This window comes from Budorcas taxicolor, chromosome 1 (assembly GCF_023091745.1).
Source record: "Budorcas taxicolor isolate Tak-1 chromosome 1, Takin1.1, whole genome shotgun sequence".
NCBI lineage: Eukaryota > Metazoa > Chordata > Mammalia > Artiodactyla > Bovidae > Budorcas > Budorcas taxicolor.
Window position 1 is genome coordinate 209252932 of NC_068910.1, and position 139695 is coordinate 209392626.

The window sequence follows — 139695 nt, forward strand, 5'->3', positions numbered from 1 at the left end:
TCATCACCACACAGCCTCTGGCTTTGCTGTGATCTGGCGAGCAGACCCAAGCTCTGTCCAGTAACAACACTGACAGCCACACATGCACACAACTGCACACAGTCATAGGAACTGCTCACGCCCAGACTCGTGCACCCACTGCACACACGCCTACTGACAGACACACAGGCACGTGGACACCACCCAACCCCTCCATCCACCTAGACAGCAAGTTTTGCACTTCTATTCAATGCTGTTCTCTTTCATTTTTAAAAAATGTAGTCATAATCCTCTAAGTTGCTTTCTCTCATCGCCGCCATGGGCCATAAGCACCCTTTTCATGGGACCAGGAGAAGGACTCCAGGTTCGGAAGCAGGTGATGACGGAGGGGTGAGCAGGTGGACAGGTGTAGCCAGACAGGACAGACACAGCCTGGGGTGCCCAGCAGCACCCATCAGCCTTTGAAGACTGGAGGGGGGAGGGGGGGATGATGCCATGGGACTGGAATCCCAGCAGGCCCTCTGCTAGGGCTGCAGGGCCCAGGGGTGGGGGTGGGGGGTGGGGGGTAGAAGGAGGGAGAGAGAGAGGGGCTGCGGGCCACTGCAGGAGGCTCCAGGAGCAGCTTGCTGGCCAGGACCTGGGGAGGTGGTGGTTGAGAGTGGGTAGATACATACAGGAGGATGTGGAGGGGGCCAGACCAGGGGCTTGTTTTCTAGGCTGATCTAGGCTGAGAGATGGTGAGGTTGGGGCTGCCGATGATGCAGGGAAAGCCTAGCAAGGCGTGGAGAGGCCCAGAGTCTGCACTGCAGACAGGGCTCAGGGCTCCAGGCAGGAGGTGAACCAGGATCAGGAGGTGGCACGGAGAAGGAGCGGGGTGACTCCAGAGGGCTTAGCAGAGATAATAAGCCAAGGGCAATGGCCCTGGAACCCCTGAATTTGATGGCATCAGGGACCCTGTTTTTTGCAAACCCTGAGGGGATCAGATTCAGGGAAATGTGAGTTTACTTTAAGAGGCCGATGTGAGGGGCTCTGGTTGCCTGGAGAGGCCTGTGGGTGGTCTGAGGACAGGACCCCTTTAGCAGCTGCCTGGTGGAGGGAGGGACTGAGGTCAGGCGGTCAGGTGGGGGTTGGGAGCACAGGCCTGAGGAAGAAGAAATGACCAGAGCTCCCAGAGTGGCAAAGGCTCGGGGAGAGGGAGGTGAAGGGGCTGGGAGAGCCTGGAAGGCTAGGGTGGGGTGCAACTGGACTTCCAGCAGGGGGAGGGGCCTCCCAGACCAGGTCTTGGGGGCTGGAACTCCAGGGCAGAGGCCTCTTGGGGTGCAGGGCCCATCCCCTGCGAGGGTTCCAGAAGGGGCGCAACGTGGGGAGTGGGGCCTGGAGATGAAACCGTGCTGGGCACCGAGCCCGTGAAGGCGGCGAGGACGGGTGGGTTGCCACGACGCGGTCACTGTGTCCGAAAGGGTGGGCAGGAGAAGCCCAGCTGCCCTTTCCTCCAACCGCCGCCCCCTGGAGAGTAACGTCTTTGTTCAAATAGCCCTCCTTTCCGCTGCCGCATCGGACTCAGGACCCGAGGACCAATCCCCTGATTACAGTCACCTTCCCAAATAAACGCAGGGCTGTATACCCGAGGTTTGGAGCCAGAGACCCCGGGTGCCGTCGTGGGCAGCGGTAGGGGCAGGTGTGGCTGAGGCGGCGAGAGAAACACTGCGGCTGCAGAGGAAGGGTGCTAGGACCCGGGGACAGGCCGATGAGCCAGGTCAGGGGTCCGAAGCCCTCTCCTCACGTTTACTCCACTCCTGGGGCCCAGGGCCGCGTGCAGAGCCCGGCGCCCGGCCCTGCCCCTTGCTAGGGCCCGTCCCCACTTTCTTGCCTGCTCCACCCCTTGCCCACCCACCGCCCCGCCCCGCCCCTGCCCTGGTCGGTCCTCGCGTCCCAGGCCCGTCGTCCCGCCCCCTGACCAGCCCCGCCCCTGCCCGCCCCCCCGCCCCCCCCTCCCGGCCTGGCCCCCGCGGCGGCCAGAGCTCCGCCGGCCGATCGGGTGCACCGAGGCTGAGCTCGCAGCATCCCGCTGCACAGACGTCCGGCTCGCGGAGCATGGCGCCGAGGTGCGGGCCGCGCAGGGCCACGGACAGGCGGGGACCGGGAGGTCGCACGGGCTGGGAACGGGGGCGTGCGCTGTGCCCTAACCTGTGGCTTGTGCCCGCAGGTGGCCTTGGCTGCAGCCGCGGCGGCGTCGCCTCCTGGACTTGCTCGCCCACCTGGTCCTGCTTCTCGTGGTCAGCACAGCGTCCGCCGAGCCAGGTAAGAAAAGTGCCGACACGAAAGTGCCTGCGCTGGGCACGCCCGCCTCCGGCCGCACTTTGTGCGGATCTTCGGCCGGTCCCAGGCGGCTACGGCCTCAGCCCAGCCGGTATCGGCTTCGGTCCTGGGAGGCGGTCCCGGCTCTGCCCACGCGTGCAGTTGGCCCGCGGGCGGCGACTGGAGGGTGACGGGGTCGGGCCGGGGCCGTATGTCCGGAGTGTCCTCGACTGCGGGCTTCGGGCCACCTGGGCGCGCCCGGGACCGGGGAGCGGGCCGGGCTGGGGATGGTGCGGACAGTGCGCGTCCTGAGATCCTCGTGTCGTGACCAAACTTTGGCGACTCTGCGGGGAAGTTGGTGCGCTCGGCGGACAGCGCTGCGGCAGAGGGCCAGCGAAGGATCCGCCGAGGTCGCGGTGGCGGCGGTTACACGCGCTGTGGCTCGGAGACGCCCGGGCATCCGACGCCCGACCCCAGGCCTGTGTCGCCGTCACCGGCCTAGTCCCACCCAGCGTCTGGGCGGCTGCAGCGGCTCGTACCTCTGGGACCCGGCGTTGCCGCGCCGAGTCCGGCCAGTCTCCCGGGAGGACAGCGCGGGGCGGAGCGCAGCCGTGTGGTTTCCAACCTGTCGAGGCAAAAGTGCTCAGGTTTCCCCAGGGCCAGCCTTTGTGCGTCGCTCGGGCCCGGGCCGCAGGCCTCTGTCCCCGCGCCCTCTGCGGTGTCGGGTTGCGCGCGGTCCCTTTGATGCGGCCGAGCGCCGAGCAGCCGCCGGGAGAACAATGCGCGGAGGTCCGTTGTTTGGCGGCGCCCGCTGGCCGCTTCTCCCGCGTGGACCGCAGACGGTGCTCCGGAAGGCCGCTCTGGTCGCACGGAAACTCCCTTTGCTACCAGTTTGGGGGACCCCGTTTCCACCCAGACGGCCGCCCGGGTCCTCGTCCCAACAAGCCCGGCAAAGTCCCAGGAGGAGCTCGCAGTGGGGGGGAGGTGGGGCTGCCGGACCCGAGGGGAGCCCCCATCCCCAAAGAGTCGGTGTTTTTTCACAGGTAGACCGTTCGCTCTGACACCCGTCCTGGGCAGCCTGCTCCTCGCGGCCAGAGTGACTGTTGACTGTGGTCACCAGAGCAGCCACACACCTGCTGCCACAGCTGGCCGGGGAGGGTGATGAGCTGGGGAGGCTCCTGGGAGACAGCCACGGTAATCTTCATTGTTTCCAGTCGGCTTGGTCACCAGGTTAAATAGCAGCGCAGACCTTTAAAAAATGTAACCACCTCATAAAGACACGCTTTTAAAGAGATGGTGTGGAAAGCACCTGTTTGTAGAGGACCAGGTAATTCCTCATGGATTTGTGTTAACCTGGGGGGCGGAGGGGGTGCTTTTAGGGAGTGTTTGTCCTTGCCGGGGTCAGTCCTCTGATTTCTTGGGGTCCTTATGACTGCCTGGAACTACTGCGGTGGCTTCCTGGGCCACCCCCTCAGGCTTGTGCAGGAATGTGTAACCACAAAGCCTCTTTTATAATCATGCATCCTCTTGGGAAAGGAAGGACATTGAAGCATCCACACCTCAGCTTATGAAGTTTTGTGACCAAGGGGAGGAAATCAAGGGTGGTGACTGAGCATTAGAGAAGGAAAAATAAAATGTAATGTCCACAAGCTTTGGTGAGATGAGAACTCGGAGGGTGTTCAAGTAAACGCAGACTTTGGGGGTGGTGGGGGGAGCGTGACAGCTCAAGAAATGGTGTGTTTTATCTTCTGTCCCACCACGTGGCTGCTATGGGGCTTTGCATAGTCCCAGGTCCTCTGGGAGGAAGGAAGCCCCTTCCGAGGTGCCTGATGGAATGCAGCTCTTTCTGTTCCCTGGGGCTTAAAGCAGGAAGTAGGCTCAGCAGGCTGTGCACTGCCCACCCCTCCCCCTCGTGGGGAAAACTCAGGTCCTGTCCATGCTGGGCCAAGTCCCTTTGGGGTGGGGTAATAGGTGCCCCCTCTAGACACTGTTGGAGAAGAGTTAATGTATGTGAAATCCTGACTTAGCAGGGGCTCAATTTGTCCTGGAAATGCTTCAGAGTTCCTCTTGAGAGTCAAAAACGTAAGCCCTGTTGGCTGATTTGAACACTTTTTCTGACCTCAAATGATGCGTTTTCCCATGTCTCTCCCTGAGCTGCGCTTGACCCCGCCCCCAAGTCTTTTGCTGTTTTGCCTGATTCTCCTGACTGGTGCCGTGAGCTCCCGCATAACCAAAACCCACAGGGACACTCCGAGTGGCCTTACAGCCTGGAGGCTCAGAGCTGCCTGCGGTCCCATTCCTGGAGAAAGTACTGGGGTGGAACCTGTTACAGTGGCTTTCTGCTGTGGGTCAGTCCTCTAGGGCTGAGGAAGAAGGACCTTGCCCAGTGGGCATTTGCAGGATGGCCGGGACTAGGCTAAGAGCCTAGACTTGGGTCATCTTGGCTTTGGCCCCTCCCACAAGTGATATTGGGCTCAGGCTCTCAGCTCCCCCCACCCCACACCCCCAGACCCGTGTGTCCCACCCTTTCTCACCACTAGGACCTCCCAGCGTCCATCAGTGGGTCCAGGTCTTAGCTGATAGCTGTGGTTCCCCTCCCCCACTTCCTGGGTGGTCCTGCAGGGTTTGGGCTTGAACAAGACACAGCCAAGACCCCACATGTCCCTGCATCTGCAGTGTCTTGATTCCGAGTCCACAGGACCTGAGTAAGAGACCTAAGCTGAAGAAGGAGCTCTCATCCAAGGCAGGCTTGTTTCGAGGGGCTGTGTCATTGGGGAGTCTTCAAGGTTCAGGTGCAGGACCTCTAAGATAGTTTTGAATTTCAGCAAAACTTGTTTTTCAAGCACTTCTGCTTTCCTTTAAAAGAAGGAGGGGGAAAATCCTTGCACAGAAACCTAGAAGGAGAGAAACTGACTCCATCCAGAGCTTGAGGGGCTGGGTGAGCCTGCCCTGCCCGGCCCACTTCACCCTGAAAATACAGGTGCACACATGCTCAATAAATGTGCACACACATGTGCACACCCACACACATAAACGCACACATGCATATGCAAATACACACGCATGTGTGCACATACATGCACACACAAATGTACACATGCATACGAAAATATGCATGCATATGTGCATACATGCACAACAGATGCACACACGTGCACACATGCACTCACACGTTCATGCACAAATATACATATGTGCACAGACATGTGTGCACACATGCACACACATAATTGTGTACACACATGCACACACTCACTTTCTCCCCACCAGAGTGCCTGGCTCTCTCTTCATCTGGGTTGTTGGAGATGTCCTGGGACTCCGTGGGGGACAGAATGAAGCAAGACCAGTCTTCTGACATGATGGCTAGCAAACCCTCTTGTGGTCTGAGCACTACTAGGAAGGACTGGTCAGCAGAGGGGGTGGCCCCCAGGGCCAGGGGCTGACTTCCTGCCAGCACTCAGGGGTCAGATGCAGTGGGTGAGGAGCAAGCTGGTCTTGCCACAGCTGTGGCTAATAAGCAGCTCCCTGCTCCATGTCCGTCCTCAGTGGCCACCCATCACCCCATGGCACGTGCCCATTTGCAGCCCTGGTCAAACGAGGTGTGGCCACCCTGGTGCCTGTGAGGGCAGACCACAGATGGCACATTCTAATCAGCTCTGCTCAGAAAGTTGAAGAATCTGGGTTAGCTGTCATCTGAGAGAGAACCCCAAAAAGGCCCCTCTTTTATGGCCAAGCACCAGCTGTCTGAGGTCTGGGTAGAAGGTGACATTGAAGGATATAACACACAAAACTACCCAGAACTGGATGCTATTGGTGGGAATAGGGGAGAAATTACTGGGAAAATGAAAATATATGTTTAGCATGCTCATAAGATGATTGAATTTGATACATTTTGATGGCAATGCCCCCGGGATGATGAGAACTTTGCTGGGGGAGGGGCGTGTTGCTGCAGTGTGCCTGGGAGTTCCCACAGCTCTACCCACCTGCCAGGTCATGTGGCTTCTCTGGACATGCCTGCCTCCCAAATCTGATGGTAAAGGGTCTGAGAGGAGCCCTCCACCAGGTACAGCTCCTTCCTGAGGAGGACTGGGCCTCTGAGCTCCACCCTACCCTCCTGCCGATTTGGGAGCAGGGGGAGGGGTGGTGGGCTTCGCCTCGCTTTCCTGTCCTAAGCTGGGGCAGGTGCCCCGAGCAGCAGGTGGTCACACTGTGAAGCTTCTCTCTGCACCGGTGTGGTGTCTGACATGCCTCGTGTTTACTGCTGCTTGTGGTATCTCCTCAGAGAAGGCAATGGCACCCCACTCCGGTACTCTTACCTGGAAAATCCCATGGATGGAGGAGCCTGGTAGGCTGCAGTCCATGGGGTTGCTTAGAGTCGGACACGACTGAGTGGCTTCACTTTCACTTTTCACTTTTATGCTTTGGAGAAGGAAATGGCAACCCACTCCAGTGTTCTTGGCTGGAGAATCCCAGGGACGGTGGAGCCTGGTGGGCTGCTGTCTGTGGAGTTGCACAGAGTCGGACACGACTGAAGTGACTTAGCAGCAGCAGCAGCAGCAGTGGTATCTCCTAGTGGTCTTCCCCAGTGGCTCAGCGGTCAAGAACCCACCTGTAATGCAGGAGACCTGGGTTTGATCCCTGGGTCAGGAATATCCCCTGGAGGAGGGCATGGCAACCCACTCCAGTATTCTTGCATGGAGAATCCCATGGACAGAGGAGCCTGGTGGGCTACAGTCCACGGGGTTGCAAAGAGTCAGACACGACTGAAGCGACTGAGCACGTGGTGTCTCCACCCTTGTCTGGGACCTTGCAGTGCCCACTGTATCGCTCAGGGATTCTCCAGGAGACACAGTGCCCCGCTGCTCCCTGCTACAGCCTGGTTCCAGCAGGGTGTGGATGGGTGATGCGCGCTGGCCCCTGGGGTCATGTTTTCCATTGGCAGTTCTGGGCTGCCCTGAACGCCTGTCAGAAGGAGCTTTAGATCACAGATGCGCTGAGTCAGACGAAATTTGGAGGCTGTGGGGCAGTGTCTGTTCCGCCAGCCTGCCTGCAGGGGCCCGTCCGCAGCCCCAGCTCCTCCGGCAGAGGAGGCAAGCCTCAGCATGGCCTTCTGGTTGTCTTCAGTGAGCGCCCAGGAAGGAGGGCTTGTTTGCAGGCCGGCACATCTGTCTGGAATTCCACGCTTGTAGCTGGGGACGCTCCTGGGCTGAGCCACCGTGACGAGGGTGGTGGGATAGGGCAGCGGGACCCAGCACTGGACTGGCGTCACAAGTGGGACTCTCAGCCACCCCTGGTTTCTGGATGACAGGAGGCTCTGCTATGGGTCTAGCTGCCCAGGTGCTGGCCATGGTCAGGGTTGACCTTCACGGGGTTTTTTCTTACAGAGGCCATGAGACCAGAACTGAGGGCTTGCAGACGGTTCTGCAGGGCGACAGGATGGGCCTGTGTGAGTGGAGCTAGCTAGCATCTAGGTGATGGGTCACTGCCGGGGGCCTGGCTGGACACTGCAGAAACCTGCTTGTGTGCCTGATGGACGGGTTTCAGTGGTTTTCATGGAGCCCAGACTGAACCTGCAGATATCACACCTTATAACTTTATTTTATTCATCCAGTCATTCGTTTAATTTTGGTGTCAAGTTCTCATTTTACTCTTTGTGCTGTTCCTTGAGCAGATTCAGGTCGGGCAGTCAGGCTTGCTTGTTTTGAGTCTGAGCTCAAATCTCAGAGCTGGTACCAGGCTCAGGCAGCTGGGTCTGTTGTTTGCACAGAGCCTGCCAGCGCGGGCGGTTCTCGGTGAGCCGAGAGGTCCCTTCTGCTTTGAGACTTGAGCTGGCGAGAAAGCAGCGCCTGGAGGGCCCATCCTGGCAAGGGCATACCGTGCTCAGGCTCCCACCTAGCAGAAGGGATGGGAAGGGCCTGGGGGGAGGGGTGCCCACCAGCTGCTGGGGGTTGGGGTTGGGGGCACATCTGCTGGGACCTGGATCCAGGGGCCCCATGGCTTCCAGGATGAAAGGACACCGTTCTTCCTCGTTCCCATTTAGGCAACCAGGGGACTTCATCTTGGTGCGACTACAGTGATTTATGTGGCTGCTTCTGCTGCGACAGTGCCAGGTGGGAAATCCAACCCCCCCACCCGTCCTGTGAGGAGGGCAGGGTCATAGGAGGTGACATTCCAGGACCCCCAGCAGCTGGCCCAGGGCCTGATGCAGGGTGTGCTGACCCTCTGAAGGCTGAGCACCCTGTGTCCCGTGCCAGCTAGCCAGTCTCACGGAGTCAGGGTTTCTCCCAAGCGAGGGCTCATGAGTCTCGAGGGACAGCATCAGGATTCGCACTAGAGAACTTCTGAAGGCCTTTCCTTCGCCCCAGTCAGTCTGGGGCTGGCAGGTGGTGGGTGGTGACCCCAGCCACATGGCCTGGGGCCACTGACTTCCTCTTTCCTGACTCACCTTTGAGCACCTCTGTGTGCGCCCTGCCTTGCCCGATAGGTAGGTAAACAGCAGTGTCCCAGGTGACACAGGGCTGGCTGACCACATCCACTGTGGGGTCTGAGCTCCTCGTCTGGGGTGCCCCTTGTCAGTGCTAGGACCAAGTGCCAGGGGGCGGGCTGTGGTTGGAACCTGCAGGGGGGGCGGTGGGCAACCCCCCCAGATGGACAGGAGGTACCTTCGACTTTTCAGCCCAAGCCACCAGGGCTGTTGTCGCTTTGAAAATCTTGCTTCTGTGATAAGTGGAGAAACGCGGTTTCTCTGTAGTGAGGGTGCAGGTGCTGGTGTTATTCGGCCTCCACACATCTCTTTGCTCTGACATCTGTTCTCTGTCCCTGCATCGTCTTCCTCATCGTCATGTCCCTATGGTGTCACCTTGCAGGGGGCATATTTGGCATAGTTTCTAGTTTGTGGGCAGGATTGGAATTCCTTAAAGCATGGAATTGATGTTGTTGGTGGTTTTTTTTCTGTTTTTTTTTTTTTTTTTTTTTTTTTTATGGCCTTTTCCTGTAGAGGTGGGGCACTGCTCAGGGACCACACCAGGACCTATCCCATGTCTCAGGGGAGGTAGGGGTTGGGAGAATTCCGAGAGGCAAGCTGGGCTGGGCCGGCAGAGCCCCGGGGCCACGTGCCACATGGGGCTCTTATCTTTACTCGGCCTCACGGGGCGTGCCCTGGAGCTGGTCCTTGCAGAAGACAAGTGTGGGGTCACTAAATCCTCATGTAGTATGGCTGGCAGGCAGCCCGCCGGCCACTGTGTTTTTGTGGCTGGGACACCATCTGCTATGTGGGCCGGGTGCCCAGGCTCGAGGTTTTAATTCCAGCTCTGCCTCCTAGTGCTGTGTGGCCTTTCGCAGATGCCTCACCATCTCTGTGCCTCTGGTCTGTAAACTGGGAAGGACAGTGGGATCTGCGGGCCTGAGTAGGGCATTTCTGCAGGGAGCTCCCTGGGATGCATCCTGACAGCCCTTACTGGGCTCCCGAGAAACCATGTCAAGGATGGTCCCAGCCAGCTGCCAGGGTGGGGCTCAGAGGAGGGCCTGGTGAGAGCAGGAAATGGGTCCACGTGACCGGAACATGGTTTCTGTGCTTCTTCCCTGTCCGTGGGCTGCGCCTGCTGAAGCGATCATGAGTGTCAGACAAAGCAGCCCACTCACCCCAAGGCCCGAAGTCTTCCCAGTGCTCGGGCCCCTGGGCCAGTGCTGTCTCGCCCACCCACACATCTCATGGGAGCGATCCAGGGAGCGCAGACTTGCCGCTGCCTGTTGGATCCTGTTACGAGGTTGCTGTATTTTGAAAACTCTTCCACTGAGATTCCATGGGGCCTCTCGTTCTCCACCAGCCAGGCCGGTTCCTGGGTCCCCGGGTTCCCGGGTTGAGGTCCCGTCAGTGCCGGGAACCAGGCTCAGCCTGCTGGGGATGTCATCTGGGCGGCGTCTGCTCAGACAGCAGGCAGCGCAGCATCCTTTCTGCCCTCGGTCACCGTGGCCTTCGAGCCAGGGCGACGAGAAGCCACCCTTGATTCTGTCTGTGCTCACATTCAGGGTCTCCCCACCTGACCCTGCACCTCAAGACCCCTCCAGCCGCTGCCCCACCCAGCCACTGCCCAGTGACCAAGCACGGACCCTCCTTCCCCTCGTGGGGAACTGAGGACTTTAGAAGGCAGGCTCCCAGGAGAGGGCTGCCGGACCTCTGCTCCCAGGGGCCCATCGCTGTGGCTGGGGGAGGCCTTCTCTACCATAAATCATTACTGCAGCGAGACATCCTCTGTCCCTCCACTGAGCACCGCCTGGCTGCTCCTCAGCCTCTTGGCCGCCGGCCAGGGCAGGGGTGCAGATGGTCCTTTCTGAGCCCAGATGCCCCTCCTGGCCTGGCCTTCTTGCCCCGTTTCGGGTTCTGGCTGACACTTTGCTCACTTCTCCTGGTCCTGGGGTTGCAGGGTTACCCTGCCCCCGCCCCAGTGGGCAGTGTTGGCAGCGACCTCTGCTTATTTTGTGTCCTCACATCTCAGCCTTATCCCCATGGCACCAGGGGAACTGTCTCAGTCCAGGCCACAGGGCAGCCAGGGCCTTCCTGTTTCTGGCTAAACTGAGCCTCCATCCCTGGGAAACTCGGGTCCAGCCGGCAGTGACTCAGAATCTGCAATGCTCTGCCGATCCTTCATAACATCATATTGTGAGAATAATTGAGAATGGACACCACCCATTCCTACACAGCCTTTACTGCCATTGTGGGGAAATCTGACCTCTTAACACACTTGGGCTGTTCTCCCTGCCGACTCCGACCTGGCTTGTGTGGACAGATGGCCCTTCTGGGTACAGAAGCTGGAGGCCTGCGGGAGAGCCAGCTGCCAGTCAGTCTGCTCCCCAGATGATATCACACCCCCTCACCCCCACCACCAGACAGGGAGCTCACTGTCCAAACACCCAACTTGTCCACACTTAGGAACCTAGACAAGCACTCCCCTCATTTAAACTTTTACTTCCCGTGGCACATGGTCCGCTGAGCCTCAGCCCCAAGACATCTGTGTCAGCATCCACAGGACTGCGAGCGCTGCCTTATGTGGTGAGAACAACTCTGGATGGCATTAAGGCTCCTGAGCTGCAGAGATTACCCTGGATTATCAGGGTGGTCCTATGTGTAATCCTAGGTCCTGAGAAGGGATGGGGAAGGCCGAGGGCCAGGTCAGAACAGGGCGACATGGTGATGGAGACAGAGGTCGAGAGAGAGATGGGAGGATGCAGGAAGGGGCTGTGAGCCCAAGTGCACAGGCTCTTACAGATGCCGGACCAAGAGGCCCCCGGGAAGGAGCACGGTCGTGCCTACCTGGGTCTTAGACCTCCGGCCTCCAGAACTGTGGTTTTAAGCCCCCGATGTGTGGTCATTTGCTCCAGCAGCCACACGACTATGTCCAGTGCGTGGCTGGGTCACCAAAACGGGTGGAGTTGTGGTAATGGCAATCCTATCATTTGTAAAGTGATGCTTCCTGTCGGCGTGGAAACTTTAATACATTCGAAGACCTTGGGATTCCCCCCACGCCCTGAGGGGGCCCTGGAGTCTCCTTGCTGACTCTGAGTCCCGACGGTCCACTCTCTGGCCTGTGTGTCATGCACCCTGGGCTGCGGCTCTCTGTGGAGAGGTTAGACGGGCCCGTCCCAGGGACCTCTCAGGGTTCGAGCCCCAGAGTGACCTTGCGTGACCCCTGTGGCACCAGGGGCTCCGATATGCTGGGCTGGGCTCTGACTGGTGATGCAAGCCTGAACATGGTGAGAGGTGGTGGACAGGCAGATGACCGTGGCCAGGGAGGACGGCAGAACACTCAAGAATGCCTGGATGGGCCTGTGAGCAAAGGAACTGTGTGTGGGGTGCTGCCTTGGGACTCTTGACTGGCTGGGCCCTCACAGGGCGGGGCTGGGTGTTATCCTCCATGAGGTCAGACGGCGACCCGCTTTGTTCTATTTTTGGAGAATGAGGCAAATGGCACAAAAGCACATTCCCCCAAAGTGCCAGTTCTGCCCAGCACCCTGGCACGTTGAAGATTTTTATAAAGAAAAGCTGACCCGCTGTTGAGCAAATGGACAGTACTCAGAGCTCGTCGAATGGACCAGTCTTGTCTGTTTCCAGCCATCTCGGGTGCTGAGTGGACCTTCAGCTATCCAAGATGGGCCTTCAGTTATCCGGGTGCTGGGTGGACCTTCAGTTATCTGGATGCTGAGAGACTTAAGGACCAGTGGGAGCTGGGGGCCGGACTTGCTTCACTTATGAAAATGGCCACACTGGCCAGTCTGTGAGGTGGGCCCCTGCCGTGTAAATGCTGTCTTTGAGGGTGTTGTACCCTCTCCTCTGGCACAGGGACCTCTCTGAGAGCTCAAGCACTCAGCAGAGCAGAGATGTCAGGCAGGGTGTGTGGCCGAGAGGGCGGCCTGACTCCGGCAAGCCTGGTTTTATGTCTTCTGGGCAGCAAGCGATGGTGGCAGGTAGCCAAGAGGGGCTGGCTGCTGGGCCCGGGGCATGGTTTGGTCCCCTTCTTGTCCCCTGACTTCCAGAAGTGGACCAACCCCCACCAGGCCCTCTGCCAGCCACCTCGGGAGCAGCTAGGGCTGGCCCAGCCCGAAGGTCACTTCCTGGCAGGGACCTCAGGGGGCTCTGCGGGGAGGCTGTGCAGTAGCCCCCGACTCCCCGCCTCCTCCGGGCCATGGGACGAAGGAGGGGCAGGCACACTCCTCTGCCCAGATTCCAGAATCCAGAGCCTTGGGCGGCAGCGTTGTCCACAGCAGCCTGATCACCCTGGTCTGTTCAGTCCCCACTGAAGACCCTGCTCAGTGCAGGCTGAACTGGATTTTGGATCCTAGCTAGTTACTAGACACGGGGTAGTTGTCCCGTCACTCGCTTGTGTCCCACTCTCTATGACCCCGAGACTGCAGCAGGCCAGCTCTCCTGGTTCTTCGCCATCTCCTGGAGTTTGCTCAAACTCACGTCCGTTCAGTTGGTGGCCCCAGAAGGAATGAAGCGGCTGAGCCAGACACTGGGTGGCTCTAAAGCCCTCACCCCACCCTGTTTTCCCGCCGTTTACCCAGTTACACGCCAGCATCCCTTGGGAACATTCCGGATGACAAGTGCTTCCGGGGCGTCGTCTCACTCTGAGCGTAGGTGTTTGGAAGAGTCTGATTTGATCTTTGCCCTTTTCTTCACAAGAACAGCCCTTGTGCTGTCACGTGCTTTTTCTAAAGGTCTGCGTGATGAGGAGTGTCTCCCATTTTCCTGGCTCAGAACATGCGTGTTGGAGCTACGTCCTAAAGGGCAGCACCAGGCCTGAGCTTCTGGGAACCTCAGGCGTGGAGATGCGGGTGGGTTCTGCAGAGACCCCCTTGTGCCATGGTGTCCTGAGTGGACATTGTGGTATCAGCAGTGACGGTTATTCTCTGTGACTGCCCGAGTCTTGGGGCTGCGCACCTTTACCCTGTGCCTGTTAACTGGCCCCTGGATGGCCCACCATGCCTGTCCATGTGCCGGGGCCTGTGGTCCCTGTGACCTATTTCCTGGGTGTCCTTGCTGCCCTGTGGCTCACAGCTCTGGGTCCTGGTCTGACCGCCCCTGTGCCGAGGGGTCTGGGCCATCAGTCCTTCCCTCCTGCCGTCCACCTGCTCCTTCTCAGTGGTCAGCAGGCCAACTCTGCCCTTTTGTGAGCTCTGGCTCCCCGGACATGGGTGTGCGTGTTGGGAAGACCACATGCTGGCTGTGGGGTGAATGGTCCCAAACCTAAGTTGTGATTGCCTCCGCCAAGGTGAAGTCGTGCCATCTCCACCCCGGTCTGCATGCCCCCAAGGACAGGCTGAGGGGTCGCCTTATGGCCTGTGCCATTCCTGGGCCTGGTGGCTGACCCTGAGTTGTGGGGACACCCACAATGGCCGTGGGGCTCTGCCTGGCTGCAGACCACATCGGCTTCATCTGCGGCAAGCACAGGAATTTCTCCTTCCCGATTTATGTCCTCTCTGCCTCCGAGCTCACTCATTGCTAACTGAGGACGTGAGGGGCCCCTCGGATGAAAGCCCCTTTGTGTGTGCCCTGTGGCTGGCTCCGCCCTGGGCTGGTGCTCGCTGCCTGGGCAGGTACGATGGCCCTCTTGCCGCAGGAATGTCCCCACGGGGCACCGCAAGCAGTGTCCTCCTTTATCCAAGCTATCAGCTCGTGACACTGCGATTTGGGTCCCCATTTCTAGAGAAAGAGGAGAAAGGTCACACACCGTCTAGACGCTAATCCAGCACCATGCGTTTCTTCCTCACCTGTATCCTGGCAACAGGATTATTACGGCCAGCTGGGATGGCATTCCTGTGGCCCGGCAAGATGGTTCCCAGTCCTCGTGCTCTCTGGAACCTTCAGGGCCAGTGGTGCGTGTGGGCAGGGAAAGCTGTGGAGCCAGCTGTCTTCAGGCTGCCAGGAGCCAGGGGTGCAGGACTCCAGTGAGAAGCTCCAAGGCTCTGGACCCAGGGGCTCTGTAGGCAGCATGTGCGGCCAGTGTGGTCCCTAACCCCGGGCTGGGTTCCGTGTCCCGCTACACATCCCTGTGTTTCACCCAGAGGGGCAGGGCTGCTGATGGCCCGCCTGTGCTCCTCAGCGTCCCCCCAACCCCATGCCCACACTCGAAAGCCAGCCCCTCTCTGTGGCTCCCAGTGGGTTCTCCAGCGTGTCTACACTGGTGCCGACTCTGTATCCGGGATAGCTGCTGCCTGTGCGGGTCCCGCTCAGCACACTCTAGGCTCCTGCAGACAGCCGGGCAGGCACAGGGCTCTGGGTGAGAGTGGACTTTGTCCCCGGAAGTGTTTGCAGTTTTATATTTTGTTCTTGCTGAAATTGGCAACCCTCTGCTCGGCACTTACTGCCCCTTGTGAAGAGACTGGTGGCCCATGTTCAGAGACCACCTGGGCCTCTGATCCCAGGAGTGACAGTGAGTGGGCTGAGCAGGAGTGGTCCCACCGCAGGGTCAGCAGCAGTCGGAGGGGAGGAGGAGGGAGGCACACCCAGGGAGTGGAGTCCAGTGTGTGTAGAGCAGCGAGGCTGTGCTGAGTAAGGAAGAGTCCAGACTCCCTCTCTGCAGAGCAGAGTTCCACGCTGGCAGCCAGGCTCTCCTCCTGTCTTTTTGGGGCCCCAGGCAGGTGACACCCACTCCTGCTCCATCACGTGGTTCCTGATGCAGCCTAGGGGGGCAGGGGAGACAGTGGAGCGCAGGTTCCTGAGCACACGCCGCCTAGCTTACCCTCCTTCTGACGCACTAGACCCTCCATTCCTGGTGGTGAGATGCTGGATTCTCCACCACCTGGCTTGCTTCGATTTCATTTGATTAGGAACTGTCCTGTCTGTCTGGTGGGTCCTGCAGTTGCTGCCCATGGGGTCAGAAAGGGCTGGGTTCACTGCAGGGGGAGGATTGGCAGGTGGCGTCTTTGCTCCGAGCCGAACGAGGTTTATGTGTTAAATTCAGCCACATGCATGTGGTGCCTTCCTGACATGGAGCCCCCACAACTGGGCAGTGACTGGCAGGCGCTGGGGTTGGGAGAGGGCGCCGCTAAGATCTGGGCACTGCATGCTGGGGACCTGCTTGTACTGGAGGAGCGAGAGCTCCGTGCAAGGGACCTCGGCCCCCGAGGACCCCAGGTCTGGGGTGACCAGCCTTTGGGATTCCTGAGCAGCTATGACTCTCATACCCACAGGGGTGGGCACCGTGGAGCCCGGCGCACATTCGACTTGTCCCACAGCTCCTTTCCTCCCACCCCCGTGCGTGCATGCACACACACTCATGCACACGCACAAGCACAGATATGCTCACACCCACGCCTCACAGAGGCTCACCCTGAGGTTTATCCGAGTAGCACTCACACCCTGGGGTCGGCTCCTCACACACCCTCCTTGCTACCCGCAGGCATCTCTCCATCCTGGCACTCAGCTTCCTCTGAGCTCTGCAGCTGCCATCGTAGCCCTCGTCCTGGGGAGACAGGTGGCCCCTCGTCACCTTCCCCGGGACTTCTTTTGCCTGTCCTGGGAAGAGCCATTTGGGGCTGGAGTCTGGGATCTGGGGAGCCAGGCAGGGGTTCCTGGGCTGGTTTGGCTGGCCCACTCTCCCTAACCCAGCACCCACCTGGAGGAGAGAGGCTATAGGCCCTCTCTGGGCCCCACCCCTGCCTCCACATCAGCCTCCCTGTTGCCTGAGAAGGAGAGGGTGGATAGTGGCTCAAGGGGCGCTGGGATGCCCCCAGGGATCCCCTCCTGTTTGACATCCACGTTGAGCTTCCACCTGCTTCTCCTTCTGCCCTTTCCCTATCTGACGGACTTGCCTACCCCTGGACCCGCCCCCGCACCTCCACTCCGGCCACTGACCTTCGCTCTGCTTGGTGTCCCAGGCATCAGTGCCCCGGGCTGCTGTCCTCCCCCAGGGCACCTGAGGGTAATATGCCTGGCACACAGCTGGGCTCATAGAAGCTTCCCGAATGCTTGGATGGACTTCTGAGGCTTTCATGAGAACCAGAGCTCATGAATTTGGCCAGAGTGCATGGTCGGCCATGCCTCAGGTCTGGGTGGTTCAGTTCATAGGGCTGGGGGTGGGGGTGGCTTTGTTGGACAGTTATTGGAGACACAGAGGGGCTCCTGCACCCCCATGGCGTGAAGGGTTTCGCCCACGCCTGTGAGGTCATCAGCAGAATGAGGCCAAGGGGTGCCAGGAGGACTCAGATGGTGTCATGGGCATGAGGCTCATGGGCTCCCCCTGCCTGGAAGCAGGGGCACCGTCCCCGGGGAAGGTGAGGATGGGGGGCAGACGCCTCCAGGCTGGAGGGCAGTTTCTAGATGGTTTGAGAGGTTTTAGGGGCCGATCATCACTGCTGCCTCTTCCTCATTCTCAGGGTAAACCAAGATGGGAAATGGGGTTCATTGGCCTCGGAGTCTGGGGGAGGGGGCACCTTGACGAGCCGTCGTCTGTCCTGTGTGCTTCTAGGTGGGCAGTCAAGTCTGCAGACCGCCCTGGGCCACCGGCCTCACTGGATGACAGTTGGCCCCTTCTGTGGGTCCTGGTCTCGTCGGGTCAGCCCGGGGCAGCCCTCACTGCTGTGTGGGTGTCTCATCCTGGCCCTGCTGTGGGGCCAAAGCAGAGCCAAGCTCCTCAGTATGAACATGCAGGGCCCCCGAACTGCTCCTCACCTCCGGAAGTATGACTTTGTTATTACCTCAGGTGTATTGTCGCAGCCCTGGGAGGTGCCTTACCCCGTTGCCTGTGGTCTCCAGGTGGGGCCAGAGCCTTGGCCGTCTGGGGACCAGGCTCTGTGACTCTGTCCCCCTGGGCAGTGACTGGACATACCCAGCTCCCTCAGCCCAGATGTTCCTGCCCCACGTCTGGTTTGGGAATCTAAGGTAGATAGTAGGCGAGAGGTGTCCACCTTGGGACGGTGGACAGAGGAGCTTCCTCCAGGGTGTATGTGACCAGGGAGCCAATGGCCGACTGGCCATTCAGCTGCCATCTGGCTGGAATGGTCTAACAGACTGGGCTGGGTCTGGGGGAGCTGGGCCGCCCATGAGGGGCCAGTGCTGGGTGCCGTGGGGTTGGGAGAGCGTCCAGCTAAAGGTCCTGGGCTGGCCGCCTCCCTGCCTGGCGCCTGATACCACGCCCGTGGTCACACGTTAGCACGTGTTGGGTGGGGAGTGCCCAGCACCACAGCAGCTGAGGAGCAGGACCACATTACTGGGCGCCTTCTGTACAGTGGGCCTGGGCCGTGGACTGGCGGGGAGCGCACACAGAGCACACATTGGACTTTGGGAATGGACACACAATCCCTCTCACCAGGAAGCCCCGGAGTGGGTGGGGAGGTGGGCGGGCTGCAGGTAGATACGTCTGGTACCCAGCTCTGTGTGGACAGCTGTGGAGCCGGGAGGTTCAGGAGACTCCACAGGGTGGGGACTGCCCAGGGCTGGCGCTGCGCTGGCCTGGAGTGTCCTGCAGAGAGGGCCACTTGGAGGGAGGGGCCGCAACCTCTGTGTCTCGAGCTGCTCTGGCCGAGAGGACTTGGGAGGAAGAAGTGGGCCCGTCTCTGACGTCAGCTCCCGGGACCCTGTCCAAGGTGTGGACCAAGCCCTCAGTTCAGAGCACAGGTGGATCGTGGCCTCATTCCTGTGCAGTTTTGAAGGACAGGGCATGTCCTTTGCCCATAGCTTCCTCTGTGGGACCAACCGCTCAGGGACTCCCAGTTTCCTACAGGTCTGATGGTGCCCAAGGCTGTCCACCCCTTCCTGCCCGGTGACCTAGTTCAGTATGGCCCTGGGTGGTCCCTGGAGGGTCTCAGATTACTGCCCCACCCTCTAAAACCCCCTAAAAACCCGGGTGTCACAGCAGGGTCTACAGGACGTGGGACACTGCCCAGCTTGCCACGTCCATTCCTGGGCAGGGCCTGCAGCCCCAGGCGGTGGTCTGGGCTGGGCTGGCAGGCGGGCCCTGACAGAGCCCGTAGGGACTAAGACAGTGATGACAAGCCTGAGATGCCCCAGGTGCCGAGGCTGCAGCTGGGTGCTTCAGTCTTACTGCCACTTCCAGGAAGGATTTTGAAACCTGTGACGGTTGGCCTGAGGCCTTCTTCCAGGTCTCCCAGTCGGCACGTGATCCTGGCCCTGCCTGCAGCATCTCACTTTCTAATCCTCATGTCTCTTCTGTCAGGGTCCTTCCTGTGCTCTGATGCCTGACACACGGAGGGGCCCTGAGCGGGGCTGCTTGGCAGAGAGAAGTCCCTGCCTCTGCCGGCCACAGAGATGATGTCTCTTCAGTGGAGATTCTGGCACCCCTGGCCAAAGTGCTGGACTTTCAGCTTCAGCATCAGATTTCCGGTTTGACCTCAGATTCCTGGGTCCTGGCCTCTTCTTCCCTGGCTTGTCCTGTCCCCCTGCAGACATGTGCTCAGGGTTCCTCTCTGCTGGCCTCCGCACAGTGTTCAGTGACGCCAGGACTGCCATTCAGGCGGGGGTGGGAGAACTTCAGAGCCTGGGAGTTGCAGAGACTCAATCACAATCCCTGGTGGTGGAAGGAGCTGCCTGGCGCCATGCGAGAAGCTTGGGCTGAGCAGACGTAGGACGGTGTGACGGTCACTGAACACATGTGTTCTTGGAGCAGGTGGGCATCTCCCATTTTGCTGTCCGACTGTCTCTGAATAGGAGAGCAACCTTCATTTCATGAGACCTGTTTTCAAAGACTGTGAGTACATGTGTGCATGTGTATGTATATGCATGCATGTGCATTTGTGTACACAGGTGTGTGTATACGTGTATGCATACATATATGTAGGTACTTGTGGGTGCATCAGTTCAGTTCAGTTCAGTCACTCAGTCGTGTCTGATTCTGTGGACTGCAGCACGCCAGGCCTCCTTGTCCATCACCAACTCCTGGAGTTTACCCAAACTCATGTCCATTGAGTTGGTGATGCCATCCAACCATCTCATCCTCTGTCATCCTCTTCTCCTCCAGCTTTCAATCTTTGCCAGCATCAGGGTCTTTTCGAATGAGTCAGTTCTTCACATCAGGTGGCCAAAGTATTGGAGTTTCAGCTTCAGCATCAGTCCTTCCAAAGAACACCCAGGACTGATCTCCTTTAGGATGGACTGGTTGGATCTCCTTGCAGTCCAAGGGACTCTCAAGAGTCCTCTCCAACACCACAGTTCAAAAGCATCCATTCTTCGATGCTCAGCTTTCTTTATAGTCCCACTCTCACATACATTCATGACTACTGGAAAAACCATAGCTTGGACTAGATGGAACTTTGTTGGCAAAGTAATGTCTCTCCTTATTAAATATGCTGTCTAGGTTGGTCATAGCTCTCCTTCCAAGGAGCAAGCATCTTTTAATTTCATAGCTGCAGTCACCATCTGCAGTGATTTTGGAACCCGCCAAAATAAAGTCTCTCACTGTTTCCACTGTTTCCCCATCTACTTACCATGAAATGATGGTATCAGATGCCATGATCTTAATTTTCTGAATGTTGAGTTTTAAGCCAACTTTTTCACTCTCCACTTTCACTTTCATCAAGAGGCTCTTTAGTTCTTCTTCACTTTCTGCCATAAGGGTGGTGTCATCTGCATATCTGAGGTTATTGATATTTCTCCCGGCAATCTTGATTCCAGCTTGTGCTTCTTCCAGCCCAGCGTTTCTCATGATGTACTCTGCCTAGAAGTTAAATAAGCATGGTGACAATATACAGCCTTGATGTACTCCTTTTCCCAATTTGGAACCAGTCTGTTTCCATGTCCAGTTCTAACTGTTGTTTCCTGACCTGCATACAGATTTCTCAGGAGGCAGTCAGGTGGTCTGGTATTCCCATCTCTCAGAATTTTCCACAGTTTGCTCTGATCCACACAGTCAATGGCTTTGGCATACTCAATAAAGCAGAAATAGATGTCTTTCTGGAACTCTCTTGCTTTTTCAATGATCCAATGGATGTGGGCAATTTGATCTCTGGTTCCTCTGCCTTTCCTAAATCCAGCTTGAACATCTGGAAGTTCACAGTTCACGTACTGTTGAAGCCTGGCTTGGAGAATTTTGAGCATTACTTTGCTAGCATGTGAGATGAGTACAACTGTGCAGTAATTTGAACATTCTTTGGCATTGCCTTTCTTTGGGATTGGAATGAAAACTGACCTTTTCCAGTCCTGTGGCCACTGCTGAGTTTTCCAAATTTGCTGGCATATTGAGTGCAGCACTTTCACAGCATCATCTTTCAGGATTTGAAATAGCTCAACTGGAATTCCATCACTTCCACTAGCTTTGTTTGTAGTGATGCTTCCTAAGGCCCACTTAACTTCACATTCCAGGATGTCTGGCTCTAGGTGAATGAACACACCATCATGGTTATCTGGGTCATGAAGATATTTTTTGTACAGTTCTTCTGTGTATTCTTGCCACTTCTTTTTAATATCTTCTTCTTCTGTTAGGTCCATACCATTTCTGTCCTTCATTGTGTCCATCTTTGCATGAAGTGTTCCCATGGTATCTCTGATTTTCCTGACGAGACCTCTAGTCTTTCCCATTCTATTGTTTATGCGTATATGTGCTTGTGTGTACATGTGTGCATGTATGTGCATATGCAAGTGTGCGTGAAGATGCAGGTGTGTACATTTGTATGTGGATGTGTCCATGTATCCCTGTGCATGTGTGCACATGCCTGTGTGAACACCTGTGTAGGTGTGTATGCATGTGCAAGGCACGTGTGTGGGCGTATGTATGTGCACAAACATGTATATGTGGGCACGTGTGTACAAGTGTGTACGTGTATGCATGTTCCATGTGGGTGCATGTGTGTGTGCATGAAGGTGCTTGTGTGCATGTGTGTGTGGGTCCATGATATATTGCAGGTGTGTGTGCACAAGTGTGTAGTGTGCATGTAGGTGTATGCACAATCACACGTGTATATACAAGTACGTGCATACATGTGTGTGCATGTGTTCATGTGTGTGCATGTAGGAGCGTGTGGGTGCATGTGCATGTGTATTTGTGTTTGCGTGCTAAACCAGGGTTTTCCAGATGGAGTATTTGTAGGACCAGGTCTGTTGACCTCCTGGATGCCACATGACCATTTGTGGCCCTGAGTGGGGATAGCTGAGCTTGTTGTTTTGATGTTTCTTCTCATCTGTCTCCATCTCACTGAACCTTTCACATCAGAATGCCCCCCTAGCCCGTCCCTCTCCTTCCTGCGTGTGCCCAATGTGCTCAGATATACCAGGCCTGGAGCCCCCCTCCTGCCCATGCCTTCTGGGCATGGACCCCAGAAGGCAGGTGTGAGGCCCCTCACTCATGGCAGCCCCAAGACTCTTTGCTCCCCAGAGTGAACTGCCTTGTCTGCCCAGACCCCAGACTCCCACTGTGCCCATGCCTCTGGGACACTGCTTGGTAAGAGCCCTGCCTTCTCTGGGAAGGCCCCTCCTTGCCCTGTGCCCACCCAGCATGACCTCACCTGCCTGCCTGCATGTCAGAACCGAGCCAGACATGTCTGGGTGGAGCTGCCCACGTATTGCACCAGCCCTTTACTGGACGGTGAGGTCTGAGTGGCCTGAGTCCTACTAGAATCTGTATTCTGACTTCCATCTGCAGACACATGGGCCCTGGCTTGTCTGTGCCCAGCTCGTGGCTCGGGGCTGGGTGCCGTGGGGCTGATGGGGAGGCAGAGTGGGTGCGGCCTCCAAGCGCAGGCTGGCACCTGGATGGTGAGCTCATGGCTGAGCAATGAGGTGCAGTGACTCAAGGCCCCCAGGCCTCCAGGGCCCCAGCCTCTCCATGGAGAAGGCTGCTTCCTGGCATCGTCCTGGGAGGCAGAGGATTCCAGGTTTCCTGGGTCAGAGCCAGGGTGGGTGGATGTGCCCACGCCACCTCCCCCATGCAGCCTTCCTGACTGCCTCCCTCTGGTCTCCCCAGGAGCCTTGAGGGTGCCTCTCACTGTGCTGTGCCCTCAGGGCTTCAGGAGCCTGTGGGTGAGTGAGGCCGGGGCTGTGAATGTGCTGTGTGACGGGGTGGCCACCTAGACAAGGGCTAAGCAGACTGGGGAAGGTGGGCCGCCCCCTGTCCTACCACGTGCAGGCGCTGATCCCTGGCCAGGCCGGGCCCAGGACTTAGATCAGGAGATTCCAGGACGTGGTGTCATATGTTCTGTCCTCTATAGGCTGGAGAACATGGTCCTTAACTTTTTCATCATTTTAACTTCTATTAACTTTCATTCATTCACAGCATAAAACTAATCCTTTCACGGTGAACAACTCAGGACGTTTAGTACATTCACTCCGTTGCACAACCACTGGCCGTGCAGCTGGAGAGCATTCTCCTTGTGGAAACCCCACCCTGACCCAGCGCCTGGCCCCAGTGTATCTGCTCCTTGCGTCAAGACTCCCTGCTCTGGACGTTTTACGTGGGTGGAGCCTAGTGTGTGTCCTTCTGCGTCTGGCTTCTCTCACTGAGAACTATGCTTTCCATGCTCATCTGTGTTGTCATGGGTCGCTGCTTTGTGGGGTTTCTTTTATGGCTAATAACACTTCGGTGCAGGTCCTTTCACATTTACAACATCATCTTGTGTAACTGAGCCATCTCTGGACTCGGGATTCCAGACTCAGGACTGTGCTTTTCCCAAGTTCAGTCTGGGAACCTCCTCCTGTGAGTCCCTTAGGAACGTGTGTGAACACCACACCAGGCCTCCTGAGAATCGGTGAGGGTGGAGGGTCCCTGTTCTCTTCTCACCACCATCGGGCTTACATAAGTGTGGGTGGGTGGCAGGACAGTCGCTGCTCCGGGCAGGGTAGAAGGAAAGGTTAGGAGGGGCTCCCCAGCACACGGGGCAGCCTGGGTGAGAGCCTCTCCTCTCCCTGTGGAGAGATCCTTTCCCACAGGATCCCCCATCCATTCATTCATCCTTTAGCTGTGCGCACCATGGCAAGCCCCAAGTGCTACAGCAGCATCTGGGAGCCTTTGTTCCGGGTCCCCTATGTTCCCCCTGACCCCCGCGGCCCCTGGAGCAGCTGGAGGAATCATCCTGCTTCAAGCTTTGAGCAGATGAGCAGATCCCACATCTGTGGTGAAGCATCTGAGAGCAGGGAGGGGAGGGGTGTGGAGCCCAGTGTGCCTTGGGCCGAGGTCACTCAAGCTGTTCCATTACTGTCTATGGCGGGATCCTTCTTGCAGCCAGATATGCTGTGGGTGTCCATCACCCACATCTCTGCCTCTCCATCACTTATATCCCTGCTTCCCCATCACCCGCATCTTTGCTTCCCCATCACCTGCGTCTTTGCTTCCCTGTCACCCACATCTCCACTTCCCCATCACCCGCATCTCTGCCACCCCGTTACCAGCATCTCGAAGATGCTCCCTCAGCATCCTTCAAGAGCTATGTGACGGCCACTATGTGACCTCGACTGCCCCCCCCCCCCAACCTCCCTGGAGCCCATTAATACGTGCACCCACCTGGCTGCCCCGACCCCAGCCGATTGCAGCCTGGTCCCGAGGAAGGGCTGCTGCTGCCCTGCCTGAGGCTTCTACACTAGTGCGGGGCCAGCAGTGTGGTGACCATGAGGTGGGGGTGTGGGGGCTGCATCCCTACGGGTACCAGGACCCTCTGTGTGGGGGGGGGTCCCAGCTACAGTCCCGAGCAGGAGGAAGGTACCTTCCCTGTTCTGGTTCCTCACCCCCGCCTCAGGGCAGGCAGCTCGAAGTGAATTAATGTGGCAGAAATGGGAGGCCTCAGCCGTCTGCCTGGGTGCCGGGAGGGGGTTCTAGGTGGGGTGCCCGGGTCTCCTGAGACACCTGGCCTGTGCAGACTGCAGAATGGGGTCTGGGCCCGCCCAGGGCTGACTCGGGGGTCGCTCCTGGTGACCCTCGGTCTGGTTACAAAGGCAGATGGAAGCTGAGGAATGCGGAGGCGGCTGGTCCTGGCCTCGGGTCTCGGGTCTCGTGGTTCGCGGTGTATTTGCTTTGATATCTAGGCAGAGGCCACATGGAGAGATTTGTTATGGCCACAGAGTTTTCTGGCAGGGACCTCCGGCCTGGCCCTTACATGCAGGGCCTGGTCAGCCGGAACCGGCTGGTCGGGAAGCCCAAGTCAGCAGGCTCCAAGGCACGTTCACCCCACAGGGTCACCCCGCATGGGGGTCTGCCGGGCATCGTGGGGCCTGAGGCCGGGATCGAAAGGAACCGACAGAAATGAATAGGGAGGCCACGCCCACCGGGTCCGCCGTCTGTAACCCGCGGGGACCTTTGTGTCCAGCAGGCGTCCGGTCATTTGTCTTCCAGGTGGTTTCTTGCCAGGCTGGGACCTGACGCCCCCGGAATGTCACATTCCAGGCACAGCAGCTTATCGGGGCTGTCAGGCAGCCTGGGAGGGGGCCTGAGCCAGAGCAGAGCTCTTAGGGAGCCAAGGGCGTTTCCAGACACCTCCGCGGAGCGCCTGAGAGCAGGAGGGAGCCGCAGTCCCCGCCCCTTGCCCTGCTCCCGCCCCCGCCCCAGGCAGGTGGGCGGGGCCACCCCAGTCGGAGGGGTGGGGGCGGGGGAGGCTCTTTCTGATGCGGTTCCCGCTGCCCCGCGGAGGATGGTGGTGTTTCAAGGCCCCAGCAGTTGTGCTGGGTGCATTTCTGAGCCCAGCAGAGCTCTCCCCAAGGCCTGGGCTCTGCTGTGCCCGCGGTGTTTCCAGTCTCCGCTGTTCCATCCTCCTCGAATGGTCCTGGAGCAGGTCACCAGAACAAGACCCCTCTCCCACACCCCTGGCGGCTCCACGCTGCGAAGACGTGATGTGGGACCCACTCAAGGTGCTCTCTGGGAAGGGCACAGTCTCGTCCACCCCTGCCCATGGCTCGCTCCCCTCTTGGTGAAGCTGCACAAATCAGACTGACCGCTTGGCCGCCTGCCTAACTTCCAGAGTGATGTCCAGTATGTCGCTGTGGGCCCAGAAATGCCCCCTGCAGGGCACCCTGGGCCCCTCCTGTGATGGCCGAATGAGAACACGCCAGAAAGGCTCTGGAGACAAACAGCGGGCTGTGCAGATGTTAATCCTCTTTGAAACTTGCCTTAACGGTTTAGCCAAAGAAAATAACCGTGGTTTCATTTTAAAAGGGGTCACACAGTCTTGTTTAATGTCTGATTCTTTTGACCCTCTGAATATTGTAGAAGAGCAGGGAGACAGAAACGTGCTGAACTTGCTCAGACGTCAGGAGGAAGATTGGCTGACAGGAGGGAACATTTTGTTCAATCTTTTAAAATTAAAAAAATCTATTTTCGTAGGTACATTGTGAACAGGCTTTAAGAGACTAGGTTGTCGCTACCTGCCAGGTGTGCTAATGGGGTGGTCTGTGTTCTGAGGGAGACGGAGGCTCCGTGGACAGCCTTGCCCCGGCACTCCTGGGGCCACAGCTTCTCCTGGAGGTGGGAGGGCCTCAGACAGTCTAGAAGCTCCCCCGGCCATTGCAGGCATCAGGGCTGGTTTCAAGCTAACAAACCTGCAAGGAGATCCCTTCCCTAGGCCTCCATGGCCTCCTGTTCCCTCAGGGGTCATGTTGGGGTAATCTTTAAGGCGCGCAGGTCCCATTCTCTGCTTGTTTCTTTACATAGCGACTGGCCGTGTGCCTGCCCTGTGCCTTGGGCCACGGAGGGGCTGTGAGGCTGAGACATGGGCAGCTGGGGGTCAGGTGCCAGCCTCTGCAACCCCAGCCCCACGGTGAGCGCATGGGAACCCAGAGGGCTTGGCTCCTTGGTGGTTTTCTGGGGAAGCACTCAGTGGAGCCTAGCTCTGGACACCCCACGCGTCTGCCCTCTGTACCTGAAGCCCCCCGCCCCCGCCCCCTGCTTCCCCAGTGGCACAAGGTGCGGGGGAAGCTCATGCTCACACAGTGGGAGCCCGAACAGGTATGGGTGTTGTGAGTGCATGGCTGGGGGCGCAGGTGCAGGTGTGGTCATTGGAGCAGGAGCGCAACTGGAGGGGACACACCTGCTTGTGCCCTGGGCCCTTGTCTGGCCTTCAGAGGGAGCAGTTTGGTCCATGGTCAGGTGGGCAGGTGGCCAGGTGGTCAGAGTGGCCAAGTGGTCAGATGGTCAGGCTGGCCAGGTGGTCAGAGTGGTCAGGGTGGCCATGTGGTCAGGTGGCCAGGTGATCAGGTGGTCAGGCTGGCCAGGTGGCCAGGTGGTCAGGGTGGCCAGGTGGTCGAGCTGGCCAGGTGGTCAGGTGGTTGGGCTGGCCAGGTGGCCAGGTGGTCAGAGTGGTCAGGTGTGGTCAGGCTGGTCAGGTGGCCAGGTCGTCAGGTGGTCAGGTGGTCGGGCTGGCCAGGTGATCAGGTGGTCGGGCTGGCCAGGTGATCAGGTGGTTGGGCTGGCCAGGTGGCCAGGTGGTCAGGGTGGCCAGGTGGTCAGGCTGGTCAGGTGGCCAGGTCGTCAGGTGACCAGGTGGTCGGGCTGGCCAGGTGGCCAGGTGGTCAGGGTGGGTGTGGAGGACCAGGGCCTCGCAGTCAGCTGTGCCCCAGAACCATCCAGAAAAGGTGTCCCTGGACTTGGTGAGCACTGGAGGTGGATGCTACGCATCCTGGCAGAGGGAGCCCAGTGTGGCCTGAGGCTCAGGCAGCTACAGGGTGAGCCCTGAAGCCCTGTCCAGGCTGTGGCCGAGGGACAGACTGGCCGACTTGGGGAGGGGCAATGGCGGGGCTTGTAGGATGCAGGTGGGAATAAGGAGGTGGTCCCACACTGGGGCCAATGGGAGGGGCTGACACCCCTGAGGAGGCTCCCATGGGGCGTGGGGGTCGTGATGACACATGGTCCCCTCTGGTGGGCGTGTGCGTGTGAACCCGCACCCCTTCCATCACCTGTGGGCATCCCTCCTGTTGCCCGTTTCGTGGGAGCAGCGGGCCTGGCGGCCTGGGCGGCTGGGTCCACACCACACGTGTTGGAGCCCCGTCCCTTCTTCTGGGGGTGCTCTGTAAACCTCACAGATGGGTGTTCTCTGAGCAAGAGCATTTCAGAGGGCGTTATCTCCAGTCAGACTGGCAGTGTCGCCCATGCAGTCTGTCATCTCATCGCTGACACTGATTTAACTGTAGGTTGACTTCCTTGGGCTGCATGAGTGGGGCCCTGCCTGGAGAGGTGACTCCTCAGGGTGAAGCGGGGCCTTCACTCTCCAGCAGGACGCAGCCCAGAAGCAGCCACCTCATCCTGGACCCGTCTAGCCACCTGGAGGGGGATGCCCGCATGACGGGGGGCAGGACATAGGCAGGGCTGTGCCCAATGCCCCTGAAGCAGGATGCCCATGTGATGGGGGGGGACAGGGTGTGAGTGGAGCTGTGCCTGGCACCCCTGAAGGGTGGATACCCACATGATGGGGAAAGGGTGTGGGCGGGGCTGTGCCTGGTGCCCAGGGACACAGACCGTCCTCAGAGGAATCCATGTTCACTGTATAACTTCCCACAGACCACATTTCTTATAGTTTAAAGTTAAGTGAAATTTCCATTTTCAACTTCCATCTGGAACAAGAGGGACTGTTAATTGGCAGGGTCGCCTTTGCTGGATGCAGGCTGGACTGGGGCGGTGGATGCAGCTTGCTGCCAGGCTCAGCCAGGACGCGGCTGTCCCCCAGGGACGCCAGACAGAGAAGGAACGTCCCCTCCCAGGTTTGGGCCGGTCCAGCTGCCCACGTTCTGGAGGTGGGGCTTGTGTCACCTACGCACACGTGCCTTGTGTAGGAGCTCCGGGAGCTGGCTCATGGGGTGCCGCTGCTGTGGGGTTGGACGCACCGACTGCCCATCCTGCCCTTTTGGCCGACCCCTCCTTTCTCTGCTCCAACCCTCCACAGCCCTGCCAGCCGCAGCCCAGGGCTCTGCTCTCCTGTGGGGCTGCTTTGGAGGCAGCTCTTCCCCAGGAAGGGGAGGAAGGCTGCAGCCTTCAGCCTGACCGAGGCCCCTGCACTCGGCCCTGCATGGCCCCGCCAGCTCCTCCGTGGTCGTTCTCTGGAAGTGGCGGTTTGCTTGCTGGCCGGCGGGGCAGGTCTGTCCATGCAGCCAGAAGAAGGTGGCTCAGATGCCCCGCTTGTGGTGGCCCAGGGCTCCTGGGCAGCTTGGGGACAGGGCACCAAGCACAGAAAGCGACAGTCCCCGTGTGGAGCACCACTGGGACATTTTCACTGGGTGTTACAAAGTGTTGGCCACGACTGGTTGGGGAAAGCGGGTCCTGGCTGGTGGTTTGAGAAGCAATGATCTGAAGGTCCTGGAGTAAAGAGTGAAACCGCAAACATCAGGCTGTCATTCAGGACACGTCGGTGGTCTCACAGTCAGGGGGCTGAAAAGGCCCCTCAGCCAAGAGCGAGAGATGGAGGGGCAAACCAGAGATGGATGGACAAACCAGAGAGGTGTTTGCAAAGCTGGGTCGGGAGGATGCCAGCGCCCCATAACAAAAGGCGATTGCACCCCCAAACATGAACGTGCTGGGCCGGATGGAGGAAGGGGCCCCTAAACATGAAGATGCAGTGCCAGGGCCACAGGTGTGGGCCCCTCCGGAGATGCAGAGTGGAGGAAGGTCCAGGGGCCCCTGTGACCAGTGACCACAGGGTGTGTGCCATAAAGTAACACAGGTATTTTCTCTGCGTCGTGGAAGTCAGAAGTCTGACATGGTTCTCTCTGGGCTGGTGTGGGCAGGGTTGGTCCTTCCAGGGGCCCCTGGGGAGAATCCTCTTTCCAGCATCTCCTTTGACTCTCTCTCTGGGCCCCAGTTCGGTCCTTCTCGTGACACCATCTCTCTGGTTTGTGGCTCTTCCCCATGTAAGGGCCCTTCGGAGCACAGTGGGCCTGTCCGGATAAGCCAGGATCGTCTCTTTTTTAAGTCAGCTGACCAGCAGCCTGCATCCGAGTTCCCTACCATGTTACAGGTTTGGGGAGCGGCATGTGTGTGTCTGGTAGGGGTGGGGGTGTGCAACTCTGCCTGCCCCTCCTTCTGGCCTCACATGTCCTCCCACGTGAAGATACTTCACCTCCTGCCTACACCCCACGCAGGGCCGGCAGTGGGTCCCGACTTGACCCTCACCGTTACCTAAATTCTGGGGGCTTGTCTCTGAGCCTGTGACCCCATTTTGGGGACGTGCTTCCTGGCAGGCATAAGTTTAGCAGCGTGAGAGCAGCCACAGGGACCCAGTTCTCTGGGTGGGCTGGTGTGCCGGCCGGCCCGGGGACCCCAACATTCAGTCACTGAGCGTCAGTCAAGGGGTGATAAGTTAGAGCTGTGGATGGGAGTGGATGCTTTCTGGACCTGTGTCCATCACAACACATGCAACACATTTATTCTTTATGATGATCCCCCAAGGTGAACTTTCTGGGTCCACCATTACCGTCTCCCATCCTTGGGTCCGTGGCTCCCTCTGGCGGCTGGTGCCCCACATGACAGCCCTGTGCTCACAGACCCGGATGTCTTCTATGCACAAGCCTATTTACAGGGCAGGGTGATCTTCCTCCAGTTACTGCCACTCGGGACAGTTCTGGGCTTGTGGGGGAAGCATGGCTCAGGGCTTGGGGGGCAATTCATCTGCACAGAGCCTGTGCAGGGGCGGTTTGAGGGGCGGTCGGTAGGAACGAGTCTGAGAAGGGATTTATGGCTCCAGCTGTGAATTTAGCCAGAAGGAAAAGTTGGAGCCAGGTGGACGAGGTGTCTGGACACCTGCCTGTGAGAGCTATGGCCCGACCCGGTCCTCCACTTGCCTGTGTCCCCGCGGCCCTGAAAGGGCAGGAAGCAGGACCCAAACCAGCTGTTTCATGACTGTTCTGGCATCAACTTAAGTTCTGGCTTGCTGGACTCTGGGGCACTTGACTGCACTCTCCCAGCAGATGCTGTGGGGTCAGGGGCTGTGACGTCCCCTTCTGACCTCAGCCTGTGGAGCGGAACTCCAAGTTGGCGGCCTGTGCAAGGCACTGGGTGGGGTCCCCGCTCTGGACTAGGGCTGACCTCTCTCTCCGGGTCCTGTCTGCGTGGAGCCCTCCCTGGCAGAACCTGGAGCCTGACGGGCGGCCTGGGCTCACACTCTCTCTGCTTCCCAACCCCATCATCCTGACCCCGGGCTGGCCGACGTCCCCATAGGTGAGGTCGTTCCTGTGACGTGGGTGGGTGATGACTGGAGGCTGCCTCCTGGGAGGGGTGACCATAGCTCCTTAAGCTTGGTCAGGTGCCTGGGCAGCCTGCACGGACGGCTGTGACCAGACTTGTCCTTGTCCCCTCCCGGCCGAGGGTTAACTAGGTGAAGGTGGGGGCAGGTGGTGCCGACCCCCAGCCTTCCCTCTGCCCTGTGGGTTTCGGCTTTGTGTGGATGGTCGAGACCCAGTGGGCCTGGCCAGGGGCTGCCTCTACCACAGACGCGAGCCCAGCCCTGGGGGCGGGCGGGCAGGTCACAGGCTGCAGCCCTGGCAGCAGGGAAAGCCCTGATTCTGGGTGGGCTTGCTGCCGGCCCCTGCCCTCCCTCACTGCTCCCACCTGTCCTTGGTGATCCTGGGGGGTCTCATGGGGCAGCCTTTGAAAATGACCACATACTGTGGGGCCTAAAACAACCGAAATCTCTTCTCTCTGAGCCGGAAGTCTGAGGGCAGGGGTGGCGCTCCCTCTGGGGTTCCGGGAGGGCCCTCCTGGCTTGTCCAGCTCCCAGGACTCCGGGCGTCCTGGCTGGTGGTCATCTCTCTCACTCCCGTCCATCTCCACGGGCTGCTCCCTGTGCCGTGTCTCTTGTTGAGGACACTCCTGGTTAATCTGGGACCCAGTTTGTCTTGAGATCCTTAATTTCACATGCATGACCTCTTCCTAATAAGGTCATGCTCACGGCACACCCTCCAGTGGCAGACAGCTGCTCCGCCACCCCCCACCTCCCCCACTCTGCTTCTCTTCCTCCCCGAGGGCTTGGCTCTGAGAAAGGGGAGAGGGGCTTGCCATCCAGGAGGTGCCTGTGGACATGAAGTTACAAGGGCGGCTGTAGGCACTCGGGTAGGGGGCTCCGGCCTTGACCGGCCGGGCTGCACGTCCCAGAGCGCGGCCTGACCCTGACCGGAGCGGTCACAGATAGGGGCTGACCGAGCTGGCGGCTGCTCCCTGGCGCATCCCCCCGCCGTGGGAACCTGGCCACGAGAGCCTGCCCTCCAGTCGGCCGTGAAAAATCCAGTTAATGAGCAACCGTCAGGCCCTTAAAAACTAATCAAGCAGCTTGCCGCTTTAAGGTCCCTGCTGGTCCTCTGTGTTCTCTCTGCCCCTCACCCCCGCTGTGGCCCCCACCCATGGGAGCCCAGCTCTCAGTTCCAAGGCCTCCTGTCCCCCAGCATGTTCTCATGGGTTCTAGAAGGTCATGGCAAGGAGCTGAGGCTGCCCTGTGCCTGTTGGGGTGGGATGGCAACAAGTCCTTGCTCAGAGCTCCCTGCTGTCCCTGTCACCGAAGGATGGTGCAGCAATGTGACCTTCGGTGGAAATACTAGTCAAATATTAACTTCCTGGGTCAAGGGCCTTTATTTGAAACACTAGACCCCTGGTGCCCTGTCGTGGGTGTCATGGACGTGACCCTGGAACCACAGACACTGAAGGCATCCACAGCTGCTAAAGGACCCAGGTCTCGTGGTGACACTGGCTTGGTTGACCTTAAGACTCCAGGAAAGGGGACCATCCTCCCCACTGGCACAGGACCTGCTTGTCCCACCCGGGTGGCTGAGCAGCTATCTGATCCTTCCACAGGGGAGGCCAGGTCACTGCACAGGACTTGGTGTCCGAGTGTGGGGGACGCTGCTGGGTTCTCCATCTCCGCCAGGCGCCCTCCCTCTGCCCCACATCCTGTCTGGGCACTCACCCCGTGCACCCCTTGCTGTCCAGTTGGTTCGTGTCCTCTCGGTGGTTGACTCTTCCTGCCCGAGGCTGACACGTCTCCAGCGCCCAGAGCAGGTTGGGCCCATAGGAGGAGCTCAAGGCGTGTTTGTTGAATGAAGGAAGGACGATGTCCCCTGAGGTGGAGCACGGGGGCACAGGGACGTGGGTACACGTTGGGCCCGGAGCTGGAGAGTCCTTGTCCCCTGTCCCCTCTGGGGTCGGCCCACTTCCTTCCCGGGGCTCCTGACGAGATGCAGGATGGCTGTGATGTTGGTCAACGTGCCTTGTGCAGAGCGAAGCACAGGTGTGAATTTCAGCCTTGAGCCAGCGGAGCTAAGAACTGGCAGCTCTGTGGACCTGCCAGGCACCCAGGCCCAGAGAGGCCCCCCGGGCACAGATGGAACTCATTAAAAGTAGGAACCTGGGTTTTGTGAAAGAGGCTTGTGATAAGCTTGAAAAACATCATTAGTAGCAAAGACAATCATTGACTGTATCCCTGGGTTTTTGCGTTTTTTTTTTTTTTTAAGATTAAATACTCTCTTAAAAATGAGTAAAAGTGCACAGGAATTTATAAAGGAAAGAAATATTTTCATTGACTGTATTCAAAACATCAGTCTCAGGAACCATCAAATAAATGCAAATTAAGTAGTGTCAGGGTTGTGTGGTTTGACAACTGTGACAGGCTCCCTTCACTCTTTTTTTAAACAGCTCTGCTGAGCCATAATTCGCATGCCATAAATTCACTAACTTAAAGGGTATGATTCAGAAGGTTTTAGTTCAAAGATGTTCGTAATTTCAGAACATTTCTATCTTTTCAAAAACAAGCCTTAATTTTGCCACTTACAACATCATGGATAGACTTGGAGGGCATTATGCCGAGTGAAATACGTCAGACAGAAAAAGACTTATACCACTAAAATACCATTGGATCGTGTGATTACCACGTATAGTGAAAGTGTTGGTCGTGTCCCACTGTTTGTGACCCCCTGGACTGCAGCCCGCCAGGCTCCTCTGTCCATAAGGTTCTCCAGGCAAGAATACTGGAGTGGCTTGCCATGCCCTTCTCCAGGAGATCTTCCCAGCCCAGGGACTGAACCCTGGTGTCCTGTGTAACAGGCATATTCTTTACCGTCTGAGCCACGAGGGAAGCATAGCACACATATGTGGAATCTAAAAGATGCAGCCAATGAAAATGACAGAAAAGCAGCAGGATCACAGATTCAGAGAACAAGCCAGTGGGGAGAGGGAAGATTCAGAGAACAAGCCAGTGGGGAGAGGGAAGATTCAGAGAACAAGCCAGTGGCCACAGTGGGGAGAGGGAAGATTCAGAGAACAAGCCAGTGGTCACCATTGGGGAGAGGGAAAGGGCAAGATAGGGGCTGGGGTTAAGTTACGCACTATTAGGTATAAAATAAGCAACATGGGGTTTATAATAGCCACGAATGAAGCCTAAACTTTCAGAGTTGTGAATCACTATATTGTACGCCTGGAACTTACAGAATATCGCACATCAACTATATTTCAGTAAAAAAAAAAGAAACCTTTTAGCTGTCACCCCAGCCCTAACCAACCACTAATCCACTGGTTTACTTTCTATGTGGTTGTTTAGTCTCTAAATCGTGTCCGACTCTTTGCGACCCCATGGACTGCAGCACACCAGGCTTGCCTGTCCTTCACCATCTCCCGGAGTTTGCTCAAACTCATGTCCATCGAGTCAGGGATGCCATCCAACCATCTCGTCCTCTGTCATCCCCTTCTTCTGCCCTCAATCTTTTTCAGCATCAGGGTCTATAGATTTCCCTATTCTATTTCATGTAAGTGGAGTCTTTATGTGACCTTTGTGTGTGGCTGTTTCACTGGATGTCGTGTGTTCAAGCATCATCTGTGTTGCGGTGCGTGTCAGGCCCTCCTTCTTTTCATGACTAAACCACACTCCGCTGTGTGGATGGACCGCCAGTGTGACCATCAGCAGTTGGGGACACTTCATTGTTCCTCCTTTTGACTGAAGTGAATGTACTAAGTCCTGTCCGACTCTGTGTGACCCCATGGACTGAAGCCACCAGGCTCCTCTGTCCATGGGATTGTAAGGGTAAGAATACTGGAGTGGGCTGCCGTTTCCTCCTCCAGGGCATCTTCCAACCCAGGGATTGAACCCATGTCTCTTGGATTGCAGGTAGATTCTTTTACCACTAAGGTTACCTGGAAACTGAACATAAATGATGTCAATTAAGGGAAATTGGTGGTGGTGTCGCCTGCTGGGTGCTCAGGGAAGCTGAGAACTGCTTCCAGCTGGTAGGCAATCTGCTAGAGGGGTTTGAAGGCTTGGCAGGGTAACTCCCACGTGTGGCCGCAGGGGTGGGATGTGCCTGGAAAGCAGGTCTGACCCCCCTCTGCTGAGCCAGCTGCATTTCCAGAGACAGGCAGTGGAGAGAGTGCTCCAGGTGGACACAGGAGGTGAGCTCTGCTCTCCCTGTGAACTTCTCTTGTGGGAACGTTGCAAACCTGCAGAAAAATCAGAAGGACTGTGCGGAGTCTGCTCACGTGCGCCCTTCACCATGGTTCCCTTCTTCCCCAGGCCTGTCCATGTGTGTCGCAGGGCCACACACACCACACACATGCGTCCACGTGTGTGTCCACACTCACATCCCCATGCAGGTGCACACGCTCCTTTCGTTGCTGTGAGCGCCACATCCCAACCTGTTGCCTGGCCTTCCCGAGTGTGTCTCCTGCAGCAGGGGCATCACACCTGTCCGCCTGTTCTCTGACGAGCAGGCCGTACTCACAGGGCCCTCCAGGTCCCAGTGACATCCTTTATGAAGCTGGCTCCTGTCTCTGCTCGGGGGCCTGGGCACATCGAGGCGCCACGTGGCCCTTGGTGGCCGTGGCTCCTCACTCTCTCACCCTGGATGGTCCCTCCCACCTCACTTTCCTGACACGGATGTTTCTGGACAGTCTGGCCACTGTCCTGTGACACCCTGTCTGAGTTGTCCAGCTGCTTCCTCATGTTTAGATTCCAGCTTCGGTGTGTGCCCTGTACAGGCACGCGCGTGTCCTCCACGTGGCCTTCCACCAGGAGCCGGGAGCTGGGAGCTGGGAGGGCGTCGGTGTTTGGTGGTTGTTGGGTGGTCCCTTTGGGAAGGTGCCTGTTCCCTGAGATGTGTCCATGTTTTGAGACTCTCTGCTCTGTGACCACCTTTCACCTCCCTTGATAGCCCCTCCAGCAGGGGGTTTCCACCTGCCATGCTCACCTCTCCAAGAACTGGCTCTGTGGGGGCCGGAGGGGCCCCAGTGTTTCTTGTCACCCTCAGGCCAGTGGTGGGTTTGTGGGAGAGGCCCATTCCTCTGAGTGCGGGGCGATGCTTGTGGATCTAGGGGCCGGAGGGTTCCCAAGGCTCAATGTCACCCACAGAGGAGTCTGGAATTGAGGCTGGGGCTCTCCTTCCCACCAGATGGCCCCTTGCCCACCCCTGCTTGGCCCAGCCTTGGGTCACAGCCCTTGGGGGAAGAAGTAGGTTAAATGACGCCTGAGGACAGAGGGGGCAGGGCCGGACCGCCTGGCAGTTAAAAATTACAGTGTTGCAACGTGCCTGCCACCCTTGGTCCTTGGGTCTGTGTGCTCAGCTCTCACTGGCCGTGTGGCCAGGTGGGTCCTCAGGTGACCAACACCTACAGGGAGGGGAGGTACCCACGGGCCTTGACCGGTAGCCCCGGCTGCCTGGCCTCCCAATCCTGGCCACTCAATATTCCCGGCAACCTGAGGGTGGACAGTGGCCATGAGGAAAGGCTGGGGCAGGGGCCCTGCCAGTGGTCTGCATAGAGCCTGCCACCATCCCGCCCAGCAACAGGGCCTTTATCCTTGTGGGTCGAAAGGGTCGCCGTGAAACACAGGGCTGGGGCAGGACGTCTGGACACTCCGGACACTACAAACTAGTTGGACAGAGAGAGGAGGGGTCGTGCTCCATTTTGGAAGAGCTGGAGACAGCATGTCAACCACGCACGGGTCTTCACTGGATGCGCTGCTGGCCTGGGGCCTGGGGCCTGTGCCCCAGCAGTGGGCGCTGGAACAGTTGTTTTTCAAGCCCTCTCCTCGGAGGCCTGGAGACACCTGCGAGGGCTGGCCAGCTCCCGCAGGCCCACGCATATTGAACAATCTCTAGTGTCTGGTCCTTAGGGGCAAGAGAGAGAACCCCAGATGACCTGAGGAGGGGGGTCCCTGCAGGATGTGCTGGCTTGGGGGCCTTTGGGCAGGTGTGGGAGGCCCCAGGCAGACCACTTGGAGGGCCTCAGGGGAGACCCCGCCCAGGGCCCAGGATGTCTGAGGCCCCAGCGGCAGTGCCCCCAAGAGCCAGGCAGACAAGGCCCTCCTCTGAGCTTGTGGCCCTGAACCTCAGTCCTGGACACGCTCATCTCTTTGTTCCTCAGATTAGTTCTGCTCACATGTGGGTGTTTGTGCTTTTTTAAAAATGAAAATGAAAGATCACATTATTCAGGAATCCAAACCAGTCTGGCCAACAAGACAGAACAAACCCTGGTGAACCGTAGGGCGAGGGGGAGCAGGGCAGGAGGCTGGGCGGGATGAGAGGCGTGGCAGTGGGCGTGGTGATGTAGGAGGCGGGGCGGGGCGATGGGCGAGGCAGGGGCGTGAGGCAGAACCTTTCGGAAGTTCTGGGTGCTGGGTCCTCTTCTAGCGGGTGGCCGGCCCCTCAGCCCCCCTGGTGCTTGGAGGGGGAGTGATCCTGAACCAGAGAGACCTGTCCCATAAGAACGGTGCCCAGGTGCCCTCAGGGAGGCCCCAGGCGGGCCAGTGAGGGAGCGACTCCGATGGTTTTGGATTTGGGCGTCATTTGGGTGTCATTCCCAAGAGAAGGTGCAAGCAGAAGGCTGAGCTCAGCCCCTGTCACATGGAAATCCAAATGCCCGTCCCTGGGTTGCACAGACCCCAGGGGTGGCTAGCAAACCCCGACCTGGTGGGACTTCCCTGCTGGCCAGGGGGCCTCCCTGGCATTGGAAACCCGAGACAGTCGTGTGCACAGGAGAGTGGACGCAGTGCACCCGGACCCGAGACACGTGCACACGTGTGGGTCCACAGACATGCACTTGCATATACAGAGATGTACTAAGACACCCGTCAGAGACACGCAGACACACACCTATAGACACACGGCCCCCATGCACTTGGTGAGCCCTTTGGGGCATCAACAGGGTAGAAGTGTTCACTTGGTTTGTGCATGGGCAGAGGAGCAAGGAAGGCCTTTCAGCTGGGAGTGTGGGGTGTCCTGGTGGGGGTGGGGTGTTCCTGGCATGAGGAGAGAAGGGAATCCACTTGAAGCTTTGCTAGGGGTCACCTGACACCTGCAAGATTCCCAAGATTTCCCAGAATCTGTGAGAGAGAAAGCCACCTTGTTATTCCCAACACCACCTTCCTATCTCCACTGGGTCGAGAATTCTCTTCTATAAATTAAAATACCCTGTTGTATTTGATAGTGTCCAAGAAACCTCAGACAGAAACTCTATGTCCTCCAAGGGTCAGAGGTCACCAGAGACAGTTTTGCAGGCGGGGCGGGTGGTGAGGGGGGAACCAACCCATGCAGGAGAACTTGACTTAAGTAGTGGCAGCGTGGAATCTGAATAGAGGAGGACACCAGGTTAATAAAGAACAGAAGCTACCACACCATCGAGGAGGGGCGTCATCACTGAGGCAGGGCAGCCCTGTCTGGAGCTGCAGGGCAGTAAGCATGGGGCGCGAGGCCTTGAGGGGTGTGTGAGAGCTTGCAGAAGGAGACCCAGCAGGAACCGTGCTGTTGTTGGCTTCTGGTCCTGGACCCAGTGAATTCCTAGCTCACCAGGAATTCCCGGATCCCAGTCACTCCTAACCTGGGGGCTCAGAAACATGGGCCCTGACCCAGAGGTATTTGTGTTTCAGCCATTTCCAGTGGTTTCCCTCAAAACCCGTTTCCCCTCCTCCGTCCCCATGGGCAGCTCAGGGAAGATTATCTGGCCTCCACATTGAGCACGGACTCCGGAGGAACCAGCGCCTACAGGACCCTCCGCAGGGCCCTGAGGCTCAGACCCTGTGTGTCCCGATGGGCTATCCCAGGCAGGCCTGTGGCAGCCACAGCCAGCAGGGAGCCCGGTCTATACCGCATGCTTTCTGAATGCTGCTGTGCCCATGTGCGTGTGTGCATGTGCGTGTGAGTCTGTGCACGTGAACGTGTGTACAGGTGTGTGACGGGGGGAGGGGTGTCTCAGACCAGCACCTCGGCAGGTTGCTTCCCGATGGGAGCCGAGGCCCGGGGCAGAGCCGTGCTGGTGTTCTCAGAGGAGGTGGACGTGTGATGTTCTCAGAGTGCTGGGAGGTGAGCTTGGCCTCCAGAAGGTGGGCAGGAAGAGTGGGGTCTGGGGGGATGGTGTGGGCGCTCAGTGCAGGGGGCCACAGCAGCACGGTTCTCCTGGCTCTGGCTCTCCCAAGCAGGGTGAGGTGAACGAGTGCGTGCGGGCCCAGGGCTGCTGAGGGGCCCCAGGGAGTAGCTGAGGCCCGGGACCAGGAGGAGCAGGGCAGCCCCACGCTGACGGCGCAGGGGCTCTCCCTCAACTGGGCCCAGGGTCTCCCTCCAGGATGTGCCCGGAGAAGGGGAAGGACCTTTGAAATTTCTGTCCCGAGATTTTCCAGAGACTTTCAGGCATAAAATCCCATTAGTGGCAGCGAACAGCAAGAACGTTCTGTGGGCGTTTCTGAGAATTCTGGGATGGATGGGGGGACCCAGATGTTGCCTTCCATGGAATGGTGCTCCCCCACCCTTTTCCAGAGGAGACCCATGTTCTGCTGTCCTGAACCATGATTTTGACCCCAGGCTGCCCAACCCACTGGACAGCGTTTATCAACAGCATCCTTGATCTGATCTGGGCCCAGCCACAGCCTGGAGTGGACAGGGATCTCGGGGAACTTGGGCAGAGGCAGCTGCCGTGCCAGGCATGCAGGGCACACATGGGGTCTAGCGTGGAGCGTGGTGTGTGTGTGGACCTGTATGTGGGGGGAGGTGTGAGATTGCGTGTGATGACGCGAGCCTGCAGGAGGGAGCACCTGTGTTTGCCGAAGTGAGTGTTGGGCATGTGCAGGCGTGTATAGACCGCCCGGATTCCACTTGGGCTCCCATCTCCCAGGCCCTGGTCAGCTGGCCGAGGATTCCTTACCATGAGCACTGCTGGCCACGCTGTGTGCAGGTCCAGGATGAAGGCGGGAGCTGGGCCCCAGCCTGGTGATTGTGGACACTGCTTTACAGACCGCCCATCAGGTGGTCAGGATGGGACAGAGCTTGGAGCTGGTCCTGCCCTGGGGCCCTCTTGTTGGGGGAACCCCCCCAACCTGTCCTCCTGCTGCCGCCTGGAGCCCCTCCTGGCGGGGACTGAAGGGGCAGCACCAATGGCAGGTGCTGGGCGGGGAGGGGGCAGCGTCCTCCAAGTCAGACACCCACACCAGCCATGAGTCCCAGGCAAGGCTGCTCTGGCACCGGGGCCTTCTCCCCACACCCCAAAGTGAGCTCTGGGAGGACACATTCCTCAGTGTCCTGGAGGAGGAATTGTGTCATCTGAGGGCTTTCTTGGTGGCTCAGTGGTAAAGAATCTGCCTGGGTTGGGAAGATCCCCTGGAGAAGGAAATGGCAACTCACTCCAGTATTCTTACCTGGAGAATCCCGTGGACAGAGGAGCCTGGCAGGTCACAAAGAGTTGGACACAAGTGAGCAGGCAGGTTTGAGGTTTCACGAAGGAAGGAGTCGGGACTGGGTGGGTGGAGTCGAGCTGCAGGCCGGCCTGGCTTCCCTGGCCTCCTAGCAGTCCCCAGTGTGGGACACCCCCAGAAGGGGCGCTGAGCGATGTCTAGAGGAGGCTGGTGCCCAGAGCCTGCAGACAGGGCATACTCACCCAGCCCTCCTCCCTGCTCTCAGGCTCAGCTCCGAGGAGTGGGAGCAGTGGGGAGGATCTCCGTTTGTCTGGAGACTTTGGTCTCATCAAGTCCATAATCTTCCTTTGCTTTCATGTAGATTCTCAACTGCTGTGCTGTCCCTTTGGGGCAGTTCTCAAGAACTGATCAAAAACTCCCAGGTCTGAGTGAAATACTCAGTGAGAACTCAAACACCGGCAGGGTCGCCGGAGAGTTTGGTTCTAGTCCATGGAGACAGAGGGCTGATGTGACTGAGCAGGTTTTAAGAGTGAAAGTGAAAAAGAGGCTGTGATCTCTGGCAGGATGGAGTGAGGGAAGCCAGGTGTCCCTGGGGGACAGAGCCAGGTGGGTTAGGGAGCAGGCGACTCTGAGCAGGCCCCAGGGGCCGGACGCTGACCATTTCAGCAGCTGCAGCAGGAGGAAGGACTCAGAGAGAGCCCAGTGGTTTCTAAGCTCCAGCTTTGCTCCAGAGCTGTGGCCCACGGCCAGGCTTCCAGGCTTTTCCCAGTCAAAGTGGCTCCAAGTGCAGAGGGCGGTGGGCACGGGGGACTGGGGGCTGCACTCCAGTCTCCTGAGATTCCTAGCCCTACCTAGGGCAGATGCCCTTGAGGGCCTGTGCCCTGTGCTTTCTCAGTTCTGGGCTCTGCAGGCTGCAGGGCGAGGAGGAGGGTCCTTCCTGAGCCTCAGAGCATGCAGGAGCCCCCTCTGCCCTCAAGGGGACTAAGGTGCTGGCCTGGAGCCCACCCAATTCCCACACACCCGAGCAGGGACTCGAATGGCAGTCTGGGGGGGCCCAGGGCCCCGGGTCCCAGCGGAGGGAGCTGGGAACTCCTCTGGCCGCCCTGCCAGTGCCCTTTAGCCTCTGGCGGGGGAGGTCTTTACTGCTTCTAGGAAGTGTGAGGCGTTCTTGGGGGGGACCTGTCGCCTTGCGTGGAGATTTGCCTGTTTTCCCTCTTGAAATAGAAAGGTGGAAGGAGGAGCCGCCCAGATGCATGAATGGGGCGCTGGCGCTGGCTGCTGGCCGGGGATAGGGGGGAGCCGGAGGCGGAGCGGGCTGGCCCCACCTCCTGACAGCAGAGGCGGCCCGCTGCTCCGCGGAGCACACAGCCCCATGGCTCCCGACCCTAGCAGCCGCCGCGGCCACCACAGCCTTCTGCTGCTTGCCTGCTGCCTCTCGGCCGCCCAGGCTCAACTGCTGTCCTGGCTATGGTCCGGGAACAGTGCCTGGCCCACAGCCGCACCAGCCTCCAAGACCCCCGACAGCTCACCTGTGTGGCCCACGGAGGAAACCACCACACACGTGGACCCCCGGGATGCTTCCACTGATTGGTGGAAAGTCCCTGCTAGCCCCACAGACCCTCTGGGGAGGCCAGAGGCGGGGCAGGGCCAGACCCCCGCTGGCCCCACAGCCTCCAGCTCGAGCCCGGACCTGAAGGAGGAAAACATCGCCGGTGTCGGAGCCAAGATCCTGAACGTGGCGCAGGGCATCCGGAGCTTCGTCCAGCTGTGGGATGACGCTCAGGACACCACCCCTGCCGAGAGCTCTGCCAGGGCAGGGAAGCTGGCCCCCGCGACCCCCACAGACCCCCTTTCTACTGCCCCAGCCGAGGGCTCCACCAGGGCAGAGACGCCGCCCCCAACGGACACCACGGACACCCTCTCCACCCCTGGACCCTCCAGCACCCCCCAGGACAGCGGGACCACCCTCCAGCCGAGCACCAAGGCCCTGAGCTCTCCAGACACCCAGATGACCGAGGCCGGCGCCCTACCAGTGCCCACCCAGCCGCCACCCTCCCCTGGCAGACCCTGGTTCAGGGAGTCCTTGGTACCGCCGACCCCAGGTAGATTTTCTCTTTCCTCTGTGCCTGCCCGGGCGCCTCCCTGGGGAAGCCAGCTGCCCCTCAGGCAGCCCCTGCAGCTGGACGGTGAAGGACTCTTGCTTGCAGCAGCCCGTCCCGGCCAGCAGCACGCTGACGACCGCAGGCCCACACCGCCTCTACCTCCCCTGGTGACGGGTTCCCTGGGCAGGCACACTGCCCTCTGGGCTCTCTCCTATGATCCCCCTGCCAAGCTGTCTCATGTCGCAGTCTCAGCTCTAACTGTGGACAGTGGTGCTTGGGCTCCCCACGTGGCTGATTCTGTGGGGCCCGGTCTTGCTAACAAGTCTACACTGCTCAGGGCTGCTGAGCTGGCTGCCACTGGGCAGCCTGTCCCCACCACCGCTGGCCGCTGCCTGCCCCTGCCGCCCTCCCTGGCTCTCTGCGGCAACCTGGGCATCAGGCGCTCCTGGTGGCCCAACCATCTCCGCCACGCAAGTCGGGAGGAGGTGCAGGCTGAGGTCCCGGCCTGGGGGGCGCTGCTCCGGACCCACTGCCACCGCTTCCTGGCCTGGTTCTTCTGCCTGCTGCTGGCACCCCCCTGCGGGCCCGGCCTGCCGCCCGGCCCGCCACCCTGTCGCCAGTTCTGCGAGGCCCTGGAGGACGCATGCTGGAGCCGCCTGGACGGGCGCGGGCTGCCACTCCCCTGCGCCTCCCTCCCAGCCCGCGAGGACGGGCACTGCGTGTTCATAGGGCCACCGGCAGGTAATTGCCCGCCCGCCACCTGCTTTCCCATCGGTCCAGCCAGGAGAGCTCGGTCAGGGCTGCGTGAGCCTGGCTCGGGGGCCCCGCTGGCCCTGATGTCATGCCCTCGGGAGGCCGGATGGGGCCTCCTTTCCAGGAGGAGGCGGAGGTCTGGGGAGGCCGAGAGGCAGGCTGAGGCCAGAGGTCTGTATGTGACAGCGTCTCCCCTGGCTCCGGGATCACGTGTCACGTGTGTGCCAGAGAGGGGAAACGGAGGCATAGACAGAGACAGACCGCTGAATTCTGGTCGCTGCTCCCGGTCACTGGGCCGCAGTGTCTTAGGTCCTTTCTGTGTCCCAGCCTGCATGATTGAGGGGCCCACAGGGGTGGGGGGCTTGCTGCTCTGAAAGTCCAGAAGTCTTGACAACCCAGTGGTCAGTGAGTCTGAGGAGCTCATAGGGGCCCCGCCAGCCGGCCTGTGAGCTCCACAGCCTCTCCATTCCTGGGCAGCGGGAGGGTCACTCCCTCCTGGGGGCCATGTCCCCCCGAGACTGCACCCCCAGCACCATGTGGCCAGTAGCAGGTGGACGGGCCACCACAGCTGCTAGGCCCCCCAGCTCCCTCTGTGTCCATGGTGCACTGGGCCCTCGAGCAGAGCCGATTTGCACTGCTGGCCTGTCCTGTCCTTGCCCCGCTGTGTGTGTCCTGCCCCCCCAACCCTGTGGTGTTGTAGGGAACAGCCTCGACCTGCTCATTGGTCTGCAGAGTCATTGGGCTTTGGAGCTGGCCCAGTGCGAGGAGGGGTGGCTGCCCTGGACCCTGAGAGGGAGTGTCACCTGCTGGGCTCCTGGGGAACGTGTGTGGGTGATTCGCTGGCCAGGTCTGGGATGCAGCGAGGAGGTGCCCACGCCAGGGCAGGGCAGGAACAAGTGCTCACGACAGGCAGAGTCCACCCCAAGAAAGGAGAAAACCAAGGGAGAGGGGGGAGTGGCCGTGGCTTCTGCAGACAGACGGACGGGACACTGCTTGAGGGGTGATGGCTGAACTATGTGTGAGTAGGGTGGCCAGAAGGGCATCCTAAGAGCAGCCTGGGCAGGCTCTGCCCCAGGAGGGCATCTGAGGTGTGTGCAGAGCCCAGGGCCTGCGGCAGCCCCTGTGAGCAGGGCTGAGAGCAGAGCAGGGCTGTGCCTAGGTATGTCAGCACGGAGGGCGTTGACCTTGCCCTGCAGGGGGGATCATCTGCAGTGAGCCGCATGTCCCCTCCCCCAACAGTCACTGCTCGGAACATCCGCAGGGCCCTCTCTGCCCTGTCCCTACCAAGCCCACAGGGCCCGGGCAGCCCTGCAGGGAGCTGTGCTTCCAGGAGAACCCCAGTCCCACCCAAAAGCCCACCTCCTCTTCCTGCTGCATAATGTGGGGGTTGAGGGTGGGGCCCGGCGTGCCCTCCAGGGCCCTGAACACACACACACATCCTTCTGCTGGGCCTTGGGCAGGGCCCAAGTCCCCTTCGGGTCAGGGATCAGCTGTAGCGGGCCTGGGGCTGGGGCCAGATGGGGAATGGGCCTCGTATGGGCAAGGCCCCGGCCAGGCTGCGTGGGGTGTGGAATTTCCTTGACCACAGCTGGCCTGAGGAGTGGCCAGAAGGGACTTCCCACTGGACATCTGCTCACACTGCAGGGCCTCTGCCTGGGAAGGAGGCCGTGTTCCGAGCGGAAGCCTGGGAGATGCTCTGCTGCACTCAGATGTCCGTCACCCCGGGGACCCATGGGCCCAGGGCTGGAGCATTCTCCTCCCCTGGCCTTTCGGTGGCAACTACCCGCCCACTCCAGTCCCTGCACCGGGCTGGACGGTCCCTCTGCCCCGTGTGCTGGGGAAGGGGCCCTGGGATGAGACTGTCTCTGACTGAGTGAATCCCTCAGGCTGCTGGCGTGTTGGGCTGCAGGGTGGACTGGGGCGTGCACAGGGTATCTCTGGGGGATGGCCAAGCCACAGGTGCCAGGTGCTGCCTCCCCAGGCCCCAGCAGACTCCCTGCAGGGCTCCACCCCCGCCTCCATGGCACCGGCACCCCCGTCTGTCTTTCCCCCCACCTCCCAGCAGAGACGGCCCCCTGTGCCGGGCCTCAGGGCCATATGACCGGTAAGGGAGGGGAGTGGCTACAGCCGTCAAGGCCCCACCAGCTCCATCTGTATGCATGGTCAGGCTGGGCCCTGAGCTGCGCCCGCTCCCCCCCAGGTAGCCTGGCCCATCGGAGTCAGGCGGGGAGTGTCCCGGTCCCCTCCCCTCTCTGTGAAGGCAGCACACCATTATTATTTATTATAATAATAATATTATTATATATTATAAATATATTTATATAAATAAACATTTATATATAAATATATAAATAATATATAGAAATATAATAAATATAAATATTATTTATTCTGAGGAGACCCTCAGAATAAAGCGAGTGAGGCCCCTCATAGGGAGAGCGGGACATGTCCATCCCAGCTCCTTCTGGGTCCCTGCCAGGTGGGCCAGTGAGGGGGCTGTCCCCCTGTGAGTGAGTGAGGACAGGGCTGGGGTCAGAGGGATGGGGCTGGGGCACCACCTGGAAGGGGCAGGTTTTGCAGATGAGCAGGCTCAGCCTGGAGGAAGGAAAGTGCAGAGTGGCCAGAGCTCAGAGCGGCCGTTCCTCCTGCAAGCGCACACACTGGCCCCAGGCCGCCCACACCTGTCTCAGCCTCTGGGGCCGCCATGCTTGTCTCATCCTGGGCTGCTTCTCCTCTGCATTAGATGTTCATCGCAGGCTGGTCGTGAGCACGCTCATCAAGATCCAGGCCTCACAGGAGACGGCTGGACTCAGCGCCCTGTGGATGGAATGTCTGGATTCTCACAGATGTGGTGTGTGTGTCCTAGGGCCGCGGGGACAGATGACCACAGACTCGGGGGCTCCAGTGAGCATAGATGTGTAACCTTTGGAGTCAGAAGTCTGAAATCAGTCTCTTGGGGCCAAAAACAAGGGGTGGGGGGCTGCGTTCCTCCCGGGCTCAGGGAAGGCTCGGTCTCTGCCTCTTCAGCTTCTGGAGGCGCCTGCATTCCTTGGCTCACTGCCCTCCCTCCATCGTCAAGCCTGTGGAGTCAGCCAGCCCTTCCCAGGCTGCTCTGGCTCCCTCCTGGCTGGGAGAGCTCTCTGCTCAGGGCGTGGTGGGGTTGGGTGGGGCCTTCATCCTGAGGGCTGGAACAGCTGTCACACCTGCAGAGCCTCGGTCTCCAGATGCTGCGGGACCGACGTCCTGGAGCCCGTTACTTGGCTCCGTTAGCATGTTTGTGTGTGTGTGCGTGCTCACACGTATGTGAGACTCTTACTTTGTGGACGTGGGACCACGTTCTGTGTCTCTGAAAGTTCCCTCTTCTTGCACAGTCTGGGACGTCCCCCCATGCCACTGGAGGGTGGGGTGGAGAGCCCCACTCATCCTCCCCATTTCTTCGTTTCTCACACCTGCACGTCTGTGTTAATGACTCGCGTGCTGCCTGAGAGCCGCCATGTGGCCTGGCTTTGGGTGCTGGGTGACACCCCACGTGGAATGCAGAGCCTTTTTTGAAGGGCTGCTTGGATGCTGTTGACATTTTCTCTACCAGATCACTAGAAATGTTCCCCAAGGCCAGTAGGGGAACCCCTATGGCACAGGGGCCCGGCACAGGGCTCCCTCCTGACCACCTCCCTGAGCTCCAGGGCCACGGGCTGCATGTCACCACAGCCAGGGACTGTGCGACACCAAGGCCGTGGTGCACGTGTGTGCAGATTCGAGTGTGACGAACCTGTCGGCATGTCGGTGGGGAAGTGGGTCTCCATCCTCTCAGGAGGACTCCCAGCCCGGTGTGTCCCTGAGATGCTCATCCTCTCTGTGTTTTCTCTGTGCTGCTGGGTGAGGACCCTTACCCCCACAGCCTTCTTGACTCGGTGATCACTACCGTGTGTGAGGAAGGGACAGGATGGCCTTTCTTTAGACACATGATCAAGTTGTCTTACCACGGTGGTCGCGTCCCGTCTCATGGGACAGTGGGCGGGGAGAGAGCCCCCAGGAGCTGCATTGTGAATGAGGACTCTCTCCCCTTTTTGCTGTGTACACAGGGCGGGATGAGGCTTATCACGTCTCGGTGGGCTGTCAAAATAACCGTCCCCTTTGTCCCACTTAGTGGCTTTCATCTAGAATTCTGTTTTATCTGATGTGGTGTTGCAATATTTGCTTACTTTTCTTGTTATCCTTTGCCTGATGTTTTGACCATGTTTTTCAGAGCAGTTTTGGGTTCACAGCAAACTTGAGAGGGGGGCACACAGTTCCCGTGCACTGTCTGCCCCCCGCCCCCGGCTGTCAGCACCCTCACTTTGAGCCTGCATTGAGCTGTCATAATCACCAGAGTCCAAACGCTGAGTGCTGGACAACATCTTCATTACCCTGCAAATCCTCTGTGCTCCACCCGTTCACCGCCAGCCCCACCAACTCCTGGAAGGCATTCATCTTTTGACTGCCTTCATAGTTGTGCCTTTTCCAGAGAGTCATAGAGTTGGAATCATACAGTCTGTAGCCTTTTCAGATTGCCTTCTTTCTTAATCATTATGTATTCAAGATTCCTCCATGTCTTTCTTGACTTAATAGCTTCTTTTTAGCTGAATGATGTTCCATTGTAGGGATGGACTGCAGTTTATTTATTCATCTACTGAAGGACTTCTTGGCTCCTTCCAGGTTTTGTCAGTTATGACTTGTTATTGTTGTTTAGTCACTCAGTCATGTCCGACTCTTTGTGACTCCATGGACTGTAGCCCGCCAGGCTCCTCTGTCCATGGGATTCTCCAGGCAAGAATACTGGAGTGGGTTGCCATTTCCTCCTCCAGGGGATCTTCCCCACCCAGGGATAGAACCCGCATCTCTTGGGTCTCCTGCATTGCAGGTGGGTTCTTTACCTGATGAGCCATCCAGGAAGCCCCCAGTTATGAGTAAAGTTTCTAGAAACATCCATGTGCTGGTTTTAGTGTAGATACAGGTTTCAGCTCCTTTGGGTAAATACCCAGAAGCATGATTGCTGTTTCCTGCATGTTTAGTTTCTTAAGAAACTACCAAACTGTCTTCCCAAGTGGCTGCACCGTTCTGCACGCACCCCACCTCCCCCAGCAGTAATGAGAATCCCTTTCGCTGCACATCCTCCCCAGCATTCGGTGTTGTGGCCGTTCCAGATTTTGGCCATTCTGGTAGATGTGTAGTGACTGCTCATTGTTGTTTTATTTTGTTTTTATTTTAATTTTTGGCTGTGCCATGTGACTTGTGGGATATTAGTTCCCTGACCAGGGATTGAACCCGTACACCCAGCCGTGAAAGTGAGGATTCATAACCGCGGAACTGCCAGGGAATTCTCTTGTTTCAATTTGCATTTTCCTGATGACAGATGATGTGGAGCAGCTTTTCAATCTGCCGTCCGTACCTCTTCTTTGGTGAGGTGTCTGTTTAGATCTTTTGTGCATTTCTCAGTCAAGCTGTTCATGTTCTCGTTGAGATTTAAGTATTCTTTGTATATTTTGGATAAGAGTCCGTGTTATGCCTGTTTTGTAGTTTTTTTTTTTCCTCCCAGTCTGGCTTCTCTGCTCATTCTTCTAACGGTGTCTTTTGGAGAACAGATGTTTTTCATTTTTAGTAAGTCCAGCTTGTCAGTTCTTTCATAAATTGTGTTTGTGTTGTATCTAAAAAGTCATTGCCAAAAGCACGATCATTAAGCATTTCTCTCCTATTATCTTCTGGGAGTTTTATAGCTTTGCACTTTACATTTAGATCTGTGATCCATTGTGAGTTAATTTTTGTGAAGGGTGTAGGGTCTGTGTCTAGATTCTTTTTTTTTTTCTTCATGTGATATCCAGATGTTACAGCACCATTTGTTGAAAAGACTATCTTTTCCCCATTATACTGCGTTTGATTTTTAAATTCAAGGTTGGCTATATTTATGTGGGTCTCTTTCTGGGCTCTCTATTCTGTCCCATTGATCTACTTGTCTCTTTTTTTGCCAAGACCACACTGTCTTGATTCCCATAGCTGTATCAGTTCAGTTCAGTCGCTCAGTCGTGTCCGACTTTTTGCAACCCCATGAACCACAGCACGCCAGGCCTCCCTGCCCATCACCAACTCTCAGAGTTCACCCAGACTCATGTCCATTGAGTCGGTGATGCCAGCCAACCATCTCATCCTCTGTCGTCCCCTTCTCCTCCTGCCCCCAATCCCTCCCAGCATCAGGGCCTTTTCCAGTAAGTCAACTCTTCGCATGAGGTGGCCAAAGTATTGGAGTTTCAGCTTCAACATCATTTCTTCCAATGAACACCCAGGACTTATCTCCTTTAGGATGGACTGGTTGGATCTCCTTGCAGTCCAAGGGACTCTCAAGAGTCTTCTCCAACACCACAGTTCAAAACCATCAGTTCTTCGGCGCTCAGCTTTCTTCACACTCCAACTCTCACATCCATACATGACCACTGGAAAAACCATAGCCTTGACTAGATGGACCTTTGTTGGCAAAGTAATGTCTCTGCTTTTTAATATGCTGCCTAGGTTGGTCATAACTTTCCTTCCAAGGAGTAAGTGTCTTTTAATTTCATGGCTGCAGTCACCAGCTGCAGGCATTTTGGAACCCCCAAAATAAAATCAGCCACTGTTTCCACTGTTTCCCTGTCTATTTCCCATGAAGTGATGGGACCGGATGCCATGATCTTCGTTTTCTGAATGTTGAGCTTTAAGCCAAATTTTTCACTCTCCTCTTTCACTTTCATCAAGAGGCTTTTGAGTTCCTCTTCACTTTCTGCCATAAGAGTGGTGTCATCTTCATATCTGAGGTGATTGCTATTTCTCCCGGCAATCTTGATTCCAGCTTGTGCTTCATCCAGCCCAGCGTTTCTCGTGATGTACTCTGCATAGAAGTTAAATAAGCAGGGTGACAATATGCAGCCTTGACGTACTCCTTTTCTTATATGGAACCAGTCTGTTGTTCCATGTCTAGTTCTAACTGTTGCTTCCTGACCTGCATACAGGTTTCTCAAGAGGCAGGTCAGGTGGTCTGGTATTCCCATCTCTTTCAGAATTCTCCACAGTTTCTTGTGATCCACACAGTCAAAGGCTTTGGCATAGTCAATAAAGCAGAAATAGATGTTTTTCTGGAACTGTCTTGCTTTTTCGATAATCCAGCAGATGTTGGCAATTTGATCTCTGGTTCCTCTGCCTTTTCAAAAATCAGCTTGAATATCTGGAAGTTCATGGTTCACACATTACTGAAGCCTGGCTCGGAGAATTTTGAGCATTACTTTACTAGCATGTGAGATGAGTGCAATTGTGCAGTAGTTTGAGCATTCTTTGGCATTGCCTTTCTTTGGGATTGGTATGAAAACTGAACTTTTCCAGTCCTAAGGCCACTGCTGAGTTTTCCAAATTTGGTGGCATATTGAGTGCAGCACTTTCACAGCATCATCTTTTAGGATTTGAAATAACTCAACTGGAATTCCATCACCTCCACTAGCTTTGTTCGTAGTGATGCTTCCTAAGGCCTACTTGACTTCACATTCCAGGATGTCTGACTCTAGGTGAGTGTGAGTGATCACACCATTGTGATTATCTGGGTCGTGAAGATCTTTTTTGTACAGTTCTTCTGTATATTCTTGCCACCTCTTCTTAATATCCTCTGCTTCTGTTAGGTCCATACCATTTCTGTCCTTTATCGAGCCCATTTTTGCATAAAATGTTCCCTTGATATCTCTAATTTTCTTGAAGAGAACTCTAGTCTTTCCCATTCTATTGTTTTCCTCTATTTTTTTGCACTGATCGCTGAGGAAGGCTTTCTTATTTCTCCTTGCTATTCTTTGGAACTCTGCATTCAAATGGGAATATCTTTCCTTTTCTCCTTTGCTTTTTGCTTCTCTTCTTTTCACAGCTATTTGTAAGGCCTCCCAAGACAGTGATTTTGCTGTTTTGCATTTCTGTTTCTTGGGGATGGTCTTGATTCCTGTCTCCTGTACAATGTCAAGAACCTCTGTCCATAGTTCATCAGGCACTCTGTCTATCAGATCTAGGCCCTTAAATCTATTTCTCACTTCCACTGTACAGTCATAAGGGATTTGATTTAGGTCATACCTGAATGGTCTAGCGGTTTTCCCCACTTTCTTCAATTTAAGTCTGAATTTGGCAATAAGGAGTTCATGATCTGAGCCACAGTCTGTTCCCAGTCTTGTTTTTGCCATGGCTTATAGTGAAAGTGAAGTCGCTCAGTCGTGTCTGACTCTTTGCGACCCGTGGACTGTAGCCCACCAAGCTCCTCCATCCATGGGACTCTCCAGGCAAGAATACTGGAGTGGGTTGCCATTTCCTTCTCCAGGGGATCTTCCCAACCCAGGGATCGAACCCAGGTCTCCCACATTGCAGGCAGATGCTTTAACCTCTGTACCACTAGGGAAGCCCTTAAATACAAGGATCCAAGGACTAACATCAAAGATTTCAAGGGAGGAAAGGAAGCCAGGTTGAAAGAAGAAGGGGGAGGAGGCGGGAGGGGAGGGGCGAAAGGGGTGGCCTTACAGACATCTCCTGCCACCTACAGATGCCCAGGCGTTATGGGACTTTTCCCTGGGCCTCCAGAGATGGGAGGACTGGAACTCAGCCCTGCCAGAAATCAGACCAGACCAGAACCAGAATTCGAGTTCTCTGCCAAGAGGAGGTGATCAGTCTCCAATCCTCAGCTCAAGCTGAGGGCCCTTCAACCAGATTCCTGCGTCCAGGACTGGGGGACTAGAAAAACAGGGAAGGACAGGACGGGTTAAGGAGAGGAAAGAGAGAGGGAAGGAGAGAGAGGGTGGCTTATAGTAAGTCTCAAACCAGACAGTGTCACTTCTCCAATTTTGGTCTCCTGCAAGTATTGAGTTAGTCTTTTCTTCTCTGTATAAACTCCAAGTTGGTTTGTTGAAAGCCCCCAAATAACTCGCTGTGATCTTTATTGGGACTGTATTGAATCTATAGGTCAAGTTGGGAAGAATTGATATCTTGACAATATTGAATCTTCCTGTCCATGAACATGGACTATCTCTGCATTTGTTTAGCTCTTCTTTGATTTCTTTTGTCAGAGTTTTGTAGTTTTCCTCACGTAGATCTTGTGCATATATTTGTCATACTTATGTGTAGTATAAATATAAATATTTCATCTTGGAGGTGCTAATGTAAATGGTATCATGTTTAATATCAAATTCTACTTGTTCATTGATGGTATATAGGAAAATGATTGACTTTTGTACGTTAATGTTATATCCTACAGACTTGCTATAATCGGTAGCTCCAGGAGTATTTTTTGAATAATTGTTTTGGATCTTCTGCTGTTTGATTTTCATGTTGTCTGCAGATTGACAGCTTTATTTCTTCCCCCCCAACCTATGTGCTTTTATTGCCTTTTCTTGTCTTATGGCATTATCTATGATGTGAAAGAGAGTGCTGAGGGGGCATCCTACCTTGTACCTGATTTTAGTGAAAAAGCTTAAAATTTCTCACCAGTAAGTATGGTGTTAGCTGTAGCTTTTTAAAAAATATTTATCAAGTTGAGGAAGTTCACCTTTATTCCTAGTTCCAGATTGAAGGTTTTTTATCATAATAGGTGTAGGATTTTATGAAATATGTTTTCTGCATCTATGATATGACCGTGTGATTTCCTCTTCTTTAACTTACTGATGTGATGGTTTCCATTAATTGATTTCAAATGTTGTTCAGTCACCAAATCGTGTCTGACTCTTTGGGATCTCATGAACTGCAGGCTTCCCTGTCGTTCACCATCTCCTGAAGTTTGGTCAAACCCATGTCCATTGAGTCAGGGATGACATCCAACCACCTCATCCTCTGTCACCCCTTCTCCTTTTGCCCTCAGTCTTTCCCAGCATCAGGGTCTTTTCCAATGGGTCAGCTCTTCATATCTGGTAGCCAACATATCGGAGCTTCAGCCCCAGCACCAGTCCTTCCAATGAGTATTCAGCGTTGATTTCCCTTAGGATTGACCGGTTTGATCTCCTTGCTGTCTGGGGGACTCTCGGGAGTCTTCTCCAGCACAATTTGAAAGCATCGTTTATTTGCTGCTCAGTCTTCCTTATGATCCAGCTCTCATATCCAAACATGAATACTGGAAAGACCATATCTTTGACTAAGCAGCCCTTTGTTAGCAAAGTGATATCTCTGCTTTTTAATACACTGTCTAGGTTTGTCATAGCTATGTTGAGCCAACCTTATGTACCTGGGCTAAACCCCACTGGGCCCTGGCTGGTCTGTTTGCTGGAAGGGAAACTGTCTTCAACTAGGCAAGTCCCCTGATTCCTTGATCTGAGGCAGGTGTGGCTGTCTGGAGGGCCCCAGCTTGCCTAGGTGCCACCCACTGTGTTCCCAGGAGGGCGCTACTGGAGCTCCCAGAGCCCGGCTCAGGCGCTCGCTAGCTGGAGAGGTGCTGGTTTCCACCCGGAGACAGCTGGGCCAGCGCCTCGGGCCAGCGCCTCCAGCCCAGCAGCTGCCAGATCTGCATGGAGGTGTGGCTACAACCACCCCCCGCCCCAACCCCTGCTTAAGATGCCTGTAACTGGAGACTGGAGTAGTGATCTCAGTGCTGTGGCATTCTGAAGATTACTCCCTATGGGAACCATGGAGAATTGCACAGAGATGAAATAGGAGAACTTTGGGAAGGAGCTGCTCATGCATCTCTGGGGTCTCTGGGGCTGTCTTCCAGCCAGGGCCCCAGGGCTGCTGTGTCTCAGCATCCTTAATCAATCTGGAAAAGTTCTAGCTGCCCAGGAGGAAGCGTGCAGCTGGGGCACATCCACGCTTAACTTCCGGGACAGCTGAGATGGGGCACCAGGGCTACTGGCACTCAGGCTGCTGAAGGCCTTTGTTCCTTAATCTTAAGGCATCTCCCTGAGTGGACACTGCGGTCCCGGGCACATCTGATGCAAAGGGACTGTACAGCCACACCATTTGGGTGGACAGTGGTGTCCGTCTGTGAGCAGAAGGTGATAGGTGGCTTCCCGGAGCCCAGGGTATTTGTGAAGGTCCCCTGCCCCCATGAGGGTCCATCCACCCCGGCAGGTGCTGAGACAAGCCATTGTTCTGCGGGTGCTGCTGTCTGCCCTGGCGGTTCCCCGCTTTTCATCTGTGTAAGGATCTCACCTGCAAGGGGTAGAGTGAGGCTGAAGGGGAGCCCACAATGCAGGAAGTCAGGGCTGCTCAGAGACAAGACGCTGCTGTCCTGGTGGGGCTAGTCTGGCAGGTACCCCAAACCCTCATCCTCGAGACCAGACCTTGCTGGTCTCTTCTCTTCTCATAGTTTGTTCTCTGGGGACTCTTTGAGCGACACAGCTTCTTTGGAAGTTGGGGTCCAGCATTTGTTCCCTCTGCTCCATGGAGTCTGGGTCAGCCTGACCCTGCACTCTGGGGCCTGACACCAGGCCCTACCACACACGGAGACACTGACAGGGCCACAGTGTCACCTGCATACACAGCCGTGTGCATACTCAGCTTAGTTAGGACACCCACACGCCAGCAGCTGCCTCCCAGAAGAGCTTCTCTGTGTACTGCATTTTGGGGGCAGAGCCCACCCAGGTTGTGAGGGGGAGGGCCTTGAGAGGAAAGGCCTGGAGGCTCCTTGCCCTTCTGCCTGGCAATGTCCAGGGAAGTCACTGGTGAGCGGGCCTCTTCCAGAGCTGGTGTTTACCATCCTGTGCCGGGCAGCCACCACAGCCCCTGGACAGAGAGGTAGGCCCTGCTTTCCCCCAGCCTTGATGCCCCTGGTCCCAGAGGTCGCCAGTCCAGGCCGCTGATGGCACCTGCCCACCTGGGAAGCAGCCCTGTTCGGGCAGGTCCAGGCACCATGGCTGTGTCCCAGCCCGGGCCCATGCCACCGAGGGGGCTCCGTACAGTCGGGTATCGCTGGAGAACGTGTGCCTGTGACACTGAGCCCCCGAGGAGGGGGAGGGATGTGAGCGCACAGAGAGTTTGAGAGGAAGGATGAGGTGTAGGGCGGGAGAGTGGGCAGTGCGGGAGGGAGAAAGCTGCCCTCCCTTCCCCGATCACATTGCCCTGTCCAGGCCGGGTGGTGGTCGTGGCACCCAGCAGGAACTCAGGGCAGTGAGCGCCAGCCTTGCAAACAGCCACCACCCGGTAAAACCCACAGTGCTGGGAGGCTTGGGTGGGGTTTGCTGCCCCACGTGTGGGCAGACAGGGGCACCACAAGCCTCAGAGGGCCCCCCAGGAAATGCAGCCCTCTTATCCTCTCCCTTCCTGGGAGTGTAACTGTTTCCAGGCTGTTCCTAGTGTGCACTCAGCTCAGGGCAGCCCTGTGCGAATCTCTCTCTTTTGTATGTCAGGTATGCCATGTGACTCAAGTGTGGGAGCGGCGGCGGGGACCAAGTCCCAGTGTGGAGTCTGAGCAGGGGTTGGGAGTGGAGGCTGGATGGAGCTCCTCGTGCTAACTTTAGGGAGGCGGGGTCTACAGCAGGCCACGCCCCTGCCTCTCGAGCCAGGCTGGTTTTGGAGGGTCTCTGCGCCCCACTTGGAGGAGCGAGCCCGTGGGGGTGGGCGTGGTGCCTGAAGGAACAGGTGGCTGTCTGTCCCCTCTGGGGCGGTGGGGGGGGGGGGGGCAGGCGCGAGATGGCCTGGGCCTTGGTTTCCCCAGTGGGCGCAGCCTCACTGCTGTCTTTCTCTCCGCAGACGGCGAGGTCGTGGAGGTGGGGCTCCAGCAGCTGCTCGGTGAGCCCCCGCCCTGGCAGGTGGCCGTGGTGCACGACCCCGCCGTGGGGCCCGCCTATGAGTTTGGCGAGGACGGCAGCGGTGGAGGCCAGGCGGCCCGGAGCCTCCTGCCCAGCGCGTTCTTCCAGGACTTCTCGCTGCTGGTGCGTGTGCGGCCGGCCTCGGCGCGCGCGGGCGTGCTCTTTGCAGTCACAGACCCTGCGCAGGCGGTGGTCTCGGTGGGCGTGAAGCTGACGGCGGCGCGTGGGGGGCGGCAGCACCTGCAACTGCTGTACACGGAGCCCGGAGCCACCGACACGCGCTCAGCCGCCAGCTTCGAGCTGCCTGCGCTGGATGGTCGCTGGACGCGCCTGGCGCTCAGCGTGGATGGCGCGTACGCCAGGCTCTTCGTGGACTGTAAGGAGGTCCAGGGCCAGCCCCTGGCGCACTCGCTGCACGACCTGCAGCTGGAGCCGGACGCCCGCCTCTTCGTGGCCCAGGCCGGTGGAGCGGACCCTGAAAAGTTCCAGGTAACTATGATGGCCTGCTTGGGGGGCAGGGGCCGGAAGCTGGGGATGGATGATGGCCACTGCTGTCTGCTGCTAAGGCAGCTCCAGGGGCAGGCAAAGCCCGGGTTACACAGCCATCAGGACCCTCGGCCCACCCTGCTCCCTCTGGGCGTTCACTCCCTGCTGCTCTGAGACCACTGCCTTCACGGGATGCCCGCATCTGCCACGTCCAGGCCCCCACCCTGTGTGTGCATATGCCTGTCCACATGGGTGCGTGGTGCCCCGTGGTGACCCTGGGCTCCGGGCCCCACCCCACCCCATCAGTGAGCAGGGGCTTTATTCTCCTGTCAAACAGACCACGCGCAGTGAAAGAATTTCAGAACAGCAATGGAGCGCTGAGTGTGCGCCTGTCTGGGGGCCGTCTGCACATCACCCCAGCTGGACCAGAGGCTTCAGGCCACGCACCAGCATTCATCGTGCTGGTTGTTTTTGCCAAACTGTGCAGTGGCCTTGTGGCTGGTAAGCCCCAGGGCAGGCCTTCTCAGAGCAGCAGGGGCAGAATTTCCGCGGTGGCGACCGGCGAGCAGTTGTTCCCGGCGTGTCCCCAGGGCAGCCCCTCCCCCAGGCCCTGCTTCATTTCTGGCGAAGGCGGGTCCCAGATGCTAGTGGATCCTTCTCCTGGGTCCTCGGTGACCACACTTCTCGGAAGCTTTCGCCAAATCCTGCCTCCTGGAAACAGTGATGGCCACCCTCAGATCTTAGCAGGTCCCTGAATTTGAACACTGCAACTGGCACACCCACCCAGCAGTTCAGACAGGGTTCCCTGTGTGTGCCAGTGGGGGATGTGTCCACAGGGGACAGAAAGTTAATTATTGCCCAGACAAAGGCTGCTTGGTTAACGTTGTTCTAAGTCCTGGTGACTCGCTTCTGAAAGCTGACCTTTCACCTTTGGCAGGAACTTTCACCCAAGGGGTCTGGGAGCCAGTAAGACTTTGATACCAAACTGAGCCTCTTTGTGTTTTCATTTTGATCCTCAAACTTGATGAAGTGGAGATAAGTCAGAGGGAGCCATGCCATGGGAGAGGCGCTGTGTTTACTGGTGATTCGTTGTGAGAATTCCCGGGCTTTTCTAGATTGGAACTCCCTGCCGCACCCCCCCCAACACACACACACCGCCCATGAGTTCTGTATTTCTTAACAATTGAAGGGGTTGCCTGTCTCATGGTACTAACGGAGGTCACCACCTTTCTGCAGTAAGGACACCCAGATGCCTCTTGCCTCAGCCCTGCCAGGCTGCGGTCATTTCTGCAAAACACACTTGCTAGTCATATATGTAGACTAACAGTGTCTGGGTGTCTTAATTTGCCTTTCTCGGTTGTTAGTGAAAACAAACGGTACTATTTCACATGTTTACTGGTTATCTGTATTTCTTCTTGTGTGTCTGTTCATGTCCTTTGCATTTTTGTTTTAATGGTTTCAATTGTTTCTTATTAGTTTGTGTGAACTCTTTATATATGAAAGATACTGATCATTTGTTTTATACACTGTAAATTTTATTCCCCAGTTTTTCTCTTGCCTTTTCACCTAGTCTTTTTTTTCCCCCACCATTGGGATATTTAAAGTGTTTATGTGGTTAAATCTGGCCTGTAGAAGACACCCAGAAAAATCTTTGAAGGTTAGAGAGACAGAGCAGAGAGGACTGTAAGGTCGTTCCATCTGGCTCTGGCTGGAGCCCTGCTTACTGTGAAGTTGCTGTCCCCGCTGATGTTGCCTGGTCACTTCCAGCGCAGCCCAGTGCAGTGTAGCTCCTTTGTTCCTCTGACGCCAGTTCCAAGAATCTCTCTGTGGGTGTTTGATCAGGCTCCAGCCGGGTGAGAGGTGAAGCTTGCTGTCTGGGGAGGAGTAGATAGGTCGGCTTAGGATAGGGTTTGTCAGTTCTCCTGAACTGAGACTCTTGGGAAAGAACCACTCACGTGTGTGACAGGCAGGACTTGCAGAGGTGCGCACAGAGCTTGGAGTGTGCAACGAGCAAGAGTGTCACGGCTAGTGGTCTCGAGCAGGTGCTCAGGCCCTCACTGACCCCCACGCTCAGCCCGGCATCTATTCTGAAGATGCTCGCAGAGCCTTTGTTGTTTTCTTCCCAAAGTTATGAGCGTCCTTGGTGTTTTCAGGTTCATTCTTCTCCTTGAGCTTAAATAGTAATAAATACCTCTTAGGAAATTCCTAATTCTACCCAGTTGTTATAGTGTTTTGCTTAAAACATTAATTCAGCGCTTTTTCAGTGTTTATTGACCTCATCCTTTCTTTTTCTTAACTATTTCAGATACCCTGTGGTCAAGTTTTCTTGACTTAGTTTCTCTTTGTTGGAAATGTCCCTGTTTTCTCATTCCTGTCTGCTTTTCTCTGTGTGAAGCCACCTTCCTCTTTACCCAGGTTCCCGTGGAGGTTCAGCCACGTGTTTGTTCGGACCCCGGGGCCCTCATCCGAAACTGACACTGGGCCAGGACAGGACTGGCTTGGGCTTCCTGGGCCACGCTCCAGCTGTGCTCCTCGTGTTGAATGTTCACTGCTTCTGTTGTGTGACGATGGTGCTGGAGGCTGTGAATTTGCCTCGGCAGGTGGCTTTGCTGGTCACATTATATAAAAAGTGCTATTCAGTCGCTCAGTCATGTCTGATTCTTTGCGACGCCATGGATTGCAGCACGCCAGGCTTCCCTGTCCTTCACTATCTCCTGGAGCTTGCTCAAACTCATGTCCATCAAATCCATGATGTCATCCAACCGTCTCATCCTCTGTCATCCCCTTCTCCTCTTGTCCTCAATCTTTCCCAGCATCAGGGTCTTTTCCAATGAGTCGGCTCTCCGCATCAGGTGGTAAAAGTATTGGAGCTTCCGTTTCAGCATCAGTCCTTCTGATGAATATTCAGGGTTGATTTCCTTTAGGATGGACTGGTTTGATCTTCAGAAGTGATTGATCCACTGAAGCGAAGAGATGCCCACCGGCCACACTAGGTTTGAGCAGGCTTAGAGCAGAGGATGGTAGCAGAGCAGGCAGGGAAAGTGCTGGTGACCTCTGACACCCCCAGTTCTCCTGCTGTGGCCCCCAAGTCCAGCCACAGAAAACGTGCTGCTGCTGACTGAGGGCAGCTCGGGGCACTCAGGTCACGGTGACCAGCTCCTCCCAGTACCCGTCTGTCAATCATCTGAAGCAACCTGAACGGGTAACGTAACCTGTTCGTAGTCCTGCGGTAGTCCCGCCATTGCCTGAAAGAGATGCTTTTAATAGAATTTCATGCAAATAGTCCAGGAGCTGGGGCTTCACACCGGAAACCGATGAGACGCCCCTTGGTCCAGGACGTGTGGAGAACGGGACAGTGGTGGTGTGGCCCAGTCATGGTGACAGCTGGAGTGGGTGACAAGGGAGCAGGTGGCGTGGGGGTCAGCCAGAGAGGAGGGAGGGGCAGGGGGTGAGGTGGAGCAACCAGGCCCATGGGGGCTGCAGGTCACCCACCCCTGTACAGGTGCATTCAGCCCCATGGCCTGGGGCCAGGACACAGCCCTTCCAGAAGGAGCAGAAGGGGTGAGTCAGGGGGCCCAGAGAACCCTGGGCTGCCAGAGGGGCGTCCCAGGGAGGCAGCCCCAGCACCGGTGCCGAGGGACATGCTTTCACGTCATGGGGCTGTGGTCGTCTGCACACAACTCTAAGACCAGGGGCCCTAGGGAGGCAGTGACAGGACAGATTTCAAATGGTCTGGATTTCATAACATCTGTCAAGTCCATCCAGCGTTTGCAGTGGGCCTGGTGACCTTTGGGCTACTGATGTCTCCCCAGCTGACCATGGCTCAAGCCCCAGTGGACGGGCCAGTTGGCGGGGGGCCGGGCTCCTCTGCTCCCCATTGCAACCGAGCCTGGCGGCCTCTTGCTGAGCGGCCACCCTGCTGGCTGGCAGTGTGGGGGCCAGAGCCTGTGCTCGTGGCAGCCTGGCCTCACGGGACAGTGTCAGTGTGGGGCGGTCATGTCCGGATGTCCAGTGCCCTGACCTGCGCCTGCGGGAGCCTGGTGGCCTGTCCCCCGACTACTGCCTCACAGTGTCTCCGGGGGTGTTCAGAGTGTGGCTTTCTGGAATCTTAACCTCTGTGCCTACCCCTGGATTCTCAATCTGGATGACTCTCTGTCATCTGGGGCTGCCTATTCCCCCTTCAGCACCACCCTCTGCTGGGCAGGCTGAGAATTTCCATCCCTAACACACTGCTGCCTCCGCCCCGAGCCCCGGGGCCAACCTCCTGCCTTTTTAAGCCCAGAAAGGCTCGTGCTTCCCACAGGCGGTGGTGTCTGGCGCCCAGAGGCTGGGGGCGCCTGTGTGCGCTTCCCACGCAGGAGAGTGGCCGTAATCACTGCGTTCCTGCTCCTGGCCTGTGCCCCCTTACACACATGCTCTGAGCACACATACACATGTGCCCTCCTGCACACAGGCCCTCCATATGACACTCCTGGCAGCTCACTGCCCTCCATGGTGGTTGGAGCATCTCTGGATTCAGGGGGCGGGCAGGGAGGACACTCCTCCATGGAGTGGACCGAACACCACCCCCACCACATCCCCTCCCCACAGCCAGGTGGCCCGTCTGTCTTCAGACCGGAGCTCCAGCCATGGGTGGGCTGCTTGCCACCAGCCCCTTTCAGCCCCCCACACCCTCAGCTGGGTTCTGCCCCTGGGTTCCATGGACTGCATGGGGCCAGGGTCCCTGATACCTGCTGCCTAAGCCGTCTGCACAGTGCTGAGCCATCAGTCAAGCTGTCCTATGTCCATCCCAGTGGCCTCAGCCTGGACACAGCCTGGGCTCCCCAACAGACACTGTGAGGAGGGGCCAGTCATACTCTGTGAACCTTGCAGGGATCTGCCGGCTGGTTCAAGATCCCGAAAAATACTGCCCTGGGGGGCAGTGACAGGGGACTGAGGGAGGTGGGGGTGGAGTTGGATATGAAGGGGCAGAAGCAGCTGGGCTCAGCTGTGGCCGCAGCATCTGCTCTGGTTAGCTGGAGCCATGGGCTGACCTCAGATGGAGCCGGCGCTTCTGTGCCTGGTCACCTCTGGGAAGATATGGCCGCCTCGCCCCTGCCGTGCAACCACCAGCCAGTGGGGGACGGGCCGTGGACAGCAGGGCTGACCCTGTCCCACGCTCCACCAGCCCCGGCCCCCTGGGCTGTCTGCTTCCCCTGGAGGCCTTGCCAAGCTGTCCTGCCGAACCTCCTGGAACCTCTGGGCATCCTGCATCTGAGAACTGAGCCGCCTCCTGCCGTGGTGTTGGGGTCAGAGCTGCTGGCTCCCCAGGCAAGATGGGCCTTGACCACTAAGCCACAGGCACTTTTGCCCTTGAGCTTCTGGAATGAGCTGTGGTCAAGTGGAAAAAATGGTAAAGACGGCCTGTGGCCCCACCAGTGGGCACTGTTCTCGCTGCCTACGGAGACCGACCAGCAAGAAGAAACCATTGTTGGTGACTCGATGCCCTCTCTTCCATCGGCTGGTGAGGCAGGGGCAGCTTTGGGAAGCCCAGCAGAGGACTACCAAAGTTACTCCTGGGTCAGCCCTCGAGATTGCTTGAGAAAAGGGGTGTCATAGTGCGCTGTGGAGCTGAAGTCACCTGCCTGCCCCCCACCTGTGCGCTCGGCCCCTCCTCTCCTCACAGGCCTGGCTGGGAGTTGTACTGGGGACATGATGAACTCATGGTATCTGGGGGATGCGGGTGTCTCCCTCAGCCCCCTACCTGGGTCAGCTGACCTCATTCGCCTCCCAGGAGCAGGTGTTTATGCCTGAACATACACACACACGTGTGTACATACACACGAGCACATGGATGCAGGTACGCACACAAATATGTGCATACCTGCATGACACATTTATACATGCATACACACACACGCACATCCATTTGCACACGTGCCACAAACATGACATGTTCACACACAGGCCTTGGAAGTAGAGATGCGGGCGGGGGCGGAATATGGAGCTGGGCAGACCTGGCCCCTGGAGGTGCTGATCCTTGGGAGGGAGTCCAAGAGGACTTCCTGGAGGAGGTGGCCTGAGCTGAGCCTGGAGAGAAGAGAGGAGCCCTCAGGCGAGGGCTCTTGGGGACACTTGGGGTGTTAGTCGCTTGTTGTCATGTGGGAGCAGGAGGGCCATGAGATGGAGGGCAGTGATAAAGGGAGTCTGAAGGGCACTTAGAGGAAAAACTGTAAGCTGGTCGAGTGAGCACGCGGCCCCAGGACGTCCCACCCGCTGCCTGTCTTGGTACGGCTGCAACCTTGGAAGGCTTTTACGAGTTCCAGTGGTTGGAAAAAACCAAAGAGGAAGACCATTTTGTGATGCGTGAATGTTTCAGTGTCCTACACAGTCTGGTTGGAGCAGCCACATCCAGTGCCCACAGACTGGTTCAGGTCCCGACACAGCCGCAGAGCAGCAGCGACAAAGACCTGAAAACAGTCACCATCTGGCCCTTGACCCAGGAAGTGTACCAGCTCCTGACCCAGGCTGACCCGTTTTTAAGAGCTGTGAAAATGTGCCTCTTAGAAGCAATGCAATGCGGTCTCTGTTTAGAAGATGCAGTGATCCATCCCCTTGGATGAAGATGTTCAATAGAAAACAAAAGAAACACCAGAAAAGCGTTTGTGAACACTCAGGACCTCCAGGCAGGAAAGCTTCTAGAGAGGACACCGAAGGCCTGGATCCTGTGGCCTCACACACGGGCCCGGGATCCCGACCATGATTCAGAACGTGCGGTCCTGTCTCCCTGTGGGAGCAGGACGCCTTGCAGTGGAGGCCCCGGTGTGGCCAGGCTGAGGTCCTTGGCCATCGTGCTAGCCCAGCTGGCCGTGGCCCTGCCCTGCCTCAGGCTTCCTGTTGGAGTGGGGATCCCAGTCCTCTCCACAAGCAGTTGTCCACACTCATGGTTCAGGACACTGCCCAGTGCCGTCCACCTCATGCTCCGAGGAGACACTGCCTCTGGGGACACTGCATGCCGATGACCTCTTCTCTGCTCATGCTATGTCCAGGCGCCCGGTGCCGCGCTGGGACCACATGAGGGAGTGTGTGGTACCATCCAGAGGCTGATGAGCATCCTTGGGAAGAGAGAGGGAGTGGGTGGTGTCACCTGCTGTGACATTACCCCCTGCGGTGTCTCTGCTAGACCTGACCTCAGACATGCCTGGCTCTGAGCTGGGCCTGGCCTGAGTCGGGGTCTTCTGTCCCAGGACCCCTGGTGACCCTCCCCTCCCTCTGTGTTCAGGGTCTGATCTCAGAGCTGAGGTTGCGCAGGGATCCTCGGGTGAGCCCCCGGCAGTGCCAGGACGAGGACGAGGACGACGATGATGATGGGGTGAGTGGCCACTGCCTGGCTTGGGCGGGGGGCCCCCTCCTCCTCCCTCCCCTTTGCTCTGTGGGAGGAGGGGCCCAGGCCAGGATGCAGTGGGCCTTTCCTGGAAGCCCCAAAATGATTGGGACCAGAGAGGTCTTTGACAGTTGCTACTTCGGGTGGATGTTACCTGTGATCACGTTTCTATCTGCCCATAATGTCACCCTGGGGACTCCCAGGTGAACCTCCCTTGCCTGGAACTTTCCACATAGAAACATTCGTGGAACATAAAAGTTAAAAATCATGCCTGGGGAGCCCATTGGGTGATAGCATCACTGGTAGTTGCCAGAGCAAAAAGTGTGTGTGTGTGCGGTCACGTGTATGTGTGCACACAGTCCCTGGGGCCTAAGGCAGAAGACACATCAGTTCTCTGTGTGAAGGACAGATGGGCAGGAGACCTCTGTCCCCGGGGTGGCCCCAGGTCCCAGCAGCTCCTGTGAACCCAGCACTGGGAACTGGGAGACGGTCCAGCCGCGTGCAGTGACTGGTCCAGGGAGTGGGGCCTGCAGCCATGTCCCAGCCCCGAGGGTCCCCGTGTGGGGCCTCCCCTCCGGGCCGTTTCCCAGGATAGTGTCCCGGGACAGGAGAGGAAGGGATACCCTCCGAGCAGGTCTTTAGGTGTCCGGCCAGGGGCCACATTGGTTTCCTAAAAGCCATTCGTCCTAAGAAGCCTGATGGACATGAGCCTTGTCAATGACTGGCTGACCTCCTCATGGCCTGCCCTCCCCCTGACACTGAGCTCTGGGGGCCTGGGGGCTTCAGCCATCAACTTGTTTCCTGTCAACCCCGCAGGCGTCTGGAGACCTGGGCAGTGGGCTCATGGAGACCCAGGAGCATCCCCGGGAGGAGTTGGTAAGTGCTGGGGCCTGCGGATGAGGCATCGGGCACACCTGTGCACACGTGTGTGTGACTTCTCAGGACAAACTTGTGCTGGAGATGTGGGACCAGACTCAGGCTGAGTCGGGGCTGCACCTTCCCATCTGCTCCCTCCTGGGAGGGAATGTCCCTTCCAGCCTGGAGCCTGGCCCAGGCCTTCGTCGGGTGCCTGTGTTTGCATCTCCTGTCAGCGCATGGGGCTATGGGGAACCCAGGGGTGACCCTGCTGTGTAGCCCCCACTGCCTGGAATAGCACACAGGCTGGGGCACCTCGGGAAGGATGCCCCCCTCTCCCATCTGGACCCACCGTGTGTCCCACCCGACCCCTAGTGTCATCTCCTCCAGGGCTCAGGTGTCACAGGGCCGTGACAGGGTGGAGTGCTGAGCTGCCCTGGGGTGAGTGGTCAGCGGACCCCCTGATTCCAGGGGCACTGGGGCCTCCCTGGCTTTGCACTTGCTAGAGCAGCACTGGCTCTGGCGCCTGGCAGACCCCTGGACAGTGTCAGTGGGTGGTACCCACAGCATCCCTGCCTGTCATGTGGCCTGTCCTCTCCTCAGCTGTCTACCCAGGGGCCCCAGGCACAAACCACGGAGACAGCAGTGTCCCCCCCATGCTGGTGCCAGGGTGTCAAGTGCTGCAACCATGCAGCCTCTCAACAGATTCGGGGGGGCAGTCAGAGAGGGAGTTATCAGCCTGCAGTGTGCTAACTAGCCGGCTGCCCTTGCCAGCTCCAGCTCCACAAAACCCGGCCGAGGCTGCAGGAAGGAGTCGGAGGGGCCATGCGGGAGCTGCTGTGCGGGCCTGGCCTGGCCCTGGGCACACTCAGTCTCTCAGCACCCTCAATGCGCCCTCCGTGGTTCTCCGGGCCTCCGCTCTCCCACACCCAGGGGGTCTCGGGTGTCAGCGTGACCGACTGACGTGGGGTCCCGGAGGACCTCACCCACATCAGAGGGTTCTGGCTGCAAGGGAGGCCTTGAGTCTGCCCCGGGGGCCGCTCGCCCACCGGACGAGCCTCATGGCGTCCCTGGTTCCAGGCATGTGGGCAGCACCGTCTCCAGAGCAGTATCCCCAGGGAGCGCGTGCTGAGTGCAGACAGGGAGCCCACACTCAGTGACACCCCGTGACGCCCGAGTGTGGACAGGAAGCGCCTTGCCTGTGCCTGTGCACTCACCCTCGAAGCCCCGAAGGCCCCAGGGCAGGGAAGTGAGTTTTCAGGGCTGCTACTGCTGCTAAGTTGCTTCAGTCGTGTCCAACTCTGCGACCCCATAGACGGCAGCCCACCAGGCTCCTCTGTCCCTGGGATTCTCCAGGCAAGAATACTGGAGTGGGTTGCCATGTCCTTCTCCAATGCATGCATGCTTGCTAAGTCGCTTCAGTCATGTCTGGCTCTGTGTGACCCCATGGACAGCAGCCCATCAGGCTCCTCTGTCCACAGGATTCTCTAGGCAAGAATACTGGAGTGGGTTTTCAGGGCAGAGCCCTAGAAGCCCCAGGTTCTCTGGGGACAGGGAATAGAGTTTTCAGGGCAGAGTTGGCCTCATCCCTTGGGGTTGGGATGGGGGGCAGGTGGAATCACTGGGCCTTGGGTGCCAGGTCAGGACCGTCACCAAGGACAGATGCGACCACCCCTCTGGTGCATGGTGATGGCCACATGCCCGTCACCGTCAAGACCACAGGCAGGAGCCAAGGCTGCTTGAGTTCTGAGGGGCCGTCCTGGGCTCTGAATGGGGGATGAGGGAGGGTAGGCTCTCATCCATCCCTCCGGGTATGGGGGCTTCAAGGTGAGGAGACCCCCACCGTGTGAGCTGCTCAGAAGAAAACGGCCCTGGAGGGGCCTGGAGCTTCTTCTTTTCCAAGATGGAGTCCCTGGTGGTTTCTTCTTAATTTTTGTGAAATCTCATTTTACAACCAAATGTGTCTAAAGCTGGCAGCACGCGGGCCACACGTGTCACTGATAACGGAGCTGCTTTGCACTCCCCCCAGGGCGCGCCCCTGGGGCCCAGGCTCCCTGAGGCTCCTCCAGTCACTTCTCCACCCTTGGCCGGAGTCGGCACTGAGGAGGACTTGAGAACTGAGGAGGTAGAGGAGTCAACCACGGCGTCTTCGTTAGGAGGTAAAGCCTGCTGAGGTGCTGTGTGTGTGTATTAGCGGTGTGTGTGTGTTTGTGGCCGTGTGTGTTCATGGCATGTGCTCCTGGTGTGTGTGTCTTATTGGTGTGTGTTCCTGGTGTGTGTACGTTCCTGGTGTGTGCATGTTAGTGGTGTGTGTGTTACTGGTCTATGCATGTCCCTGATGTGTGCGTGTGCAGGCAGTATGTGGGCCCGTGTGTGTGGCAGGTGAAGGGCTCCTGTCTGTGACACGGATGCCCCACTGCTGGGGGCTCCGCACCCACCCTGCCCCATTGCTGCCTCATGGACGTGGTCTCCCCGTGCTGTTTTTCATTTCCTGGGGGTTACAGGACCATCCTGAGGGTGCTGCCACTGCCCAGCCTGGGGGCAGGGGGGTTGCCAGGAGAACACGGGAGCTGGTTTTGAGGGGGGCAAAGGCGCCTCTGACTGGACCTCTGTGAAACTGGGCAGCATTTGGGGCCAGAGAGTGCTCAGGCCTGGACGCCTGGGACACACTGGGAAGTGGACTGCGTGCCCGTGCACAGCCCCCCATCACGGTGTGACAGGTGCCCACGGAGTTAGTTCTCATGGCAGGGCTGGAGGCTCCCTCACTGTCTCAGGGGGAAGTGCATCCTGTATCGTGCCCCTGGCTGCCTTCCCTCCAGGGAGACTGGCTTCCTCCCACTCAGGGAGCTGGCAGGATCCCACTCCCAGTGGCTGCAGGACCGAGGCTCCCGGTCCTCACCGCTGCCAGCCAAGGGTCGTCCTCAGGTCCCAGAGACCACCGTGTTCCTCCTGTCCTGGCCCAGCCCTGTCGGGGAGGGGTCCTTCTCCTGCTCTGGGTCCCCGACCTCCCCTCCTGCCTCCTCATTGGTTTGAGGGCCTTTGTGATGACTGGGTTCCACCCCGATAACCCAGGACACACTCCCCACCTTAACATTAGCTCCTTAGTTACCAGCATCTCCAAAGTCCCTCACAGCGGTGCCCAGGTCAGTGTCTGGTGGGTAACCGGGGCCCTAGGGAGACACCTGTAGAGCTCTGTTTGCAACACTTGGTAGGTCTAGAAAATTGTATAGATTTTTTTTTATTTTGGAGAAGAGCATTTATCACTTTAAAAAATTACTGAAATATTACACGTTTGATGCAGCCAACTTAGAAGCAGGAGAGAACCAACTAGAGAACTGACCGCTGTGGTCAGGTCCCACTGTTTATACCCCGTGTTTGGGGTGTGTGTGCTTGTTACATTTGTCACAGAGCCACTTAGGGTACTGCCAGAGCCCCAGCATCTCGAGTGAGGCACATGCCCCATCCCCGCTTTGCTATGCTCTGCTGCCTGGGGCCCCAGTCAGGGCTGTCTCAGACCCCTTGATAGCTCCATGATGGGTCTGGCTTTATTTTTTGGTTTGCCTTTGCTTTGAAGTATAATCGACATATGATAAACTGCACATTTTTTAAATTTTATTGAAATAGAGTTGATGTACATTGTGGGGTTAATTTCGGGTACACAGCACAGAGACTCAGTTATCCGTGTACGTTTATTCATCCTTTTTCAGATTCTTGTCTCATACAGGTTATCACAGAATGTTGAGTGGAGTTCCCTGCGCTATACAGTAGGCCCTTGTTAGTTATCTATTTTATACACAGTAGTGTGTGAAATTGCGCATATTTGAAACACACCATTTGAGACGTTTCAACCTACGTGTCCACCCCTGAAACCATCGCCTCAGGCAAGATGCGAAGGCTCTATAAGCCCCTTTGCAGGCCCCCCACTCCACACTCCCATTCCCAGGCAGCCACTGACCTGCTCTGTAACTGCAGATGTTGGCACTTCTTAGAATTTTACTTAAAGGGAATCCAGGACTTTGACCCATTTACTCAGCATCAGTGTTTTGAGAGTAACCGTCTTGTGGCCAAGGAGAGTTTCTCTGGGTAGGTGGGCACCACCTGGGCCAGGCTTATCCTAAAGTGGTCAGCTTTAGGTGGGGCTGTTACAGAAAGGTGGCCTTGGGGTTTCCGTGGCCACATGCTTCCATCTGCCGTGGGTCAGCACCTGGGTGGAGTGGCAGGAGTGTGTGTCACAGGGAACTGCCACACACTGCCATGGCAGCTGCCCCATGTAACCTCCCTGGGATGTGGGTCCCCACCAGTGCCTGGCACCTCGGCCCCTTTGCTGTACCTGTCCCGACAGCGGTGTGGCCGTGTCTCCTTGGCTTTAGTTCACATCCTGCTGATGCTGGGCACCGTGGAGCATCTTCTGTGAGCGCACCTGCTGTGCCTGTGTCTTCCTTTGTGAGGAATCTGTCCCAACCTCACGCCCTCGTTTTACTGGGCACACTGGTCCTGAGAGTTCATGTGCTCTGGACACGCCTCCTCTGCCGGAGAGCCTCTCAGTCCGGGGCTCACCTTCTTATTTTGTTAAGTGACTTAGAAGGGCGCGAGCTTGTAACTTTGATGAGATTAGATGCATCTGTTTGTTCTTTTCTTTATTTCTTGCCCCATCTCTTGGTTTGCGGGGCTTCCCCAGTGGCACAGCGGTAAAGAATCCGCCTGCAGTGCAGGAATCGCAGGAGACATAGGATCCGTCCCTGGGTCAGGAAGGTTCCCTGGAGGAGGAAATGGCAACCCACTCCAGTATTCTTTTCTGGAGAATTTCATGGACAGGGGAGCCTGATGGGCTACAGTCCATAGGGTCACAAAGAGTCGGACACCACTGAAGCGACTTAGCATGCACGCATGGCTTGTGGGATCTTAGTTCCCTGACCAGGGACTGAACATGCGCCCCTGCAATGGAAGTACGAGTTCTAACCGCTGGACCTCCAGGGAAGCCCCCATATCAGTCTGTCTTTATGAGTCTCAGTGTTGGCGTCATATCTGAGAGGCTGGCACAGTTTTAGATTTCACTTGGGGTGCTGACCCACGGATGCGGCTCTGCAGGTGACTCCAACACATTTGCTGGAAGGACCGTCTGCCTGCCCCTGCATCGCCCCGGGGCTTTGCTGTGCACAGCTGTGCGCGTGTCTTGACTCTGCTCCGTAGGGACCCTGTCTCAGCGTCTTCACAGTCGTTTCACGGGGGGCTGACAACTTTAGGATAAGCCTGGCCCGGGTGGTGTGGATCCTCCCGCCTTGCTCTTCCTTCACAAATCCACTTTGGTGTTCTGTGTGCTTTGCACCTTGTATGAATTTCAGATCCTCACTGACAGTGCCGGTCAGTGTGGGGCTGGGCCTGGACATCAGCTAATGTCCAGTTTTCTGACCCCGCACTCAGGGATCTGTCTCCTTTGGCTTATTTAGGTCTTTACTTTCTCTGAGTGATGTTTTGCCGCTTTTAAATGTTTTCTGAGGCGGGGATTTGAATTTTGCCTTAAACCATACTGAACACCTGGGAGGGTTCCTCCCTGGGCCATCTCGGGCAGTGTGGGGACCCTCTAGTGGTCAACTGGTGACTTGGTGAGTCCCTGGTTGAGGTAACGGGGCCCTCAGCAGGCACTGGGTGGCTCCCTTACTGAGCAAGGCAAACCCAGAGGTGGCTGCAGGTGGGCACAGGGGTCATGGGCACAGAGATTGTGACCCCAGTTTCTCCTGGCAAGGGCACAGGTGGCCCTCAGCACTGTGGGACCCTGGAAAGGCAAGCCCTTCCTGAGTGGGCCGGTCCACGGTCAGCTCACAGGCCCCAGGTCCCATCCAACCCCAGGCTCAGCATCCAGCTCTGTCAGAATGTGATCAGGACCCAGCAAGGGCAGACCCTCAGGAGGCAGGTCATCAGAGCGCAGCCTGAATCCTCTTTTCTAACTGACTTCGTGATGCTGACACGTCGGGTGACAGCTTTAGGGGAACAGCCTCAAAGTTCACCCCAAAAGTGCTGTCCATCACAAAGCAGGGGGCACCATCCTGTACCCAGTGGAGAGGAACTGCAGACGGGCGGGGAGACGAGCAGGGTGAGCTGTTGGGGTCAGGCATCCACACCGCAGGCGTCCACACAGAGAACGTCCACACTGTGGGCGTCCGTGCCGCGGGTGCTCACTCCACATCCGCTCTTCTGTGTATTTTGATGGCTTCTGTGGGAACCATCCCTGGCTTGGGCCGAGGCTGGATCTGACCAGATCTGGCCTGTGGGCAGACCCCTGATAGATCCTGGGATGTGCGCCATCACCATCTCCCCAGAGAAGCCACAAGGACAAGGCTGGGCCCGTGGAGACCTGACTTCCCGCATGTGGGTCAGGTTCTCAGAGGCCCGCACTCCCAGGAGATAACCTGGCACTCAGGGGAGGAGGGTCGAGGGGGTGCCACCAACCCTCAGATGGTTCATCTGGAGAAGAGTATATCCTCAGGGAACCCGGCCGGGGCTGAGCTCCAGGTGGGTGGGCAGCCCTGCAGAGGGTCTGACGGCCACCTCTGCCTCCCCCAGCTCAGACCCTCCCCAGCTTGGGCACAGTTGGCACATGGGATGAGAGTGTTTGGAGCCCTGGAAGCAGCGTGAAAGAGGTGAGGCTTCCTTGACCCAGAATCACAGAGCCCCAAGCGCAGTCAGTGCCCCTGACCTGTTCCCAGGGGACCCCGCTCCCTGGGGGCCTGCTCCCTGGGGACCCTGGTGGAGCTCTTGGCTCCTGCCTGCCCTCTGTGCCCCTTCCTGTACCCGCACTCGGGGTCTCCGGCAGTACTGGGCATCCATGGCTGGGGAGGCCCCCAGTCAGAGCACGTGGGCGGGGTGGGTGATGCCTGGCAGACCTGTGTTGGTGGCCACACCACCGTGGCAGCCCCCCATGTGTGTCCACAAGCACGGCCACTGTGCACGTCCCCTTGCCTGTCTGTGCCCTCTGTGTGACCTGGGCCAAGCCAGGGATGCAGGTGAGTGTGTGTGCACCTCCCTCCGCAGCCTGTACCCTCTGCTCTTTGTCCTCAGCAAGGCCTGAAGGGGCAGAAGGGAGAGCCCGGTGCTCAGGGCCCCCCCGGCCCCATCGGCCCCCAGGGTCCTGCAGGCCCAGCTATAGACAGCCACGAGGCACAGCCTGTTTCTGGACCACAGGGACCCCCTGGGCCCCCGGGACCCCCGGGGAAGGACGGCACCCCTGGAAGGGACGGTGAGCCTGTGAGTACCATCTCCCCTTTGTCTACCTGGGGGTGGAGCTTGGGCAGGTCGGGGCAGGGGTGGCGCCGGGTCCTGGGCCCAGACTGCAGCCTCCTTCCCTGGGTAGAGCGGGAGGTGGGGCCAGGGGGCATGGATGCAGTGCCCTGGACAGACGGAAAATTCCCAGCCCCGTGGGAGTCAGCACTCTTGGGGGTGGTTGGGGGGCTGGAGTCCATTTGTGTGTTCAGCTCAGGGTAGGGTCAGGGCTGTAATTTTCTGCCACTAATGGTTCTCTTCTGCCTTCCAGGGTGATCCTGGTGAAGACGGGAAGCCCGTAAGTTGCCTTTTCCTTCAGAACCTGTTATCTGCGATGCTTCTAGGAGGCCTTTGGCTCTCCACTTCCCCACCCCTGGGATTTTTTGAACTCAACCTACCGGAGAGGTTTCCAAATATTTTGAAAATGAAACTTACCTTTTGTTAACAAAACTTACCTTTTGTTAACAAAATGTAAGTTTAACTGTTGATAGAAAAACATACATTTAAGCAGGTGTATTGAGATGTGTAGACTACTAGGAACAAAGAAAGGAAAGAAATGAAAGGTAAAGCTTCAGATTCTAGAAGAAATGACAGACGACAGAGGAGCAGCCTGGGTGTGGGTGGGGGGACGGCACATGGAGAAGGCGAGGCACGCTTGCAGCAGGGATGGCGGGCTCGCCAGCCTGCCCACGGGTCAGAGTTTGTTTGGATTTTAAAAATGATCAAATGCGATTTCCAAGAAGTAGAGTAAAATGACTCATGAAGGTTCAGATAAAGATTTAGGAAACAACAGACCAGCAAACGGTGATGAGGCGGCCTGGGAGGCTCGTGGGATTAAGGGAGACTCAGCCTCGAGAGAGACTCAAGAGGGACAGGGCAGGGGGACGTCCTGCAGGAGTCTCTTCGCACCTGAGACCGGAGCTCGGCTCAGTCATGCTGGGGGCCTCGGCAGAGCGGGATGCGTGTGTGTGTGTGGAATCCAGGGTCCAATGACTGGATTAGCTAGCTCCCGGATCAGGGTGCATTGGGCCTCGAATCAGAAGAGCCCTGGGCATGGACCCTTAGTCACACTGAGGGGCAATTTAGGCCGCTCGACTCAGCCCACTCACCTGGGCAGCACACACGTGGCTCTCCTGTCCTCAGTGCCCCCACAGCGCGAGTGTGACAGGCAGGGTGCTGCCCTCCAGCCTGGTGTGCACAGGACGCTGTGGTCACCTCTGTGGGGCGCCGCTCCCTGGAGGGGCTCACATCTCTGAGGTCGGTGGTGCCCACCTGCAGCCCCCATGACGTCCCCACAGCCCCTGGGGACCCAACCCCGTCTGCTCTGCACTGCTCTGTGGACACAAAGGCACGTATTGGTGGTGGCTCAGCCGGGGACAAGGCACAGGGCCTTCTCCTGACCAAGCTGCCTGGCCTCTGTCTTCCAGGGGGACACTGGGCCACAGGGCTTCCCAGGAACCCCAGGAGACATGGGCCCCAAGGGCGAGAAGGTGAGTGGTAACCAGGATGGGTGTGGGGGGCGTGTGCTGCTCTCCACCCTGACCCAATGTGGGGGCACGCACCCGGGTATAACTGGGTCTTCTGTCCACAGGGGGATTCTGGAGTCGGACCGAGGGGACCTCCAGGACCCCAGGGGCCGCCGGGGCCCCCAGGGCCCTCCTTCAAACCCGACAGGCTGGTGAGTCCTGCTTCTCCTACCTCGGGGTCGGCCCTGTCCCAGTAGAGGGGCCTCCCGCCCACCTGCAGACCTCAGCTTCCCGAGGCTGTGCTGCTCAGTCCAGACCCGGCCTCCCTGGGGCGTCCAGGCCCAGAGACTCAGCTCCTGCCCCCGTGGGGGTTGTTATGCAGTGGGGCTGGGGGTCAGCAGGAAAGTCCTTCATGGCTGTCAGTGAGGGGCCATGCTCAGGGAAGCCCAGCGCTGGCCAGGCTGCTGCCTCACCAGTGGCTGGAGGTGGACGGCCTGGGCCCCTGCGGACTCATCTCTCTCCTCAGACCTTCATCGACATGGAGGGGTCCGGTTTTGGCGGCGACCTGGAGAGCCTCCGTGTGAGTGTCCCTTGGCTGTGGTGGCCACGACTCTGCGGTCCCCAAGCGCCAGTGGAACCTGTGGTGCGGTGTGAGGCCTGGCGGGGCACCCTGCAGCCGGTGCTGTGTGCAGTGACCATGCTGTGTTTTTCCATGTCCAGGGCCCTCGCGGCTTCCCCGGCCCCCCCGGGCCCCCTGGTGTCCCAGGCCTGCCAGGGGAGCCAGGACGCTTCGGGATGAACAGCTCGGACGTCCCTGGACCCGCAGGCCTGCCCGGCGTGCCTGGGAGGGATGGGCTGCCTGGGCTTCCAGGCCCCCCGGTAAGCCTGCCTGCTCTCGCCCGCCCTTGTTCACGTCCAGGCCTGCGAGGGACAGCAAATGTGGGCACACGTCCCCTTCAACAGCTCTGTACTCCCCACCCCCCACACCATCCTGGGGGCTCCTTTCTCTGGGCCCCCCGGGTGGGCAGCCCCGTGGTTCTGGGTGCCGAGCTGCAGGTGACTATATGCAAGGCTGCTCACCTCCCTGGCCACACGTAGGTCAGCTGGCCTGGCAGAGGCTATTTCCAGGGGTTACTCTCATGGGCAGGAGTGGGCCCTGCTGCCTGGAGAGCAGGGGCCCAAGAGAGGCCCATGTTTGGCCGACTAGCTGTGCACAGGGCCCTCAGGATTCCTCTGCCCCAGCCCCCAGCACAGGGGCCACTGCACCGTGGCCAGGCAGGGGCCTGGGGGTGTCGCTGTTGAGGCTGGATCACAGGAACCAGGTGTGTGCAGCCTGACTGTCACCAGAAACGTGCTCAGGGACAGAGTTGAGTTCCTTGTGTTGTCCTCCAGAAGGCCTGAGGACCTTTGGCCAAGAGTCCGCAAGCAGCCCAACCTCAGCCCCTAAGGCTGCCCCCTCCTTGTGGGGCTGGCCGCCCTGCTTATTCTCCACAATTTGACTGACAGTTCAAATTAAACTAAAAACGTGGAAGAAATAAATAAAAACCTGATCAAAGTTATTCAAGTGCCCTCAGATGTGCTCCGTAGGCGGGTCTCCCGAGAGCGTGGCCAGGAGCATCTCGGGTGTTGTCCAGGAAACCTGTGGACACACAGATGGTCATCTGCTGACCTGTGAATTCTTCTTGGTGACTGAATTCCATCTGCCCACACTCTACTCCTCTCTCGCCAGGGACCCGCAGGTATTCCAGGAAAAGACGGACAACCAGGACTGACTGGACAGAAAGGCAGCCTCGTAAGTCCCTCCCCCAGCACCCGGGGTGCTGACCTAGCTCCATAGCGTGTGGGTGTTCGGATGGCAATGCCCCAGGCCACCAGGGAGGAGAAATGGCAGGCCAGAGGCCGTAGGACTTCAGTCCGCCTGGGAGCTGTGGTCATCACAGCCTGACAGCCGGGGAGCCCTGGGTTCTCTCGCTGGCTGAGGACCAGCTGCTGGGGCTCCTGTAAAAACCCAGGACCTTGTTCATGCTATGTATTCATAACAGTGATTGGCCTAAGGGTTTTGAAGAATATTGACGCTTTAGTTGGTTTGAACATTTTATTTCAAGTTTGTATTTTGGTTGCATTAGTAACAGAGAAACTTAAAGGCTGCACACACCTGTAACTGAGCCTGTGGTTTCCACATGGCTTTACGGGGTGGATCTGGGGAGGAGCCCACACAGTCGTATGGAGACGATGCTCCCCACGATCCTTCCTGAGAACCCGGCTATCTGAGGCTCAGCAGAGGAGCTGGTGTTAGGAAACCCTCTGTGCTCAGAGTTCTGCAGCTACTGAGCTAGAAGGACTCTCCTCCTGGGTGTGTGTGTGGGGGGTCGGTGTTCACAATTGGGCAGCGAGGTCACCTCTGCCCCTCCAAGACTGAGCCTCCCCCGGAGCCTCTGTTCCCATCTGAAGTGGGGGAGGGGTGGACAATGGCTGGAAGAGCCAGGGTTGCGCGAGGGCAACGAGGAGACCCTGGAAATTTTAGAGAAAGTCAGTGGGCTGGGACGAAGCTCCTGGTCCGACTGCGGAGTAACTGCTCTCTCCTTCTGCAGGGTGAGGCGGGCGCCCCAGGACCCAAGGTATAGATGAAGCCTGGTGTTGCTGTTCTACCTGAGTGGGATGGACCCGGGCAAGGGTGTGGGTTGGGGGCACAGCAGCCAGGAGAGTCAACCCCCAGGCACTGATTGTGGGGTCCAGTCCTGAACTGCCCGGCACTAGGTGCCACGTTTGTCCTGTAAGACCGTTTCCATCCAAGCTCTCGTCTAGGGATGACGTGAGAGCAGATGTGCTCAGGAGCTGGTAACCCAGCCAAACCCACAAGATGGGGGAATGCAGGGGAGAAGGAGGCTGCAGGGGGACGGGGACTGGGGGGGTGAGGACTGCGGGGATGGAGGGGGAGTTGCAGGAGGGATGGGGCCTGCGGGGTGGGGTGGACTGTGGGGTGAGGAGCTGCAGGGGAGAGGGTGCTGCTGCTGGGACCTCAGTGTGTCCAGAGCAGGTCCCTACTGCTCTCACACACAGCTGGTCCCGGGGGGGTCCACACCCCTATGGCCACATCTGTGCCCCCCTCCCCGAGGCCCCAGCCCCTCCGTGAGCTGGACCAGTGGGCGCTGATCTGAAGCCTCCCCAGGTGTGAGTGCCTGTCCCCAGGATGCTGCTTAGGTGGTGAAGCTCCAGGCCCATCCACTGGGGAAACCCATGGGGAGCAGGGGAGGATGGCAGTGGGATTGGGAAGCAATTAGACAGATGGTCAGGAGGAGCCTGGAGGGAAGGATGGGTTTCAAAATGGAAATGCAGGTGTGTAAGCACACACACACACACACGTGCACAGGTACAGGCTTCAGCGATAACCAGGAAAAGCTGGTGAAGTTTCCAGGGAGGGATAAGGCACAGCCGGGGGTGAAATTCAGCAGAGGTGAGGTCAGGTCCACTGTAGCTGAGACCCCAGGCCCTAGAATTAGACGCTCGGGTGTGGGGTCCACTCGGAGTTGAGAGCACACGCGAGCAAGCAGCTAGAGCGAGATGCAGGAGCTCCAATGGCTGCCCCCCAGCTGCCCCGACCGTGGCGGGGTACCGCCCGCCTGCCTGCTCCTTCTAGTGGCGCTTCCCCTTCTCGCACACTGAGCTCCGAGGGCCTGGAGGAGCGTCTCAGGCACCGTCTGGGACTCTCACTTGGTGGTGGTTCCATGTTAAGTGGACAGGGTCTCGTGGGGTCAGCACAAAGGTGCCATGGGATTTGTGCAGCCCCTGGTGGGCTGTTTGTCCCCTGGGTTTTCAGAGGAAAACACGCAGGATGGGGCCGGGGCACCCAGAATGCTGGGGTGCCTGGGGTTTAGTGACACCCGAAGCTGAGGGTGACAACTTTCTCCACCTGCACAGGGAAGCAAGGGAGACCCTGGCCCCATCGGTGCTCCTGGGGAGCATGGCCTGGCAGGAGCCCCCGGACCCGCAGGCCCGCCAGGGCCCCCTGGCCCCCCCGGGCCCCCAGGCCCAGGATTCGCCGCAGGGTTTGTGAGTACCCGCAGCTCGTGGCTGCCTGTGCCGTCGGACACCCACACTGACCGGCACTGCTGGAGCCACAGTGGTGCCCCCCCCTACCTGGGCTTGTCTCAGCTGGCGGCGGCGGAGTCTTCACAGGGGAGCCCCTGGCCATGTCTGTCACCCAGGACAGGCGGGTCGGCCTCAGAGTGTGGAATGGGGGGACATTTATAGCCCAGCATGTCTGGGGTCCCGGGACCCCACCCAGCAGGAGCCCTACAACAGGTGACCCCCCTCCCCACCCTGAGAAGCCACCCTCTCCGGGGGTGCACCCAGGTCTCTTCCTGTGAGAAAGGGACCTGAGGGTCCCTGTGTTCTCCTCCAGGACGACATGGAAGGCTCCGGGAGCCCCTTCTGGTCAACAGCCCGAGGTGCTGACGGGCTGCAGGTAAGTGCCAGAGCTGGACATGGTCAACTTAGGGACGGGACTTCCTGGGGGCAGGGCGCCCCTGGGACTGGCCTCTGGCGGGGACCAGGAGCAGCCCCGTGAGGGGCGGTGAGCTGCCTGCATCCAGGACACTGTCCCCCTCAGGCCACCAGGGAGGGAATTAATTCTCCAGTGTGAGAAGTGCCACCGGTGGTGGAGCTGGATGACCACATGGCAGGCTGGGCCCTAGAGATGGTTCTTGCTAGGAATGCCCACCCACGTCTCCTTATGGCTGTAACTCTGCACCACGTTTCTGACCTGAGCAGAACTTTAATTAAATAAAGATGGGGCCAGTCCTATGCTGTTCCACCTCGTTGCGCCATCAACGTGTGCACTGGTCAGGATCAGGTCCAGCTGAGAGCCTGGTGTCCAGAGATAACCAGGGTCTAGACCAGACGGACGTGCAAGGGGCTCAGGGGACAGGACACCTGGGATGGGCAGAGAAGGGGCTCCCTCCCCTCAGGAGCCAGCACAGACCCCACTGGGGGTGCCTGGGGGGCCTGAGACCTGTATCCAGCTGGGCCCTTGGAGTCTCAGCCCAGCGAGGGGGTGGCGGATCAGGCCTCCTGCACTGGGCACCGCCGCTTGAGGGTCCTCACTTTGACAGAGGCTAACTGGGGAGTGGAGCAGTGTTGCCCTTTAAGTTGGTACCTTCCCCTTTATGCTGCAGAGAGGCTTAGTTTGGGGCAGTAGGGGTTGGCTGCCTTGGCATCAGGTGAAATGTGAGCCAAGGTGACCAGGCAGGGTTGCAGGGGCTGGGGTCCCCTCTTTAGATCCAGGGACAGAGCTGCAGTGCGGCTTGACCCTGGAGGGGTCCATGGGCTGTTGCACGGCCTCAGTGATGGAGACCCTCGAGTGAGGTTGAACCAGCCAGTTGGATGGCAGCATTGTTTCTCGTTAATAAAGTGCAAGTCTCTTTGTGTTGGGGTGACTCAACGCTTGTCATCTGCAGGGTGGTGCCAAGAACAGACCACTTCTGGGAGTATGGGGGTATGCAGGTCCCTGTTGATAAATGCCGTTTTCCTCCATGTTTGTTAGAAGTTGTGAGCACAAGAGGGGCTGGTTTTCTAATGGGGAAAGGCTGCACCCTCAGGGGCAGGAGCAGCCCTGACTGGGCCCTGTTCCTTCTCTGCCCCCAACAGGGACCGCCTGGCACGCCCGGAGTCAAGGTCAGTGAGAGATCTGTTAACCTGGGGGTGCTCGCAGCTGCCAGGAGCCACTGCTCAGTGGCCTGGAGTTCCTTGTGGGGAATTTGCAAAATACGAGAAAATCTAATGGGGAAGTGGTGCCCAGGGCTAGGGTAGGGGGCGGTGGCCCTGCCATCCTTCTGACTGTGGGTATCCAGACCCTTGGCTCCATGTGTCCGAGGTCTGTGCCGATGGAGGGGAGAGGGAGTGGGGTTCAGGGAAGGAGCCCCCAGCCTGGGGCAGTGGGTGGCGCTGGGCAGAACCTGGCTGCTTCTCACGGTCATCCTCACTTGGCTCTGCCCCCTCTCTCTGTCCCTGGAGAGCAGTGGCCCCCACCCCTCGCACACAAGCCTTCCCAGCTCTGCGGGGTCCACTGATTGTCAGCTCCTACCCACCACCCAGTCCCCTGGAGCATTCTGCTTTGAGTTGCAAGCCTTTGGGACAGTTCAAAGAATTGCTTTTTAAGGAGAATGCAATTTTTTCCTTTCTAAAGCTGTGATAGTCCCCTGAGTGCAGCTGCTCTTCAAAGGGGCGCAGTGGCCTGGCTTGCCGCACCATCCAGGCTGGGACCCTGTCCAGCCCTCAGATACGAGCTGGGGCTGCGGTCTGGGGACACCTGAGTGGTTCCCTGGAGGAGGGGTGTGTGCCACCCAGCGGGTGGGCAGTGCTTGCAACCCCACAAAACCCTTTGTCCGCTTCAGGGGGATCCTGGAGCTGTGGGGCCACCAGGGAGCAAGGTAAGAATGTTTCCTCAGGATCAGGAAATCCACAGTGAGCAGCCCTGGTTTGGGTACAGGGAGGGGCCCCCAGGCTGAGGTCAGGGCTTGGCTGGTCCACACCAGGCCCAGCATCGTCCTCCCACCACCCCCAAATCCACCCACTTGAGGTGCCCCAGGTTTTCCCTCCTATCTCAGCTCTGCCGTAGAGGCCTCTGACCCCTGCCCCCATGGTGCTCCTGAGGAGGCTGATCAGGTTGAATCACCCCTAGAAACCACGGGCTGGCCAGCTCCCAGACACCGTGGCTCCCAGACACCATGTCCACTGGGCCCTGGCTGACATGCATGCTGTCCTTGTGTCCCTGAAGGGAGAAGTTGGAGCAGACGGAGCACCTGGCTTCCCCGGCCTCCCAGGCAGAGAGGGTGCAGCTGGACCCCAGGTAAGTGGCCGCCCAGGGCTACAGGGCCGACAGCCCCAAGGTCGCCACACAGGGATGAGAGCTAGCGCCCCAGCGTGTATCTCAGTGTCTCCACGGGGACCAGAGACCCCAGCTCTAGGGGATGTGAGTTGGGGGTCCAGGCTGCCAGAGAAGTTTCCTGCATAGCTAACACCCCACCTCAGGCCCCACATGGTCAGTGAAGAAAAACTCCACGTGTTCACTCAAGGCCAGTCCCAGAGGCCTGGGGTCTCCAGGAAGCGGGGCTCATGTTCTGTGTATGATAAACTATTTCCTTTCTGTCTCCACAGGGACCAAAAGGAGAAAAGGGGACTCAGGGAGAGAAAGTGAGTGTGAGGGGTTGTGGGAATTGATGGATGGGCTGGCTGGTGCATGGTGGGACCAGGGCTGCTGTCCTCTGCCCTAGGCCCACCCATGCGGCCTTGGAGACTTGGGGTGGGGATCCAGGCTCAGAGCCTGCCCTGCCTGGGGTGGGGGGCCACTCTCGAGACCACTGTGCTCAGCCTCCAGGCACCTCCTCACACCCTGTGGGCACTGGGAGTCCTCCCAAGTGCCAGCTGGGCTGCAGTTCAGCCCCTACAGGAAACGCAAGTGTGGATCACTGGCTTTCTCTTCCAGGGAGACCCAGGAAAGGATGGAGTGGGGCAGCCAGGACTCCCGGGACCCCCTGGACCCCCAGGACCTGTCGTCTACATGTCAGAGCAGGACGTAAGGACCTGAGTGGGTGGGCACATGCTCTGCCTGGCCCCCCAGGGCTGGTTGCGGTCATCAGGGCCTCCAGTCCTCCCCCATGGGACAACCCCCAGAGACATGAGGTCCCATTCTGCTGATTCCGCGGGGCTTCTCGGGTGGAGGTCGGGCCTTCTGGAGCTGCCCACTGCTCGTGCCATTTGTCTGCATGTCACATGCTCCTGCTGTGACATGTCCCCCCAGGGTGGGGCACTGTCCCCCGGCCCCAGGGTCCCAGGCAGTTTCTTTGGTGCAGGAGGCAGGCTCCCGGAGGTGGAAGGGGCTTCACTTCTCATCTCAGGGACCTCGGGAGGATTTCCTTTATGCTGACTTTCCGTGGGTCTCTGTGGCTAACGTCGTAGTAAACGTGGTACCCTTCCTTCTTTCTCCATGGCTCTGCTGACCCGTGGACAGAGAGTGCTGGCAAGCGTGCCAGGCCCCGAGGTACTTGCACCCCGGGATGGGCTGGGCGTGGGCAGCCTCTCCCAGGGGGGGTCCTGACTGTCCTCTCTCCGCAGGGCCGTGCGGGCTTCGCTGGCTTCCCCGTGAGTACCTCTGGGGGCGCTTAGGGCCTCCCGCGCTGGGGGTGGGGGGAGCCCATGAGGCCGAGGAACTGGAGCAGGAGCCCCTGTCTGGCCAGGGGTCTCAGGCAGGTGTCTGGGGCTGGGCTGTGGGTCACTGAGCCAGAGCAGGGCCGTTCCGGAAAGCCCTCTGTGTCTCCCCACAGGGACCAGCCGGGCCAAAGGGAGACCTGGGCGCCAAAGGCCAGCAGGGCACCCCGGGACCCAAGGTGAGGAGCCCCGAGGGGCTGTCTGGGGTCGCTGGGTGACTGCTCGCGGGAAGGGGTCTGGGGACGGGGGCTGGGCCTGCGCATTGCCTCTGCTTGTTTCCCTGCGCCAGCGGAGGCCCCACTCATGGCTCCCTGTCCTTGGGTGTCGAGTTGGTGCCAAGGGGAGTCTACATGGGGTGTGAGGCCCATTCTTCCCTGAGCTGGCCTTCTGACCTGCCGCTCCATTCCAGGGTGAGAAGGGAGAGCCGGGCACGTTCTTCGGCCCTGATGGCAGAGCACTGACCCCCGCCCAGAAAGGAGCCAAGGTGAGGGGTGTCTGGATGAGCCCGGGCTGGGGCAGTGGGCTGGGGCCATGGAGACGGCACAGGGGAGGGTCCTCCTAAGGGGGCAGGTCTTGCCTGTGCGTGGGAGCCTCTCCAGGTCAGCTCCCAGAAAGTTCTGTAGCCTGGGTCCCTCGCCCACCCGTTTGCTCCTCTCCCACCAACCTGCTGGGAGGGCCCCCAAAGCCTAAATCTCAGCTCAGCTTTGGCCTGGCTGGCCCTTTGTCTTCTGCCCGTCAGCTGAACCCACCTTGCAGAGGGGCTGGGGGCTCTTGGGGGCCTTGTTTCCTGGCCTCGGCCTCACCCCTGGGAGCTGCACCCCCTGCAGTGCCCGGCTGGCCCTCAGCCTCTGGAGGCATTTCCACTAGGGCTGGGGTCCAGCCTTCCTTCCTCAGGAGGGAGCCAAGAATGGCTGGGCTCAGGAGTGGGTCCCTTGGGGAGCCTGTGCCCTGGGTCCCCTGCTCCCAGCAGGTGACCCCCAGCCCTGGGGAGAGCTGGGCCCAGACCAGCAGGCTGCTGGGGACAGGCCTACAGGGGGCCCGCAAACCCCAGCCTGGACTGCAGGGCCGCCCCCCAAGCTTCAGGACCCCTGGCGTGTGCCCCATGCACGTGCCCAGGACACAACCCCCAGCCACAGCCCCCTCCCTCTAGTTCTTTGCTTCCCTTCCTGGGCTCCACTGCAGGTGTTCAGGGACACAGGGACCCCTCGGGGCTGCCTGCCTGGGGGTGACCTGAAGCCACTTAACGGTGCCTCTGATTTTCTGTTCAGGGTGAGCCCGGCTTCCGAGGACCCCCGGTGAGTAGACCAGGCTTCCCCAAAGTGCACACACTTGCACTGGGTGTGAAAGCACACAGGAGGCCGCAGAGGGCACTGCTGCCTGCCTGACTGCTGGGTTGGCGGGGAGCCGAGCTGACATCCGGCTGCACCTCTGAATGGGGGACGGGTGTCAGGAGGGAGACCCCAGACGGGGGTCTCGTTCCTGCCCACCTGAAACCTGGTCTCCCCCTCCCCCTACAGGGTCCATATGGGCGGCCCGGGCACAAGGGAGAGATCGGATTCCCTGGACGGCCGGTAGGTCCCTGGGTCTCAAGCCAGGTGCAGGCATCAGCCCAGGCCCATGTGGAGAGTGGGCCCAGAGGGGAGTGGACTACAGCCCCATTGCTGCCCTTCCCCTGGAGACCACCCACCCCTCAAGCATGGGTCTCCGCAGCCCTGCTCACAGGCAGCTCGGGCCCCAGGGGACAGACACCCCGAGGAGGGCCTGGGTGGGGACAGGAGCTGCTTGGCCAGCGCCCGAGGGCCCACGCAGCGGTGCTGGCCAGTGCCCTGCAGCCCCCCACCCACTGTGCTCTGCCGCAGGGGCGTCCCGGGATGAATGGACTGAAAGGGGAGAAGGGGGAGCCGGGGGACGCCAGCGTGGGATTCGGCATGAGGGTGAGTGTCCAGTGGGGCGTGCGAGGCGGTGCGGGGGCAACCAAGCCCGGGGGCCTGGTCTCAGGGATTGGGTCTCAGAGCTCAACCCTGGGAGGCTTCTGCGTGGCCTCGACGTGTGACCACGGATGTGCAGAGCCTCGAGCACACACTCACATGCATACGCATACATGAGCCAAGGCCACGGAAAAACATGGTTTTCTCGGAAGGGCCCGCAGGCTGCGTGGGCTCTGCGGTGGGCACCTCCTGCCTATGGGGCTACAGCTTCTGCCACCTTTTGAGCCCAGGGTCACAGATCGGTAAGGTCGCCAGTTAGGCCCTGTGACATCTCCATCTGAGATGCACCGTCGAGATGCAGGACTCCTTCCGGACCCATCTGGGCTCCTAGTGAACCCGTGGCCACTCAGAGCCTTTTCCCTGGACCCGCTCCCTCCCAGCCCGGTCACAGTCTGGACAAGCAGTGTGGGGTCCTGCGGCGGCGGTTGAGGCCTCTGCTCTTCTGGTGTCTCTGGCACCACCGTGTCTTCATCCTGCCACCACCTCCTGGCAGACCAAACCGTGGTGGACATTTCATGAGGACTCAGAATGCAGGGCAGCGACCTGGGGAGCTCCGTGATGGAGGAGGACGGTCGCTTCTGTCCAGGAGGAGGTCGCGGGCTGTCCAATCCTTCCTGTGGTTCTGAGTCCCCAAGGCAGCGTTCCAGCCGCTGTGCGCTTGCCCTGGTCAGAGTCCAGTGGGACTGGGCTGGTTCATGGACCTGAGCTTGTGCCTCTGTTCTGCTTCAGCCCTCCCTCCTCAGCCACAGGGCAGGGGCAAAGATGCCCAGGGGCTGAGAGGGGGCGCACACGAGGTCCCGGGATCGTGGGCCCCGGTACCTTCATCACTCAGGCTGGTCCTTTGTCAGATGAGCCCTTTCGGAACAGGCACTGCTGATGCTGCATGAATGGACTGTCTTTCCTCTTTCCATGAGTGGGTGAACGAACGGACAGTCACGTTCATGCAACGCAAGTGAAACCCACAGGCGCTGGCCTCGTGGGCTCCCTCTGACCTTGGAGACACACGGCCAACCTTCGAGCTGGCAGTAACCACACGAGCTATGTCTGAGGTCGTGTCCAGCCCAGATGGCCGCCCGCACGCCCCCCGCGGGACGGTTTGAGGACTGTCATCTGGGGATGGGAAGGGGACAGCCGTGGCCACAGAGCAAACTGGCTGCATTCTTGATTAGATGTTTTCTGACTTTACTGTGATTTTCAGAAACGCTCCCGCCCACGTCTGCCATCCTGTCCAGTGTCGGTGGCCTGGCTGGGAGCGAGACTGACCAGATCTTTCCCTTCCCCCCACGCAGGGTCCACCTGGCCCACCTGGGCCTCCAGGGCCCCCAGGCCCTCCCGGGACTCCTGTCTACGACAGCAACGTGAGTCACCGAGACCCCCTCTTCTCTACACACTCCTCCCCACACTCTTCTCTACACCGGCCTCCCTACCCTCCCCTGACCCCAGAGAGGATGACCCCCAGGGAGGATCTGAGCCCTAGAGGGGGTCTGAGCCCCAGGCAGGGGCAGGCCAAGCCATGACCTCTGCGTCTGGTGGGGTCCTTCTGGGAGGGGCCAGGGCAGTGGGACCCAGGTCCAACCACCTTGAAGGCTGCACATGGTGGGCAGTCAGTCAGAAGACAAGCTCCCTGCCCCTGGGGGGAGATGAAGGTAGGGGAAGGGAGTCCTCTCTGGATCTGGGCTCCCGAGCATGAGCCCTGTGGTCCTGGGGGGCAGACACCCCCATCTCACAAGGCTCAGTGACGTGGGGCAGTCATGTCACAACCAGGGCTCCAACCCCAAGTTCTCTACCTTCTCCCCGCCTCCCTGCTTCTCTGTCCTGGGGAGAGGGGTGTGGGGGACGGGGCCTGTGTGACCTCACAGGGGCTTCCAGGGAATCTGGGCAGAGACCTCGGGCGGGTGGTGCCCTCAGTTTCCAGGGCACCTTCCTTGATGGCCAGCTTCGGCCCGTTCTTCACAGGCATTTGTGGACTCTGGCCGCCCTGGACCCCCGGGATTGCCAGGTGAGGGATCCTGGGGCCTCAGGGAGGGCAGGTCAGCCCCTCTGGCCACAACTCAGAGCAGGTCTCGTGGGGCGGCCCTCACGGGGAAGCTGGATGATCTGGGACCGCCAGCCCCAGTTGACCACGGCGTGTTTATTGGGCTCCAGGGTCCACCCTGCATAGCCTTCCAGGAAGTCCAGCTGTGGACAGGAGTGGACACCGAGCAGACACCAAGTGGCCACTCACTGGCTGTCCACAGTCCAGCTCCAGCTCCTCATGCCAGCCCCTCCAGGCAGGGGCGATGTGGCCTCTGGGAGCAGAGGCTGTGGCCCCTGGGCTGTGACCACCAAGGCACTGGCTGCTCACCAGCTCTTGCTCTGAGGCTCCCCAGGTTGACACGCTGCCCTCTCCCTGGCCCAGGCCTGCAGTGCACTTGGCGCCCCCCCAGGGTCAGGCCATATGCGGGCAGGAGGGCGTCCTAGCAACTTCTGTACACGTTCAGTAACAGGCACTGGGGTCTGTGTCTCTCCAGGGCACCAGGGGCCTTCTGGACCCAAGGGTGACAAAGGAGATGTGGGCCCGCCCGGACCACGAGGTGAGAGTGCTCTGAGCTGGGGGGCTGCGTGTGTGGTCGCCCGCCCATCTCCTGGAGGAGGGGGGGGTCCCTCCCGGGCTCAGGGGCCCTGACGGGATGCCTGGTTTCCTGCACAGCCTTGGGGCAGGCCAGGGGGGAAGGATCTCAGGGCTGAGGTGATGGCCAGGCAGAGTGTCCCCGCACCCAGTCTTTGAGGAGCGGGGCTGGGCCCCCATGTGAGCCTCTGGGGAAGACCCAGCATCCCCAGTGCACTGCAGGAGCCTTGTTGGCTGGGGTCCTCCAAGGGGGTGAAGCCCCAGCATCTCAATGTCCCCTGAGATGGCAAGAATCCCCAGCCGAATCCTGCTTCTTCAGGTGGGTGAAATCAGAGATCAAGTAGGCGCTGGGAGCAGGGTAGTCAAAAGCTGGGACAGCTGGACCCCTGGGCACTGCCAGCCCAAGGGTGACCAAGGGCAGGGCTCTGGGGGAGAGCCAAGCTCAAGTTTGCCCTTCAAGCTGTCCGAAGCAGAAGCTAACCTTACTCTTGAGGAAGGTGAGCTTGTTGAGGGCCTGGGTTTCTTGAGGAAGAAGTGGGCAACGTGGACAGGAGTTTCCAGGCTCGGACTTAACGGTGATGACGGTGACTGGACGCGGAGGAAAGGCAATGCCAGTGCAGACTGGAGGCGTGGACGAGAGTAGGGTTTAATTGTCGGGCTGAAAACCACAGCCTCTGGATGTGAAGATTCTGTGTGACTTCAGCTGCTGGGACCCAGATGACGAGGGGAGGGGTCAGCACGGAACTCGGCCGATGTGCTGGGAAGTTGGACAGGCCGAGGGAGGTCAGACGTGTGGGTGAGGACATGTGGGTCAGGCAAGGGGCAGACAGGGTGCAGAAGAGCATTTGAAGGCATCATGGCTGAGCTTCCAAACCAGGGCCGGGTTCAAGGTCGTGTTCACGCAGTCCACACGACCCACAGCTGATCCCTCATGAGGACGGGAGGAGCCAGAGGGCGCAAAGGTTTCAAGATGTTGGAAGAAATTAGCGGCTCGCCTAGAATTCAAAGACCTGGGTTCAGTCCCTGGGTTGGGAAGATCACCTGGAGAAAGGAATGACTACCCACTCCACTATTCTTGCCTGGAGAAGTCCACGGACAGAAGAGTGTGGTGGGCTACAGTCCATGGGGTTGCAAAGAGTTGGACATGACTGAGGGGCTAACATTCTCACTAGAATTCTGCATCCGGTGAAGACATCCTTCCATAGGAAGAGGAAGCGGGCAGCGAGGCCAGCCCAGGACACGAGTCCCCCGGTGGGCACACCTCAGGACCAACCAAGACAGAAGGAACATGTCCCTGATGGTAGAGCGGGAAGGTAGAGAAGCATAGGAAACACTTGACCCAGAGTCAGCGTGAGAGGAGCGGAGCCTGGACCAGTGGGCAGAGAAGCTATGTTGAAGCTTCAGAACACAGAGTGAAGATGGAGTCAACCCAGATCCACCGACGCAGACGTTCAGAGAGAGGGTCCTCTCCTGTTTAAGGACAAACGTCATCAACGGGACAAAAAACTATGCTGCTTACAAGAGACACCCCCAAATGCAAGGACGTGAGAGCTGAGGGGAAAGCGGGTCATGGTCTGGTGAGAAGGGAGCCGTGGGTGTGTGCGCACACCTGTGTGTGCTTGTGAGAAGTCAGAAACACTCCCCGTAATTTTTTTTTTAAGTTTATAATCATCGAGGGGTAAATCCACCAGGAAAGCACAGCAATTCTGAACTTCTGTGCCCCTAACAACATAGCTTCAAGATACAGAAAGCAAAAAGCAACATATCTGAAAGGAAAAACATACAACCACTCATCAGAGGGGGGGTGTGTAAGTGAGGAAGATAGCAGACGAGAGGCCAGGTCAGCCTGCGGGTGGAGGAGCCGCTCAGCCGTGACAGCAGCCCCCCACCGGCACTGGGGCCCCCAGGCCCTCGCCCAATGCACGGCCAGTCCCTGTGGCGTGTCTGCCCTCGAGGGAGCGACCAGGAGTCAGCGTGGAAGACACCATACCGTGTACAGCCACAGCGTGGACGACTGCTCTTTTGCCTGTGTGTGTGTGTGTGTGTGAGAGAGAGAGAGATGGTGGTTGTTAACTGAACATCCCGTGGTGGTCATTTCACAGTAAACATCAGTCCCTTGTATCCACAGTGCTGTGTGTCAGCAATAATACTGAACAAAAACACCAGGAAGTGTCAATTGGGAATAAATGTAACGAAACATGCAGGAGATCTCTGCACAGAAATACAGAGGTTATAGAAAGAGAAGGAGACGTAGGTGCGTTTGGGGGCCGGGGGATACTGGAGGAAGCCCGCCTCTCACCAAGCACTCCCCCAAACCCCTCCATAGGGCAGTTCCCGTTCGACCTCCTCCAGCTGGGTGCCGAGATGAAGGTGAGTAGCACCCCTCATCCTCATACTGCCCCCCCACGGGGCCCCAGAGGACACCCAGGGCCTGCCATCCCTGGCTCCACTTTTCGGGAACTTGGTGGACGCAGTGGGAGGTTGGGAGGCTGAGTCCCGTCCTGCAGGCTGGCCAGGCTTGGGCTGCAAAGAATCTGGCTGCCTCGCCTGGGCCTGGGGCCACTGTGCCCACCCCTCCCCACGCTGGCAGCCACCGGGAGCCGAACTGTCGCCCACAAGCATTTCCACCCACAGGGGCAGAAGGGGGAACGAGGGGCCGCTGGGCAGAAAGGAGAAAGGGGTGAGCCCGGGGGCGGAGGATTTTTCGGCTCCGGTGTGCCTGGACCCCCCGGCCCGCCCGGCTACCCAGGGATTCCGGTGAGTGGGGCCCCAGGTCGCCCACAGCTGCCCACATGCAGGAGCCTGGAGCTGAGGGAGGTCGCCCCTGTGGGCTGGGCCCTGAGTACCCACCTTGGTCCTTTGCCCCAGCGGGGGTGCCCATGCTGGGGGCACCCATGAGTCAGGCCTGGTGGGCTCACAGCGGCCACCCTCCCAATCGGGCCCTGACCTGGGGGCACCTCCTCTCCTGCTGGTGCTGTCCTCCACCAAATCCCCTCAGGGAGACCCTCTGTCCTGAAAGCGTCCGGGGGCCCTGGGGCTGTGCCTTTGTGTGGGGCTGCCCTCGCCTGCAGCCTGGGGCCCCCACCCAGCGGAGGGCGCGCAGGACGGGCACAGGGAGGGGACAGCGGTTCAGGGACCGTGGGCTCGCGGCAGCTGCAGCCCAGCCCCTCAGGCTTGCCTGTGCCCGGCCTGGGGACACAGGTGACAAGGCTCCGTGTTCTGTCTGCCCCAGGGCCCCAAGGGAGAGAGCGTCCGCGGCCAGCCTGGCCCTCCGGGACCTCAGGGACCCCCTGGCATTGGCTACGAGGGACGCCAGGGGCCTCCTGGGCCCCCCGGACCCCCAGGGCCCCCGGGACCCCCTTCCTTTCCTGGCCCCTACAGGCAGAGTAAGTAGGGTGAGGAGTGGCCCTGGGCTCCAGCCCCCTCCAGGCAGGGCCAGTGTTCCTACCTCTGGCTTCTCTCTTGTAGCCATCAGTGTTCCTGGCCCGCCAGGCCCACCTGGGCCCCCAGGACCCCCTGGATCCATGGGCACTTCTTCAGGGGTAAGCACCCCCCTGCTCCTCATCTATGGGACCCTCACTGGCCAGCTACCCTTCCCTTTAGAGGCTGTCAGGGGACCCCAGCACTGAGGGCCCCGAGACACGGTTTCCAAAGCAGAAGTGGGGGCCCAGGTGCGGCTGGGGTCAGATGGTCAGGGGCGGATGGGAGCCACTGAGAAGGTCCCTCTGCTGTGCAGAGGCCGTGTGGCCCAGGGCCTTGGGGGCTGACATCTCCCCACAGCGCTCCTGGGGCCAGCCTGGGGAGGAGGTGCAACCTAGGTCTTCAGACATCCCAGCCCCACCCCTCTGTGAGCCCTGAGGCCCCTGCGCAGGGATCCACTGGGCTGGGCTTCCAGCAGGTGAGGGTCTGGGCGACGTACCAGATGCTGGTGGACCAGGTGCCGCAGGTACCGGAGGGCTGGCTCATCTACGTGGCCGACAGGGAGGAGCTGTACGTCCGGGTCCGGAATGGGTTCCGGAAGGTTCTGGTGAGTCCTGGACACGCTCTCCTTGCACAAGGCGGTGGGTGGGGGGGTGGCCTTCCCTCCTCGCTCTGGGATGATGGGAGGTGGAGGCTCGGTGTTGAGGCCTGGTGAGGCCTGGGTGAGGGCACCAGACCAGCCAGGTGGCGTCCCCTTGGGTCTGGGCGTGACGGCCAGTGATCCCCCATCCTTGCTCGCCTCTCTCCTCCTTTTATTAGAAGCTGTTTTGTAGTAGTTTTAGGTTCAAAGACAAGTTGCTGTTCCTTTTTAAACTGACAGATGTCCTTACTGTGTGCCGGGCATGGGGTGGGGGAGGGGGGCAGGGGCCGGGGCCACCAGGACACAGCTCAGGGGTGGGGTGGCCTGGGTGAGTGGTGCCGGCTGGCTCAGAGGTCCTGAGGTGACCCCCACCCTGTTTTCTTCCAGCTGGAGGCCCACACACCCCTCCCCCATGGGACGGTAAGGAGCGCCCCTTCTTCCCACAACCACCTCATTGCCCTCCCAGGAGAGAGGCTCTTTTGATCCTGGTCTGTCTGCCCTCATCCACGGGGCCAGCACAGGGACAGACCCTTCAGGGGTGCGAGTTGGGAGAGAGGGGAGGGGGAGAGGCGGGGAGGGGGATAGTCCAGTTTCCCTAGGTAGGGCTGTGTCACCCGGCGGCGGCTCCTCTGAGTAGAGGTCACGGTTTCTCAAACGGTTCAGGAGTGGGCTCCATCCTAGGTTGTGGGCGTGGGGTTCTGTGAGGGTCTGTCTGTCCCCGCAGGGGCTTGGGAGTCCCTTCTCCCACTCAGCACCTAGCTGTGCCCCTCCCTCCCAGTTGCTGGGCGCTGTTCCAGGGGACAGCTGCGCCTAAGCAGGCATGGCCCCTGGCTGCAGGTGACATTGTCAGGGAGACAGGCACCAAGGTAGTCGGCGATGGGCAGTAACATGGTAATGTAGACAGACACGTCTCATGTGGACACATGAGGTGATCACACCAGTGTGACTGCATTAGAGATTACCACCAGTACCAGTGGACAGGTGTCAGAGGCTTGGGTGCCGTGGGAAGGGCAGAGTCGGGAAGAGGGGGGTGCGCTAGGATTTGGTGGTCCAGGTCCCACTCTGAGGGGTTGTTGGTACCTCCGCTGCTGTGGTGGGAGGGCAGGGAGACTGTGTGGTCCCTCCCTGGGTCAGGGGAGAAGCTGGCTTCTGAGGGTGAGGACTGGGGGCTTGGGCAGAGGGCCAGCTGACCCGACTGAGATATCAGCAGGCCGGCTCCCTCCAGACAGGCTAGGCGCCCCCAGGTCTGGGGTACAATGCCCAGCTCACCACCTCCAGTCTAGCCCCAGCCACCCAAGAACACAGTCCGGTGCAAATGAAGGGCGCGCGGGGTCGGGCATCGGGACCTCCCTGGTAGGCAGCAGACCCACACCCGCTCCCTCATGCCCCCCCAAGCCGCCCCGCAGGCCTCACCACGGGGCCCACGCGGGTGCAGCAGGCCCGGCCCCACGCGCTGTCCGCCACTCCCCCTGCAGGACAACGAGGTGGCCGTCTTGCAGCCCCCCCTGGTGCAGCTGCATGAGGGTAATCCCTATCCCCGCCGGGAGGCCCCACACCCGACAGCGCGGTCCTGGCGGGCGGACGACATCCTGGCCAGTCCCCCGCGCCTGCCGCACCCCCAGCCCTACCCCGGCGCCCCGCACCACGGCGCCTACGCACACCTCCGGCCGGTAACCTCCACGGCCTCGCCCTCCCACACCCACCACGACTTCCAGCCGGTGGTGAGTGACACCCCGCCCGCTGGAGATTCCGGAGCCTAGGGCAGCGGGGCGGGGCGGGTAGGGTGCTGGGGAGAGGGCGGGGCGGGTAGGGAGGCTGCGGAGGCGGGGGCGGGGACCCGAGCTGCGACCCGCCGGGAGACTGCGGGCCGCAGTGACCCGAGGCTCCCCCGCAGCTGCACCTGGTGGCGCTCAACAGCCCGCAGTCGGGCGGCCTGCGCGGCATCCGCGGCGCCGACTTCCAGTGCTTCCAGCAGGCGCGCGCCGCGGGGCTGGCCGGCACCTTCCGCGCGTTCCTGTCCTCGCGGTTGCAGGACCTGTACAGCATCGTGCGCCGCGCCGACCGCGGCTCCCTGCCCGTCGTCAACCTCAGGGTGCGTGCGCGGCCCTGCTCGGGCTCACCTCTGGGGACCCCTGCCCGCGTCTGCCAGGGGCGTGGTGCCTCACCAGCTGCGGAAGGCAGCCCGGTCCCCCCAGGCCCTTACGCTCTGCTGTGGGCCCCGCCCCCGCGCAGTGCCCTTCACCGGGCTGTGTTCCGCGGCTCCTTCCCGGAAGGGAACAGTGTGCTTTCTAGATACTCCGAGTTCTATCCTCTGAGTGCCCACATCCCTCAGGACCAGAGGTGGTAGACGGCCCAGCTCGGCGTCCAGGGCCGGGGGTGGGTGCCTGCCTTCCTGGGGGGCAGGAGGCCTGGGGCCAACCTACCCTTGGATGGATGAGAGAGTTTTGGAGACCACTGAGACCACCCAGCCACCCTTGCCCCTGGCGGATGGTGACCAGACACGGGCTGACCCCCTCTTCTCCGCAGGACGAGGTGCTGTTTCCTAGCTGGGAGGCCTTGTTCTTAGGCTCCGAGGGCTGGCTGAAGCCCGGCGCCCGCATCTTCTCCTTCGACGGCAGAGATGTCCTCCAGCATCCCGCCTGGTAGGTCTCCATGTGGGCCAGCGGCTCAGGTCCTCTGGATCCGAGAGTCCTGAGCAAAGGGGGATGCTCTGGCTCTGAGCCTGCAGGCTGACTCAATTGTGACACATGCTCACAGCTTAAAACCCACAAAATCCAAGATCACAGGAGGAGCGGTAAAGGTGGTTGGTTGCGGTATTACCTGAAACACTTTCATCTGGCCTGCTTTCCCAGCAAGTGCCCCCCGCCTCCTGCTGGGGAGGCACGTCTGGGAGACCACAGGCTCTGGCCCCAGTCTGTCACATAAACATCACAGCGAATTATTTATGTAGATTCCTCAAAGTGGAATTTCTGGGCGGGAGAACACGTGTCCAACATGCTTGCAGAAGTCACCGGGTGGCCCTCAGGCTGGCCCCACATCCATCGTGCTCTGCCAGCAGGTGTGAGGACTCCTGTTCTCGGACACTTAAGGGGCTCAGGGTGTCACATGAGCCTGTGTCCCAGCCTTCATCGAGGAGCACTGCCCAGGGCTATGCCCTGGCCCCTGTGGGCTCCACCGGCCAAGGGGCTACACCTGGTTCCTAGTGAGGAGGCTGGCAGCTTTTATCAGGCATGGCCACTCGATGCCAGGTGCACCCACCCCAAAGGGCCAGCTGTCCATGTTGCCAGGCCCTGCTCACCAGGCAGTGCCCCCCAAAGCAACAGCAGCACAGGGTGTGATCTGGGAGGTAGAGCCCCAGGACTGGGTGGGCCTGAGTGCTGGCAACCCAAGTTTTTGCTCCCCAGCGGCCCACACACCCCACCAAACCTCCACCAGCAGGAGACACCCTCTTCTGCTTGGGGTGGCTACAGCCTGGGAGAGGCAGGCCCAGTGAGACCGACAGCTGTTGCATCTTGCAGGCCCCAGAAGAGCGTGTGGCACGGCTCAGACACTAGTGGGCGCCGGCTGACCGAGAGCTACTGTGAGACGTGGCGGACGGACAGCAGGGCGGCCACGGGCCAGGCCTCCTCGCTGCTGTCGGGCCGGCTGCTGGAGCAGAAAGCCGCCGGGTGCCACAACGCCTTCATCGTCCTCTGCATCGAGAACAGCTTCATGACCTCCTCCTCCAAGTAGGGCCTCTGTGGGCACCATGGACAGGTGGACTGGCGAACAGAGTGCCAGAGAGGAGCCAGGCGCCAGGCAGGAGGAGCGGAATGCCCCCAGCCTGGGCAGAGAGCCTCTGCCGGCAACCCCAGTGAGGGGACCTGGCTGGGACACTTGATGTATGGTTCATGATTCATGTAATCCTCAAGAAATAAAAGGAAGCCAAAGAGTGTATTTTTAAAAAAGTTTAAAACTGCCTGGTGCTCAGACTTCCTTCTGGCCTTGTTTTGGCAAGAGGCCAACTCTGGAAACTTCTGCCCAGGGAGGTGGGTCCCCAGGACCTCCTGGGTACCTTGGGGCATGGTGGGGGGTGGTGTTTGCCCCAGCTACTCTGCTTCCCAGAAACTCTTGTCCTGCCAACACCCAGCCATCTACAGAGAAGCCACGAGGGGGCGCTGGGGCTTCACCACCTTTCCTCCCAGCAGCCATCCTGCAGAAACTTCCAAGCTTGGAGCCCCACCGCTGACCCGGGTTCCTCAGCTCCACCTCCCTGGGCTCTGGCCCCTGTCTCCTCCTGCTGCTGCTGTGTGGCCAGTCCTTTCCCGGGGGGGTGGGGATCATCTACAGTAAGTGACCCCTAAGGCACAGAGCCTGACCCCAGTCCAAGATGTACTTGTTGAGGGGTCCATAAACCCAGCACCTGGTCCCCAGACCTGGACCTCCCACTCAGCACTAGCGTCCCTTCCCCAGGGCGAGGATCACCGATTCCAGCTCCAGCCCAGTTCTGCCCAGGAGCACGTCCAGGACCCATTTGGGCCCAGATCCAAGCCCCCTCAAGTTCTGGCTGGAACTGCCTCTGGTTGAGCTTGGCACCACGGTCCCGCGTCCACCTTTGCCGGACATGGAGGCAAAGGGGATGGCCACATGCGCCTGCCCAGCCAGCTCCGAGATGGGCAAGGCTACGTGGAGGGGTGGGGCCAGCTCCGGACGGGTGAAGGCCACATGTGCTTGGTCCCTGCTCAGTGCAATCTGCACCAGCACGTCTCTGGGCAAACCCACGGCGTGGCCCTCCTCTGGGAGGAGAGGAAGGGACATTTGGGGGTGGACACAGGCATCCCTGGGGGAGCTGATGGGATGGCCATGCTGGGATTTGCAGGCCAGAGCCCAGCTGCCCCAGGGCCTGCTGTCTGAGCACTGTGACAGTAAACCGAGGGGCTGGTCCGGGGAGCTGTGTCTGTGGCTTCCCAACAGTCTCCAAATAAAAATGGCCATTCGCACGGACGCCTGGCCTGCAGGAGCTCTGTTCCTGCCTGGAGACTCCCATGGGCAGAGAAGCCTTGTGGGCTACAGTCCAGGGGGTCACACAGGCAGACACGACTAAGCGACTGACTTGTTTTCACTTTCACTGTCCTTGTCTTGGACTGCCCGGCTGGCCAATCCTGCCAAAGGGTGTGCAGACATGCACAGATGTGCGTAGGTATGCACAGGTATATACAGGTGTGCACACGTATACACAGGTGTGCAGATGTACACAGATGCACATGGATACACAAGGGTTTTCAGATGTATGGTCGTCCCTCAGCCCCATGGGGATTGGTCCCAACAACCCTACAGATACCAAAACCTGCTCAGGAATGCTCAGGAATTCTTACGTAAAATGGTGTGAAATTTGCATGTAACATATGCACACCCCTCTGCATATTCTAAATTATCTCAGATTACTTCTACTACCTAATACTGCGACCCCATGACTCTACAGTCCGTGGAATTCTCTAGGCCAGAATACTGGAGTGGGTTGCCATTCCCTTCTCCAGGGGAATCGTCCCAACCCAGGGATCAAACCCAGGTCTCTGGAATTGCAGATGGATTCTTTACCAGCTGAGTCACCAGGATAGCCCAATAAATGCTATAGAAACAGCTGTAAATACAATGTAAACACCATGGTAATAGAGGCTGGAAAATGGCAAACTCTATTTTGCTTTCTGAAACTTTCTGCATTAAAAATATATTTTTTCAATCCACGGTTGAATCCTCAGAAGTGCGTGGATATAGAGAGCTGCCACGGGTGCACACTGGTGTGAATGGACATACACATGCGTGTAGGTAGGTACAGGTGTGCATAGGTACATGGATATCAGAGGCACATGGATGTGAGCAAATACACGCAGGTGTACACAGATGTGAGATATAGATACATGCATGTAACGGTTGTTGGTGGAGGCCACAGGTGCCACACCCCCATCTTCTCTCAGGTCTCCCTGGGGTCGGCCAGCAGCCTCACAAGCCCCTCAGAGCCGTGCAGGTAGTCTGTGCCATGGGCTCCTGACCCAGCCCTGTGTCCCACAGCTGCTGCAGGTGTCTGACCCCCGAGGGGCATGCACACTGCACTGAACAGGAGCTCAGGACTGGGGGTGGCAGAGACCAAGCAGGGGGCCAGCGCCTGTGGGAGGCTGTAGGGAGAGCAAGAGCACCAGGCCACTGGGCCAGCCACACCGGGAGGGCACTCCTGGGGTCCAGGAGCAGATCGTGGGTGCCTGGAGCAGAGCCCTGCCTCCTGGGTCAGTAGCAGAGGTGAGCCCTCTTCCCTGAAGCCCCTCTGGTTCCCCAAGGATGGAGGAACCGGTGCTGGCTGCTGCCTCTTCCCAGCAGGGTCCAGGGGACAGCTGTGGCGTCTCCCGCAGACCCACTAGGGGACCACTCGCCCTGACTGACCTGTTGGCTGTGACTTACTGCAGGTCCAGCCTCTTCCTCAACCCTCAGGGTGCCCTGAGATGCCCTGCTCACCCAAGTCAACCTCGGGGCCCCCAAAGGCAGCCAGTTCTGGAAGCCCTGCCCTCAGCAGGCATCCTGCTCTGAGGTCGGAGTGGCGGCCTTTTCTGTGGATCTTCGATGAAGGCCAGAGGCCACAGGAGGAGCCGGGATCAGCTGAGGTCAGGGGCGGCTCCTTGCCTGTGGCTGGGGGCAGGGCTGGGCCCCTCCATTGGCCTGGTGGACACATGGAGTCAGGCGCCCCCTCACGTGGGTTGCGTGTCCACGTCACGTGTCTGGGCATCACATCTCAGAGGATGTATGGCTGGCTCTCAAGCGCCAGGGCAGTGCCGAGGGTGGCACAGGCAAGTCCCTTTGGGGCGGGTGCATGAGCAGTCCCCAGGAGGGGGACAGCGTCAACCCAGCTCTGAGCAAAGGAGGGAGAGGATCTGGGGTGAAGTCTGGAACTGAGGCGCTTCCACTGGACAGAACCACCACCTCCCCGCTGTGCCCTGCTTCTCCCCCAGAAACAAGCCGGACAAGGATTTGCACTTATGTCCGTCTTTTAAAAAAGGTACAGAGCATCGGTGAAAATGAAATCACCTGGACAACTGCAAATGTCCCAGTTTAGCCATGGGCCAAGGAACACGGCCCCCAGGGCCCAGAATATCCCACAGGGGCCGGGTCCCTAGACTGCCATTTGGGACCACTTTGCTGGTCAGGGTCAGGGTAGGACCACTTTCCCTGGGACAAGTGGGACCTGCCTCCCAAGGAGGAGAAAGCAGGGAGGCCTGGTGGGCACCTGGACCCCACCACTGGCCCCGTGTAGGCAGGGACAGCATACCAGCCCCCAGTTGCCAGGGTGCCCTGCAGGCTGGGGGTCACAGCCAGGGCATGAAGCAGGGCTGAGGGGTGCCATGCTCTGGGTGCCATAATGCAAGTCAAGGACCCCTCGTGGAGGCCACTGGCCCTCGGACCATGGGTCTCAAGGACAGACCACCAGGGCCTCAGTCACAGCTACCAGAAGGTGACGATGTGAACGTGATGCCGGAGACCTGGCTGTTGACGGAGCGAAGACAGGGAGCTCTGAGGTCGAGGCCTGGCTTGCTGCCTGCGGTGTCAGGAATCTGACTGCCCACCGGGCGGGACAGCCAGTCAGCTGAGGTCAGGCCTTGGCCTCAGACTGTGAGCTCAGGTCCCCCACGGCAAACACACCATCCTCCGGGGCTGGGCGCGGGGCTCCGTTCTGCGTGGCCTTCTCTTGCATGGGACTCACCAGCTCTTGGGCCGGTGGCAGGGGCTGGTGGCGGCTCTGTTGGAAGTGGCGCAGGCCCACCAGCACAGCAGCAAGGAAGTAGGCGGCGAAGAGCACCAGGAAGTACACGAAGTAGACGAGGAACTGGAACAGAGAGGGGCAGGTGAGGTCAGGCGAGCACCTGGGGGGGGGGGGCACCCAGGGAGCAGGGACAGGGAACAGAGGGGGCAGGTGAGGTCAGGGGAGCACTGGGGGAGGGGGAGGGGCACCCAGGGAGCAGGGACAGGGAACAGAGGGGGCAGGTGAGATCAGGGGAGCACCTGGGGGGGGAGGGGCACCCAGGGAGCAGAGAGGCACAGGCGAGGTCACGGGAACACCTGGGAAGAGGGGGCAGGGCACCCAGCCTCCACAGGCCAGCCAAGCAGCAGCACACCCAGCACTTCTGAGCCTCTGCGATCCTGCCTGAGGCATTCTGATCACTTGGTGTGACCGCAAATGTGCGCTTGGCTCTGGGGCCAAGTCTTCACACCCGTGTGGGTGGAGCCTGGTGGAGGGGAACAGACCATCCGGTGGCCCGGCGCAGCCCCCTCGGCCCTGGGGCCTGGGCAGCCCCGAACCTGGCATCCCGTGAAGCTGCCCAGCAGTGATGCACAGGGACCTGGGCCCAGCTAGGGGACCCTCCCACCTGAATCTCAGATCACCAGGGGCAGGGGTCCAGGGTGTCTCCTCATCTGTGGGCCAATTCCATGGAGCTCTACTCCCCCAGGGGGGCTCCCTAAGACCCCCTTCGGCACCAGCACACTCAGCCTTCCTAGGAAAGCTCATTTTCAGAAGCAAAACCGGGAAGGGAACCATCAGAGACTTCACCTCCAGGAACCTGGGGCTGGCATGTCCTGCCTATTTCTCTCTGAGTGTGAGTGAAGCCTGGACACCGCACAGCGAGCACTCAGAAGGCGACTGAAAGCTGGACGGGCAGACCAGCCTCGACCCTGGAATCCGAGGAGCAACACGGCAATGTGCTCCCTGGGTTTCTTCTTCTTTCTGCTGCCTGTATTCTTAAAGGAACCAAAGAAGCCAGCAAACCAGAAATCCCAAAACACACGGGAAAAAGCCCAACACTAACAAAAGCTGCTCCAAACGAAGGAGGAGAGGGACAACCGGCCCTGCAGGATGAGACACTGAAGAATGGGAACCATTCTATCCCAGCCAGACCCCACCCTCATGACCCAGGCTGTGACGCTCCTAGTCTGGTCAGGGGGTGTTGGTCAGGGCCCAGTGGGGAGCTGGAATGTTCACCCCCACAGAGATCACATGGAAAGCCTGGGCTGTCGCTCTTACCAAGTGGTGCCCCCCACTCGCTGAAGAGTCAGGACTTTCAACCCACCCAGCAGGGGCAAGAATGCTCTGCCCCCACCAGGATCACTGGGGGCCACAGGGAGAGTGGTAATGAGGCACCCAGGCCCCTCCCAACCACTGGTGGCCACGTGGGGAGCTGGCACTCCCATCCTTGCCCCTACACACCCCTCAGTGTGAGGAGGGCTGAGTGGGGAGTCTGGACACCCACCCGACCTGGCTGTAAAGAGGTACAAGCTCCTAGTCTTCTGCAAGGGTGGTGTCAGGAAAAGCCAACTGAAACAGAGGATTAAATAAGACCCAAAGGGACTTCCCTGGTGGTCCAGTGGTTAAGAATCCACCATGCAATGCAGGGGACACAGGTTCAATCCCAGGTCAGGGCACTAAGATCTCACATGCCTCAGAGTAATTAAGTCCAAGAACTGCAACTAAGACCCAAAGCAGATAAATAAATAAGTATTTTTTTAAAAAATAAGATCTAGAATTGCATGACATAGTGGCCAAAATGTACAGGTTTCACTTTTAAAAGTCACTCAGCAAACTTAGAAAAAGTTCTCTAAATGAATGAAATACAATCAACAGACACGGATACCAAGATGACAGAGATGAGATAAAGCTTTGCAGAAAAGAAATGGAAGAGATAAAGAAGAAAATTTACAGTAAAAGAAGAAAAATATAGTAACCAATAAAAAAAACTCAACAAATGGCCTTGTTAAGAATGGAGGGAACAGGGAAAAGAATCGGTGCACTGAAGATGCAACAATAGAAATGAGCCCATCGAAACAACGAAACAGAGAGGGAAAAGAGCAGAGCTTCATTCTCTAGGGGACAAAACCCCGTGACGGGAGTAGAGCAAGAAGAAAGAAAAAGGATGGAACTGAAAAAGCACTTGAGGAGATAATGGCTGTGGAAATGTCTCAAATCTGGCACGCGACATGAACCTACAGATTTAAGAAGGTGCCTGTGTATCGCGTTCAGCTGCTCAGTCCTGTCCAGCTCTTCGCGACTCCACAGACTGCAGCCCACCAGGCTCCTCTGTCCATGGAATTTTCCAGGCAAGAATACCGGAGTGAGTTGCCATCTCCCCCTACAGGGCATCTTCCCAGCCCAGGGACTGCACTTGCATCTCCTGTCTCCTGCATTGGCAGGCAGGTTCTCTACCACTGAGCCAGCTTGGAAGCCCCTTAAGAGTGTGAGGGAACCCCAAACAAAACACCCACCCCAATCAGACCAACACAGATCATAAGCAAAGTTTTGAAAGCTAAAGACAAAGAAAAAGGAAAAATCTTGAAAGCAGCCAGAAAAAAATGACACTGTAGGGGAAAAATAATTCGAATGACAGTGGATTTTTCATCAGACACCAAGAAGGTCACAAGGAAATGATAAATTTTTCACAGGCTGAACAAAAAAACTGTTAACCCAGAAACCTATTCCCCTGAAAACATCCTTCAGAAATTTAAAATAAATCAAGATACTCTCAGGTCAAGTAAAACAGAACAATTTGTCACCAGAAGACCTGCCCTGAAAGAATGCCTGAAGAAGGTTCTCTAAACAGAAAGTAAATGATAAGAAACCTGTGACATCAAGAAGGAGAAACAACAGTGATCAAAATTATGGATAAACAGATTTTTCTTCTCTCCAGTTTCCTAAATGTTTAATAGCTGAAGTAAAACTTATAACCCCATCTTGCTGCTGCTGCTAAGTCGCTTCAGTCGTGTCCGACTCTGTGCGACCCTATAGACGGCAGCCCACCAGGCTCTGCCGTCCCTGGGATTCTCCAGGCAAGAACACTGGAGTGGGTTGCCATTTCCTTCTCCAATGCAGGAAAGTGAAAAATGAAAGTCAAGTCACTCAGTCATGTCCGACTTTAGTGACCCCATGGACTGCAGCCCACCAGGCTCCTCCGCCCATGGGATTTTCCAGGCAAGAGTACTGGAGTGGGGTACCATTAGGCACCTCTAATGATATATAGAAGAAATAAATAAGGCACTTGTACTATAAACAGTGGAGAGAAAAGTGACTTCAAGGAGGTGAGATTTCAATACTTACTACAACTGTCTATTTAATACACAAAGCAATTATCAAAAAAGTTATCACAAGAGACACTCAAATTATACGACAGATAACCCAAAATGAAGTTCTGAAGAATCTGTAAATAACGCAGGGGAAAAGAAAACAGAAACAAAAGGCAGAGAATAAAAGGAAAATAAAAATGAAATGACAGGTGTAAGTTCTAAGACAGCACAATTACACTACATATAAACGGTCTAAATAAACCAATCAAAGAAAGAGACTGGCAGGGTGAGTTAAAAAAACATGACAACCATATGCTATCTACAGGAAATGCCAAGCATAACAATACAGTCAGGTTAAAAATAAAAAGACAGAGGCTTCCCTGGTGGCTCAGTGGTAAAAAAAAAAAAAAAATCCACCTGCCAGTGCGGGAGACATAGGCTCACTCCCTGATCTGGGATGATCCCATACGCCACAGAGCAACTAAGCCTGTGTGCTGTAACAGATGAGCCTGTGCTCTAGAGCCCAGGAATTGCAACTGCTGAGCCCACGTGATGCCGCTACTGAAGCCCACGTGCCCTAGAGCCTGTGCTCAGCAACAAGAGAAGCCATCACAATGAGAAATCCATGCACCGCAACTAGAGAAAGCTTGCACAGCAATGAAGACCCAGCACAGCCAATAAATAAATAAAAATTGGGGGGGGGAAAAAAGCCAAAGGAAAGCAGAATGGCTATGTGAATATCATGTAAAGTAGACTTTGGAGAAAAGAAAATGACCACAGGCAGAGAAGGACATTATATAATGTTAAAAGACCCAATTCACCAAGACACACCGTGCATGTGTATACAACAAATAGCTGTAAAAATGTGAAGTAAAAACATGATAGAACTGAAAGAAAAAAATACACAAATTCACGATTATAAATGAAAACTTCAACATTCTTTTCTCAACAACAGGCCAGACAGAAAATCCATAAGGACACAGAAAAAAATCAATACCACCATCAGCAATAGGATGTAATTGGTATTTATAGAATACTCCACCCCCAAACAGCAGAATTCACATTCTTTTCAAGTGTCCATGCAGCATGTAACAAGACAGACCATGTCCTGAGCCATAAAACAAACCTCAACATAATGCAGATTGTGTTCTCTGATCATAACAGAATAGAATCAAAAATATAAAGCAATAACAGAAAGATAGGAAAACAATCAAAACACTTGGAAACTAAACAAAACATTTTGAAATAATCATAGGTCAAAGAGAAAGTATGAAAAGAGACAAAAATACATAGGAGTAAAAGAAAATGAAGATACACCATATCAAAATCTGTAGGGTGTAGCTAAAGCAGGCTCAGAGGGAAATGTGTAGCAATAAATGCAAATATTAGGAAAAAAGAAGTCTCAAATCATTAATCTAAGCTTCCATCTCAAGAACCTAGAAAAAGATGAGCAAAATAAATCCAAAGCAAGTAAAACAAAGGAAACAGTTAAAACAGAAGTTCTAGCCAGTGCAGTAAGACAAGAAAGTACATTAAAAACATTTAAGAAAAGACCTCCCAGAACAAATAAGTGACCTCAACAAGATTACACAAGATTAACACACACAAGTCAATGTGTTTCTTATACAGGCAGACCTCAGAGATATTGCTCAGTTCCAGACCACCCCAATAAATATTGCAATAAAGGAACTCACACAAATTTTTTGGTTTCCCAGTACACATAAAAATTATGTTTACACTACAGTCTATTAAGTATGTAACAGCATTATGTCTAAAAACAAATTATATACCTTAATAAAAATATTTTATTGCTAAAAAATGCTAACTGCCATCTGACAATGCAGGGTTGCCACAAATCTTCAACTTGTAAAAATGTCAGTATCTTTGAAGTGAGAAAGTAACAGGCAGGAAGGCCAGGGGTCTCCAAATGGAGGGAAATAGCCTGCAAGTGTCAGACATTTTTATCTCTCTTAAGCGGCAGGAGGAAACAAACTAGCGATATTTTTTCCTTCTCTACACAAATTTAAAAGGAGGTTTCTCTTAAAATTCTGTGTTGCCATAATGACACCTGGTTTCACTTGAAGTTAACCATTGCCTTTTTCTTCTGGAAATGTTTATCTTAAGCTATGCTAACGTACTATGCATTTACCCCAAACTCTGTCTTCAAGTCGGTTCCGCCTTTCGGGCTCAGAACCTACTTGATAAACCAGTATGTTATACTCCAATATCAATATCATTCCTCTAATCTATGTAAATAACACTATTTGTATGGTGCTCTGCCCTTCTTCAAGATTCAAGTTAATCCTTTTATGGCCCAAGATGAACCATTTGGAGCCAAGATTATCCCAAAATACATCCTATGGGTGAGGGGCCTGGTGCCATTCTAAGTTCTGAGACGTTCCTTTCTTTCATTAACAGACTGCTGATAACTATATAACATCCAGCTGAAGACTAGCAGGAGGGTACTCTTTCTGCCCCCTTCTGATGCCTATGTCAGAAGCTTTCTCTATCTCCTTTATACTTTAATAAAACTTTGTTACACGAAAGCTCTGAGCAATCAAGCCTTGTCTCTGGCCCTGGATTGAATTCTTCTCCTCCGGGGGCCAAGAATCCCGGCGTCGTAATTCAACAACAACCTTTCAGAAGCATGGTAAAGTGAAGTATAATAAAATGCGGTCTGCCTGACTTCCCTGGTGGCTCAGACAGTAAAAGCAACTGCCTACAATGCGGGAGACCTGGGTTTGATCCCTGGGTCAGGAAGATCCCCTGGAGAAGGAAATGGCAACCCACTCCAGTACTCTTGCCTGGAAAAACCCATGGACAGACGAAGGAGCCTGGTAGGCTACAGTCCATGGGGTCGCAAAGAGTCGGACACAACTGAGCGACTTCACCTTCTTTTCTTTCTTGAACTAGCAACGAACACCCGGACACTGTTATAGACTGAACTGTCTCCCTTCAAAATTCACTGCTGAAGCCCTAACCCCCAGTATGACTGTATGTGGAGATAAGACCTTTCAGGAGTGATTAAGGCTAAATGAGGTTATGAGGGTAGCACTCTGATCCAGCATGACTGCTGTCCTTACGAGAGGCAGAGACACCAGGAGTGCACACAGAAGAAAGACCAAGTGAGGAGAGGGGCCTTGGGAGGAACCAGACCTGCAAACACTTTGATCTCACCAGATCTCAATCTGATCTTCCAGCCTCCAGATTGTTAGAGAACAGACTGCTGTTGCACAGACTGCCCAGTCTGTGACATCTTGTTATGGCAGTCCTTGCAGATTAATGCAGACACCAAAACTGAAAATATCACATAACAATTGCTCGCAAAACACTGAAACGCCTAGGAGCAAACCTAAGAAAGCTGCACAGCACTACAGTACTTGCATGCATGTCGAAAACTACAAAATGCGGAAAGAAATCAAAGACATTCCAAGTAAACAGAGAGATATACCATGTTCACAGGCTGAAGACTCAACAGAGTAAAAGATATTAATTCTCCCAATACTGATAAACAAGCTGAATGCAATTCCCAGCAAAATCACATCAAAAGTTTTTGTAGACATAGACAACATAACTCGAAAATGTAGAGGGAAAGGCAAAGAAACTCTAATAGCTAAAACAATTCTGAAAAAACTTCCAAAGTTGGAGGAATCAGGGTACCCAATTTTAAAACTTACCACATAGCTACACAAGCAGGACAGTGTGGTGGTGGAGGAAAGGTGGGCATACAGCCCAACAGAACAGACAAAGAACCCAGAAGCAAGCTCATCCAAGTGGTAAAAAAGCAATTCAGTCTTTCAACAAAGGGTGCTGGAGTGACTAGACATCCACAGACAAAGGGATGAAACAACATTAATGTCACACCTTACACAAAAGTTAACTCAAAACAGGTCACAGACTTAGGTATCGAACTATAAAACTTTAATAAGAAGCTGAGGAAAATCTTTGGGACCCAGGACCAGACAGAGTTACTATGGGTTCTGTGCTAAGTCACTTCAGTCCTGTCTGACTCTGCAACCCTATTGAAGAAGGAATTCATAGGGCCTGGACTCCATCTTAGGCCTGTTCATGCTGATGATCATGCTCGGCCACCTTTCCAATGGACTCTGAACTCTGTGTTTAGTGCCTATGAAAACAACAACAGAAGGATAAGACAGGGGAACCTTGAAGATCGTATCTAGGTTACTCATCAGACTGTGTGGATCACAATAAACTGTGGAAAATTCTGAAAGAGATGGGAATACCAGACCACCTGACCTGCCTCTTGAGAAATCTGTATGCAGGTCAGGAAGCAGCAGTTAGAACTGGACATGGAACAATAGACTGGTTTCAAATAGGAAAAGGAGTACGTCAAGGCTGTATATTGTCACTGTGCTTACTTAACTTCTATGCAGAGAACATCATGAGAAATGCTGGACTGGAAGAAACACAAGCTGGAATCAAGATTGACAGGAGAAATATCAATAACCTCAGATATGCAGATGACACCACCCTTATGGCAGAAAGTGAAGAGGAACTAAAAAGCCTCTTGATGAAAGTGAAAGAGGAGAGTGAAAAAGTTGGCTTAAAGCTCAACATTCAGAAAACAAAGATCATGGTATCCGGTCCCATCACTTCATGGGAAATAGATGGGGAAACAGTGGAAACAGTGTCAGACTTTATTTTGGGGGGCTCCAAAATCACTGCAGATGGTGACTGCAGCCATGAAATTAAAAGACGCTTACTCCTTGGAAGAAAAGTTATGACCAACCTAGATAGCATATTCAAAAGCAGAGACATTACTTTGCCAAGCAAGGTCCGTCTAGTCAAGGCTATGGTTTTTCCCAGTAGTCATGTATGGATGTGAGAGGTGGACTGTGAAGAAGACTGAGCACCGAAGAATTGATGCTTTTGAACTGTGGTATTGGAGAAGACTCTTGAGAGTCCCTTGGACTGCAAGGAGATCCAACCAGTCCATTCTGAAAGAGATCACCCCTGGGATTTCTTTGGAGGGAATGATGCTGAAGCTGAAACTCCAGTACTTTGGCCACCTCATGCGAAGAGTTGACTCATTGGAAAAGACTCTGATGCTGGGAGGGATTGGGGGCAGGAGGAGAAGGGGATGACAGAGGATGAGATGGCTGGATGGCATCACTGACTCGACGGACGCGAGTCTGAGTGAACTCCGGGAGTTGGTGACGGACAGGGAGGCCTGGCGTGCTGCGATTCATGGGGTCACAAAGAGTCGGACACGACTGAGCGACTGAACTGAACTGAACTGAAGAGAAAATATACACTAATCACCCCTTCCTCCAGACAGGCCATAAATGTTTCTGTATCTATCGGAGTGTAACCTCGGGTTTATTGATTATTGGCTAATTGTTTGACTGTTTGAGCACATGAGCACATAGCACGTGAATGATGGGGTTATTGGGATTGTATTTTCCTTGGTTTATGTAAGTCTCAAGGAATTTGGAGTGGTGGGTTCAGACACGTACACATGGGGTATAAAAGATTTTCACAAATGCTGGTCGGGGTCCTTGGCTAAGAGGAGACTCTGCCTTGGGCCCGCTGGTGTAATAAACTGCACTCCACTATCTGTGTTGTCCTTCTGAGTGAGTTTGTTTCCCGGAACATGTGGCTACAACACTATGGACTATATTCCACTGGGTTCCTCAGTCCATGGGGTTCTCCAGGCAAGAATACTGGAGGGGATTGCCATTTGCTTCTCCAGCGGATCTTCCCAACCCAGGATTCGAACCCGCATCTCTTATGTCTCCTGCATTGGCAGGTGGGTTCTTTACCACTAGTGCCACCTGGGAAGCTCAGAATTATTATCAGTTCAGTTCAGTTCAGTCGCTCAGTCGTGTCCAACTCTTTGTGACCCCATGAATTATTATATGTAATACCAAAACTAAGATCCACAAAAGGACAAAGGTATGAATCAGACCTCATCAAAATTAAAAACTTTTACTCTGCAAATAGCCCTATTAAGAAGACGAGATGGTCTGCTATGGACTGGGAGATGCCTGCAAAGTGCATGTCCAACAAAGAGCTGCTATCTAGACTAAGCAGACATGCTCAAACTCAAGAATAAAAAGACAAAGGCCCCAAACAGGAAATGGGCAGGAAAGAAACTCTTCACCCAGGAGGATGTACAGATGCATCTGCACACGAGAAGAGAAGCAGCACAGCCATCAGGGAGCGAGTGTGTGCATGCTCCGTCGTGCTGGACTCTTGGCGACCCCACAGTCTGTAGCCGCCAGGCTCCTCAGTCCAAGGAATTTTCCAGGCAAGAATACTGGAGTAGGTAGCCACTGCCTTCTCCAGATGATCTTCCTGACCCAGGGATCAAAGCCAGGTCTCCGGCATTACAGGCAGATTCTTTACTGTCTGAGCCATCAGGGAAGCCCATTATAGCCATCAGGGAAATACAAATTAAAACCACAGGGATCAGCTCTCCACACCATTCAGAAGGCCTAAACAAATGGTGACCCCATCAAAGGCCGGTGAGAATGTGGAGAAACGCCTCCTCAGGCATGGCTGGTGAGAATAAAAAAAAGGTGCAGAACAGTCTGGCAGCCACCCCAGGACTCAATGACTGCACTTCAGGGCATTTATTTATCCAGAGAAACAGAAATCCAGGTTCACACAGAAAGCTATACACCAATGTTTAGAGCAGCCCCCAACTGGATCAAGCTGGGGCTCCTGGCAGTAACCAGGTAAGAGCCTGGGTCCAGTCACCAGGGAACCCACACAGCATAGGACCCGACAGGAGTAGCTATGTGTCTCTAGGAGCTGGGATGAGTGGTTAAAAGTCAATCCTGACTCACAGGGTTCCTTCCATGTAAGGGCACTCTCGAGATGACAACACTACAGAAATGGTGGCAAACCAGGGCTGCTGGGGTTGGGGCGGAGGTGGAGTGGGGCCCAGCATGGTCGCAGGGGATGGGCAGGCACGCTCCCATCTCGACTGTGGGGTCCACATCCCCCTAGTGCCTGCACCCCAGAACTGCAGGATGTGGCCAGTGGGGAGGCTGGGTATGTGAGTCTCTGCATTACCCGTTACCCCGTAAGTGAGTATGTGGTGACCCAGAAATACTGTTTAATTTAAAAGCCGGCCCCCCCAGGCCAGCTCCCCACATGCCCTGGGCTGGTTCCCACCACCAGCTCCATTCCCCACCCCACTCTCACTACCCATGACGGAGGAATGGGCCCCCAGTGCACTGCACATGGAAACAGTGAGTGAGAGGAGCAGGGATGACTCTCCTGCTGGACACCACCAGGATCCCTAGTTTCTAATTACAAGCAAGCCTGTAGAGCTCCCTTTTAACCAGGAAATTAAAGCAGCCAAACAAAAATCAATATAATGTCAGCTTGACCCGGCAAAGCCATAAAGTGCCACGTGGTGGGGCTGGGCTGAGACAGGGGAGGAAAGTCCAGCCCTGACCCCAACCTGGAGCCCCTGAGAAGCCCCACTGCTCAGAGCTGGGATGACTGGCGCTCCAGGGAGGGGGAACACCCCTGGGTGTGGAGGCCCCTCGTAGGCCAGGTGGACGGCTGCCAGCAAGTCCCACAATCAAGCCAGGAGGCAACGGTGCTCCAGCAGAGGCTGTCACTCCAGAGGGGAGGCCTCACCAGAGGATCCCAGTGAAGGAGGGCCCAACCCACCACCTCTGGACGGAGGTCTGGTGCCTCTAGACTGCCCCTCCCGCACAGCTGTAGGCGCAGTCACATACACCCCATGGACCCAAGTCCAACTCGGCCACCCTGCTCAGCCACAGTCCCCAGGGTTCAGCCTGTGGGGCCCTCCTGGGGAAACAGGGCTGAGACCGGCCTGCTCGGGTGGATAAAAACTGCCACAGGCTCTGATGTCCTTCCCGATCCCCAGCCCAAAATCCTGTTTCTGAACATAAGGGTCTCTTATGCCTGGAACCTTCTCCTTGGTCAGCTCTGGCAAGGGAGTCACCAGGGCGAGGCTGAGCCAGCACCCTTGGACAGAGGGCTGGACTTCTCCATGGAGCCGCCATGCCCCAGGGAGGCCCAGCTCCCAGCAGGTGGAGGCTGCACCGAGGAGCCCAGTGACAACCCTCCCATGGGCCCATTCTCTGGCTAGTTCCAGCTCACTCAGAGGTCCTGCCCTGGCCGAGGCACCGGGAGTCCAGCCTGAACGTGTCCCGGGTCTCACGTTCTTCTCGGGAGACAGAGGACTGGATGGAGGGAGGAGTCGGGAAAGGGGCTGACAGGCACCAAGGTCAATCAATCCTGGAGCTCCGCTCTCATCTGCCTCCACAGAGAGCTGTCCCATGAGCAGGACCCATTGCAGGAAGGCCTGTCGGAGGGCTCAGGGAATGCTCAGGACCATGCCTCCAGGCTTCCTGAGACCTCAGCCAGTGTAGGGGGTACCCAGGGCCCCGAGAGCTCCTGCAGAAGTGACCGGCACCCAGGCTGGCCTCAGAGACCTTAGAGGTCTCACAGGACTTGACGGCACATGCCCACTGTACTGCCCAACGTGGGCAGCATTCGTAGCCCCAACCTGAGCCCCGCAAGGGAGCTAGCTGCACAGGTTGGCACCAGGCAGTCAGACTGTGGCCCTCAGCCTCCCTGCCCTCTGAGCCTTCCCTCCCTGTTCCCATTTAGTCCAGAGAGTCTGGCTAGACGTGCCCCTGCCCGCAGCACGTCTATGGTCTGGGTCCCGGGAGGGGTGGCACTGCTGGCCGGGCAAGCACCAGGAGGCCTGGCCAGGACTTCGCCCCCAACCCACCCTGAGGCATCCCTCCTCCAGGAAGTGAGCCCGAAAGCAGAGCTCACCTGGGGACAGACCGGGAGGCCCAGGCCCCGCTTGTCAGAGACAATGAGGGTGATGGTGGTCTTGAGAACGGTGGCGAGGAACGTGTTGATGCCGAAGACCAGGGCACGGAGCTCTTGAGAAAGAGAAGCCGCGATCTGAAAACTTCACAGGGCAGCAGGCTGAGGTCAGACAGCCAGGGCGAGACACGCCCACAGGTGCAGAGGACCCAGCTAGGTGGCAGTGCCCTCAGGCAGCCGAGAACAGCCGCGGGTCCACCGAGGCTGCAGGGCTTGCAGGGAGACAGGAGGCCCACGCAGCGCCTGGGCTGCCCACCGCCCTGGGCCTGTGCTCTGAGCTATACATCCTCCCTTGATGATCCATAAAGGGAGTGCAGAGCCAGGCGCAGAAGGCAGCCCTGGGAGACAAAGTCTCCTGGAAACCCTGGGACAAAGTAAGTTGTCGTCACTACAGGGCTCTCAGAAAACCGTCCCCCTGAAAGCAGGGTGTTAACACAACCACAGGCACAGACGGGCACAAGGAAAATTCTGGATTTAAAGTGCTTTGCTGTTAAATGAGTCAGTAAATTAGAAAAAGACCCATAAAACAAATAAAGAAGCAAGAGGAATTAATATGCTCAGTGCTTCCAGCGCTCTGCACAGAAATTAACATTTGAACACACTTTCAATTAAAAGCCCCAAAGTGCCTTCAAAGAAACTAGACAGGAAACGTTCTCAAGTTCTGAAGAATGAGTGAACAAAAATAGGCAAGAGGCCTTACAGAGAATGACAAAGGCTGGGGAGCTTCTGCTGGGGGTGCGGGAGGGTTGGGACGACAAGAAATACACGACGTGCCAGGGTGGGCAGGCGCACAGTAACTCAAGCAATAGATTAACTCCTGGGAAACAGGAGCCCAGCCAGGTCCCACCGGGACAGGCAGAACAGAATGCCACCTGTACGACTGGGGGAGATGCTGCTGCCGGAGCTCCACAAGTGGGGTTAAAGCCAACAGCAACACGGCTACACACTCCGTGAAAGGCCCAGCCACCACACCCGCATGGGGGCTGCAGATTCCGGGGAATAGGAAAGCCCAGCGGGAAAAGAACCCATGGGTGTGAACTAGCCAGGACAGCAGGAGGGGCCGCTGGCCCACAGGCCACCCCGCGACGCCTGGCTGTGTCTGCAGCATCTCTTAAACCCTTTCCTAAAGCACGTGAACTCTGACCCGGCTGGCCCACTTCCAGAACCACCTGAGGCCATTATCAGAACTTCAGAAGAAAAATGTAGGTGAGAGGGTGAGGCTTCTGAGCCAGGCGTCTCAGGGAGATACTGGAGATGGTGGCCTTGTCACCAGGAAGACCAAAAACAACGCCCTCTGGACACGGAGCCTCAGGTTTATGAGGTGGGGGAACGATGACCCCGGCAGCCTGACACCCACATGTCAGCCACGAGGCCTCGGGGTTGGGGGGGGGGGGTGCGGTCTGCTGTCTCCTTCTCACCTTTGTGTCTCATATTTGACCTTTTCTGCATCGTATTTGATCTTTCTGCCACAAACACCATGGTTTTTACAACTGACGCAGAAGACACTAGGTGTCCTGAGACAAGTGAAGGGAAGACACCAAGGGCCCTGGCGCCCTCTCCACAATGCTGACGGTGGCAGGAGAGGTGGGGCGCTTACAGGCTGAGAGCAGGTCAGGACGGGAGGAGGCAGCGTCCCGCTTGTGTGGGAGGCCAGGCCTGGGGCCACGTCCACAGGCAGTTGGGGAAGGCAGCCATGGCCACAGGGGCAGGAGGGCGGTGGAGCATAAACCGCGCCAGCAGGGCAGGGGTGTGGTCTGGGCGCCTGGGCAGCGCTGGCCTAGGAAAGGAAAGGACCGGGTCTGATCCGGGCTTCCTCCTACAGACCAGGGCAGGTACGGGTCTGGCGTGCAGGGGGATCGTGAGATGGAGCAGGGGGGCCAGGCCACCGTGCCGTGGGCAGGGGTGCGGGCTGCAGAGGGGCAGGAGTCTGAGGACACCATCCAAGCTCAACACAAGGCAGAGGCAGATGTTCTCACATGGGTGTGACCGGAGTGCACGGTCCACGTCAGGACGGAGGTGCCCCAGGGGAGACGGAGCGCAGAGGGGAACTGGAGCCAAACAGCTGGGGACAATGACAGGCCACCTGCCAGGTACAGATGTTGAGTATGTGTTTTGTGCCACATGTGTGGTGTGAAAATGTGTGTCTGGGGTGAACACACGGTGGGAGAGGGTGCACTGAGGGGTCAGGAGTCAAACCCAGCAGGACATGGCCGGGGAAGGTTCTGGAAGGCACAGTGAGTCAGCAGACAGCTCTTGGGACATCCCCGGGCAGGTCCAGGAGCGTCGCCAGGGGCGTGAGGAATGCAAGGGCATCAGGGAAGGTCTCCTTTGGGCAGAAGGCCAGCTGGGTGACCCAGTTGCTGCCGTGAGCCGCCCTGCCCAGAAGCGGGAGAGGACAGGAGTGGCCTCAGAGTCACCCATGACAGGACCTCAGGGCCAGAAGGCAGGAAGGACTTCAGAGGTCCAATCTGTGTGGACACCAGAGGCTCAAGGGGGGCGCACAGGGGACACCCACACAGGCCGGACTCCTCCCCAGCCTCAGGGTCCTAGCAGCTGGGACAGGGCATGCTATTGGCAAGGGGGCTCCTGGCTAAAGGTACCTGGGGCTCATGCTCCAACATGAGCAGTACATATTCTGCTGCTCCCCATGGAACCTTCTGGAAGGAGGCCTTCTGCTACATACCGTCCATGGCCCTCCAGCTACCCACCGCCCCCCCCCCTCCCCTGCCACTTCCAGTTTCTAAGGCCACCTGCCAGCCCCAGCCCGACTCACGTGGCGATGGGCACCAGGAACTGGTAGGAGCCGCGGAAGAGCACGAAGGCCGCATAGCACAACCAAATGTCGTTGGTCTTGTACATGAGGAACACCAGCCCTGCCTGCAGCACCGTCACCACGGCGATGACCAGCCGGGCCCACAGCGCCCAGCGGATCCTCACGAAGCCCGCAGCGAAGGCGGTGAGGGCACCTGGGGAGACAAGTCGCGTCACGGCCATCCCGGTGGCCACGGTCGCCGCCCCATGGGGCGGGGCGTACCTAGCAGCGTGGAGGCGGCGTCCGCCCCGCCGTTGTAGACCCTGGTGGTGTCCGTGGTGGGGTGGACCACGCTCCACAGGATGTGCACGTAGTAGACGACCAGGTAGTAGCCGGCGGAGTTGAAGACCCACCAGAGAGACCAGAGGCGCAGCTGCGGCAGCTGCGCCGCGCGGCCCAGCTCTCTGAGCATGCGCGCGAGCGTCGAGTCCCGCCAGGCGGCCGGCGGCCAGCCCGGCTTCGCGCCCGCGGCCTGCGCCGGGCCCGGGTTCATCTGGTGCAGCTCGGAGGGCGCGGCCCCGGCACGCACCGGCGCTCCGCGGTTGAAGAAGAGGCTGCGCTTGGGGCGCTTCAGGAAGAGCGCCAGCACCAGGCTGAAGGTGAGGAAGGCCAGCGAGATGTAGTTGAGCGTGGAGAAGGGGACCCTGCCCATGGTGACCAGCAGCTGGCCCAGCACCGAGCTGGTGAAGACGCCCATCAGCACCGAGGCCCGTGAGTAGCTGGCCATGCGCTGGTAGTGGGCAGGGGGCACGAGCGAGAAGATGTAGGAGGAGTAGGCGATGCGGGCAGCCATGGTGATGCTGAAGAAGAACTCCATGAACTGCATGTGCAGCACGGTGGAGCCGAACAGCAGCAGGAGCCACACAGACACGTAGCTCAGGCCCTGCAGCAGCAGCACCGGCTTGTAGCAGAGGTAGTCGGTCAGCAGGAAGATGGGCACCAGCACGGCCAGGTACGAGTAGGACAGCACCGGCGTGATCTCGTTGGTGACCTGTGGGACAGCACATGCATGACCCCCAGCCCCAGAGCACGGTCCCTGCTGCTCTGGGTGCCCGTCACGTCTGCTGGGCTGGGCCTAGCACCTGCGAGCCCCACATGGACCCCATGCACCCCCAAGTCACCCGGTCTCCTGTGCCCCTTTACCACAGTGCCCCACCAGGACTACGTGACGAGTACTGTCCTCCAAACAGGTGCAGCCCTTAGGACTGTCCAGGGCATCAGAGGAAACAGAGAGACGCACAACCAGACCCCCAAACATGTTCCACTCTGATCCCATCCCCAAGGGCGTGCTCCTCAGGAAGCAGTTTAGTATCGACACCTGCAGAGTGTTGGTAATAGTGCTGAGAATAATCAGTAACTACATGCTAAGCCACGTTGATCCAGGCTTGTCTCTAATGAAATAACAACATGAGAGGATTTCACCTTAAATCTAACAATATAGAAAACAGAGCTGTGACTAGTCTACACTCTTGCCAGCAGCCGAGGAAGGCCTTCAGCGGGCCGGTCTCACTCGGTCCCAGGGCACAGGGGACGCTGCAGCCACCCTTGCAGCAGCCACAGAGGAGAGCAAAGCTGGGCCCTCACCCCCGCCTGTCAGGCAGGACCAGGAGCTGCCCCTATGGGAGCCAGGACTCCCAGCTTCACCAAGGGAGCTCTGCATGGCCTTGGCCATTCAGCTCTCCACTCAGACAGGGCTGACCCAGCAGGACACTCCCTCCTGGGCACGCAGGGCAAGGCCACAGCCACAGACCCCCTTGGGATGCGAGCCAGATGTCCTCCCACTGCCCAGGAAAGGGCCACCCTGGGCCTGCCGCCTAGGAAGAGGTCCCAGCTTTTGAGAGACCCAAGTCTTTGGCCCCACCGCCCTTTCCTGGGGGACGCACATGGGAGGCAGCCTGTGCTCGGAGCCTCTCCTGAGGCCCAGCTGGGTGTTTAGCAGGTGGTCTCCCTACAGGAATCCAAATGACCCCACCTGACCCTCCCAGGGGCTTCATCTGACCCCAAATGACCCTCCCAGGAGTTCCACCTGACCCCAGCTGACCCTCCCAGGGCCTAGCCATGGCTCAGACCAGCCAGGGGCAGCAATAGGTGAGCCTCTGGCCTTGTTGGGCTCTCAGAGGCTTTGGCCTCCCTTGGTTCCCACCCGACTCAGGGCGCTAACCCTGACTGTACCTGACCACCTGCTAACACCAAGGCCCACTTCACAGATGCACCAAGGGCCCAGAGCTAAGCCCAGGTCAGCACGCAGGGCCCAGCTGAGCCCACTGCTTCCTGGAGGCTCACCCATGGTTTTCTGCAGCCATCATGTCTGTCCACCCAGAACTTGCAGCCTAATTGGCTAGGCCTCGGCACTGCTTCTCAGTCTGTGCTCGGGACCCCACGCTGGGCACACACCCACTGCCTCCAGGGCTCCCCATCCGCTGGAAGCCACCCAGTACTGAGCACTAGAGCCTTGGGACAGTCCAAGACAGTCTTCGTGCAAGTCTTTTCTCAGGGGTGCTGAAAAACCAGTGCTGGTCCCAGAGCCATGGGGGCTGGCTACAGGGTCAGAGCCTTGTTTATGGAAAATTCCGGGAACATCAAACAACTCAGTTAGTGGTCGAGCCCTCTTGGCAGGCAGCTTGCACAGCTGCGGGGCCGTGGGGTCAGAGCTGCGGGAGGCCAGCCATTCTTCCTTGTCCCCTCACCGCTGCCCAGGCCCCAGATCGGCCTTCTCCAGCTGGGCAGACACGCAGGCCAGGGGACAGACCCATGACATATTTGAGAACTGCAGGAAGCACGGCACCCATGGAGTCCCTGAGGCAGGTGGCATGAGGGCCGCCTCATCCTGGTCCAGCCAGTGTTGCTGCACGTTCCCAGCACCTCGGTGTGGACAGGCTAGATCCAGACTGACAGGCAGGATGAGGAAGCCATGCCCACACCAGGATCCAGGTGGCCTCAGGGCAGCCATCAGGAGGCTTAGCCGGGGCGCCATGGCAGGCAGGACAAGGACAGGATGCCATGGGCTCTGAGGACTGTGGGACAAGGGGCGCAGGGCAGAGCCAGGCCATAGGTGACCAGAATTCCAAGAAGAGTGGCGTCAACAGCCTACACCTGGCTGCACCCAGAGGGGCGCAGGGAGCGAGGGCAGGACAGGGGCTGTCACACCAGTGACAGGCAGGGTCAGCCTCGGGCCAGCAAGGACTACTATGTAAAATGTCCTGGGCCGGGCTCATCATGGAGGTGGGGTGGGGGCTGCAGGACCCAACCCAGGCAGCTCAGGTGCAGAGGAGTCACAGGCCTCAAGGTGCAAAGCAAACCTCGTACCTGCCAGGAAGTGCTTCATGAACCAAAGGGCAGCCGGGAGTGGGGGTGGGGTGGGGGGAGGGAGAAGGGAGGGTACCGGATGTGTGTGCAGGCAACACTCAGCATGGGCTGAGTTCACAGCGAAACTGCGGCCCAGAGGACGAGGCAAGCGGGGAGGAAGCTGGTGGACAGGAGACACTGGGCCCCCCAGTACCAGAAGCCTACCAGGCACAGAAAGGCAGACGCCTGCAGAGGGGGAAGCTGGCAAGGCCAGGCTTGTGGACAGCCAGGAACACGAGACGCCACAGCAGAAATCAGGGAAATCCAAGCCCGGCAGCAAGCCCTTGTCTATCAGATGGGCACAAACTCAACAGCACGTGGTAGGTGCTGATGAAACGGAGTCAGGACCCGGCCTCGCACTGCAGAGGGTAGAAGCGAAGCGACTACAGCAGCGTTTCTCCTGGGGGACGGGATGAGCTGGAGACCTCAGAGACCCTTGGAGCAAGGCAGGGGAGGGGGTTCTTGGTGGTTTGAGGCCCTGGGTGTGAGTTGGGTAGTATCAGCCTGTATCTGTGTGGGAGAAGTGACCGTGGCCACAGACCCGCCGGGCTCTCCCCGAACAGGCCTCTGCCGATCTCGGGTCACGTCCAAGGCCTGGTGGGCGGCTTAATTTCTGCAACCTACTACTTAAGAGCTAACTTGTGACCTGAGAAGGCCGGCAAGTGGGAGTTTACTACAGAGATTTTCCTTATAGTTATTTTAATGGTGCGTCCCACGGGGGCTCACTCCTAAGTCATCTTGGCAGTGGACGACGGGCCCTTGCAGAACAGAGGGGCATCTGGGGAACTGGCCAATCAGTGAATGGAGGACATGTCACACCCAGTGCTGGAAGGAGGCAAGGGCCCCCACCCCAGACTCACCTGGGAAGTCACCCCTCTGGCCGTGGGGTTGGAGCCCTCACACACACATGGCTTTGAGCCCATGCATGACGCCGGGGCACACGGGTGTATCTATTTTCCAAGAGGGCTACTTTGAGAGGGCAGGCTCGTGTGCACGGCAGTTCCACATGGCTTAATCCTGGTGTCACTGAGGGATGGGGGCCAAGCCCTGGACCAGGAAGACGCAGGAGCTCCCTGAAAAAATCAAGTGGGAGATCCCCATGGGAACCAGTGGGGTCCAGCACCAGCGGCAGGGGGCGTGGAAGCCAAGGTCACCCTTCAGGGGACAGACGGCGTTGGGGTCAGGTTCTGGGGTGGCAGGTGGTCCTAAGGCAGGACGAGGAGGGGTGGTGAACAGACCCTGACCGTGTGCTTCATCAACCAAGGAACTCTGAGTCCTCTTGATTTGCTTTATTTTATGGAGATGGAAACGGGCGGGGACATTGCCTGCTGCTGCTTTTACTGTGTCTGACGCAAGACTCCCATGGGGTATAAGCTTATTAGTCAGGTTCCAACGAGATCCTTTGTCCTTGTTACTGAACAAAAGTCAAATTCCTTCTGTAATCCCTCTCCTCAAACAGGCCTCTGCTGGAAGCAAGGGCTCCACAGATGGGTGGGCAGGCAGACGAGGCCCCTGGGCTCTGCCCCAGAGGCCCATGGCGGGCACAACCCCTCCACCAGACCTGCCACCACCCCACAGGGACTGGTGGCTGCCAGCGCCTGCAGCCGTCCAGCTCCTGTGCTCCAGCCCGTCCCACCCGCATGCGCGCCCAACGTGCCTGCGTCCTCGTGAAGTTCTTGTCGGGGCCCAGGAGGTAAGGTGTGATGAAGCTCTCCCCAGGCCTCATCTGGGCCATGAAGCCGTAGAAGCAGAGGAAGAACACCAGGCACCACCAGGACTGCTGCTCACGGCCAGGCTGGGGCTCTGCCGGCATCTGCTTTTCCACCTCTGGGCCAGAGAGCACCATGCCGCCAGGAAATGGACGGGACGTTGCACCTGAAGGGGAAGCTAGAGTCAGGGTGGCTCAGCAGACAACTGCAACCGCCTCCCCCAAAAACTCTGCGGTGACAGGCTCCCCACCACACCAGTCATTCAACCAGAACTCACATCACACGGAGGAAGGGGCCCCCAGCCCCAACCCTGTGCCCCCAACCTGGAGCTTGTGACCATCCAGATACCAGGCCCACCCAGGCTGGGGTGTCACCACTTCTGGGGGCTCCAGGGCCTCAGATCCATAGAGTGGAGGGAATCACATGGGGCCCATAAATGCTAAATAACTGAAAGTAAATGCAATTTAAGATCCAGGTCCCCAGGAACCCCAGGCTCCAGTCATGCGCTCACAGTGCGGCCCGCTGTGGGCCAGTGGGCGGGCAGGACCCCTGTGCCCTGCCCCAGAGGCCTGAGGCAGATGCGACCCCTCTGCCAGACCTCCCACCGCAAGGTCTGATGACTGCTTCTGCAGCTGGAGTCTCAATGTCACAGCACCAGGCATGTCCATGTGCCAGGCACAGCAGAGGGGCAGTCCCGAGACAGCCAAGAGGAAGGGGTAGGAAGAGGCCCTGCTGGGCACACAGCCCCTCCGGGAGGCCAGGCACACACCCGGGGAACAGCACAGGGGTCCGTGATGGGGGCAGGGTAAGACCCCTCCCACCTCCCCGGGCAGGCCTGGGCCATGCTCAGCAAGGGAGCTATGGTCTGATGAGCAGGTTTCTTCTTCCTCTTTTCTGTGACTCATGGAAAATGGGGCAGGAGTGTCACAGCAGTAACCCCCTGGAGAAGCCAGGGTTGGTGGGTTTCTTTGTAAGGCTACAAGGAGGGGCAGCAGCGGCCTGGGGGTTACTGGGTCCTAGGACCTGGTCCCAGCCTTCTCAAGAGCTAAGTGAAACACCAGCCAAGAAGGGGGGCCAGAAGCCCCCGGGAGATGTGGCTTCCCACAGAGCACACAGGCCAAATGGCTCCAGCAGAAAGACTCTGTTTAAGGCAGGCACACATAGCCCCTACTCCAGCCCCAGGACTCCCCTCAAGCTTTCTCCCGACTCCTGGGCCACTGCTGCCTGAGTGCCAGGAAAACAGAAACCCTCAGTCAGCTGAGCACCCAGCATGGGGTGAACAACCAAGAACTTGAAAGCACAGGGCCCCCAGGAGCAGGTTCCCACACTCTCTGTCCCATGTTCCCCGGGAGCAGGCTCCCACAGGCCACCATGCTCCCAGCCCCTACAGGCTCAAGAGCTCAGAAGCCCCCATGCTCCCTCTCCCCAGGGGCTCAGGGGCTCCTGTTCTGAAAGGTGTTGTCTCCAGAGATGACAGAAATTCCCTACCTGGTGCCACCCCCGAATCCTGAATCCCAGGGCAGAAATCTCAGACTCCAGAGCACACCACCGGCTTCTTCATTTCTACTTCCTGGACTCCCACAGCTTCTGAAGCCTGAGGCGGTGCTTCTGAGAGTCCGTGAGAGTGAGAGCCTGTCAGTAGGTCTGGGGCAGGCAGGACTCTGCTCCCTGACAGGCCTCCCTCCCCCCTCCTCCCCCCGCACTCCCAAACAACAGGAGCTGACGACAGCTCCACCCCTAGTATCTGAGGCCAGCACCACAACCCCCAGTGCTCAGACACCCCAGCGCCCAGCCCTGAGGGTCCCAAGAGTTCTCAGGGTCACAGCACAGTGGTGGACCACTGCCCTCCCCAGCAGCACAGATCTGCAAGAGTAGAGTCCACATCTGTGATGGCCAGGGAGCTGGTGAGGGGCTTGGGGGCAGGTCTGCAGACCCCCGGGGTTTACATGGGGTCTCTAGGAGTATCCCACCAGCTGGTCCCCTCCAGCCCACCCCATCCCTGCAATCTGGGGAGGCTGAGCTCGCTGTTGGAGTCCCTCACCTTCCTCCCCCAGCCAGCGAGAAAAGCCTGGGTTCCTCAGCTCCTGGACCACAGGATGAGGAGGGCCCAGGGTCACCTATGCCTCATTCCCCTGGGCTGCGGCCTACTGGTTGGTCTCCCTCCCATCTACCTGCCTCTGCACAAGCTTCTGCTCAAGACACCATAGGCACAACCTGAGGCCTGTTCCCCCCTGGGGTGGCAGAAAGCAAGCAGCCTTCTCATCTGGACTGGGGTGCTGGGGAGGTCAGGGAGGTCCACTGACCACTCTAGAAGGAGGGACCCAGGCTGCCTCTGTGTTTCTCTGTGCCCCAGTGTCAGGGACTTGAGCCAAGACGCCCACCCCAGACAAAGGCAGCCGCCTGTCCTAAGAAACATCTGCTGCCCGGTGGACGGCCCAGTGACCCTGGAGCCCAGCCCTGTCCGCCCCCCACCCCCACTCCTCCCCACGGCAGGGGAGCAGAAGCAGCAGGGAAGACCGGAAAGCTCAGAAGGTCCTGGACCCAGTGGGGTTCCCTCCAAAAATGGTCACTTTCATTTCTGCTTTATGTTTTCTCCTGAGTGTCGCTTAAAGATCTGCCCCTCCCACCCACACGAGGCCCTCCTCCAACTTTGGGGGGTGGGGGTCACAGTCCCGGCCTGTCCTGTCCCAGCACCTCTGGTGACTCCCCACGTGAAGAGGCCTTGCAGAGGCACCCAGGTCAGAGCTGTGGGAGCGGGCCTCGAGGCAGGCTGATCTGTCACTCATCACAGGCCTCACCGAAGAGAGAGTGCTAGGCTCAAGGGGCTGGCGTCCTGGCCACTGTGAGACCACCACCCGGGGCCATAAGCAATGGCACTGATTTGCACTGGAGGGGCCAGGAGGCTGGGCCATTTTGGAACATGGTCCTGCACCGCCCCACTCACTTCCCAAAGATTCCAAAGCAGGCCGAGGGCAGCCAGCGCATGCACCCACAGCTGGACTGCAGGGTCAAGGGGAGGGCTTGGGCCCATCCACGGAGCACAGGCGGCCACACCAGAGCATAGGACCCTTGTGCGGGGCCAGGGCAGGGGTGCAGAAGAAAGAGTGGATGCAGAGCTGGGCTCTCCCCGGGGGGCCGGGCACTGCGTGTGTTCCTGGCGGTCTTGGGGGCCTCAAGGATTACCCACCCTGTTCATTTATTCGATTCACATAAGGGCACTGCCATGGCTAAGATTAAAGTCCTCCTCCAAATACTCGGGCCTGGGAAGGAGAGTTGGAGGGACCCATCATGTACTGACGGCCACAGAAACAGGGCACCCAGGGCAAGGGAAGTGCCTGAGCTCAGGGCAAGGGGGCAGGTGGGCCCCTGAAGGAAGCACTGCCTGGCACCTGGGCAGGCTGCAGGGAGGACAATGACCTTCAGGAGAAGGTCCTGACCATCACCCTGGAAGGCCCCTTCGGACAACCCATGCTCCCACCTGCTCCCACCAGTTCTGTGCTCCCAGCAACTGGGAAGGCTGAAGACCCAAGGCCAAGACAAACCAAACACCACGGCTCTCATCTGGCGCTTCAGGAGAGCCACCACTGTCTCAGGCTGCCATCTGCTCACTGAACAGAGAAAAGCCTTGTACCCTCCAGATCACATGACAGTTTGTGTTCCAAAGAGTAAAACAGAAAACCGTCTGGCCATCCCTACTGTGGACATCAAACCCACAAGTTGAAAACCCCCTGGACATGCTGGTCATCTTTGCCTAGCACAGATAGCTGTAACTTGGGGTCATTAAACCGACTGACGCCTCCTCTGAAAGTAAGCATCCTGGCAGCGTGAGTTCTGGCAGTCCAGCAGAGGTCGCTGGGTGGGCTGCCACCCGAACCCCGCGGGCCTGGGCACCTGGCTCCCGAACCTGCAGGGGGAGGCAGTTCTGCTGATTCAGTCTGGGCTAGTGGGGAAGGCGGAGAAGGCAATGGCATCCCACTCCAGTACTCCTGCCTGGAAAATCCCATGGACGGAGGAGCCTGGGAGGCTGCAGTCCCTGGGGTCGCTAAGAGTCGGACACGACTGAGTGACTTCACTTTCTTTTCAGTTTCATGCATTGGAGAAGGAAATGGCAACCCACTCTAGTGTTCTTGGCTGGAGAATCCCAGGGACGGGGGAGCCTGGTGAGCTGCCATCTATGGGGTTGCACAGAGTCGGACACGACCGAAGCGACTTAGCAGCAGCAGCAGCAGTGGGGAGGGGGGCCCAGCAGGGAGCGCCAAGGACTATGGCACTTGCATGCTGTGGGTGGCCTGGAAGACAACTGCTTCCAGATTCCCGCTGGCCTTCTGAGACCTGCAGCCCGGACACCCGAGTGTCGAGGAATCCCATGAACACACGTGTGATGGTCACTCCCGAGGCTCTCCAGCACAGGTGGGGGAAAAGCATGCCTTCCGGAGAGGTGCAGAGTGTCCCAGGGCCCTGGACACTCTCTAGCGCCCAGCTCCAACCGCGCCAGGAGCTGCTCCAAGGGGAAGCTGTTCACACCTACAGACTCCGGGCGCAGGAAACGACAATGGCTTGGCTGGAAACCAGACGCGTAGCCCGGCTCCCTCTCTTGCCTGGAGCCCGCGCCTAAGGTGACAGAGGCTCGGAGAGTGCGCCGGGATTGCCACGTGGGACATGGCTGCACGTGGGACTCACTGCCCCCGCACTCATCTCCAGCGCCCCCGCGCCCAGCGCCATCCCGGGACCAGGAGCCCCCTGCTCGTGTCCCCGCGCCCACCCCAGCATCCGCAGCTCCTGCACCTAGTACTTTCCCGGAGCCCCAAAGCCCGGCCTGCGCGCGCACTCCGGCATTGGGAGCGTGTGACCGCCGCGAGCTCCCTGCAGCCCGGCCCGCACCCTCACAACCTTCTCGGACCACGCAGCCCCAATACCTGCACGCTCACGGCCTCCGCGGTAAGGACGGGGGGACCACAGTGCCCACAATGCCTCGCGCCGTCCGCTTCCGGTCGGCTGGGGGAGGGGCGCACCTGGCCCCGCCACCCCACGCGTTGCCGGGACACCAGCTGCAAGGTCTTCGACACGCTTCCCACAGTCTCACCGGAGGTCGGACCCCGGCGGGCTCAGAAGGCCCGCGCGCAAGGCCCGCGGCAATTCGGAACACAACCCCTACTCAGCCCACCCAGTCGCCGCCCCCTGGTCACGCGCCCCTGGTCACCCAGTGCTGGCTACTCCCCGTGCGTCCAGCCCGCCCCTGGCCGAGCCCCCGGCCGCAGCCCCCGCCGCCCACCCCGGAGCCCTCGCGAGCCGCTCGAGCATCCTTCGTATCTACCCACCCAGCGCCGGACTCCTGTCACACTGGTCACAGCTCGCGGCTGTGCCGGAGGTCTCCGCACCGGGCCTGGAAAGAGGCGCCCCTCCCCCCGCCCCGCCAACCCCTGGCTGCAAGTGCCCCTTGGACGAGGGCCGCCCCCTGACTTGGGCACCGCCTGTCGCGCAGACACCACAGCAAGAGGTTCTCGAGCTTTATCTTTTAGGTTCATTTATCCTGAGACGTGCCTGCCCTCACCAACCCACAAACTCCAGCCAGGGGCACTGGTCACTGAGCCAGGCAGGACAGCCCCGTGGGGTTGGAAGGAGCCCCTGCCCCCTGTTGCAGACGGCTGTGTGGATCATCCTGCCCCAAATTTGGTCTGGTAGGTGCCTCTGGATTCCATCATCTCCTTCTGCCAATCATGCCGGACTCTAGCAAGTGCTGGCACTGCTCCCCCTCCTCTTCTCCCCCACCCAACGCCAGGAGGCAGAGCAGATTGGGTGAGGGGTACAAAGACAAAGGAGTGGCCCAGAGGCCAAGTTGGACCAAGCAGAATGTCCCTGGAGGGACCCCAGAAGGGAACATCCAGTCCTGGTGTCTGGCTTCACAGCCTCCTGGCCAATGCCTCCCCGACCCTGATCACAGCAAGACCAGCCCCCTGGATGTGGCCTGTCTTGTGCTGTGCAATCTTTGCCAGTGAGGGACACTGGCAGGGAGGATACTTGTGAGTCATGAGCAGGGAGGTTCAGGTGTCCAGGAGGGGTGCTCAAGAGGGTTCAGCATTGCAGCCCCCAGCCCATACCTGGCCCACCCAGCCCTGTCTCCCCCGCAGTGGGGTGCCCCAGTCTGTCAGTTCCAAGCATCCCCAGCTCACCACCTCCTGTGAGCCCCCCGCAAATATATCCCATCCCCCTTCCGTCCCTTTCCCTCCCCAGAACCAGGTAGAGCCTGATACCCTACGTCTAGGTTGAGACAGGGAGGGGCCTGCCTGCCTGTCCACCTCTGGAACACAGCTCCCCCTAGGAGTGTTGTAGCCACGTGTTCCAGGAAACAAACTCACTCAGAAGGACAACGCAGATAGTGGAGTGCAGTTCATTACACCGGCGGGTCCAAGGCCGAGTCTCCTTTTAGCCAAGGATCCCAACCAGTTTTTGTGAAAACCTTATATACTCTAAGTGCAGGTGCCCAAACCCACCTCCCCAAATTCCTTGCAACTAATCTGAACAAAGGAAAAGAAAGATACAATCAAAGTTAACCTGTGATTCATATGCCTTAAGCCTAGGTAGTTAACAGTAGATAGTTATCAATAGGCCTGTGGTCATACCCCAATAAGCGTAATAGAATTTATGATTCTATTCAGTTACACAGATAATTAGGGTATTCTTTTAGGCAACATGGGCTTCCCTGGTGGCTCAGATGGTAAAGCGTCTGTCTGCAATGTGGGAGACCCAGGTTCGATCCCTGGGTCGGGAAGATCACCTAAAGAAGGAAATGGCAGCCCACTCCAGTACTCTTGCCTGGAAAATCCCAGGGATGGAGGAGCCCGGTAGGCTACAGTCCATGGGGTCGCAAAGAGTCGGACACAACTGAGCGATGTCACTTTCACTTTCATTTTAGGCAAGGTAGAGTCTAGGTATGAGGCCTTGGGCTCTTCCATCTGGGGGGCCTGGTTTTCCAGTTGGTATGTCGTTTCCATAGATACTGGGCATATAGCTCAAAGTCCACAGTCCAGCCCAAGATGGAGTCCTGCTTTCAAGATGGAGCCTGTTCTGTCTGTTTCCTCCTTCAGGAGGACTTAGAGGGGGGCTCATCCTTAGGGATCCATGGCACCCTGTCTCCCAAAGCAGGGGACCTCTAGGATCTAATGCCTGATAATGTAAGGTGGGGCTGATATAATAATAATAATAATAAAGAGCACATGAATGTATTGTTCTTGAATCATCCTGAAACCATCCCCCCAACACCACCCATGGAAAAGTTGCCTCCTACAAGACTGGTCCCTGGTGTCAAAAAGGTTTGACTATTCCCAGGCTTCGTGGGCTGGTGGTGGACTTCTCCTAGGATTTGCGGGTGGGTAGCGGACCTCTCCCAGCTGCTAGCTCCTGCCCAGGCCCCTCGGGCTCTGTGGGAACATCGTAGCCTAATCCAAGGAGCCAGTGCATTCCCAAAAGGAGGGCCCAGGGATGGGGTTTGGGGGAGACCTTGAGCTGCTCTGAGGAGAGAGTGGGGAAGGACGTGTAGACTTAAAAAATATTCACAACCTATAAGTCGAGAGTTGTGTTTTATTCTGTTCTGTGGGAATTCTTAAGACTTAAGCCTGGGAGGCAGCATCTCAACCCTAATAGAACAGCTCCGAGGAGGTGGGGGGAGTGGGAAAAGAGCCAGTTTCTGTAGAAGTTTTGCAACAAAGGGCAGGTAGTCAGAACATCAAAAGATGTTTGATAATTAAAGAAAAGGAGATATCCCCAGTCAAGGAATTCAGTGCTTTGCTATGGATGGGTGATGCAAGAGTCTGAGTTCACTGACCTCATCCCTTTGATGTGCACCTCAGCTGTGTGGGGCCAGCACCCCATGTTTTCACACCCTGAGTTTCCCCAGGGCTCACCGTGGGGGCATGGCTGCAGTCTGATGGCTGATAGATGGCAGGCTTCTTTCCTTCCTGAGTTCCCCCAGGGCTCACAGACTCAGGTTGGAGGGATACAGTCGCAAATAACTGTGACATCCTTGTTTATTGATACTCTATTTCTCAAACATGCACAGACCAGAGAGGCTGACCATCTCAACTGCAAATGCCCAGCAAGGCGGGGCGGGGAGGGGACAGGAGCCAAGTGAGCTCTGCTGAATGGGACCAGACTGAGGGGGCAGGAGCACAGCAAGAAGGAGGGGGAGAGATGGAGAGACACAGAGATGTGCTGGGGAGGGGAGGAAGCAAGGAGGAGGAAGGAGGAAGACAGAGAGACATGAGGGGCGCGGGACAGGTGGCAGTACTCAACACAGAAGGGGCACAGGCCCATGGACCTGCTCTGCACACCTTGTCCACCCCAGGGTCAGGGCCTCTTGGGGAACCTATGGCATCTGGCCTGGAAGGCAAGTGGGGTGGACAGTGCATTCCCCCAAACCTCAACCTTGGTGACATGTCACCTCTGGAAGCAACGCTGAGACCAGGTGCCAACATATACAGACACCCAACGCACATATAGGCACCCAACGTGAACCTTCTGGGAAGGGTACCTCCAAGGCGCCCAGGGAGCTGCCCAGCATGTGGTCAGGCCAGGGGCCGGCTCTGAAGCACTGCTCTGCAGTGGAGCAGCCCCAAGGGTTCTGCCCTGCCGGGAGCGTGTACTGGAGTCTCTGTGCCCAGAAGGCTCAGGTAAAGGTTTTGGGAGGATTGAGGCGACTGCATGGGGAGAAGGCATGAGGACAGGGCACCTCCCAGGCGCAGGGCACACAGTCATGCAGCGTTGCTTTCAGATAGAGCATAGGAGTCCGTGCTGGGGGTTCAGGATGTCAGGTAAAGGGCCTCATCCTCTCCCGGGGTGAAATGGAGGCTTGAGTGCCCTCAACTCCACCCCAGGGTCACGGAGCCTCGGGCTGGTGAGGTTGTGTTAGGGCAGTTGCAAACAAGCTGAGCCCTGTCAGTGCAGGCAGGAGGCCGCTGTCTGGAGCACAGCTCTCTGTTTGAAAGTGTGCGTGTCTTGGGGTGGGGGTGGGGAGCAGTGGTGGGGTCACCCCTTGAGTTTGATCCAGGAGGACAGGAGATAATGGGGAGGTTTGAGTTGTGAAGGACTTGCCCAGCCCACTCCTGCCTCTCAGACGTGGCCTGGTGGAGAGGTTCTGACAGTCACATGGTTTTGCACTGGAATACAGAAGTGTGCAGGGTGGCGTCACTTCCAGCCACGAGGGAATGCTGACTCTTGTGGCAATATTCAAGAGGTCCACGGAACATGCATGGGTGTGTAGGAGACTTAAGTCCCACGATGAGCGCTTTTGATAATATTTTTATATAAAATGCAGTATGCCTAGGGAGAACAGACATCTTTTTTCCCCCCAAAATTTGGTAGATAAGTTTAAAAGATGACACCAAATCAAGCTGCAAACCAAAGTTCAAACCAATTTGAAGACATGAAAAATCACTTAGGCCAGGTTCCCGAATCTTAACTCCATAAAACTCAATATTAATGATACAAAACAGTGCAGTCAAACCTGACTGGTTGAAAATTTTCAGTTGTTCTTCCCAAGGAGTCACGGGTCAAAGAGGAAGTCAGGCTTCTGGGGGTAAACACCCGTCACCAGAGTGGGTGGGGCCCCCCCGAGAAAGGGCCCACGGAGAATTCCCTGTGAGAGCTTGTTCATTTCCTGGTGCTACCACTGAAATGAAAGCCACAGCAGTTAACTCAGAAATGGGACAAAATGGACAAGCAAAGTATGGAAAGAAGGAAGTAAGGAAAAAACAGAAATTCATTCATTGGAAAGCACATGCAGATTGTTTTTTAAAAATCCAAAAGGTAGTTCCTCAAAAGACTAAAATAACACGGCATAAGGAATGCTCTGGTCAATTTGACCAAGAAACAGAGTAAAAGCAGGTGTCCCCCAAAACGAATGGGGCTGACGGACAGGGCTTACAGTTTGGGGGGTCTGTGCACAGCCCCCTCCCCCGAGGACGACTGTGATGTCTGGGAAAATGTATACGGAACACTGGCCGCCCTCACCTTGACCTCGTTTCACCTTTGGCAGAACCTCTATCTACAGAGACTTGACTGCCTCTTCATTTAATGTAGTCCTGCTCATGTCTCAGGAGGAGCTGTCTGTTCTATGAAACTTGGCAAATTACAGTTACAGTTCATCTCTAAGGCTAAATGAGACAGGATAGCTGAGGAACTCCCTCTTCCATGGTGTTAGTCCAGCACCCAGAGGGATGGGCGAGGACCACTGGCTGCTGCTGGGGGAGGGATCCCCTGAGCCGGGCCCACATCGACCGTGGGGCACTTGGGGAGAAGGGAGACCCACACCAGGGGGGAGACTCGGACACAGGAGGCATCACCCTGGCTAGCGGGCTGGAGGGGGGTTGGGGGCATGCAGTCGGAACGATGAGGAGACTGGGACCGGGAGGATGAGGAGGTGAGGCCAGGTGCTGGGCAGTGTTCCACCCCGACCACTGGTGGCCCCCCGGAAGATCCAAGCGCATCAGCCTGCACTGTGGGGAGAGACCAACCCCAAAGCACAGGAGGGGTTTGGCCTGGGAGGGTGGCCTGGGGGCTGAGAAGGTGAGGGGTGGGGGCAGGGAATGGTCGCTGTGGGAGATGGGTGTGAAGTCACAAGGAGGCTGTGAGGCTGAGAGTGTGTTCCAACCCAGTGCGCATCTGACCTTCCTCCCACGCAGCTCAAGGCTCCAGGGCACGGACTGACCTGTGACTGAGGGCCAGGTTGCCGGCACCCCGTCCACTTCACAGCCCCAGTTGCCATCACCCACGGTGTTTCCCCCGCCTCTCCTCTTGCTCCCTCGGACCCTGTTACCCATCACCCTCTTCTTCCGCTACCTGTTTCCCTGTCACCACCAGCTGGGGCTGGACCCCCAGGAGATGAGGGAGATGACGGGGGTCCCGTGGCCTTTAACCCACTTAAGCAAGGCAGGGCAAGGTTTACAAAATTATGTTCATTGAGATGCAAGTTACATGAATTAATCGTGCTGGGAAGTGTGCAGTTCAAGGCATTCTGACAGCTCAGCCCCCACCTCTCCACCCACCCCATACAGAGGGCTGTGCATCCACCCAGAGAGACCCCAGGCCCCTCCCAGCCACTGTCCCCACCCCACCCCTACCCCCGAATGCAGGCAGGCTCTGAGCAACTCCCCTTGGGACGGTTTTGAGGGCTGAGGGTTGAATGGAGTTGGGCTTCTGGGGACCCACTCAGAGGCTCCTCCCTGGGGGCTCTGAGTAGATTCCATACACAAACACGCCTCCCGTGCTCACCCTCCACTCTCTAGTGGCCCTTTGGGTGGTTGACAGTTTTAAGGATTATAGATACAATGCTGCCAACATCTGTGCACCAGTGTTTTGGTGAATATGTGAGTAGATGCATGAGAGTGGACTGAGGGGTCTAACTCTGCGAGAAACTGCCTATGTTCCAGGACGGTGCCGTTGTCTTTCCACAGCCTCGTCAACACTGAGTGCTGTCAGCTCCTTAAACGCCAGCCTTTCTCACCTGGAGCATGTTCCCACGTGCTCATTAGTGGTTCGTGTGTATCTTTGTTAAGTGCTGTTCAAATCGAGGTAGGAGATTGATAGGAGATTGGACGTTTGTAATCAGCCAACCTCCTCTTTGCCTTTCCTGAGACAAGAGATAGGTGGGCTCTAGTTGAGGAATTTACAATCAGTCTCCTGTTTGCCCTCCAAAATGGAAGTAACAATCAAAGCAGGGTAAATAGTCTTTGTCCCTTGTAAACATCTCAAGGAAATAATCAGGGCCAGGACAAAGGGAGGCAAAACCTTGTCTGAGTGAGGGATTAAGAGCTCTCTGCCTCCCCATTTTAGGATAAGGGAGACACTACACGTGTGCAGAAAGGCTCCTTGGGGTCAAAAATCAAAGGATGATTCCAGGCCATAATGAGTCTTGCTCCTCCCAGAAGCCTTCACTTCGAGATCCATCTTGGCTCAAGAGCATGCGCGCCGCAGGGGAGGGTCCTGAGACAAATTAACCAGGGTGGTGGTGGTGGGGAACAAAGCAAGATGATTGGCCTGAGGGAAGACAGACCTGGAAAACTGCCTCCTTATAAAGGATTTAAACTTAACCAAAGACATGACTTTCTCTCTGAGCTTGCCCATGCACCTTTCTGTATGTACTGCTCTTTTCAATAAATGTTTTCCTTTACTCTTTACCTTCTGCCTCCTCGCCTGAATTCATTCTTGACTAGGCTAGGACTAGGGACTCAGCCCTAACTGCTGGCTCCTGTGGCCCAGTGGTTAGGACTCCCTGTCTGGAAACCTGAGGCCTTGCTTCCACCTTCCGCTTGCTGCTGCTCGCTGCAAGCTGCTGTTCACTGCTGTGAGCTTCCAGAATCAAAACCTGTGTATTTTAAAAACAGGATATTTGTCTTCTGTTTGGTGAGTTGTAAAGGTTGCTATGTATTCTGGTTACCAGTTCTGTGTTAGACACATGGAATAGTAATATTCTCCTCCAGGTATTGTAGTTGTTTTTCAGTCTCTCAGTCGTGTCTAACTCTGCAATCCCATCAACTGCAGAATGCCAGGCCTCCCTGTCCTTCACCAAGTCCCGGAGCTTCCTCAAACTCATGTCCATTGAGTCAGTGATGCCATCCAACCATCTCATCCTCTGTCACTCCCTTCTCCTCCTGCCCTCAACCTTTCCCAGCATCAGGGTCTTTTCTAGTGAGTCTGCTCTTTGCATCAGGTGGCCAAAGTATTGGAGCTTCAGCATCAGTCCTTCCAATGAATATTCAGAATTTATTTCCTTTAGAATTGACTGGTTTGGCATTTGAGTCAGTTCTAATGAGGTGGATGAAACTGGAGCCTATTATACAGAGTGAAGTAAGTCAGAAAGAAAAACACCAATACAGTATATTAATGCATATATATGCAATTTAGAAAGATGGTAACGAGGACCCTATATGCGAGACAGCAAAAGAGACACAGATGTAAAGAACAGACTTTTGGACTGTGGGAGAAGGCGAGGGTGGGATGATTTGAGAGAATAGCATTGAAACTTGTATATTACCATATGTGAAATAGATGACCAGTACAAGTTCGATGCATGAAGCAGGGCACTCAAAGCTGGTGCACTGGGACGACCCAGAGGGATGGGAGAGGGAGGGAGCTGGGGGTGCGGGTTGGGGGTTGGGACCGGGGGACACATGTGCACCCATGGCTAATTCATGTCAATGTATGGCAAAACCCACCACAATATTGTAAAGTAATTAGCCTCCAATTAAAATAAATAAATACATTTTTTAAAAAAGATCTCCTTACTATCCAGGGGACTCTCAAGGGTCTTCTCTAGCACCACAGTTCAAAAGCATCAGTTCTTTGGCGCTCAGCCTTCTTTATGGTCCGGCTCTCACATTCCGTACATGACTACTGGAAAAACCATAGCTTTAACTAGCAGGCCTTTGTCAGCAAAATGTCTCTGCTGTTTTATCATGCTATCTATGTTTGTCATAACTTTTCTTCCAAGGAGCAAGCATCTTCTAATTTCATGGCTGCTGTCACTGTCTGATGTGATTTTGGAGTCCAAGAAAATAAAGTCTGTCACTGTTTCATTTTCCCCCCATCTATTTACTTTAAATTTAAATATGACATATAGCTAGTGGCTCCACAAATGAACAACACAGGTCTAGAAGTTTTACAGATTAAGTTTTTAAACTGAGGTTTGTCAACCGAAAAAAAAAGCACCACGTGAGAGCGGTGCATTCAGTTTTATTTGGAGACTTGTGGAGGACTGGAGCCCAGGACACAGCCTCTCAGTCCTGAGGAGCTGCTCTGCAGGGGTAACGGGGGAGGATCAGTACATAAGTGATTTTCACCAAGGTACATGTGCAGTGAAGTAGAAGGTCCCCACTGGTCACCAGGGGCACATGCCTCTGTTAATGGTTTTCGTGCTTTCTAGATCTGAGAAGATGCAAGAAATTGTGTTCATAACATTTTCTTCTAAAAATATCTAACTCTTTGAAGTCCTGTTCTTCCAGTTTTCCCAGAGCTCTTCACCCAGAGTGCCTCATTCCTGATCTCTACCCTGAACTCCTTTCAGGGTGTGTTAAAGGTCAAGACTGTTGTGGTCAGTGACTTGATGCTCATAGTACTAGATGGCAAGAGGCCCTTCAGTCGTCAGGTTCATGCCCATTTCAGATGAGCGTTTGTGAATGCAGGTACCCAGTGGATATCCAGCTGTCCTTGACTGGGCTCCCTACAACTGAATTCTTCTGACACCTTTGTTGAAAGTCAGTTGTCTCCGTACATGTAGGTCTTTTTCTGGACTCTATCCATTCCCTTTGATTTCTCTGTGTATGAGCCCTCCCACTTTCCTCTTCTTTCTCGAAATCGTTCTGGCTATTGAATGTTCCTTACATGGCCATGTGAGTTTCGAATCAGCTTCTCAATTTTTACAAAATAAAAAGCCTGTTGAGATTTTGATTGGGTTGTATTGAATCTATACAGCAACTCTGAGAGAATTTTCACCCAAGCAATGAGCCTCTCCTCAATCCATGAACATGGTACATCGCCCCAATTTTTAGACATTCTCCAATTTCTCAAAGCAGTACTTGGTCATTTTCAGTTAAAGAACCTGAAAATTTTCATTAAATTATGTATTGTATGAAGATGAAGAAAATAATTAACTTACTGAAAACTTTGATGTTCTTTACACTGAAAACTACAAAACATTGCTGTGAGAAATTCAAGGTGTTTTATGATTTTAATGTGGCTCCCCAGCTGGTGGTAGTGGTAAAGAATCCACCTGCCGATGCAGGAGACTCAAGAGAGGCAGGTTCTATCCCTGGGTTGGGAAGATCCCCTGGAGGAGGGTGTAGCAACCCACTCAAGTATTCTTGCCTGGAGAATTCCATGGACAGAGGAGCCTGGTGGGCTACAGTCCATAGGGTCGCAAAGAGTCAGACACGACTGAAGCAACTTAGCACGGATGATTTTATTGTGATTGTAGTTCTGTTTTCAAATTTTTATTTACCTATTATTTGTTGCTAATGTATAGAAACACTGTTTTTTGTATGAACTTTGTGTCCTGTTACCTTGCTAAATTCACTTATTGATGCTAGTAATTTTGAATTGATTCCTTAGACTTTCCTGCACTCACAGTCACGCTATCTGTTAGTAGAGATTTTCTCGTCTTCTTTTCCAATTGTTCTGCCTCTATTTCTTTTTCTTACTTTATCACATTGACTCTCATGTGAGAGCCGACATCCTTGCCTTGCTCCCAGCCTCAGACCATCTAGTCTCTCACCACTAAGAAGGATGTTATGTGGACATTTTAAAAATAGCTTGTGTCCAGTGTCCACTGCCAGTGATCTCAGGGCTGCTGGATGGAAAACCCCTCTAACCCCAAATGCTTCACGTAGCTGATGTTACTCCACGTGGGAGAGAAGGCTAAGGATGCTGATGCTTCTGGAGGTGAGGAGGCTTCTTCTGTGTTAAGCAGGAAGGCACATTCAAACAGGCAAATTCTACCTTGCACTGGCCCTTTTTCCACTGGTTATTTTAATGTCTTTTGAGCACTTTCTTATTGTTATTTGATTTTAGTATTATTATTCTTAGCAGGTTCTTTATGGTTCCAAAGAGGTCTAAATGCCTCTCATCTCTCCTTAGATGGGTTTTTCAGCCATGAATTTATAATAGTGACTGTTGGGAGACTTGGAGGAGGGGTCCATATGAGCAGGCTGGAGTCGACCCATTGGACCTGCTGGGCCAGGACTTGTCCACAGGGGCTGGTCCCCCAGGGGGATGCTATAAGAATGCTGTAGTTGTGCTCTGCTCTGGGTTGGGGAAGGAGGTACAAGCAGTGGCAGGCCAGGGTGGAGGACACGCCATGTAAGGAAGGGACAAGGATGGCCCTCAGTTTGTGGCTCACTGGGAGGATGGATGACCAGCTCAGCCACCACCAACTTCAGAGCTTCATGGAGAGGTGGTAAGGCTGCTGGACCTGGCTCAGCCTCCCAAAGTTGACCCCTGTGTCTCTCCTGAGGGCCAGGGTTGGGGGTGGCTGGTCGGGGGGCTATACCTGATGAGATTGAAAGCCCAGGGTGGGGACAGGGACATGCCCCATGTCATCAGTGCTCCCTTACCCCCTTTCCAGACCTCTGGGGCTTGCTGCCACCCATCCTTGTGCCAGGACCTGACCTCCGCACTACCCACCCTTCCCCACACTGCCACCGGCCCAGCTGATTTCAAAGCATCCAATTGAAGGCTGTTTGCGGCGGAGGGGGCGGTGGGGTGGGTTGTGTGGTGGAAAGACCCAGGCATGGCCTCTGCAGAGCTGGGGGCGGGCTCAGCCTGTGGGCCTGAAGGTGGTGACATAAGGGGAGAGGCCCATTTCCAGGCTGCAGATAAACAATTGAGCACCACCCCTCACTGCTGGCCCGTGCTAACAATGAAAGACCTTGCCATCGTGTGAATCACACCCCCACAAAGCTGTGAAGGACTGCTGTTTAAAAAAGCAAACCCTGGAGCCACTCAGAGGAACTTACTGGGCTGCACAAGTCGGAAGTGTGCTTCAGCGAGACCCCACAGGCTGCAGAAGCCACATCCTGACGCGTGCACAGCGACTCGTGTCTGGAAGAGGCAGTAAACACTGATCACATGCCACTGCTCTGATCGTACTTCTCTGTGTGCACAGGATGTGTGTAAACACGCGTGCAAGAGTGTAAGTGTGAAAGACACTGCTGCTGCTGCTAAGTCGCTTCAGTCGTGTCTGACACTGTGCGACCACATAGACGGCAGCCCACGGCTCCCCAGTCCCTGAGATCTCCAGGCAAGAACACTAGAGTGGGTTGCCATTGCCTTCTCCAATGCATGAAAATGAAAAGTGAAAGTGAAGTCGCTCAGTCGTGTCCGACCCTTAGTGCCCCGTGGACTGCAGCCTCCCAGGCTCCTCCATCCATGGGATTTTCCAGGCAGTAAAGACATTGAGAGGACTCAATGATCTCAGGTCCAGCCCATAGAGACTGCAGGGTCAGGTGGGTCAGTAGTGCTTACTCCACATTCCGGCCTCCATGACCCCTCTATTCCTCCTCCCCCCGCCACCCCTCCCTACCTCTCCCTTCCCTGCCTCTCCCCATCCTTCCACCCCTCCCCTCTGTATCCCTCCCTCCCACCCCTCTCCTCCCTGGCCTTCCCCTCCCTACCCCTCCCCTCCCCACCCCTCCCCTCCCTACCTTTCCCCTCCCCACCCTTCCCCTCCCTGCCTCTCCCCCCCCCCCCCCCCCCCCCCCCGGCTTCCAGATGCACACTGGTTCTCTCCCTTGTCCATCTCTGTGTTTGTCCCCTGGTGGTCCCCGCAGCCCCTCTTGCAGCTCAGGAGGCAGAGACTGTCCCCTCTGGGGGTCCCAGGACCCAGAAGAGGGAGGCGCATGGAACAAGTGAGCAGGGCCCTCAGGTCAGAGTGTCCTCCATGTTCTGTGGCGTTGTTCTCTGCTCCTCTGTCCAGTGAGAGCGAGGAAGCAGAAGGACCCATGCTGGAAAGAGCCTCAGGCCAGTGGCTGGCCACGAGGGGGCAGTGCGGCTCTGCGTGTAGCTGAGTAATGCCTCTGGTCTGGGGACACTGAGGGGTCCCTGGGTGGAGGGACAAGCATGTCACTGTTGTGCCTGGACCGGGTCAGAAGGAGGTGCCTTGCCTGGAGCAGCTCCAGGGCCCCAGCCCTTCCTCAGCAAACCCTCCAGCTGAGGCCCTCGTGGGTGCCCAGCCCTATTGTCCTGGGCTGAGCACTCTCCTGTGGGGGTCTGCTGGACCCAGGACCTTCCTGCCTGCCCGCCCTGCTCCATACCCAAGTTATGGCAGGACAACATGTACCCCTGCTTCTTGGCTTTTGCACAGACCTGGGGCACGAGGAACTCTTTCTCCCTGCAATGCGGGGCCAACAGATTCTCTCATGTTAAAGCACACATATTCTCAGCACTGGAATCTCACTACCTCACATTGCCCCAGAGGAGGAGCCCACCCAACAGGTGAGAAACACTGGCCCTCCCGAGCTGTGAGGCCGGTGACCAGACCCAGCGCCCGATGATTGGGACCAATGCAGCCTGCACTGTGAGCCTCCAGCCGCCCCCCTCTGGGGAGCAGAGATGCTGCTGAGTGACAAGCCCCTCATTACCCTGAGTGACCATATTGGAGGACCCCTCCACCAACCCCAGGACACAGTCCCAGAGAAGTCACTGCTGGGGGCTGTGCTTTCACATCTCCTGTCTCCACTCACCCCCGCTGGGTCCCCATGGCACCAACATCACTAGGCCTGGCAACTATTATTACTTAGAAAAAAATTCTTTATTTGACTGTGGCTGGATCTTAGTTGCAGTATGTGGGATCTAGTTCCCTAACCAGGGGTCCAACCTGGGCCCCCCACGCTGGGAGCGTGGAGTCTTAGCCACAGGACCACCAAGGAAGTCCCTGTTATTACTTTTTACTGTAGTTAAAACATACTTAACATGAAATGTACCACTGTAACCAATTTTAAGTGCACAGCTTAGGGTGATTAAGTTCAATCACGCTGTTGAGCAAGCATCGCCACTGTGTCTCCAGAATTTTCCATCTTCCAAATGGATACTCTGCCCCCATGAAACACTCCCCCTCCCCCACCATGTCCCTTCTGTCTCTGTGGATCTGACTTCTCCAGGGACCTCGTATCAGGGGGTCGTTCAGCGTCTGTCCTTCTGTGACTAGCTTATTTAGCTGAGTATCATACTGGGGTTCCCTTGTGTTACAGCAGGGGTCAGCGTGTCCTGCCTCCTGAGGCTGAACAATACTCCATACAGTGCATGGACCGTGTTCTGCTTGTCCATCATCCTCCAGGGGACACTCAGGTCTCTTCCACCTTCTGACTGTCCGGCTGCTATGCCGTTATTGCTATTGACAAATTGAAGGCAAACATTTCTGTTGGGGTTTGGGGCTTTCCCTACTTTATTTTACTTTTATACATTTTAAAACTTTTACTACTCTTATTTTACTATTAATCCACCGTCCAGATTTACTAGATCCTAATGATTTTGAACAGGCTTCCCTGGTGATTCAGTGGTAAAGAATCCGCCTGCAATGCAGGAGATGTGAGATGGATCCCTGGGTCAGGAAGATCCCCTGGAGGAGGGCATGGCAACCCACTCTAGTATTGCTGCCTGGAGAATTACATGGACAGAGGAGCCTTGTGGGCTACAGTCCATACGTCGCAAAGAGTCAGACATGACTGAGCACATGTGCTGGCTATGACTTTGGACACACGCAGCAGTGAGCAGTAGCTGGAAGAGAGACCTTAGTTTCCTTCCCAGGAGTCCTAGCTGCTGGAGCACAGAGCCCAGCAGTTAAGGCCTAAATTTCCAGTCCTTGCCTGTCTGAACAAGAAGGAATTCTGACTCGGGGGCAGATGATAAAGAGAAAAGCAACACGTTTGTTGGAAAAAACAGAGTACCTGTGGAAAGATGCATGAGTGCGCTCTGTGATAGGATCTTGAGAGTCGCCCTTGGGGAAGTTTATTATCAGAGACACAGCACAAGTGGGACAGCTCCCAGAAAAACAACGTGTTTAGTTCAGACAGAAGCGAGGCAGAGATGCGCACCAGGAGAGAAATGGTGTGGGCGTCCCCCATAGAGAGGAGGAGCGCAGTAAGAGGTGGTTCAGCCAATTATATAGGGCGGTTCTCTGGGTCTTTTTTCAACCTTTGGCTAATTATCTGGTTTCGTTCTCCATGCCTGACCTACCCTAGGGCCCTCCCCAACTTGTGTGTGTGTGATGGAGTCCAGCCCGGAGGCCTATGGGATCACATATTAGCATCACGTATTATGGCGGTGGGGGGGGGGGGGTGCCTCCTCCTGTTGACCCCCAAGAAGCCTTTCTGCACATGTGCAATGTCTCCCTTGTACTCCAAGGATGGGGAATATACAACCTCCTAATGGCACCCCACTCCAGCACTCTTGCCTGGAAAATCCCATGGACGGAGGAGCCTGGTAGGCTATGGTCCATGGGGTCACAAAGAGTAGGACATGACTGAGCGATTTCACTTTCACTTTTCACTTTCATGTATTGGAGAAGCAAATGGCAACCCACTCCAGTGTTCTTGCCTGGAGAATCCCAGGGACAGCAGAGCCTGGTGGGGTTGCACAGAGTCGGACACGACTGAAGCGACTTAGCAGCTGTAGCAGCAGCAATCCTTTACTTAGATAACCCCTCTCTGTTCCTGTTGAATCAAGGTGTCTGCAAGAGACAAAGCCTGCTGTTTATCCTATTTCTGTTGTTACTTCCCATTTCGGAGAGCAAACAGGAGCCTGACTGTAAACGCCAAACCTGGAGCCTACCTGTCTCAAGCGACGCAAGCCGGAGATAACATGTAAGTGTCTGGCCTGAAGTCCACCTTTATTGTCCCCAGAAATGTAAGCAGGAGGCCAGTCGTAAGTGCCCAGCCTAGAGTCCATCCTACCTCACCTTCCATTTTTACTAGAAAGCCCAGGGAGCCAACTTTCCCTAACCTCACCCTTCTTGTTCCCCCACCAAGGACCCTGTCGTGCATTCAGGATTTACAGTCTCATCCACGGGTTCATGTCTCCAAATCCTTGACCCTGTTACTGGACCCATTTTAAACCTTTACATAAACAGCCCTGGAACTGGCTTATCTTCCACTGCTTTTCCTGATGGCGAGGCTGTTGAGATGTGCCCTGTCGGGATTTGACCACCAGGTGGCAGGTGGCAGGTGGCTGCTGGCCTCGCCGCCCGGCTTCGTGGGCAACCAGGCACAAGAGCCATGCTTCAGAGCCTAAGAGCTGGGCTGGGCACAGTGCCAGGCAGGCCCACCCTGCCGGCCCTGGAACCAGCGGCCCTGGGGGATCAGCAGCGGGTGGTGCGTGGCAGTGGGAAAAGGAGAGTGGGCAGAGCACCCCCACCTGGGTGGGGTGCAGACACCACCTCCCTTCACAGCAGCAGCCCCCCAACCCTGAGCAGAGACAGGGACACCACTGGCCGCCGAGCGGGGTGCAGGGCATCAGGGGTACATGACCACATGCCTACATTTCAGGGGTGCTCCACTCAAGGGCAGTGGCTGCCTGGGCCTTCTCCTCAAGCTGAGGGGCCCAGTGAGGGGCTCTTTCCTGCCTGTAGGATGGAGAGTGGACTGGTCCACCCCCATGCTAGGCTGCTGCCCAGAGGCACAGTTGTCACAGGTCCCTGTGGGCTCTGCACCTGGCAATGCTGGTGGCAGGGGCAGGCACAGACCTGGAGGCTGGCACCCAGCCCAGTAGCACTGGCAGGGGAGTCGGTCAGCAGAGGCGGTCGGTGCTCAGTGGACTGAGATGATGCCCACAGAAATGCCCACGGGCAGGAGTGGCACTTAGAACCTTGGAATCAGGGTTTTCAGGAAGACATGGGTGTGGAAGAGCACAGGCTGGGAGTCCAAACTGACCCTCACCTGCCCACACCTGCCCTCCTGCACCTCACCTGCCCACACCTGCCCTCCTGCACCTCACCTGCCCACACCTGCCCTCCTCCACCTCACCTGCTCACACCTGCCCTCCTCCACCTCACCTGCTCACACCTGCCCTCCTCCACCTCACCTGCTCTCACAGGCCCTCACCTGCCCTCACTTGCTCATACCTGTCCCCACTGGCCCTCAGCTGCCCATACTGTGTACCCATTGGCCCTAATCTGCCTCACCTGCCCACACCTGCCCTCCTCCACCTCACCTGCTCTCACAGGCCCACACCTGCCCTCACTTGCTCATAC

General features: G+C 57.4%; 2 protein-coding genes across 3 annotated transcripts; one reads left to right on the forward strand and one right to left on the reverse strand.

Annotated features, from left to right (window-relative positions):
* The first annotated feature begins 2018 nt into the window (after positions 1–2018).
* COL18A1 (collagen type XVIII alpha 1 chain) lies at positions 2019–94134 on the forward strand. 2 transcript variants are annotated; one of them, XM_052640878.1, is made up of 42 exons: positions 2019–2084; positions 2186–2280; positions 55833–56380; positions 63639–63728; positions 64557–64616; positions 66625–66754; positions 71157–71233; positions 71652–71837; positions 72124–72150; positions 73280–73342; positions 73444–73530; positions 73845–73898; positions 74039–74197; positions 75048–75110; positions 75910–75936; positions 77237–77368; positions 77721–77783; positions 78965–78991; positions 79711–79746; positions 80094–80165; positions 80474–80509; positions 80802–80891; positions 81327–81356; positions 81431–81457; positions 81640–81702; positions 81933–82007; positions 82792–82818; positions 83041–83094; positions 83383–83457; positions 84801–84869; positions 85468–85510; positions 86022–86084; positions 88446–88489; positions 88754–88876; positions 89352–89505; positions 89588–89661; positions 90015–90146; positions 90567–90599; positions 91655–91900; positions 92074–92271; positions 92706–92821; positions 93698–94134. In XM_052640878.1, exons 1-42 carry the CDS (start codon positions 2074–2076, stop codon positions 93909–93911), a joined length of 3993 nt encoding a protein of 1330 aa, XP_052496838.1. In that variant the 5' UTR covers positions 2019–2073; the 3' UTR covers positions 93912–94134. The 2 variants fall into 2 exon arrangements, with proteins under 2 accessions (XP_052496838.1, XP_052496907.1); XM_052640947.1 differs by having other exon boundaries at positions 90018–90146.
* Positions 94135–97626: 3492 nt separating this feature from the next.
* On the reverse strand, positions 97627–118102 carry SLC19A1 (solute carrier family 19 member 1). The gene is made up of 5 exons (XM_052646797.1): positions 117914–118102; positions 113134–113902; positions 112873–113065; positions 110043–110184; positions 97627–98028 (listed from the first exon to the last, which is right to left on the reverse strand). The coding sequence occupies exons 1-5, from the start codon at positions 118100–118102 to the stop codon at positions 97795–97797; spliced, it is 1527 nt and encodes a 508-aa protein (XP_052502757.1). The 3' UTR covers positions 97627–97794.
* Positions 118103–139695: the final 21593 nt, after the last annotated feature.

Coding starts and splice junctions, on each gene's coding strand:
- COL18A1 (XM_052640878.1), top strand. Junction 86,085..88,445: donor GGGCCCGCCCGGACCACGAG/GTGAGAGTGCTC, acceptor ACCCCTCCATAG/GGCAGTTCCCGTTCGACCTC. Junction 90,600..91,654: donor CACCCCTCCCCCATGGGACG/GTAAGGAGCGCC, acceptor CTCCCCCTGCAG/GACAACGAGGTGGCCGTCTT.
- SLC19A1 (XM_052646797.1), bottom strand. CDS start 118,102: ATGGTGCTCTCTGGCCCAGAGGTGGAAAAGCAGATGCCGGCAGAGCCC. Junction 113,066..113,133: donor CGCCGCCTCCACGCTGCTAG/GTACGCCCCGCC, acceptor TTGTCTCCCCAG/GTGCCCTCACCGCCTTCGCT. Junction 110,185..112,872: donor TTCCTGGTGCCCATCGCCAC/GTGAGTCGGGCT, acceptor TGCCCTGTGAAG/TTTTCAGATCGCGGCTTCTC.